The sequence below is a fragment of the Cibotium barometz genome, chromosome 23, assembly GCF_041138505.1.
Source record: "Cibotium barometz isolate CiBa-2024 chromosome 23, ASM4113850v1, whole genome shotgun sequence".
NCBI lineage: Eukaryota > Viridiplantae > Streptophyta > Polypodiopsida > Cyatheales > Cibotiaceae > Cibotium > Cibotium barometz.
This window is the reverse complement of record NC_141068.1, coordinates 46,318,608-46,462,786: the sequence shown is the minus strand read 5'-3', so window position 1 is coordinate 46,462,786 and position 144,179 is coordinate 46,318,608. Positions and strand designations below refer to the sequence as shown.

General features: G+C 43.3%; 1 protein-coding gene across 4 annotated transcripts; it reads right to left on the bottom strand.

Moving 5' to 3' along the window:
- Positions 1 to 44,760: 44,760 nt before the first annotated feature.
- On the bottom strand, positions 44,761 to 131,779 carry LOC147626001 (uncharacterized). Of its 4 annotated transcripts, XM_086817565.1 has the most exons (3): positions 131,581 to 131,779; positions 83,754 to 84,299; positions 44,761 to 46,853 (listed from the first exon to the last, which is right to left on the bottom strand). In XM_086817565.1, exon 3 carries the CDS (start codon positions 46,833 to 46,835, stop codon positions 45,258 to 45,260), a length of 1,578 nt encoding a protein of 525 aa, XP_086673691.1. In that variant the 5' UTR covers positions 46,836 to 46,853; positions 83,754 to 84,299; positions 131,581 to 131,779; the 3' UTR covers positions 44,761 to 45,257. The 4 variants fall into 4 exon arrangements, with proteins under 4 accessions (XP_086673691.1, XP_086673690.1, XP_086673693.1 ...); XM_086817564.1 differs by lacking the exon at positions 83,754 to 84,299; XM_086817567.1 differs by lacking the exons at positions 83,754 to 84,299; positions 131,581 to 131,779 and adding an exon at positions 129,223 to 129,325.
- Between the last annotated feature and the right edge of the window lie 12,400 nt (positions 131,780 to 144,179).

Sequence of the window (144,179 nt, the reverse complement as noted above, 5' to 3'; positions counted from 1 at the left end):
CCAATTTATCCAGTTGATTCGTAATTTCCCATCATTCCTTCATCAGAGTATCTATGGCATCATTGGCAACTAGAACGCTCACCACCTGTCCACACAGGGGCCTTTTCAATAGTTCCTAGCCCATAATACTCGGCAATATAATCACTTATAAAAATCAAGATGGACTCTCGTTGAAGATCAGCAAGATCAACCAACAGATCCATATAAAGAGCCATGGACTCGTCCATTGAAGACCAGCAAGGTCAATCAACCAGATCCATGCCCGTTTTCACAAAACAACTCTTACTCCTTGTTCCAATATCTTCCTCGACGCACGCGTGGGTATCCTAGGCGACCCAGAGCCCGAGCACCGTATGGTCAGCACCCTCTAGGATCCTTCGCAGGTGACCTAGCGCTTCACTCATAGGCCGCTTCCTTGGTCCCTCATCCACCGTACCGGAAGCTCACCATTTTAATCGAACCGAGGCTGGTCAAGACCTCGGCCGACCTTGCTACGCGAGACGTCCTCCATTGACTCTCCGTCAGCAGTTGCAACTTTAACCACGACCTTAATCACAAGACGGTCAAAATGCTTCCCCAGCATTCTTGACATAAAACAGCCATTTACAAACAGCATTTACAATAGTTTACAAATACAGTTTCTATATTAACTCTCATTTTTCCACATTATCCCTCATTAATCCACATTACTTATTCCACATTCCATTTATATATATACTCATCCAATCACATCATTTTCCATCTCTTCACTTCAGATTCCTTCACATCACATATCATATATTCACATCCATATCCACATCCATACATCCACATCCACATCCACATTCACATCCATACATCCACATCTACATGCTTACCTCCATTTTCACATCCTCATTTATACATCCACATCCCGTATCCACATTCATACATACACATCCATATCCACATCCATACATCCACACCCACATGCATACATCCACTATCACGTCCTCATTCATACATCCACATCCACATACATACATACATCCACATCCACATTCCCATTCACATCTATACATCCACATCTACATCCACATACATACATCCATCCACATCCACATTCCACATTCACATCTATACATTCACATCTACATCCACATTCACATACATCCACATCCACATTCCCATTCACATCTATACATCCACATCTACATCCACATACATACATACGTCCACATCCACATTCCACATTCACATCTATACATCCACATCTACATCCACATTCACATACATCCACATCCACATCCACATTCCCATTCACATCTATACATCCACATCTACATCCACATACATACATACATCCACATCCACATTTCACATTCACATCTATACATCCACACCCACATGCATACATCCACTATCACGTCCTCATTCATACATCCACATCCACATACATACATACATCCACATCCACATTCCCATTCACATCTATACATCCACATCTACATCCACATACATACATCCATCCACATCCACATTCCACATTCACATCTATACATTCACATCTACATCCACATTCACATACATCCACATCCACATTCCCATTCACATCTATACATCCACATCTACATCCACATACATACATACGTCCACATCCACATTCCACATTCACATCTATACATCCACATCTACATCCACATTCACATACATCCACATCCACATCCACATTCCCATTCACATCCACATTCTCATTCACATCTATACATCCACATCTACATCCACATACATACATACATCCACATCCACATTCCACATTCACATCTATACATCCACATCTACATCCACATTCACATACATCCACATCCACATCCACATCCACATCCACATTCCCATTCACATCCACATTCCCATTCCCATTCACATTCCCATTCACATCTATACATCCACATCTACATCCACATACATACATACATCCACATCCACATTCATCTATTTCTACATTTCCATTCATATGGCCTCATACGCCTTCACATCTATTCTTTTACATCACATCCATTCTCGCCCTATCATAACCCATATACATCTTATCTCATCTCATACACTTCTTATCTCATCCCATACACATCTTAACTCATCTTTTCACCTCTTATCACCTCTTATACACCTCTTATCACATCCTATCACATCTCATATCTATTTATAGAATACAAGAGAATTCTTATATTTGATATAAGATTTCTTTACACATTTACTTATCCATAAATTCCATTTAAGGAGATTAATACTTCCGAAGTAAAATCAATCTTTTATGCATCTTCCTATGCATAAATTCATTTTAAATGAAAATGACACTTTTGAATTAAAATTCAATCTTTTATGCATCTTCCTATGCATAAATTCAATTTAGATGAGAATGACACTTTTGAATTAAAAATCAATTTTTTTATGCATCTTCTTATGCATAAATTCAATTTAGTAGGAATTACACTTTTAGAATAAAAGAATTTCTCTTATGCATCTAAGTTATGCATAAAATCCATTTATGAGGAAAATCACACTTTTAGTATAAAAAGAATATCTTTTATGCATACCTATATGCATGAAATCCAATATGATAAAAGTAACACTTTTGATATAAAAAAATTTTCCTTTATGCATACTTCTATGCATGAAAATTAAAAATGATAAAAGTAACACTTTTGATATAAAAAATTTTTCCTTTATGCATACTTCTATGCATGAAAATTAAAAATGATAAAAGTAACACTTTTAATATAAAAATTTATCCTTTATGCATACTTCTATGCATGAAAATAAAAATGATAAAAATAACACTTTTGATATAAAAATTTATCCATTATGCATACTTCTATGCATGAAAATAAAAATGATAAAAATAACACTTTTGATATAAAAATTTATCCATTATGCATGATATTAAAATTCAATTTCTCCATGATTATAATGACATTCTTTCAATTAATCTAGGATGATAATTCCTAGAATATGGTAGGAAATCCTCTTTTTATGCTTTGAATGAGATTATTTTATGCATAATTTTTATAAAAATTTTGCCATAGCTCCGCTGCTATGACTGATAAATCTCAATATTTCTAAGGGATAATGCTTATCATTAAGGAAATAATTAAAATAATCTCTAATTGGATTATTAATCCATAATGGATTGAATCATTAATATACATAAACTAAAAGCATAGAAAAAAGCCATTAATTTGGTCTCAAGCATAGCTTAATCTTGGGTTAAGGAAAAGCTTTATGAAAAGCTTGATTTGGATTGAGAATGGGTCATGAGTATGACCATTTCTTGAGTGAGAGAGAGAATTTACATAAAAATCATTAGAATTTAAACATAAATGAAAATTAACTTCAATAGCATTATGTAACTCTTCACTACTATTCAAACTTCAATAGCATTTAAAAAAAACCATACCAATTAAACTTCTCAAGCTTGAGAGGGGTTGAGAAGAGAGAAACATTGAGAAATTATAGAAAGATCAATATTCACTAATTACCTTACAACTTGCTTGATTCTTTGTTCACGGTAGAGGCCCCCAACCAATCAATTGGTTAAGTATGTTGATGGAGCCACTAATGGGGATTGAAGAAAGAGGGAAGCTCCAAAAACTAGTGAATTATTAAATGAATTCACAGTTCTTGGCTTAGGTGGAGTAGAGTAACGATGCATAAACACTATATCTTTTTCAACAAGGGGGAGGCTTCTATTTATAGGAAAAATTGAGCTCCTAACCAAACAAACTGATTCTAGAATTTTCTAAATCAGTTTGGTCAATATTTGACCATTTTTAGGTCAGTTAAGCTAACTTTTTGGAACTAGACTTGAATGAGGAGAGAGGAGAGATGAAATATCTCAATTTTTATGAGTTTAAAACTCATTCAAGCATGTGAAATATGCACCTCCTTTAAAGAACTCCTCTTCCTTACATATGTGTCATAATGGAATCATTTTAATATTGCTCATAGTTTTTTTACTAATAATCCTTGTACATTTTCAACTCTTCATCTTATGTGAAATATGCACCTCCTTTAAAGAATTCCCCTTCCTTACATATGTCATATTTTTAATATTGCTCATAGTTTTTTACTAATAATCCTTGTACATTTTCAACTCTTCATCTTATGTGAAATATGCACCTCCTTTAAAGAATTCTCCTTCCTTACATATGTCATATTTTTAATATTGCTCATAGTTTTTTACTAATAATCCTTGTACATTTTCAACTCTTCACCTCATGTGAGCATTTACTCATTTTTGGGTATTTTCTTTTTACAAGTTGGATTTATCTCCTCCCTACACATGGATTGATGCTATTGGTCCATAGGAACCTTAATTGGACCATAGTCTAAAGATTTCTGAAAATCTAGACCCTTAGACTAAGGTTCTTTATACCTATTTCCAATCAATTCCAATTGCACATTGGAAAATTCTTTTTGAATTTCTGTTTCAGGGGAACTCATCTGAATTATAAGAGATATTTTTCTATCCAAAAATATTCAAAATCTGAATATTCTCTCTCTAGAATAATTTTTCTCTCTCTAGGCTAAAATAGTTAGTAACAGGGTCTTTATATTTCTGAAGAGGGTTGATTATAGGGGAAGATACTAGACATCAAAAAGGGGTTGGAGGAGGAATCTTACATTCTACCCCACTTAAAAAATGCGAGATGTCCTCATCTCGCAACTTGTGATAATTTCGCAAGATTCACGAATATGAGACTTAGAAAAAAAATTTAATCAAGATTAACCACCAAGATAAGTCTTAAAGAGAGCAAGATTCAAAATACGAACAAGATTTAAACTTTATTCATTCTCGGAACTTATACAGTAAGATAGAGGAACTCTTTACACTTCCATAAGCCCGTCCATCATATGGTCACAAAAGCAGTTCTCACAAGCTGCACAAGTATAAGGTAACTCATCTATGGGAATGATTCTGTGGGTTATTGCTGCGCCTATCTCAGTGGTATGAGGTGTTCTAACAAAAGGACCTCTGAGAGGCAAGCCAAAAACGGGGTAAAGGCATATCTTCTCATGAGGAAGAAAACACGCCAGTAAGAAGACCCGCTCAGAAAACCCAGGATGCCTTGATCTCATGACGCAGTAGTATCGGGGACCCAAACCCAAAGCTTCAATAACCATGGCCAAGCAGACATTGTTACGAAAGTGCTGCTGACCCCAGGGTGTTACCCTAGTTATGTTTTGATAGGTCCGCCATTTGGTTTGCGCTACAGAAGTTCCCAAGTGAGGGAAAAGTGAGCGCTCATACTGCTCTATAAAATCCTTCTTCACAGATTCACTTGCGTCTTGAAGGTGAGGAATCATTATGGATAAAACTAGTTCTTGTTGCCAAGCCATGAAGGAGATTAAGAAAGAAAGGAGATCGATGGAAGTAAGATTACTGTGAGCGACAAGTAAAAGTTACGACTTATATAAAGGAAGGAGCTAGCGTAACTTAGAAGCCAAACGGTAACTTGCCACTGAAGTTTTACCGTCTTCCCATGATTTGGGTTTGACACATTTTTCTATAGAAGGCATTAAGAATTTTGAGATGAAGAGATAAAAGAAGCTTGTAGGCTAAGTCACCTACTTTCATTGAATTCAGATATAAGGCTCACAATATCTGGGGGATAACTTCTTAAACTCCCCAATAGATAAAGAACTTCTTTTGGGCCGTACTCGAATGAAAACCAAAACCTTGGTATCCAAAACACCGATTTTCACTTCTGAACTCATTGTTCTGAATCCTTAAAATAGGCGTGACTCCTGAGAAGTATTCTAGGAAAAGGGTCTTCCTTTTTTAAACAGAAACTTTCTTTTATTTTAGAGAGGGAATAATTATAAGATCAGAAAGGGAGATTCTTACTCCTGTATACCTCGAAGGTTGGGGAGGAATCTTACATTCTACCCCACTTAAAAAGTGCGAGATGTCCTCATCTTGCAAGGTAGAGGACAGCTCTTTTTCTTAAGATCCAATTTTATTCTGGTGTTCCTTATATTCTGGTCAACCCAACAGAACACTAGGATAAATATCCCTTATATAGAACTCATCATTAAATAACAATTCATTCAGATTATATCATTCATATCTTTAACATGATAATGGTCCATTAGACCGAAAAGTTTCCTTCGGAACATTCCTCCACGGAAATTCAGTCAAGCAAGTCCTCAATTTGACATCCCTTAACTTGATCTACCGATCAAGTATTAACAACAGCAATCTGACAGCACAACCCACTAATCTCATAGTGATTTGCTGAATTCATTATCATCATTCTAGTTATGAATATCATCACAGGGACTCGTCTCATTCATCCTCATTGAGGTTTTGCTCAGCTTATTACATTTCAACTAAATTTTAGAATTCATCATTTTCCAATCAGAATCCAAATCAATTTCATCAGTTCTCAAACAGAATTAAAAATCATATCAACCACATTCGAATTCATCATCTGGATAGCATTAATGCTTATAATTTCAAGTCTTAGATTTACTCGTATATACTGTCAGTAAAGAGCTGCAGTATACTCTCGGTATATACGGGTAGTCACGGCCCTTGGAATTATAAGGTAAATACCATCATGTCTAGGCCTCAAGCAAGTCAGGGATTCTATATAATTGCGGTACTTCCATCTTAAGACCCAATTACCAAATTACGAATTTTAGTTTGAATATCAAATTGTATGACTTATATCACACAATTACAACCTTTTTGTGTTTCTTGATAAATTTTTGATATATTTGTCTTCTCAGTTGATCTTTATTAACCAAATGCTCTGATACCAACTGTGAGATCCCAGTTCCCACCGAGCAACGGATTCAGGATACTGGCAGCGGAAGTAACACATCATGTGCGGGTAGGGGTCTCACAGTCGGGGCCTCGCCCACGGATATCCGGACAAGAGACTAATCCGTCGGTTTGTCCAAAACCGAAACCGAAAAAACTTCCTTTACCCGGAAAGCATGGGCAATTCCACCAGGATAACTCTTTACTCTAACGTAGTCAAGATCATTACAGATCAACTGATCTGACTGCACCTTTAACGGTACTTGGTCAAATCAAGGAAGAAACTTGCACTTGGATCATTAGGATCAACGCTTTTTTCCCCATCAAGAGGCACAGCCGTTGATTCCTATCCATAGAACAATTTCTATCCGGGATTTACTTCATCTATCGTAATAATAGAAATTAAATCTCGATTTACGGATCCATCAGTCCAGCCTAACCCCATCCGATCCCATGGGTTAGCCAACCGCCCAACCACTGTAGTGATGGGATCCAATTTGGAATTTGGTTAGGTTTTGTTCCCGGGTACCAAGGAAAAGAGTTCCAAGGCCCCCTAGCCGAAAATTCATGCAAACATAAAACTAGCCACACCACTTACACACCCAATATGAAAATTACCTTTTTCTTAGCATCAGCTAACTTTAAAACAATCCTTTAATGAAACCATAGTACCACTGATCACAATCTTCCAATTTATCCAGTTGATTCGTAATTTCCCATCATTCCTTCATCAGAGTATCTATGGCATCATTGGCAACTAGAACGCTCACCACCTGTCCACACAGGGGCCTTTTCAATAGTTCCTAGCCCATAATACTCGGCAATATAATCACTTATAAAAATCAAGATGGACTCTCGTTGAAGATCAGCAAGATCAACCAACAGATCCATATAAAGAGCCATGGACTCGTCCATTGAAGACCAGCAAGGTCAATCAACCAGATCCATGCCCGTTTTCACAAAACAACTCTTACTCCTTGTTCCAATATCTTCCTCGACGCACGCGTGGGTATCCTAGGCGACCCAGAGCCCGAGCACCGTATGGTCAGCACCCTCTAGGATCCTTCGCAGGTGACCTAGCGCTTCACTCATAGGCCGCTTCCTTGGTCCCTCATCCACCGTACCGGAAGCTCACCATTTTAATCGAACCGAGGCTGGTCAAGACCTCGGCCGACCTTGCTACGCGAGACGTCCTCCATTGACTCTCCGTCAGCAGTTGCAACTTTAACCACGACCTTAATCACAAGACGGTCAAAATGCTTCCCCAGCATTCTTGACATAAAACAGCCATTTACAAACAGCATTTACAATAGTTTACAAATACAGTTTCTATATTAACTCTCATTTTTCCACATTATCCCTCATTAATCCACATTACTTATTCCACATTCCATTTATATATATACTCATCCAATCACATCATTTTCCATCTCTTCACTTCAGATTCCTTCACATCACATATCATATATTCACATCCATATCCACATCCATACATCCACATCCACATCCACATTCACATCCATACATCCACATCTACATGCTTACCTCCATTTTCACATCCTCATTTATACATCCACATCCCGTATCCACATTCATACATACACATCCATATCCACATCCATACATCCACACCCACATGCATACATCCACTATCACGTCCTCATTCATACATCCACATCCACATACATACATACATCCACATCCACATTCCCATTCACATCTATACATCCACATCTACATCCACATACATACATCCATCCACATCCACATTCCACATTCACATCTATACATTCACATCTACATCCACATTCACATACATCCACATCCACATTCCCATTCACATCTATACATCCACATCTACATCCACATACATACATACGTCCACATCCACATTCCACATTCACATCTATACATCCACATCTACATCCACATTCACATACATCCACATCCACATCCACATTCCCATTCACATCTATACATCCACATCTACATCCACATACATACATACATCCACATCCACATTTCACATTCACATCTATACATCCACACCCACATGCATACATCCACTATCACGTCCTCATTCATACATCCACATCCACATACATACATACATCCACATCCACATTCCCATTCACATCTATACATCCACATCTACATCCACATACATACATCCATCCACATCCACATTCCACATTCACATCTATACATTCACATCTACATCCACATTCACATACATCCACATCCACATTCCCATTCACATCTATACATCCACATCTACATCCACATACATACATACGTCCACATCCACATTCCACATTCACATCTATACATCCACATCTACATCCACATTCACATACATCCACATCCACATCCACATTCCCATTCACATCCACATTCTCATTCACATCTATACATCCACATCTACATCCACATACATACATACATCCACATCCACATTCCACATTCACATCTATACATCCACATCTACATCCACATTCACATACATCCACATCCACATCCACATCCACATCCACATTCCCATTCACATCCACATTCCCATTCCCATTCACATTCCCATTCACATCTATACATCCACATCTACATCCACATACATACATACATCCACATCCACATTCATCTATTTCTACATTTCCATTCATATGGCCTCATACGCCTTCACATCTATTCTTTTACATCACATCCATTCTCGCCCTATCATAACCCATATACATCTTATCTCATCTCATACACTTCTTATCTCATCCCATACACATCTTAACTCATCTTTTCACCTCTTATCACCTCTTATACACCTCTTATCACATCCTATCACATCTCATATCTATTTATAGAATACAAGAGAATTCTTATATTTGATATAAGATTTCTTTACACATTTACTTATCCATAAATTCCATTTAAGGAGATTAATACTTCCGAAGTAAAATCAATCTTTTATGCATCTTCCTATGCATAAATTCATTTTAAATGAAAATGACACTTTTGAATTAAAATTCAATCTTTTATGCATCTTCCTATGCATAAATTCAATTTAGATGAGAATGACACTTTTGAATTAAAAATCAATTTTTTTATGCATCTTCTTATGCATAAATTCAATTTAGTAGGAATTACACTTTTAGAATAAAAGAATTTCTCTTATGCATCTAAGTTATGCATAAAATCCATTTATGAGGAAAATCACACTTTTAGTATAAAAAGAATATCTTTTATGCATACCTATATGCATGAAATCCAATATGATAAAAGTAACACTTTTGATATAAAAAAATTTTCCTTTATGCATACTTCTATGCATGAAAATTAAAAATGATAAAAGTAACACTTTTGATATAAAAAAATTTTCCTTTATGCATACTTCTATGCATGAAAATTAAAAATGATAAAAGTAACACTTTTAATATAAAAATTTATCCTTTATGCATACTTCTATGCATGAAAATAAAAATGATAAAAATAACACTTTTGATATAAAAATTTATCCATTATGCATACTTCTATGCATGAAAATAAAAATGATAAAAATAACACTTTTGATATAAAAATTTATCCATTATGCATGATATTAAAATTCAATTTCTCCATGATTATAATGACATTCTTTCAATTAATCTAGGATGATAATTCCTAGAATATGGTAGGAAATCCTCTTTTTATGCTTTGAATGAGATTATTTTATGCATAATTTTTATAAAAATTTTGCCATAGCTCCGCTGCTATGACTGATAAATCTCAATATTTCTAAGGGATAATGCTTATCATTAAGGAAATAATTAAAATAATCTCTAATTGGATTATTAATCCATAATGGATTGAATCATTAATATACATAAACTAAAAGCATAGAAAAACGCCATTAATTTGGTCTCAAGCATAGCTTAATCTTGGGTTAAGGAAAAGCTTTATGAAAAGCTTGATTTGGATTGAGAACGGGTCATGAGTATGACCATTTCTTGAGTGAGAGAGAGAATTTACATAAAAATCATTAGAATTTAAACATAAATGAAAATTAACTTCAATAGCATTATGTAACTCTTCACTACTATTCAAACTTCAATAGCATTTAAAAAAAACCATACCAATTAAACTTCTCAAGCTTGAGAGGGGTTGAGAAGAGAGAAACATTGAGAAATTATAGAAAGATCAATATTCACTAATTACCTTACAACTTGCTTGATTCTTTGTTCACGGTAGAGGCCCCCAACCAATCAATTGGTTAAGTATGTTGATGGAGCCACTAATGGGGATTGAAGAAAGAGGGAAGCTCCAAAAACTAGTGAATTATTAAATGAATTCACAGTTCTTGGCTTAGGTGGAGTAGAGTAACGATGCATAAACACTATATCTTTTTCAACAAGGGGGAGGCTTCTATTTATAGGAAAAATTGAGCTCCTAACCAAACAAACTGATTCTAGAATTTTCTAAATCAGTTTGGTCAATATTTGACCATTTTTAGGTCAGTTAAGCTAACTTTTTGGAACTAGACTTGAATGAGGAGAGAGGAGAGATGAAATATCTCAATTTTTATGAGTTTAAAACTCATTCAAGCATGTGAAATATGCACCTCCTTTAAAGAACTCCTCTTCCTTACATATGTGTCATAATGGAATCATTTTAATATTGCTCATAGTTTTTTTACTAATAATCCTTGTACATTTTCAACTCTTCATCTTATGTGAAATATGCACCTCCTTTAAAGAATTCCCCTTCCTTACATATGTCATATTTTTAATATTGCTCATAGTTTTTTACTAATAATCCTTGTACATTTTCAACTCTTCATCTTATGTGAAATATGCACCTCCTTTAAAGAATTCTCCTTCCTTACATATGTCATATTTTTAATATTGCTCATAGTTTTTTACTAATAATCCTTGTACATTTTCAACTCTTCACCTCATGTGAGCATTTACTCATTTTTGGGTATTTTCTTTTTACAAGTTGGATTTATCTCCTCCCTACACATGGATTGATGCTATTGGTCCATAGGAACCTTAATTGGACCATAGTCTAAAGATTTCTGAAAATCTAGACCCTTAGACTAAGGTTCTTTATACCTATTTCCAATCAATTCCAATTGCACATTGGAAAATTCTTTTTGAATTTCTGTTTCAGGGGAACTCATCTGAATTATAAGAGATATTTTTCTATCCAAAAATATTCAAAATCTGAATATTCTCTCTCTAGAATAATTTTTCTCTCTCTAGGCTAAAATAGTTAGTAACAGGGTCTTTATATTTCTGAAGAGGGTTGATTACAGGGGAAGATACTAGACATCAAAAAGGGGTTGGGGGAGGAATCTTACAGCTTTCCCCTCAGAGAGGGAGGAGTCTATCTATTAGACAAAGTAAAGTCTAATAGACATACATCATGTTTAGTCTAGCTTTCCTCCTCAGAGAGGTAGGAGTCTACCTATTAGACGAAGTAAAGTCTCTTGAAAAGGAGGAATCCTCAAGGTTGATATTGTTGCTTTTAAGAACTCTTTTCTCAACTCCTCTCACCAATTGACCTTCTTGATGAAGTGCATGGCAAGCCCAAAAGCATGTTACAAAGTGTCTTCTCAAAGGAAAATTTTCAAAAGTTTGCACTACATCTCCCCCCAAGTTCCAAAGTTAGAGACAAAGCTCCTCCTTCTCAAACGTTATGATTACTTATAGTACTCAATGTCTTACCCAACCCTCAAGAGTTGGGATCATCTCCTCCTAGATGAAACAGACCAACTTGATGCTTAATTTCATTTCTCTGTAGGAATTAAAAATTGCTAGTTCTGATCTTCTCTACAAAACCTATTATCAAGAACTACCTTTGGTTTCACACTTATCACTTAGCTTCTTCTTTTTTTGTGTGAGCCAAAGCCTTGTTCTAGCATATTTTCTTTGCCTTAAACACTCATTTGTGGTTGTTCTAATTGCATAATCAGGTTCCCAACAATTGTGAGTGGTCTCTTTGCGTGCATGAAGCTTTGGAGTGATTTCCCCCAATTCTTTGGTGAAATCATTGGTGGACCTCGGCTGCTTCAATAATTATTTGACATTGAGTCAGAAGATTAACTATTAAAAGGAATAGTAGCAGTGGTGGTTATTATTGGTTTAATGAAGCTAAGAAGGCCTCTAGCGAGGAGGCAAACCTTGATCTTGATGACTAGGCATTCTTGAAGCCTTACGGCTACCTCTATTTTACTACCTTGTGTAAAACATCACCCAAAGAAAAATGGTGAAAATCTATGTAAAACAAAATAGGTTAAATTCATGCTATAATACGAGAAGGCTTAAGGTGGGTAGAAATGTGAGTTAAGCATGATGGTTTAGAATAATAACAAGGCTAATTAGTTAACTGTTAAAACTAATCAAGTAGGTAACATAATAACAACATAATAATGGGGCTTGAACTTGTGTATTTTTCATTAGATTGTGCCTCTTTAAATAGGCTCATGTACAAGTCATTTTATCACCTTGATTAATGCCTAATGAAGCACCTAATCCACTTTCTACATTTGCTCCACCTTTCCATGATTCATGGTGGGCTGATGAATGTTTTCTCTCCTTGATTGTCTCTTGAGAGCTAGGTGTGGATCCCTTCTTGGGTAAATGTACCTACAAGATGCCTTGCTTACCATTTATGTAAGGGGGGGCTACAACATTTGAATGATTCTCTTAAGGTTTGGACTATTACATCTTTGGCATTTGGCTCCTCCTAGTGATGGCTATTACTTGCATCTCCCAACAATTTTTGTATCTTCATATGACCACTTTGGACAAGGACTTGATCCTCACCTTTACCCACTTTCTTTACTCTTCTTCTTCTCTCAAGGTCTTATGATCACTCTGGACAAGGACTTGGTCTTCACCTTTACACACTTGTTGTATATTCATATGACCACTTTGGACAAGGACTTGGTCCTCACCTTTACCCACTTTCTTTACTCTTCTTCTCTCAAGGTCTTAATTTGCTCCCAGTTTTGTCTTGCTAACAACCTTGTGAGGGAAAGAAAAGGTATCAAAGTCACCTTTCCTTTTTGTACACTAAGAATATTGATACTTATAGCTAGATATATGGAGCTCACTATGGGCACTTACATTGGAAAATACTTATACAAATGTTACATTAGAAAATCCAACCTACATTTGTTACAAGTCACGGCCATAAGGATGTTGCTTATGCATTCTTGGCATTTTGCCACTTTGTACCATTCTTGAGTACAATCCATGGTTTAACTGCATGGTTATACTCCATGTTTCCACACTCCAACCAAATACCATGAATGCATCTTTCAAGATTTCAAAATTGTCTCTTTCCTTAGGGCTCAGTAACCTAAACCACTATTGATTTGCCACTGTTGATTGCTATCTCATCTAGTGTGAGACTAAATTCTTTAATATTAATCAAGTCATCCAACTCACTAATATGCAAGGATCTTCTGTCTGGGATCAATATCACCTTGAAATTTGTGCTTAGACCTTAACCACTTCATGTGGATTGATGGGTGGTTGCAAGATGAGGTTATCTAGTTTTGCTTAGTGAGTACCCTTGGGTTTAGCTTGAAAACAAGCAATTTTTCAAGAAGAATAGCCAATCTCTCCTAGTTAGCCACCAAGGAGTTTCACTTCAAGGTCTTTTAATGAAACATCACATGCAAAGTTGGGCAACTAAAACTATAATCGGATCGAATATCCAATAATTGCAAAGCCCCTTTGCTTTGGGAACCAAAATTGTATGCATGCTCTATCAGAAGTTTGGACATGTACACTAAATGTGAGTAACTTGCCTATAACTTTTACATTATTACTCATATGATGTTCCCACTTTGCATATCACAAATTCACATAGCATAGAGCTTTAAGTTTTCTACTATTTTTTATATTATTTAAAAGACATTAGAATTGTTTAAAAACATACTACTTTGTCCTCCCACCATATCTACAATTTAAAATGCTCAATTTGTATGAATTTGGTGATGATTAGATTGGGTAAGATTAGTAGAATGTGGATCTAAGGTAAAATTATAAATCTAATGGTTGGATTTTTGCAGATTTACTTTGGAAAAATTGTTATGACTGTTAGAGGTCCATTAAATCAATTGTAATTTAACTCTAGAAAATCAAATATTGAATCTTTCAATATAAAAACTCTAGGGTGTTGTTGACTAGATCTCTATCTTGATAGTGACTAAACTTAGACTAGCTGGGTTAGCTTACATTGTACTCAGATTTATTGGCAGTGACTAACCTCAGACTAGATGGGGTAGATCATTTACATTATGCATTGATCTATTGAGTTAGTGGCTAAACCCAGAGTAGCTGGGTTAGCTCACATTCTGATGTACTTAGTTGATGTTTATATCTTATGAGTTATGTCTTTATTGAGGATCATTGCATTTTGGTTTATGTTCATGGTTTATGTATTTTTTTAACACTTTGGCTACATTATTCTTTTTTTAATACTTAGTGCTTGAGAGGCCATGGAAAATCCCTCCACATTCTCGCAAAGTTTGGTCAGCATTCGGAGCATGTTTGGGTACGATCGCATGGGGAAGAGCAAGATTTTCCCTGGCCTCACGAGTGTTAAGAGACTTGAAAAATCCACACTGGGCGCTAATTGCTAGCCCAAACATGCTTTGATGGTGACCGAACTTTGTGAGCATGTGGGGGTGGGTCCCCCCTACGTGCTCACAAAGTTTGGTCAGCATCATCGGAGCATGTTTGGGTACGATGTCATGGGGAAGAGCGGGATTTTCCATGGCCTCTCGAGCACTAAGAGACTTGAAAACTTCGCACTAGGCACTAATTTCTAAACCAAACATGTTCCGCATGCTAACCAAACTTTGTGAGCCCTACATGCTCGCAAAGTTTGGTCACCATTGGAGCATGTTTGGGTACGATGGCATGGGGAAGAGCTGGATTTTCCATGGCCTCTCAAGCACTAAGAGACTTGAAAAATTGGCATTGCTAACCCAAACATGCTCTGATGCTGACCAAACTTTGCGAGCATGTGGGGTGGGTCCCCCCCACATGCTCACAAAGTTTGGTCACTATCAGAGCATGTGGGTCCCCCCCACATGCTCACAAAGTTTGGTCACTATCAGAGCATGTTTGGGTATGATGGGATGGGGAAGAGCGGGATTTTCCATTGCCTAAGAGACTTGAAAAATCCGCACTAGGTGCTAATTTCTAACCCAAACAAGCTCCGATGTAGACCAAACTTTGCGAGCATGTGGGGGTGTGTCTGCCCTACATGCTCACAAAGTTTGGTGACAATCGAAGAATGTTTAGGTACAATAGCATTGGGAAGAGCTAGATTTTCCATGGGCCTGCTGGCATGGCGGTTGTTGATATCTCGATCAACATATGGGACTTTTGGCTCAAGAGGGACGTTTCATGTTTTTATTGATGGCAATATATCGATCGAGATACTCCACCGAGAGTTTTGCTCGTTGCGTCGACGTCCCAAATTTAGAGAGAGTGAACAAAAGTGAGTACCCTCATCTTGCAACCATCATGATTCAGTTTCCTCTAGGATCTCTTGTATCTCTTCCAGCTTCCCTTACTATCCCCTTGCTATTTATGCTAATATTATGCTAATCTTAGCATATCTACAACAACAGGGGGTGTTAGTAAAGCTGGTGTTTTATATCCACCCTCGTGCATTCCATAGTGTGGAGCCACTGGTGGTTGTTACAATGTCAGTTTTCATAGCCTTAGGGTTAAAGGTCATTGTTCTCCTTAAAGTTGGTGCTATTGGTACTCTAAGTCCTCCCACCATCCTTCTTGGATAGGGTCTCCTCTGATAGTGATCAATCCAAGTAAATTTAGTGTTGTCCCTACAAGTTAATGTAGGTAATTGTTAGTGAAGGTGGTATGGTTGGATTTGTAGTTTCCTCTCTGACTATATCTCCTTGCTGCAAGTCAACACTTTCATCTCTCTGATCCATGGATTCCTCACTACAGGTTCTGTTTAAGGACTCATGACATCTTAGGCCCTAAACTTATAGTTGATAGGAGGATCTTGGATTGTTTACTGCACTATATCCTCTCGATGGACACTACGGATGTCATTTCCAAGACTATGTCTTGATCTCATGTTTGGTTTAAGTTCTAAGAAGGATTGGTTCAAGGTTGAGCTAATCCTTCTCAGAACTTTCACTTAATTTAGGTTACTGGTTATGTTTAAGGATTCATGACATCTTAGGCCCTAAACTTAGTTGATAGGAGGATCTTGGATTGTTTACTGCACTATATCCTCTTGATGGACACTACAGATGGATGCCACTATGTCTTGATCTCATGTTTGGTTTTATTTCTAAGAAGGATTGGTTCAAGGTTGAACTAATCCTTATCAAAACTTTCACTTAATTTAGGCTACTGGGATATTCCTAAATCTTAATGATTTCATGAAAGCTATATTAAGTTTCTATTTTATTTTTTCCTATAATTACACACCTACAATTTGTAATTGGAATTATATAATGTGCCATTAACGATTTTATCCAACACACACATCTTATAGATCATACAATGTACAATGTAGCAAATGATATAATGCATGTACGACATATCAAAATATGAAGGAAATTTATTTGAATTGCATGGAAGATGACTCATACAAAACCAAGTGTATGGATAATTTGCCATGTGCCTCTATCAAATACTTACCACAAGTCACAATTTGATTTGTCTATATTAGTAGATGATATTATCCACAATATAATTGCAATGCACCATTGGTATAGTATGCCTACGATTGTACGTTTTTAATGTACAATTGTAAGTTTTTTATTTTTGTGAATTTTGAAGGAATGCGAGGTTTTGAGCTAGCTTTTTGGATTTCAATTACTATTTCAAGGCGTAGATCAAGCATGTATGCACTCAATTTTGCAATCAATTGAAAAAATTAAGCTCAATTTCTATGGATTTTTAAATTTTTTGACAAGGAAAAAGCATTTAAAAAAAGTAGAAAAGGAGCAAAATTAAAAGCTAACTATGCAAATGCACCCATTGACAAGGTTTTCAAAATAACTATAACAAAAATAAATATTTTTCTCTTTTTCTACACTTCTCTTTACACATACACATCCATCACCATGCTCACAAGAGCCATGGCCATCCATGGGCAAGTCTTCCACATCGAATGTGCTAATCTAGCAACACAAGAGCCATGGGAAAGTCTACCACATCAAATGTGCTAATCTAGCAACACAAAAAAGAGGCAAGGCAACAAGCCATTCCCGACAATGGTGGTAAAGCTTTTCATTGGTGGGAACTTACTTGCTACCTACACCAAACCATGCTCCGAAATGCAACTTTCATTTGGTCACTCCTCTCCTCTGAGTGCTCCAACAATGTGTCACTCATTGCAGTTCCCCAACACAAGATGGTCCACTTCCTCTCACTCAAGCTCTGTCACACACATAGCAAGAAGATAAGAGGCACAATGCATAACCTAATCTACTCCCTTAAGCTTGCTCTCTCTCACACATGAGTATTTCAAATATACATAAGCGTTGTGTCCATACAAAGTAAAAATTCAATTATATACCTGGCCATTGAGTTCAACTTGGCCAGTCAAGACTTAAAAAAGGCTAATATAACATTATCCATTACATGGAATTCCAAGATATAACTCTTGGCAAAGATTTTTTGGCTTTCAAACAAAACAAATCAATAAGTATGTACAAAATATGCTTAAAAATGTGTTAACCCCGAATGTGTTAATCCCAAAAGAGTGTTCACAACTCCCTCAACTTTATTTCCAATTTGCATTCATTTCCTACAATCAATTCTTTTAGCTGAATTGCATCGTTTTCTCAATCTTATTCTAATTGTCACCCTCTTGTTTTCTTATCATGGACTCTACACCTTACGCTAATTCTTTCACTTTCTTTCAAGCACCAATTACAAGGGTATGGAGGAGCTTTTTCTCATCTTCAATCATAAATTTGCTTTAAGAACCACCATCCTTTTGCACCTTAATATGTTTTTGGAGCAAATGCATTATATGGAGAAGCTCATTTGTCCTTATATCATCATAAAGTTGCCCAATAGACATCAAAAATACTAAGCCTAAGTCAAGAAGAGGCATCAAGAATAGCATCAACAATTCCAAGAAGTGGCGATTGAAATTCATGTCAAGAAGAGTTGTCACAAGGAATCTAACACCTTGGAAAACATAGGTGTCCAAACATAGATGTGTGCACTTCTCCTCATTAGATGCCTCTTAGTCTAGGAAGCATGGGAGCCTCTACCAATCATAGTGCCAAAGCTTATGCTAGAAAAAAGAGATGTAGTTGAGGAGATTCTAATCAAGCACCTTGACCACATAGCATAGCAAGAATCTTCTTTGCACCTTTCTCAGGATCAAGAACTCAATAGCCTAAGCAAAACATCATCATTTCAAATGTTAATTGAAAATCCTAAGGGCGAGGATTTCAACCGCTTAGTAGAGAAAATGGTTGACCTCATAAGAGCATCCCACCAAAATTCCACTGAAGGTAAACATTGCATAGTAGCCCCTGTTTACTTACATACTAAACTACATAAGTATGTAGCAAAGCTTAAGGTCAATGGGGATGTAAATATAAAAAGGAAATTAGGCTTTGTAGTATGACCAATGGAAACGGTCGAAGAAGATAATACTCGTGTCTACAAGTAAATGTATACCATGTTGTTCCGATGTACGAATCAATAGCACATGATGGTTAATCCAATACTTGTCCATCCATAAGTACTCCATCTTCATCATGTCTATCTTCCAGAACTCCATCTACATACATGATGCAGGGTTCTAGCAAGAAGAGTCGTAAAGAGCAGACACCTTTGCCGACAGTATTTGATAAGCAAGGGATGCTTGAATTACATTTGAAATGGACACAAGCATTTGTTGCATGTGGGATTCCATTCAATGGAATACGAAATCCTATTTTTAAAGATGCATTGATGAGTACAACAAAGTATGGGTTTCAATTGCCTGATTAAAATAAAATGCGGATAGAGTATCTTGACAAGATCAAACATACGGCTGAACTTGCATTGAAACGTACAGTGTTTGATTTTGTGTTTGCATTTGGTTGTACAACTACAATTGATGGGTAGACTAGCTGTCAAAAGAAGCCCTTGATTAATGCTGTTTGCATATGTCCAAGACGTGTTTCTAGAGGCTATAGAGACCTTGTTGAAGGAGAAGACCTCTTCGTACTACATACAAAAAGTATATGACTGGGAAATTGCAAGAGTGGGTGGGCCAAAAAATGTGACAGCAATAGTCATAGACAATGCATCAAATTACAGGAGTGCAAGCAAGGTGATATCAATAAAGTATCCTGAGATAACATGGGTGCCATGTGCTTCTCATACTATAAATGTGTTGTTAAAGGATATTGGAAAAATGCCATTTATTCAACCCACTTTATTAGATGCAAACCATGTGGTGAAGTTTATCAGAGAAGAGCACCAATTTTCACATGCTTTGTTTCATTCAAAGTCACCTAATAAGGGGCTGCAAATCTTTTGTGCCACTAGATTTACTACAGCATATTATGTATTGCAAAGGTTGCTAGTAGTTTGTCCAACATTGAATGAGACAATGGTAGATAGGAGGTGGGATCTTTGGATAGCCAAGAATTCAAAACACACTGATGCTACAACTAGGTGCCAAATTTTAATACACTCTCTAAAATTTTGGCAAAATGTTGATAAATTTGTCAGCATTACTAATCCTTTTGTAGAACTTCTCACGATTATGGACACTGAGAAGTTTGTCATTGGTAAAGTGTACTAGTTAAACCTATACGGCATATAAAAGAATTTAACCAATTCACTATTAGGGAGAAGGCACAAATGGTAGCCTAGGCTAATGAAAGATGGCTTCAATTGCATACACCTTTGCATGGGGATGATTTTTCCTTGGAGCCTTGCATTCAAACTCATTCTCAGTGTAAGATTCCTCCCTCCAGCTTTTGAGGTGTATAAGAACCTCCCCTTTTGTTCTTGTAATTATTCCCCTAATTAAATGGAAAAAGAGAGAAATTTTGGTATATTAAAATAATAAATATTTAATTTAAAGAGAAATTTTACATATATCTATTTTATGCATGAGAAAAATTAAATGATAAAAGGGGAATTCCCATGACATTTGGAATTCAATCATTTAAATGGTAAAAGTGGAATTCTTGACATATTTAAAATAATGATTTTTTTTAAAGAAAAGAGGAATTTTAGATAAATTTATTTTATGATAAAAGAGGAATTCCCATGACATTTGGAATTCAATCAATTAAATGAAAAAAGAGGAATTCCCATGATATTTGAGATTCAAGAAATTAAATGGAAAAAGAGGAATTTTTGGCATAATTCAAATTATGAGCATTTATTAAAAGTGAAATTTTGAGCATTATTAATTTTATTGGAAAATATAGGTGGAATTGATTTTTGTAAATCCCATGAATCTTTTACTCAAAAGAAGATTATTGAATATATTTCACTTGAGAAATTTGAGAAAGCATATGAAAATATCCGTTGAGAAAAAGTACCTTTAACTAGGCCAAGCAATTGGCAGAAATTTAGAAAAGTCCCATCGGTATCAAAAATAGAAAATGTTACTAAATGTGAATAGATGTGAATGCGATGTGAATAAGATGTGAATGCAATAATATGTGAGTGGATGTGATAGGATGTGAGGTGATGTAAATGGATGTGGATGTGGATGTGAATGAAGAGATGAGAATGAGATGTGAGGATATGTGAAAGGATGTGATGTGATGTAAATGGATGTGGATGTGGATGTGAATGAAGAGATGAGAATGATATGTGAGGATATGTGAAAGGATGTGATGTGATGTGATGTAAATGGATGTGGATGTGATAGGATGTAATGTGATGTAAATGGATGTGGATGTGATAGGGTGTAATGTGATGTAAATGGATGTGGATATGGATGTGATAAGATGTGGTGTGATGCAAATGAATGTGGATGTGATAAGATGTGATGTGATGTAAATGGATGTGGATGTGATGTGATGATGTAAAGGGATGTGGATGTGGATGTGAATGTGATGAGATGTAGATGAAATGTGATGTGATGTGAATACATGTGGACGTGAATGTGAATGAATGGATGGATATGGATAGACATGCATGTGAATGACTAGATGGATGTGGATGAATGAGATGGAATGTGTATGGATGTGATGAGATATAGATGGATGTGGATGTGATGTAATGTGGATGGAATGAATGAGATATGATGTGGATAGATGTGGATGTGATGTAATGTGGATAAAATGTATGTGATGGGATGGGGATACAATGAATGTGATGGATGTGAATGGATGAGATGTGATGTGAATGGATGTGCTCTGAATCAGGATAGATGTGAATGGATGAGATGTGATGTGAATGGATGTGATGTGATGTGAAACGGGATAGATATGAATGGATGAGATGTGATGTGATGTGAATCGGGATAGATGTGAATGGATGAGATGTGATGTGATGAGAATCGGGATAGATGTGAATGGATGAGATGTGATGTGAATCGGGATAGATGTGAATGGATGAGCTGTGATGTGAATGGATGAGATGTGATGTGAATGGATGTGATGTGATGTGATGTGGATCAGGGTAGATGTGAATGGATGAGATGAGATGTGAGTGGATGTGATGTGATGTGATGTGGATATAGGTAGATGAGAATGGATGAAATGTGATGAGGATAGATGTGATGAGATGTAATATGATGTGATTGGATGAGAATGGATGAAGGACGATGGGAATACATATGAATGGATGTGGATTAAGCAAAGTGAATTGATTTAGAAGAATGTGGAATAACGGGAAATGATGTGGAACGATGTGAAAAGATGAGAGTTCGTTTTAGAAACTGTATTTATGACCTATTTTTAAATGATTGTTTTATGTCAAGAATGCTGGGAAATCATTTTGACCATCTTGTGAATGAGGTCGTTGAAGACCAAATTGATAAAGTTGCAACAATTGATGGAGAGCAACAGAGAACGTCTTGCGTAGCAAGGTCGTCAACTGAGGTCTTGACCAACCCCGGTTCGATTTAAATGGTGAGCTTCCGGTACGGTGGATGAGGGACCAAGGAAGCGGCCTATGAGTGAAGCGCTAGGTGACCTGCGAGCCAAGGATCCGAGGGTGCTGACCATGTGGTGCTCGGGCTCTGGGTCGCCAAAGATACCCACACATGCGTCGAGGAAGAAAATGGAACAAGGTGTTAGAGTTGTTTTCTGAACTCGGGCATGGATCTGGTTGATTGACCTTGCTGGTCCATAACGGATGAGTCCATGGCCCTTTTATATGGATCTATTGGTTGATCTTGCTGATCTCAGAGAGTCCATCTGGATTTTTATAAGTGAATATATTTTTTGGGTACTATGAGCCACAAACTATTAAAAAGGCCTCTGAGTGAACAGGTGGTGAGCGTTCTGGTTGCCAATGATGCCATAGGTACACCGATGAAGGAATGATTGGAAATTAGAATTCCAGCTAGATATTTTGGAGGATTATGATCAGTGATACTATGGTTTCATTAAAAGATTGTTTTAAAGATAGGTGAATCTGTGAAAAAGGCAATTTCATATTGGGTGTGTAAGTGGTGTGACTATCTTGAAGTTTGCTTGAAGCGTCGGCTAGGGGGCCTGGGAACTCTTTTCCTCGGTACCCGGGCAAAACATAACCAAATTCCTAAATGGATCCTATCACTACAGTGGTTGGGAGCAGTTGGCTAACCCATGAGACTGGATGGGGTTAGGCTGGACTGATGGATATCTAAAAATGAGACTCAATTCTATTATGGTACGATAGATGAAGTAAATCCCAGATAGTCCTTGTTCTATGGAAAAGAATCAACGGTTGTGCCTCTCAATGAGGAAAAAAGCGTTGGCCTCTATGATCCAAGTGCAAGTCTTTTCCTTGATCTGATCATGTGACTTATGGGTTCGATCGGATCAGTTTGGTTAGTTAAAGCTCTTGACTACGTTAGAATAAAAATATCCTGGAGGAATCACCCATGCTTTTTGGGCGAGGGAAGTTTTTCCGGGTTCGGTTTTGGAAGAACCAAGGCATTAGTCTCTTGTCCGCATATCCGTCGTGGGTGAGGCCCCGAGTGAGAGGCTCTGCCCTGCACAAGAAGTGCTACTTCGGCTACTAGCACCCCCGATTTCGTTGCGCGGAGGGGGAAGGGATCTTTCACTCAGTCAGCGAGAACAATGAAGTGAGTGAAAGTTTTAAAACAGTAAGCGGTCAACTATTGTTGGGTGATGATGGGAAAGAAGCATTCCACCAACGTGTGAAGTTTGCTAATAGAATTGGTAGCTTTGGGGATCCATGGAACTTGGATGCAATTAAGAAATTGAGTGCTCCAATGTGGTGGAAAGATTATGGCAGTGAAGCATTCGAGCTGTAGCCACACGTGTTTTCAGTTGTAGCCTCGTCAAGAAGTTGTGAAAGAAATGATCAGCATTTGATTTCATTCACACCAAACAACGAAATCGATTAAAGGCATCATGTGCAGCCGACTTGTATATATATTTTGCAATATAAGAATGTTACATATGCCTCAGTATATAGCTATTCGTGCTGCACAATCTTGTATGCCTTTTCCTTTTACTACTGACACATTTAAAGAAGAGAGATGTAGTGAAGATGAGGATGAATGGGAAGTACGATCTAATGCCTCAGATATGGATGAAGTTGATGATATAATGCAGTGCTAGTAGAAGAGAAATGTACTTGTACTCATCAACTTGAAATAATAAATCACTAACATGCAATACAACTTGAAATAAAACATCAAATTTTTGTGAGTATATATTTTCAAAAACAAAGGTTGCCATTATAGCTTTAACTCATCTTTTACAACCAAATGTTTTCTTATCTTCAAAAAATATCTATAAAAGAGTTTATGTCACTAAGATAAGTCTTCTGCATCCTCTTGGGTGATGCCTCCATCTAAATCACCACCATGATGCCCTTGTAAGTGGCCACCACTAGCGCCAGCACTAGCAGCAGCACCAACACTTATTGAGCTTCCAAGTAGATCATCAATGTTGAATAGCTTAGCTGACACATTGCTCAGACTTTGATAGTGTGCAATCACTACATGGAGCTTTTTGTTCTCTGCATGCAGTGATGCAACCTCTGCTTCAAGTTGATGCAATCACTACATGGAGCTTTTTGTTCTCTGCATGCAGTGATGCAACCTCTGCTTCAAGTTGAGCAATCCTCTCAGTCTCACAGATGTGTTTCGTGTGTCTGTTGCCCAAACCCAGTCTAACAATCCCACCGTAAACATTATCTGTGCTCTCATCAAAATGAAAAAGAATATTCCTGCTATGTAGATCATTGTGCAAGATATCCTTATCATGCATGTACTCAAGGGTTTCTAAGAGGCCATTAATGATTTGTAGGATGTGACTCCTAAATGTCCCTGTTGTGCCTACATTCTCTGGCACATCCTAGAAATCCCTTATCATAGGTCTTGATCCATCAGTTTGAAGCTGGCTCATCCATCTTTCTAGATGTCCACCATTCCAAATCGGATAGATGATTTTTGGTGTGTCCTCTAAGCACACTAATCCCTTTGCCCGAAATGATACCACGATGAGTGATATGTACTCGAGTGGCCTCATGCATTGCCATCATATCTAGTGACAAATGATTCCCCACCACGAGTGATGCACTTCGCAGCATATCAATTGTTTAGGAAGGCCAAGTCATGCACTTTGACCTTGCACACAAAGCTGAATGCACCTTCACCCAATCTAGCAGGTGGTAAGAACTCTAGTCACCGAACTATCCAGCAATCGTAGAGCTGGTGCATTGGCTATGGCAATGACCTCTGTTTTGGCAATTTTTGTAGGACGACCAACCTCTTGCTCTTCTCCAACTATGGCTTTAGCTGTGCCTTTGCATTTGTAGCTATTGTATAAATTTGTGATTAATGCTAATTGGGTAGCAAAACCCTCAGCATTTGTCTTCTCTGCGAGCATATTCTTTGCATGTTGGCCCAAAGCACGCATACACTCTATGCGAGTCTAGTCGCTCTCTAAAGACTAGAGTGGCTTCCTACAAATTGAACTTAAAGTGGACACAATTGGTCTCGATAAAGAACAGAGTGGACACAATACTCTTAAACAACTATTAGTGTTTAATTAGAGTGGTCACAACTACCCCATACGGGTGCTAGAGTGAACACAACTAGCTTTTTTCAAAAAAAAAACATAAAAAGAAAAACAAAAAGCAAAAAAAAACATAAAAAATATTACCTGCTTAAACACCCAAAAATTGCACTCTAATCACTCTCTCTCTCACACACAAAGCTTTCTAAAAAATAATCGATTGAATAAGCTTTCGGTTGGCTTATAAAGCCAGTTTTTCGATCGATAATAAACGTATCGATCCATATATTATCGATTGATAACTTTATCGATCTATAATATATCAATCGATAATTTTATCGTTCAAAAAATAATAATAAACATTATTCATCTATTTAAACGAGAAAACGATGAATAACATGTGTTATTCATACTAAATCCATCATACGACCCATATAATGTTGCTACATAGGGCCCAATTGGTGAAATGAGGACCAAGACTCATAATACGTTGAGACTAGAGGACACAGTGCTATTGAAGCTTATAAATAGGCTTTTTCAAAATTAATTTTGATAAAAAATAAAGACCTTCCTATTGGATTTGGCATATTTCATGCCTTCCCACCATAGCAACAATAGCATTCTGAATATACCTACCCTTGATAAATCCCTTCTCAATTGGTGTGATCCAATGCTGCTACATAATATTAAAGAGTCTTTTGGCCAAGGTGACTTTGGATATAATTTTTTAAATTATATCCAAAGAGTCTTTTGGCCAAGGTGGCTTTGGATATAATTTTTTAACTTACATTAACATGGTCAAAGGTCTCCAATTAGACTTCTAATGCGACATAATACATCCTTAAATCCCCCTTTTTGTGGACTAGTTTAATAACTCCATATTTAAATCACAGGACAAAGGTATACTAGAAATTTATCATAGCATCATAATTGCTTCAAATTTCTTTAGAGACTCATTTCTAGAAGGCCTTAAATTATGGTGGGAGCCAATCTAAGCCCACTAGCCCAAGCTTTTGCTATCTTCCTCATGGCTTTGACTATAGTTTCAAACTCCTTTATAGTAAAGGGAAGATCCAACAAGGAGCACTAGGAATGGCAGCCTCTCTTTTACTAGAGATGGCTTGTCTGCATACTCATTTGCATAATCTCAAAGACGTTTGAGAGGGGTTGATAAAAGATATAAGCAAATTATTAACAAAGGAGTGATTCTCTTCTTCAGAGGAGTGTGGGAGTTGTCCTTAACAGAGGAATCAAGCCTTTGATTGGCCTTAAGGGAGAATATTTTTTGCGAGCGTCTATGTGCAAGCTTTTTTAAAAATTTATGAGCTTTTTTGAACTCTAGATCATTAGCATAATTTATAAAAGAAATAAGAAGCACACTTTTAAAAAGGAGAAGTCAAGGAGTCCCAAAATTCTATCATTAGATTTAAAACTTTTTTGAGTGTAGAGTTTGCACTTTTGACATTAAAAATTAGCTCAGAAGGCCCAAAAATGGTAGAATCTACTATAAACACGCTTATGTTCCGACCATCTTTCTCCAGCCAATGTTCAAGAAAGAGAGGTGTTGCCAGCCCCTGGACCATTAGTGCTTGGTCGGAACATATGTGTGTTTACATCCGGTTCTACCTTTGAGCTCATTTGAGATGTCATAAGTGCCAAATTCTACAGTTAGAATTTTTTTAAAAATCTAATTTAGGTATCTAAGCCCCTCAGAATCCCCTTTTTCTCTTAAATAGTGTATCCCCTCAAATAATGTAGGTTATGTGTAAACAACTTGAGTGATAGGTAAATATATTGTTGCTATGGTGTTGAGCTTGATGCTATAAACTTGGTGTGATAGTCTTCAGAGTTGGAAAAAAGCTCGTAAAATTTGGAAAAAAGCTCGCATTTGGAAGCTCACCAAAAAATCGCACTCGTCCTTAAGCACAAAGAATGTCTCCTTGTTAGCCCTATCATTCCTTCCATATCACCATTCTCTTGTATATAATTTGAGGTTCTCATACTGAATATGTTCTTCTCTCTTGAGATCCTTCCTTAAAATAGATATTCTACTTAGAACTTCTACTTAGTACACAGAGGAGAATGTTTTGCACCCTTTCCAAAGAGGAGAGTTCCTTATACTTTTGAGTCCTTCACTAGCTTCTAATGTCCCATACTTGTTAGTGCCAAGAAAGAATTTTTGGGTCTCTTTAACAATAATAGCCCAATTTTATAAAGTAGGATAAATGCTAGTGGCAAAACTCCTAGACTAGATTTCATGAATCTTTTGCATTGAACACTACGGAGTTTGAAGAAGGTAGGATTAGTATGAAACCAAGAGGGTTGAACCTCAGAGCACTGAGAGGTTGGGTAATAAATTGAAGAACCTTACTTTTTAAGACTAGGGAAGAAGATGGCCAAGTCATTAGAGACATTCATCCTGTTTAGTTTAGCTTTCCCCTCAGAGAGGGAGGAGTCTATCTATTAGACAAAGTAAAGTCTAATAGACATACATCATGTTTAGTCTAGCTTTCCTCCTCAGAGAGGTAGGAGTCTACCTATTAGACGAAGTAAAGTCTCTTGAAAAGGAGGAATCCTCAAGGTTGATATTGTTGCTTTTAAGAACTCTTTTCTCAACTCCTCTCACCAATTGACCTTCTTGATGAAGTGCATGGCAAGCCCAAAAGCATGTTACAAAGTGTCTTCTCAAAGGAAAATTTTCAAAAGTTTGCACTACATCTCCCCCCAAGTTCCAAAGTTAGAGACAAAGCTCCTCCTTCTCAAACATTATGATTACTTATAGTACTCAATGTCTTACCCAACCCTAAGAGTTGGGATCATCTCCTCCTAGATGAAACAGACCAACTTGATGCCTAATTTCATTTCTCTGTAGGAATTAAAAATTGCTAGTTCTGATCTTCTCTACAAAACCTATTATCAAGAACTACCTTTGGTTTCACACTTATCACTTAGCTTCTTCTTTTTTTGTGTGAGCCAAAGCCTTGTTCTAGCATATTTTCTTTGCCTTAAACACACATTTGTGGTTGTTCTAATTGCATAATCAGGTTCCCAACAATTGTGAGTGGTCTCTTTGCGTGCATGAAGCTTTGGAGTGATTTCCCCCAATTCTTTGGTGAAATCATTGGTGGACCTCGGCTGCTTCAATAATTATTTGACATTGAGTCAGAAGATTAACTATTAAAAGGAATAGTAGCAGTGGTGGTTATTATTGGTTTAATGAAGCTAAGAAGGCCTCTAGCGAGGAGGCAAACCTTGATCTTGATGACTAGGCATTCTTGAAGCCTTACGGCTACCTCTATTTTACTACCTTGTGTAAAACATCACCCAAAGAAAAATGGTGAAAATCTATGTAAAACAAAATAGGTTAAATTCATGCTATAATACGAGAAGGCTTAAGGTGGGTAGAAATGTGAGTTAAGCATGATGGTTTAGAATAATAACAAGGCTAATTAGTTAACTGTTAAAACTAATCAAGTAGGTAACATAATAACAACATAATAATGGGGCTTGAACTTGTGTATTTTTCATTAGATTGTGCCTCTTTAAATAGGCTCATGTACAAGTCATTTTATCACCTTGATTAATGCCTAATGAAGCACCTAATCCACTTTCTACATTTGCTCCACCTTTCCATGATTCATGGTGGGCTGATGAATGTTTTCTCTCCTTGATTGTCTCTTGAGAGCTAGGTGTGGATCCCTTCTTGGGTAAATGTACCTACAAGATGCCTTGCTTACCATTTATGTAAGGGGGGGCTACAACATTTGAATGATTCTCTTAAGGTTTGGACTATTACATCTTTGGCATTTGGCTCCTCCTAGTGATGGCTATTACTTGCATCTCCCAACAATTTTTGTATCTTCATATGACCACTTTGGACAAGGACTTGATCCTCACCTTTACCCACTTTCTTTACTCTTCTTCTTCTCTCAAGGTCTTATGATCACTCTGGACAAGGACTTGGTCTTCACCTTTACCCACTTGTTGTATATTCATATGACCACTTTGGACAAGGACTTGGTCCTCACCTTTACCCACTTTCTTTACTCTTCTTCTCTCAAGGTCTTAATTTGCTCCCAGTTTTGTCTTGCTAACAACCTTGTGAGGGAAAGAAAAGGTATCAAAGTCACCTTTCCTTTTTGTACACTAAGAATATTGATACTTATAGCTAGATATATGGAGCTCACTATGGGCACTTACATTGGAAAATACTTATACAAATGTTACATTAGAAAATCCAACCTACATTTGTTACAAGTCACGGCCATAAGGATGTTGCTTATGCATTCTTGGCATTTTGCCACTTTGTACCATTCTTGAGTACAATCCATGGTTTAATTGCATGGTTATACTCCATGTTTCCACACTCCAACCAAATACCATGAATGCATCTTTCAAGATTTCAAAATTGTCTCTTTCCTTAGGGCTCAGTAACCTAAACCACTATTGATTTGCCACTGTTGATTGCTATCTCATCTAGTGTGAGACTAAATTCTTTAATATTAATCAAGTCATCCAACTCACTAATATGCAAGGATCTTCTGTCTGGGATCAATATCACCTTGAAATTTGTGCTTAGACCTTAACCACTTCATATGGATTGATGGGTGGTTGCAACATGAGGTTATCTAGTTTCGCTTAGTGAGTACCCTTGGGTTTAGCTTGAAAACAAGCAATTTTTCAAGAAGAATAGCCAATCTCTCCTAGTTAGCCACCAAGGAGTTTCACTTCAAGGTCTTTTAATGAAACATCACATGCAAAGTTGGGCAACTAAAACTATAATCGAATCGAATATCCAATAATTGCAAAGCCCCTTTGCTTTGGGAACCAAAATTGTATGCATGCTCTATCAGAAGTTTGGACATGTACACTAAATGTGAGTAACTTGCCTATAACTTTTACATTATTACTCATATGATGTTCCCACTTTGCATATCACAAATTCACATAGCATAGAGCTTTAAGTTTTCTACTATTTTTTATATTATTTAAAAGACATTAGAATTGTTTAAAAACATACTACTTTGTCCTCCCACCATATCTACAATTTAAAATGCTCAATTTGTATGAATTTGGTGATGATTAGATTGGGTAAGATTAGTAGAATGTGGATCTAAGGTAAAATTATAAATCTAATGGTTGGATTTTTGCAGATTTACTTTGGAAAATTTGTTATGACTGTCAGAGGTCCATTAAATCAATTGTAATTTAACTCTAGAAAATCAAATATTGAATCTTTCAATATAAAAACTCTAGGGTGTTGTTGACTAGATCTCTATCTTGATAGTGACTAAACTTAGACTAGCTGGGTTAGCTTACATTGTACTCAGATTTATTGGCAGTGACTAACCTCAGACTAGATGGGGTAGATCATTTACATTATGCATTGATCTATTGAGTTAGTGGCTAAACCCAGAGTAGCTGGGTTAGCTCACATTCTGATGTACTTAGTTGATGTTTATATCTTATGAGTTATGTCTTTATTGAGGATCATTGCATTTTGGTTTATGTATTTTTTTAACACTTTGGCTACATTATTCTTTGTTTAATACTTAGTGCTTGAGAGGCCATGGAAAATCCCTCCACATTCTCGCAAAGTTTGGTCAGCATATCGGAGCATGTTTAGGTACGATCGCATGGGGAAGAGAAAGATTTTCCATGGCCTCACGAGTGTTAAGAGACTTGAAAAATCCACACTGGGCGCTAATTGCTAGCCCAAACATGCTTTGATGGTGACCGAACTTTGTGAGCATGTGGGGGTGGGTCCCCCCTACGTGCTCACAAAGTTTGGTCAGCATCGGAGCATGTTTGGGTACGATGTCATGGGGAAGAGCGGGATTTTCCATGGCCTCTCGAGCACTAAGAGACTTGAAAACTTCGCACTAGGCACTAATTTCTAAACCAAACATGTTCCGCATGCTAACCAAACTTTGTGAGCCCTACATGCTCGCAAAGTTTGGTCACCATTGGAGCATGTTTGGGTACGATGGCATGGGGAAGAGCTGGATTTTCCATGGCCTCTCAAGCACTAAGAGACTTGAAAAATTGGCATTGCTAACCCAAACATGCTCTGATGCTGACCAAACTTTGCGAGCATGTGGGGTGGGTCCCCCCCACATGCTCACAAAGTTTGGTCACTATCAGAGCATGTCTGGGTATGATGGGATGGGGAAGAGCGGGATTTTCCATTGCCTAAGAGACTTGAAAAATCCGCACTAGGTGCTAATTTCTAACCCAAACAAGCTCCGATGTAGACCAAACTTTGCGAGCATGTGGGGGTGTGTCTGCCCTACATGCTCACAAAGTTTGGTGACAATCGAAGAATGTTTAGGTACGATAGCATTGGGAAGAGCTAGATTTTCCATGGGCCTGCTGGCATGGCGGTTGTTGATATCTCGATCAACATATGGGACTTTTGGCTCAAGAGGGACGTTTCATGTTTTTATTGATGGCAATATATCGATCGAGATACTCCACCGAGAGTTTTGCTCGTTGCGTCGACGTCCCAAATTTAGAGAGAGTGAACAAAAGTGAGTACCCTCATCTTGCAATCATCATGATTCAGTTTCCTCTAGGATCTCTTGTATCTCTTCCAGCTTCCCTTACTATCCCCTTGCTATTTATGCTAATATTATGCTAATCTTAGCATATCTACAACAACAGGGGGTGTTAGTAAAGCTGGTGTTTTATATCCACCCTCGTGCATTCCATAGTGTGGAGCCACTGGTGGTTGTTACAATGTCAGTTTTCATAGCCTTAGGGTTAAAGGTCATTGTTCTCCTTAAAGTTGGTGCTATTGGTACTCTAAGTCCTCCCACCATCCTTCTTGGATAGGGTCTCATCTGATAGTGATCAATCCAAGTAAATTTAGTGTTGTCCCTACAAGTTAATGTAGGTAATTGTTAGTGAAGGTGGTATGGTTGGATTTGTAGTTTCCTCTCTGACTATATCTCCTTGCTGCAAGTCAACACTTTCATCTCTCTGATCCATGGATTCCTCACTACAGGTTCTGTTTAAGGACTCATGACATCTTAGGCCCTAAACTTATAGTTGATAGGAGGATCTTGGATTGTTTACTGCACTATATCCTCTCGATGGACACTACGGATGTCATTTCCAAGACTATGTCTTGATCTCATGTTTGGTTTAAGTTCTAAGAAGGATTGGTTCAAGATTGAGCTAATCCTTCTCAGAACTTTCACTTAATTTAGGTTACTGGTTATGTTTAAGGATTCATGACATCTTAGGCCCTAAACTTAGTTGATAGGAGGATCTTGGATTGTTTACCGCACTATATCCTCTTGATGGACACTACGGATGGATGCCACTATGTCTTGATCTCATGTTTGGTTTTATTTCTAAGAAGGATTGGTTCAAGGTTGAACTAATCCTTATCAAAACTTTCACTTAATTTAGGCTACTGGGATATTCCTAAATCTTAATGATTTCATGAAAGCTATATTAAGTTTCTATTTTATTTTTTCCTATAATTACACACCTACAATTTGTAATTGGAATTATATAATGTGCCATTAACGATTTTATCCAACACACACATCTTATAGATCATACAATGTACAATGTAGCAAATGATATAATGCATGTACGACATATCAAAATATGAAGGAAATTTATTTGAATTGCATGGAAGATGACTCATACAAAACCAAGTGTATGGATAATTTGCCATGTGTCTCTATCAAATACTTACCACAAGTCACAATTTGATTTGTCTATATTAGTAGATGATATTATCCACAATATAATTGCAATGCACCATTGGTATAGTATGCCTACGATTGTACGTTTTTAATGTACAATTGTAAGTTTTTTATTTTTGTGAATTTTGAAGGAATGCGAGGTTTTGAGCTAGCTTTTTGGATTTCAATTACTATTTCAATGCGTAGATCAAGCATGTATGCACTCAATTTTGCAATCAATTGAAAAAATTAAGCTCAATTTCTATGGATTTTTAAATTTTTTGACAAGGAAAAAGCATTTAAAAAAAGTAGAAAAGGAGCAAAATTAAAAGCTAACTATGCAAATGCACCCATTGACAAGGTTTTCAAAATAACTATAATAAAAATAAATATTTTTCTCTTTTTCTACACTTCTCTTTACACATACACATCCATCACCATGCTCACAAGAGCCACGGCCATCCATGGGCAAGTCTTCCACATCGAATGTGCTAATCTAGCAACACAAGAGCCATGGGAAAGTCTACCACATCAAATGTGCTAATCTAGCAACACAAAAAAGAGGCAAGGCAACAAGCCATTCCCGACAATGGTGGTAAAGCTTTTCATTGGTGGGAACTTACTTGCTACCTACACCAAACCATGCTCCGAAATGCAACTTTCATTTGGTCACTCCTCTCCTCTGAGTGCTCCAACAATGTGTCACTCATTGCAGTTCCCCAACACAAGATGGTCCACTTCCTCTCACTCTAGCTCTGTCACACACATAGCAAGAAGATAAGAGGCACAATGCATAACCTAATATACTCCCTTAAGCTTGCTCTCTCTCACACATGAGTATTTCAAATATACATAAGAGTTGTGTCCATACAAAGTAAAAATTCAATTATATACCTGGCCATTGAGTTCAACTTTTTTTTTTTTTCCGGGAGAGAGATCCTACTAATAGTTAACATTACAACTCGCTCAACGTCCCAGCCACGCTGGTGTCGTGAGCTACAAGACCATCTACGCGGCCCTCTGAAGAGGGCGACGAGCACACTCGACCACAGAGAGCGGAGGGGCTACACTGGAGTCCTCCTGGGAAAGGCGGCCAGAACACGATCGACGCTGAAAGGGAAGCTTATGGAGAGCACGGATGAGAGGTGCCGCCGAGGGGTCCAAGCAGGGTTTGAACCCACGACCTTTCGGTCCTAGGCAAACACTTTACCACTTGGACTATCACCTCTTTGGCCATTGAGTTCAACTTGGCCAGTCAAGACTTAAAAAAGGCTAATATAACATTATCCATTACATGGAATTCCAAGATATAACTCTTGGCAAAGATTTTTTGGCTTTCAAACAAAACAAATCAATAAGTATGTACAAAATATGCTTAAAAATGTGTTAACCCCGAATGTGTTAATCCCAAAAGAGTGTTCACAACTCCCTCAACTTTATTTCCAATTTGCATTCATTTCCTACAATCAATTCTTTTAGCTATATTGCATCGTTTTCTCAATCTTATTCTAATTGTCACCCTCTTGTTTTCTTATCATGGACTCTACACCTTACGCTAATTCTTTCACTTTCTTTCAAGCACCAATTACAAGGGTATGGAGGAGCTTTTTCTCATCTTCAATCATAAATTTGCTTTAAGAACCACCATCCTTCTGCACCTTAATATGTTTTTGGAGCAAATGCATTATATGGAGAAGCTCATTTGTCCTTATATCATCATAAAGTTGCCCAATAGACATCAAAAATACTAAGCCTAAGTCAAGAAGAGGCATCAAGAATAGCATCAACAATTCCAAGAAGTGGCGATTGAAATTCATGTCAAGAAGAGTTGTCACAAGGAATCTAACACCTTGGAAAACATAGGTGTCCAAACATAGATGTGTGCACTTCTCCTCATTAGATGCCTCTTAGTCTAGGAAGCATGGGAGCCTCTACCAATCATAGTGCCAAAGCTTATGCTAGAAAAAAGAGATGTAGTTGAGGAGCTTCTAATCAAGCACCTTGACCACATAGCATAGCAAGAATCTTCTTTGCACCTTTCTCAGGATCAAGAACTCAATAGCCTAAGCAAAACATCATCATTTCAAATGTTAATTGAAAATCCTAAGGGCGAGGATTTCAACCGCTTAGCAGAGAAAATGGTTGACCTCATAAGAGCATCCCACCAAAATTCCACTGAAGGTATGAGAGCATGAAGGAGACACTCCCATAACTAATCTAGAGAGGGTATGAATTTTGCAAAAGCAAGGAGATCCTTTTCCCAACCACGAGCATCTTGTCAGCTCTACACTACTTATTTGTCTTAATGTTGTGTATATCCTCTCTCTCTATATATATACTTCATTCCACCACATTTGCATGTTGAAATTTCTCTTAAATGTATGAATTTGCATGTCACAATATTTTTGAAGACAGAGTTTTCCATTGTAGGTTTTGTAACTTGCAATTACGAGGAAAGAAGTTTGATTTTTTGTTTGATTTTTTGTTTTAAATTTATGTCAAAAACTTGAAATCTTATGTGGAAGGTTCTGTAATTGTTGTAAAAGAATGTTCATAGTGAGAACTAATTATAAATTCTAGTAAAAATGGGATAGAGGAAACCATTTGATCCGGGTCCCCTGCTTTCAGCTGTTTTTGATTATCTTCTAACCTTAATTAAGCCTTTGGTGTTGATCAGTTTAACCCCCAGGAGCTAACACGATGCATAGCCATGCCTTGATGCTAATGGTACAATCAAGTTAAAGGGCTTAGAGAGGGACATCTCATGGAAAAACAACTATTGATTGCGAACAATCAACGCAGCAATGGAATGTCTACTTCTTAAGCTTGCATGGACGCAACACTTCCCTTCACCTTGGACAACTGTATACATTCTTCTCTCACCCAGTATAACATAACCGTATTTGCAATACAAGGATTAAAATCATGCAAGGTAATAGGGTGCACCTTGCAGCTCTCCAAGTTACATTCTTTTATTCTTCTCACAACTAATATTAAAAGAATTAGCCTAAACACATTTGCAGGGTAAGTCTCATCGCCATGTCGCAATATAAGCAGTGGAATGATGCACAACAAGAGAACATTGCAGCTCTTTAAGTTACATTCGTTGATTCTTAACTCATATTAAAGAGTAAGCCAACCACCACCATGTCCAACGATACAGCTCTGTCAAATGGCCCATCTGGTAGCAAATACAACTGTGCAATGTTGCCACACGTTGCCAAAGAAAAATCGTACAATCGAGTTCAAGAGAGGGGTGTCTCATAGAGAAGCCACTCAATAGTGAAATGCCTATTAAGGCCTATCTTTTGGGTAGCTTCACCACATGTCAAGATATGGCCCAATCATAAGAAAGAGGTCTTTGTACTCTTTTGGAAAACTGGGGTAGTCTAAGAAACTCCAGCAAGCTAAGTTATATTCTCTTGTTCTCCTCTCCATGTAACCGGCCTTCAATATTTTGTGTGCAAATGTTTGGTGAAATGTAACCGGCCTTCAGAAATTTGACGGGCGGTGGAGATGTGGAACATACACCTCAAAAGATTGAAAATACTTCAACACCTTTGAGAACCTGGAAAGGAAAACAAACAGGGGGAGCTAAAGTGCTCCTGCAAACAATACACGGACACCAATTGGCCCAAAACGCAGTGGCGCCCGTTGCACTATTTCTTTAATTCATTCAAATTTGAGTACAAAGTACAACTTGTAGAATCCTCCACCAACAGGATCCCTTATAGTTTCACCCAGGTCTTCCACATGAGTGCTTAGCAAGCCTTACCCCATGTCTTCTTGAAAAAAAGAGCCATTCGCAAAGCCGTAACCCTTGATCTTTGTCTTCAAAAAGCCTTCAAGCTAAGTGTTCGAGGACCTTGTACACACTCAAGGCTCAAGACTCGCTAGCCGGCACCTCATGGCGCCCTTGCTCTCTTGTAAGTCTACCTTAGATGCGTCCCATGATCCAAGTCCTTCCACTTGCTAGCCAAGGCACTTTTCATAACACCCTTGCTCACTTCATTAGGAGAGCCTCACAGCTTTCACTTCACATAAGCCATACTCAATAGAGACCTTGACTTTGGAGGGATTGATAGTGATCTCACGGCTGGTGCGGGTGCCTTCAGTCGAGGCACAGAAAGCAGTAGTGTCCTCAGAGGCGGTCTGCACACATCCGAGGAAAAACGAGCAGACGACACATATGTTCCAGCCCTTCCACCTCAGCCTCTCCCCGACGTCGCACACCCTCCACTTGCCCAGCTCCGTGAGCGGGGGATTCCACGGGCGTGGTGAGGTGAGCACCCAGATACAATCCGCGATGTCCATGCAGTCTGATGTCCCTTAACAAAAAGGTGCTGCATGCGAGGGGGTGAAGGGTACCCGCCGGTGAGCTTGTCCATAGGCCCGCTCCCATCTTGCTGGTCCAAGGGCCCAAGCCTGTCCGATCTGGCCTGGGAGATGCCCTAGTGATGCAGCCTGCTCCATGCTGCAAAAAGCCACCTGCCTGGCTGCTTCCACACACGCAGCCGCCACCAGCATGTTGGTTGGCTCGATGCCGTGTGCCAAGGACCAGTGTTCCAAGGAGATGCGCCACACCCACGTCGACTCTACCACCTTCTTTAATAAAGAGGCGCTTCAGCTCGCTTTTCTCCAAAAAGCCAAAAACTAAAAGCAATAGCCCAAAAACGCAGCCTCCCAAAAATATTATTTTTAAATCATCTAAGGTTATAAAACCTTATAAACTTAAAATCCTTTTGTCCCCTTCACACTTGGTCTGGCCACACATGGGTTTCCAAAATGATGCCAGAGAAAAACACAGGGTCGTAACATACCCCCCTCTTGAAAAATAGCAAGAGTCCTCGATTGCACTCAATGGCACATTAAGGCATCTTATGAGCAAAGATTCCCCATATGACAAAAGCAATGGCCCTCAAGTGCATCTGGGTGATGAAACAATCATCCTGCACAATAAGGCCACACCATCATGTGAAAGTGACAAACAACTCTTGCTTGTTCCTTCAGAACTTGCAGCAAAAGTCTAAAACCAAGTGGAAACACAAAACTTGTGTTAGCCAATAACACAACCATGCATCATTCTATATATGACACACATGCATTCGTAAGCAATATGCTCCTCAAGATGCTCTACCTACTCTAAAGAAACAGTCTCACAGCTGCTCGCAAGTCTTACGCCCATGGGCATTCCGCAAGACCCATGACTGAAGGTACAACATGAGCATATGAAGCCACTCAATGCATCCAAAAAATACATCCACTAAGTACTTCTCACATATGTCTCATGGCTATCCCGCAGGAGTCACACCCCAGTGGTGCATCCATGAACATAATAAAGTACTTGATGTATCATACCAACATACATGCATCACACGACACAATCCAGAGTATTACCCAATGTATTCTCAAGGGTACCAGGATACAATGGCTCCAGAATACATTAATACCTCAAAAAGTGTATGCATACATGCACAAATAGAGTTCGATCCATATATCTATGAACCAAACCAACTCTAGGACTGCTCGCAAGACTTATTCCCTCCATAGAGTTATCCATAGTTGCAGATATAGTTCAAGGTGCGGCCGATTGGGAACCATACCCAACTTTACCATCTCATGTGACTAGTACACAATATCATAGAAGTCCCATAAGCAGATGTACTGTCAGCCTCAGTACCTTCGGGTGAATACAAAGATGTCACCAAGCGACTCCTCGATGAAAACTGAGCCTGTCTGTAACAAGGGAGTGGAGGTGCTACCCATCTCTTGAGCATCAGGCAATGCTCCAGACCCCAGTTCTACTGAACCTAAATGAGCCGTAGCAAGAGTCAGCTCCAACTCAAAAGCATCAAGATAAAGCTGCAATACCTCAGGTGAATCTGCTAAGTCACCCTCCTCCATCCACTTCGCATCCATCGGTGAACAATTCTTGAAATTCACAAGATAGCGACGGGAAACTTTACCTTATACCTTTCTTTCCTTATGTGCTAGTGTTTGCTCGGGAATAAGAACCTCATCAAGTTCCTCCACTTCCGAACCCATGAAGCCTCCGTGAAGATACCACCGGTGACAAAGTGTCGAAAGCCATAGCCTTCAACCCATTTCTTGCACCATAACACTTCAACTGCCTCTTGTTCCTGGCCAACTACTTCTTGTCCTTGGTGTCTTTTCTCTTGAGCTTCATCCTCAGCTTTTGCTCTTCACCTCATATAGGCAAAGACACACAATCCTGCACTGCCTCCTCTACTTCCTTTTCACTTTCCACATGTTGAAGCTTTTGATGTGACAACCACGGGCTCACCTCCTTGAGAAAGTCGACGATATCCCGGCGATGGAACCATGTAACCGGCCTTCGGAAATTTGACGGGCGGTGAAATAAACATTCGCACACAAAATACTTAAAACCCTGCTAGGCCTGCAAATTGTCTAGTTTCCTTGTCTTTTCCCTTCCCTTTGGTGGTGTGCTTCTTTACAGTACAAGGGCAGGTTCAGGTGGAGGGCAGCAGGTGGAGGGCAGGCTCACATAGAGGAGATGAAGAGAAGGGCCAGGACAGCTACAGGTGCATGATAAGGGGGGAAAGGGTGGTAAAAGCAAGAGTGAAGATGCACACAGCTCACATGGGGGCTGCAGGCCCAAAAATTGGTGGAGAGCCAGCATGGAAGGTTGAAATAAAGGGGTCACTTCAGCCCTTACTTCCATGATGCTGTAACTACATACTCCTATTAACTTTCTGTCTCAACCTGCTCCATCTTAAACAATGTGCATAAAACGACACACGTGTACTGTCTGGACCTGCACTGAACCAACTGGTGGTAATTTACATTGTTAACAAGCGATTTCCAGCTAGCTTCAATACCAAGGATAAAAGACATTAATGCAAGGTAAAACAAATTAAATACTTTATTTGCTGAAGTGGACACCGTATATCTTCCAATTTCAGAAGCAGATTTTTCCAGTAATTATCTACTGTTGCGGTAAGGCCTATGATGTAAGAACTTACCAGGCTACAGAAAGTGTCTAGAGAACCCTCGTAGGAAGTGTAAGAACATTCCCAGTAAAAGCAGAGATACAGTAAGAAAGCACCTATCTGCCTCACATACAAGAGGTTTCTCCTTGACACAAGGCCTTTTCACTACATAAGGCTTCTTTGAGATCGACGGACTTTTAGTAACTTGAGCATTTGAGCTTGCATGTAGCATCATTGTACCACCATCCTTAGCCTTCACATCCACCTCATTTACAAGAGGGGGTACAGCCAATTCTTTTGCAATAGGCAAAACATCCGGGCGCACAGGCACGCTGCACAAACCGTTAGCCCTGTCCCCCATATAAAAATCTACCAAATCATAAAACCTGCATTTCTGAGCTTTCTCATTGTTAGAGAGGTGCAAGTCATCTTTATACTCTTTGAAAACTCGTATCCACTTCTTCCTGCAAGCTTCAGAGTCCTTGTCAAAACCAAAGCAGCTATTCGTCATCTCATGTTTGACAATCTGCCACAAATCTACCCTCTGCCTCTGAGGGCTGGTAAAAGTTGGGTGCATCCTGCCTCTTATGTGAATGAGTTGAGCCACCCAAACATCCTTCCACCTGATTACAGGTTGCTTTTCCCTAGACTTACGAACGTCGTGTACTTGTGCATCCCGTAATAATCGCCTTGATCGTTTTCTTACTTTGCATTTGTCCACCGACTTTTCTTCCAGTATCGACTTTTCTCCTTGTTCAGGTACTAAGTGACTGCCCTCCAACTCCATAGTGGTATTAGGCAACACACACGTGGAAACCACGACTGCCACAGGTGCAGGTTGTTCGGCACCACTGCCTTCTAATGCTGAGGTGGTATTAGGCATCACACCACTGGAAACAGTAACTGCCAAAGGGGTAGGTTGTACAGCACTACTTCCTTCTAACACCAAGGTGTTAACAGGCAGCAACACACTGCTGGAAACAGCAACTGCCGAAGGGGCAGGTTGTACAGCACAACTGCTCTCTAACCCCGAGTTGTTATTAGGCGGTAACGTACCACTGGAAACAGCATTTGCTGAAAGGGCAGGTAAAGCACAACTTCCCTCTAACCCTGAAGTGGTATTAGGAGCCAAAACACCAGTGGAAACAGAAACTGCGAAAGGGGCAGGTTGTGCAGCACAACTTCCCTTTAACCCCAAGGTGGTATTAGCAGGCAATACACCTCTGGAAACAGCAACTGCCAAAGGATCAGATTGTTGGGCATCATTACAGCTTTGAAGTGTGGGAGAAACATCCATGGATGCAAGCTCAACACCTTGCCCATGAAAAATTTGTGATGCTATACAAGGGTAACCCGGAGCCTAATACCTCTCCTCTGAGTGCTCCAACAATGTGTCACTCATTGCAGTTCCCCAACACAAGATGGTCCACTTCCTCTCACTCAAGCTCTGTCACACACATAGCAAGAAGATAAGAGGCACAATGCATAACCTAATCTACTCCCTTAAGCTTGCTCTCTCTCACACATGAGTATTTCAAATATACATAAGAGTTGTGTCCATACAAAGTAAAAATTCAATTATATACCTGGCCATTGAGTTCAACTTGGCCAGTCAAGACTTAAAAAAGGCTAATATAACATTATCCATTACATGGAATTCCAAGATATAACTCTTGGCAAAGATTTTTTGGCTTTCAAACAAAACAAATCAATAAGTATGTATGTACAAAATATGCTTAAAAATGTGTTAACCCCGAATGTGTTAATCCCAAAAGAGTGTTCACAACTCCCTCAACTTTATTTCCGATTTGCATTCATTTCCTACAATCAATTCTTTTAGCTATATTGCATCGTTTTCTCAATCTTATACCAGCATGTTGGTTGGCTCGATGCCGTGTGCCAAGGACCAGTGTTCCAAGGAGATGCGCCACACCCACGTCGACTCTACCACCTTCTTTAATAAAGAGGCGCTTCAGCTCGCTTTTCTCCAAAAAGCCAAAAACTAAAAGCAATAGCCCAAAAACGCAGCCTCCCAAAAATATTATTTTTAAATCATCTAAGGTTATAAAACCTTATAAACTTAAAATCCTTTTGTCCCCTTCACACTTGGGCTGGCCACACATGGGTTTCCAAACTGATGCCATTCACACTGTCCACCATGTCCCCGTGCCCACTTGCATACTGTCCAGAGAAAAACACAGGGTCGTAACATACCCCCCTCTTGAAAAATAGCAAGAGTCCTCGATTGCACTCAATGGCACATTAAGGCATCTTATGAGCAAAGATTCCCCATATGACAAAAGCAATGGCCCTCAAGTGCATCTGGGTGATGAAACAATCATCCTGCACAATAAGGCCACACCATCACGTGAAAGTGACAAACAACTCTTGCTTGTTCCTTCAGAACTTGCAGCAAAAGTCTAAAACCAAGTGGAAACACAAAACTTGTGTTAGCCAATAACACAACCATGCATCATTCTATATATGACACACATGCATTCGTAAGCAATATGCTCCTCAAGATGCTCTACCTACTCTAAAGAAACAGTCTCACGGCTGCTCGCAAGTCTTACGCCCATGGGCATCCCGCAAGACCCATGACTGAAGGTACAACATGAGCATATGAAGCCACTCAATGCATCCAAAAAATACATCCACTAAGTACTTCTCACATATGTCTCATGGCTATCCCGCAGGAGTCACACCCAGTGGTGCATCCATGAACATAATAAAGTCCTTGATGTATCATACCAACATACATGCATCACACGACACAATCGAGAGTATTACCCAATGTATTCTCAAGGGTACCAGGATCCAATGGCTCCAGAATACATTAATACCTCAAAAAGTGTATGCATACATGCACAAATAGAGTTCGATCCATATATCTATGAACCAAACCAACTCTAGGACTGCTCGCAAGACTTATTCCCTCCATAGAGTTATCCATAGTTGCAGATATAGTTCAAGGTGCGGCCGATTGTGAACCATACCCAACTTTACCATCTCATGTGACTAGTACACAATATCATAGAAGTCCCATAAGCAGATGTACTGTCAGCCTCAGTACCTTCGGGTGAATACAAAGATGTCACCAAGCGACTCCTGGATGAAAACTGAGCCTGTCTGTAACAAGGGAGTGGAGGTGCTGCCCCCCTCTTGAGCATCAGGCAATGCTCTAGACCCCAGTTCTACTGAACCTAAATGAGCCGTAGCAAGAGTCGGCTCCAACTCAAAAGCATCAAGATAAAGCTGCAATACCTCAGGTGAATCTGCTAAGTCACCCTCCTCCATCCACTTCGCATCCATCGGTGAACAATTCTTGAAATTCACAAGATAGCGACGGGAAACTTTACCTCATACCTTTCTTTCCTTATGTGCTAGTGTTTGCTCGGGAATAAGAACCTCATCAAGTTCCTCCACTTCCGAATCCATGAAGCCTCCGTGAAGATACCACCGGTGACAAAGTGTCGAAAGCCATAGCCTTCAACCCATTTCTTGCACCATCACAGTTCAACTACCTCTTGTTCCTGGCCACATGTTGAAGCTTTTGATGTGACAACCACGGACTCACCTCCTTGAGAAAGTCGACGATATTCCGGCGATGGAACCATGTAACCGGCCTTCGGAAATTTGACGGGCGGTGAAATAAACATTCGCACACAAAATACTTAAAACCCTGCTAGGCCTGCAAATTGTCTAGTTTCCTTGTCTTTTTCCTTCCCTTTGGTGGTGTGCTTCTTTACAGTACAAGGGCAGGTTCAGGTGGAGGGCAGCAGGTGGAGGGCAGGCTCACATAGAGGAGATGAAGAGAAGGGCCAGGACAGCTACAGGTGCATGATAAGGGGGGAAAGGGTGGTAAAAGCAAGAGTGAAGATGCACACAGCTCACATGGGGGCCGCAGGCCCAAAAATTGGTGGAGAGCCAGCATGGAAGGTTGAAATAAAGGGGTCACTTCAGCCCTTACTTCCATGATGCTGTAACTACATACTCCCATTAACTTTCTGTCTCAACCTGCTCCATCTTAAACAATGTGCATAAAACGACACACGTGTACTGTCTGGACCTGCACTGAACCAACTGGTGGTAATTTACATTGTTAACAAGCGATTTCCAGCTAGCTTCAATACCAAAGATAAAAGACATTAATGCAAGGTAAAACAAATTAAATACTTTATTTGCTGAAGTGGACACCGTATATCTTCCAATTTCAGAAGCAGATTTTTCCAGTAATTATCTACTGTTGCGGTAAGGCCTATGATGTAAGAACTTACCAGGCTGCAGAAAGTGTCTAGAGAACCCTCGTAGGAAGTGTAAGAACATTCCCAGTAAAAGCAGAGATACAGTAAGAAAGCACCTATCTGCCTCACATACACTAAGTCCTTTTTTATAAATCGAGACATATCACAGTCAAGCCAACCTGTTACCATGCCCATCTCCAGATGATCATGCCAAGGGCAGCCCACATGCACTTGCAATGATGCCATAGGTTGTATCACTTACTACACAAAAGCATTAGACTGTACTGACTCTAAGAGAGATGGTTAAGTATGAGGGCCCCACTCTGAAGCCGTGTTAGACCCCAGCTCGAAAAACAAAAATCATCTAAGATGAGCATTCAATTTTTTTTGCCCTCAAATATGCATTCAAATCTTCTTGGCAATCTTACCAAGTGTATCGTTTATCGAATGCAGAACTGCAAGCTTTTCTTTCTCAAACTCTCTTGTAGTCTGCAGCATTTCTTTCCCTATGATTACCAATTCAGAAAGCATTGTATGCACTGAATTTGAGGCTGTCTTCATATGAGGCTTTCTTGTGGTTGCACCAGCAGGAGGCTCCTTTGCTGGTTGAGGCACCTCAATTACAAGAGGTTTCTCCTTGACACAAGGCCTTTTCACTACATAAGGCTTCTTTGAGATCGACGGACTTTTAGTAACTTGAGCATTTGAGCTTGCATGTAGCATCATTGTACCACCATCCTTAGCCTTCACATCCACCTCATTTACAAGAGGGGGTACAGCCAATTCTTTTGCAATAGGCAAAACATCCGGGCGCACAGGCACACTGCACAAACCGTTAGCCCTGTCCCCCATATAAAAATCTACCAAATCATAAAACCTGCATTTCTGAGCTTTCTCATTGTTAGAGAGGTGCAAGTCATCTTTATACTCTTTGAAAACTCGTATCCACTTCTTCCTGCAAGCTTCAGAGTCCTTGTCAAAACCAAAGCAGCTATTCGTCATCTCATGTTTGACAATCTGCCACAAATCTACCCTCTGCCTCTGAGGGCTGGTAAAAGTTGGGTGCATCCTGCCTCTTATGTGAATGAGTTGAGCCACCCAAACATCCTTCCACCTGATTACAGGTTGCTTTTCCCTAGACTTACGAACGTCGTGTACTTGTGCATCCCGTAATAATCGCCTTGATCGTTTTCTTACTTTGCATTTGTCCACCGACTTTTCTTCCAGTATCGACTTTTCTCCTTGTTCAGGTACTAAGTGACTGCCCTCCAACTCCATAGTGGTATTAGGCAACACACACGTGGAAACCACGACTGCCACAGGTGCAGGTTGTTCGGCACCACTGCCTTCTAATGCTGAGGTGGTATTAGGCATCACACCACTGGAAACAGTAACTGCCAAAGGGGTAGGTTGTACAGCACTACTTCCTTCTAACACCAAGGTGTTAACAGGCAGCAACACACTGCTGGAAACAGCAACTGCCGAAGGGGCAGGTTGTACAGCACAACTGCCCTCTAACCCCGAGTTGTTATTAGGCGGCAACGTACCACTGGAAACAGCATTTGCCGAAAGGGCAGGTAAAGCACAACTTCCCTCTAACCCTGAAGTGGTATTAGGCGCCAAAACACCAGTGGAAACAGAAACTGCCAAAGGGGCAGGTTGTGCAGCACAACTTCCCTTTAACCCCAAGGTATTAGCAGGCACAACACCTCTGGAAACAGCAACTGCCAAAGGATCAGATTGTTGGGCATCATTACAGCTTTGAAGTGTGGGAGAAACATCCATGGATGCAAGCTCAACACCTTGCCCATGAAAAATTTGTGATGCTATACAAGGGGAACCCGGAGCCATAATCTCGTCGGACTTTTTGGTAGCTAGAGAAGAAACAGCAATTTGTGAAGCAGTCTGCAAAGACTTAGACCCCAACTGAGAAGCTACTGAGCTAGAATCTTGCCCTAGTTTGGGGTTCTCACAACCTTCCATACTTCCTGAGAAAATGATCTGCAAGCACAACAAAAACCTTGACTGAGAATGAATCTCTCTCTCTCTCTCTCTCTCTCTCTCTCTCTCTCTCTCTCTACGGTGAGGGAGCTGGACATTGTTTCTGTATCCCATTGCAGGAGAGGATGCCACACTTGTTTCATTGTACAAGCACGTTGCACATAATATAGGGCCCTATTTTAAACACGCAAGATTTTTTTCCTTTCCATGTTTCTCAGACCTCCATTACTGGCTTTTTCAGGCCCCACCAGGTGGAATCAGCAGCACTGAGGAAGGGAAACACCTCTCAGACCTCCATTAGACTTTTTCAGGCCCCATCAGATGACCATAGCAACCACCACACGCACGAACTCAGACCAGAGAGAGACAGCTGAACCCACGACAGTCTCTCCAGAGAAGCAGACATACCCGTCCCCCAAAGATCTAGACCCTCCACCCGCCAACAGCAGATCTAGGACATCTTCAAACGCCATAAAGCTGTACCACCACAGGAGGCGGACATTGCTGCGTTCTACACCATTCATGAGGAGGATGACATCTGATGGGTTTTGACCCTCTTTCTTTGGTAAATGTTTCCTTTTTCATGTCTTTGACATCCTGTTATTCATGGATCACGTGTACTCATTGTTGGCTATCCAAGATCGAACACAGGATTGAAGGCCATGATGAAAAAGATTTAAAAACATGATTGAGACTTAACAAAGTCACGAATTCCAAGATGACGTATATTATTACTATGGGAGGTGATTATTTACAAAGATCAAGCCAAAATTGACTAGGGCGTGCAAGACTCCGTAACTCTAATTTTGCCTTGGCTTGTGTACCAAACCACACTAACTGGATCAACTATTTCTAGTAGTGCCTATCCACACACCTTAAGCTTTGCACCTAACCGTAATAATATCCAAGATAACAAACGATCATCTTGCACACATTCCTTACACATGGTCCATTTCAATTGTTAGCATTCATGGTGCCAAGATGAAGCATGCGCAAAGAGCGGGATGAAGGATCAAGCCATGAATATGGTGGATGGAGGATAGCCATGGTGAGTGTGTGTGTGTTGGGGGGGGGGAGAAGAGAGAGAGAGAGAGAGGATAAATAAGTTGCACAACTCAAATGATACTCTTGTAATTAGAGAACCTCCCAAGTACATGCTTTTATAGACACCAAGCCTTATCTTATGACCTAGACTTTAATAAGGGCAGCTCACACCAATAGAAGGTGTTCACACCAACTAATTCCAAAATACACAATACCCCCCTTCGGAGTGATGGAGGCGGTACCTGACAAACCTTAAATTAGCCTCTATACTCCAACACTAGTAACGAAACAACACATGGTCTGCGCTAGTGACTCAGAGGCTCATGAGCATGGCCCAGAGGCATAAAAGCATGGCTCACAAGCTCATGTAACATGGATCAGTGTGAAGGATTCAGAGGTCAAGCCTCGCCTCAGGAGACAAAGACAGCCTACATCAACATACCAAAACAACCCCCCTTGCTCTAAACAGGGTAAAGAGGGAATGTTGGAACATTACAAAAAGAAACACAAAATCCTCAGATTTTTGGAGGATTTCTCGGGCAAAGAACCCATGACTACAAAATATTCAGATTTTGGGGGACTTCCCGGGCACAGAACCCATGACTCAAACAAAATATTTCAAAGCTTAAAAACTTCCCCTCAAACACATGTTGGTAAAGAGTAGTCTCTTTCGGAGATGTTTCCATGCCACTGCCGATGCAGATTTTGTTGTGGAAGGCAATGATGCCCTAATGCAGATGTGGCTGGATCTTCCATGGCCCTGCAGAAGATCCAACTTTGAATGTTAGAGCTCCAATTTGATGATTTACTCCATATTTCAGAAAAGCCCCAAATTTCTACAAAAGCCATAAATTAGTAGCTTCAATTTGATGGGCTGGTGCTCTTGGGCAACTTTATGATGTGCGTTTATGCTTCTTCCGGCTGGTTAGACCTGCATTTTGCTTCATGGCCGCTGTTGGAGTTGTGTTTTCCACCAAGTGAGCATCAAATGCTTGCATTTTTCTGTAGGGCATATAGGTGGAATAGCAATTGGCCTTCTCTCCATTGCTGTAGGTTTCAGCAATGTACCTGCACTTGGCTGCCCCAGAGGGCTTCCTTGATGATGCGTTATCTTCTGCTGCAGGATAGTTGCCAAGAGAACCCCCCTTTAGCCGTGAAGCTCGTTTTGTTGGACTTAGGATGGGCTGCCTTTTTGCTCTATTGGCTGCTGTGATGATGCGTTATCTCTGCTTCAGATAGTTGCCAGAAGAACCCCCCTTCAGCCTGTTGGAAATAAGTGCACACTAGGTGTACTCTTTTCCTAGTCTAGTATAAACTTTTGTCTTGAGTCTTGTGTGTCTGCCATGTGGCATCTTATTTGTCCCACATATCAGCGTGGCTACCATAGTGACATGGGACGGGGGGAACGGACCCTAGGGACGGGGAACGCCTGGGACGGGGGCGGGACGTCCGCGGGACGGAGGGACGGGGACGGCAGCCAGACAGCGGAACGGGGACGCCGGGAACGCGTTCCGGGAACGTTCCGGGAACGGCGTTCCCTGTCCGTACGGGGACGGTCAAACTGACCGTTGGCGCATTTTTTGACCGTTGGCGGGGCTTCAACGGCTGTCTCTCCTAGCCGTTTGGTGATGCGCAACTCCTCCTCAAGGCTCAAGCTCCCCCACATGGCTCCCCATCTTCTATTTAAGAGACCTCCATGCTCTCCTCAAGCCATCTCCTCTCCAAGCTCTCCCTCTCCAAGACCCAAGGCTCAAGGCTCAAGCTCTCCCTCTCCAAGCTCTCCTTCTCCAACATCCAAGCTCTCCCTCTCCAAGCTCACCCTCTTCAAGCTCTCCTTCTCCAACATCCAAGCTCTCCCTCTCCAAGCTCACCCTCTCCATTGTCCAAGCTCTCCTTCTCCAACATCTCCATCCCAATTCTCCATCTTGACTCTTTCTCAAGCTCTACCATCCATCTCAAGCTCTACTCTAGTCTCTATCACTATGGCATCCTCTTCTCAAACCCCTTCCTCTCCTCAACCCGGGTCCGCCGCCGCCTCCACCACTTCAACACCCGCTCCATCACGAAGAAGGAGGCCCGCCGTACATCGATGGAGTTGGTGGGATGAGGTAGAGTGCTCGCAATACGGTCAAGGGGGTGGTTCAAGACCATGGGTATGTAAGCTTTGCGGCTACAAGCGAACCGGCGGTGCCCACAAAGTGCGTGCTCACTTCTTGCATGAGCCCGGCAACGAAGTGCAATTTTGCAAGGAGGTTTCGGCCGAGAAGAAGAAGGAGCTCCTTGAAAAGCTTGTGGTTTATGAGGCGGCCGAGTTGGCAAAACGCAATCCTCAAGTGGCCGTCGACCCCACGTCCTTTGTGAGGACATCAACGCCGCATGTACCTCGTTCATCAAGAGAGGCATCCGCTTCCCGGGGACGCCAAAGTACTCTTGATGAGAATTGGAACCCTCAATTGAAAGAGGAGGTGGACATGGCGGTGGCACGATTCTTCTTTCATGACCACATAGCATTTCGGGCGGCACGGTAAGTCCTTGGCACTATGCTCATGTACTATTCAAAATTCAAATATCATGCTCTAAACTTTAAAGTTTAAAGACTAAAACTTAAAAGACTAAATGATGGTAAAAATCTGAATTTTGTTTGTGTTTTGCATATGGTGTTTTGGATAGATCTCCATACTTTCGGGCCATGTGCAAATTGATAGCGGAGTATGGACCCTCTTATGTTCCCCCCTCTTCGGAGACCATCCGCACCTCTCCTTGACAAGGAGAAGGCAAGCGTGGAGGTGGCGGCCAACCACATGAAAGAGCAATGGGCTGAAAATGGTGTTACCCTCGTCGTTGATGGGTGGAGTGACACTAGAAAGCGCTCCATCCATGGAGTTGTTGCCTACTCACGAGGGGAGACATACTTTGTCGACTCCCATGATGCTTCCGGGACGGGGAAGAGTGCCGAGATACTTGCTGCGGAGTGGGCGACAACACTAGAGACGGTGGGGGCGGAGAATGTCATTGCCATATGTGCGGATGGAGAACCGGCAAATAGGGCGGCGGGGACAATTCTCCAAGCAACTTATCCTCGCATCACCGTGTGCTTTTGCATGGCCCATTGCCTCAACAACCTTATCAAAGACATAGGGGCCTTGGATTGGGTTGCACCTGTCATTGAGGGTGCCAACAAAATAGTGACCTTTGTCCTCAACCATCACAGGGTGCAGCACGAGTTTTCCAAGAAGTCAAGCCTCTCTCTTCTTAAGTATTCCGAGACGAGGTTTGCATTCAACTTTCTCATGCTAGGCCGCTTGTGTACATGTAGCGGGGCATTGAGGGGACTCTTCCTCAGTGATGAGTTTGCACGCACTTCAGAGGCTTCCACGACGGTCGGCAAATTTTGCAGGGAAAGGGCGGATGATGCGGCATGGTGGGAGGAGGCCAAGGCGCTTGTGGAGATGGTGCAACCGATTATTGATCTCCTTAGGGTGGTGGATTCCACTCAACCATGCATTGGCAAAGTGTACGAGGCAATGGATCGCATGACAGAGAAGCTAAAAGCAATGTTCAAAGTCAAGCCTCACTATAAACAGGTCAAATCTCTATGTTTGAAAAGGTGGCAAGCCTACCACTCTCCCCTCCATGCTGCTGCCTACATTGTTGATCCTGAGTTTCAAGGCAAAGGGCAACACAAGGATAAAGAGGTGAGCAAAGGCCTTCGACAAACCTTGGATCGCCTTTACACTAGTGAGGAGGATCGCCGCACAATCAAGGACCAATTGCAGATTTATAGAGAGAAGCGGGGGGGCTTTTGGTTTGGCAGATGCACAGGCGGACCGCTTCAAGGTAGGGTCTGCACTTTGGTGGGAGGATTATGGTGCGGAAACTCCAAAGTTGCAGGAATTTGCTGTGCGTGTACTCTCACAGGCTTGCAGTAGCAGTTGCCTAGAGCAACTCTGGTCAGTTTATAGCCACATTGCCTCTAAGAAGAGGAACCGCCTTGGTGTACAGCGTGCAAATAATTTGGTGTTTGTCAGTGCCAACTTGCGAATGCTTTGCAAGGGCTTGACAAAGAAGGCAGATCCTTTCACCGAATGGGAGCAGGCACAACAGGACCCACATCTCTCTGATCAGCAGAGGGCCGAGATTTTAGAGGAGCTTGAGGTTGTGCCCGAGGCATTGTCCCCCCCACCTCCCCCTCCCCTCCCACTTGAGGACCAGCCTATGGAGGACTTCACCGAGGAGGTCACGATTGATCTTCACCCTTTTCAGCCTCTTGCCTAGTCTCTTGAGTCTTGTATCTTGGCACTTAGTCATTTTGCCTTGAGTGTACACCCTCCTTGGGCCTTTCATTATGCCATTTGGCATTTTTGTTTAGATTGATCATTGTACACTCACTTTTGTTTATCACGCCATCGGCGCCCCATTATAGTTTTTTGCTAATACGACTATGCATTTCTCCTCTTTTTGGTGCAATTTTGTGCTTAATGTCTTGGTTTCTAATTGTAAATCAAGTGTGTTAAAAAAATTTGCAAAAAAACAATCGTTTTCATATTGCCGTTTTTTCCACCGTCCCCAGGACGGCCTTTTGCCCCGTTCCCGTCCCGTTCCCCGTCCCCGTCCCCGTTCCCGTTCCCCGTCCCATGTTTCTATGGTGGCTACTATCTCTTGTACTACACACCTATATATTGTGGGTGTCACATCATAAGAAGAATCAATCTTGTGTCTTGTCTACACTCATCTCAAGGTATCTCTATGGTTTGTGTCTCCTTCTAGTCTTGCTCTCATTTCAGTTTCAGTTTCAGCTTTGTCTCTCCCCCCATTTCTCCTACATGGTATCAGAGCAGGTTTATCCTGGCTCCCCTCATCCTTGCCTCAAGCTTCAGTTCACTTCAGCCCGCTTCAACTCGCCTCAGCTCTCTGCTTCTACTTCAGCTCTCTTCACCTCATCCTCAACGTTTCTTAGCTCGTGGTTACTCTACTTCACCCCGACAACTATCTTCAGTTCATGGCAGCTCATATTCAGCTTCAAAGTGTGGTGCAATTCCTCATGACAGCTCATCTTTAGCTCGTGGCTTTCAAGCTTCAGCTCCGCGTCATTCTACATCAGCTTGCCGTCAGTTTTGGGCCTCATCTCATGGCATCCTCAGGGCGATTTCAGTCAGCCTGTCATCGCCTTCATTTGCTGCTCCTTTTCTTCATGAAGCAGCCCGCATACATTCAGATTTTTGTTACCTCAATTCCAGCAACTTGTCCACTCACTTCATGGCTGCACAACTCCATGGATATACCTCACCTATGGTCAGAATCAGCTCGACACTTTGCTACGGTTCTGAGTCCTCATTGGATCATGTTATGCTGTTGTTTTCTCACATGGGACAGCCCCTTCATCTTTAGTTTATCAGGCTGCTCCTGGTTCTGCAAATTTCGAGGTATGGATGCTCTTCGTTTAACAATCCTCAGCCTGGCCCTAATGCCCACTTCACGACTAGCAAGTTCTTCATGCTTCATGATTACTTTCAGCATTCATGGTTTACCCCTCTGGATAGACTGTCAAAGATATGGTTTTGAAAGAGGGAAGACCTGGTCAAGCTGGAGTAATCAAATCAGGATATCTAGATGTAATTTTCAGTCTTCTACTTTCGAAAAAACTCGAAATATAAAAATTTCATTTTTAGTTTTCATGGGATTAGACACTGCCCTTGCATTTCAGCCAGCGGTAAGACCTTCCCTTCATCTATCTGTCTCTCATGTACGGGATTAGACACTGCCAAATATGGTAAGACCTTCCCATCTCTCTCATATTTGTCTATGCTTTCATGCTATCTACCACCATTGATCACCAATGATGTAGATCATGGGGTAATGTCATGTCTATTTGTCTACATGGACTTATCTTTGTCCCTATCCAAGAGGCACCCCTGCATTACCCACTCTAGCAGGAGGATTGCCCTTGAGGAGGGATTATCTATCAAGGTCCATCTCTCTGTCTATCTACAATCGGTCAGTCTCTCAAGAAGAATCAATCTTGTGTCTTGTCTACACTCATCTCAAGGTATCTCTATGCTTTGTGTCTCCTTCTAGTCTTGCTCTCATTTCAGTTTCAGTTTCAGCTTTGTCTCTCCCCCATTTCTCCTACACAGCCTTGTATTTGGGACTGGATGCTACAGCTATGATCTGGCTGGTGAGTTTTCTGCTCTATAGGCTGCCCTATGGTGTGCAGAAATGATGAGAGATGGTTGCCGGCTGTCTCATGGAGAGGTACACGGGGCAGGGCATAGCTTCAGAAAACAAAACACAGCACACGCTAACAAAAACACAGAGCTTCATACGGACTAAAAAAACACAGGATAGCATTAAAAAATGCACAGCTTTATATGGGAAAAAATCACAGCATTGCATGGTGAAGGCGGAATCTCTGATGAAAAACACAGAGGAGATGTGGCTACCATGTTAGCATTCATGGTTTCAAGATAGAGCATGTGCAAAGAGAGGGATGAGGATCTAGCCATGACTGGTGGATGAAGGATAGTCATGGTTAGTGTGTGTGTGTGTGTGTGTGTGTGTGTGTGTGTGAGGAGAGAGAGAGGAAGAAAGAAAGAAAGAAAGATATATTAACATCTGCAAAAGGCCAAAGTGGCCTATGAGACCAAAACATAGTACATAGCTGATGGTGTCTCATCAAAAGTAAGACAAAAAGGACTAAAAAAGGTCCTAAAACAGTCCTAAACAGCTATGAAAGGAAAATACTCCTACTGAGGTACAACAAAAGTGTATAATATCTACAACTAGCATAAGACTGGTGTAATCTGCTCATCTCAGGATCTCTCTCATGGGGTGCTGTAAGATAAGAGAAACTAAAGTGGCGGGGCAGTCGTCTCCTGTGGCGGGTGATGATGGCTCTAATCCACCGGTGATGAAGCGGCCGTGGACGATGTCCTGGTAAGCATGGGCGTCTCGCTCGACAAAGTGCTATGGCTCTGTCAAGGGTGACTCCTCCTGAAGGACGTCTGGCTCGTCGAGGGTGTAGTGGAAGTCCTGGTCGTATCTGCCGGGGTGGTCCTGGCCCTAAAAAAATCTGTCATGGCTCGCTGGCGGGGTGGATCCTGGTGTGCTGTCCTGGCTAGTAGGAGAGCCTCTCGATGGCATCTGAGCTCCAATAAGAAAATCCCCAAACACCTCTGATCCTCAAACTCCATCACATGTCGTAATGGTCCAAAACCCTCTCGGAAGAGACACCAGTATCTCCCTCGTATCTCATAGTAAATAGTACATCGGCGTATGTAGTGCTCCTCTGACTCCACTTCTTGGTGACATAGCTGACAAATGCGGTCTTCTAGCTTCATCCCCTCATATCTACGAGTCTCTACCCTCAGCTGATGTGATGAAGTGCGGATTTGTCCAATGGCACTAAGAATGCCATGTGAGAGATGGGTGTCAATGTATGTAGACCGTGTCACAAAGCCATCTGGGGAGAGATGTAGAAAATGGTCCCGATAGTGGGCCATCTTCGTGCCTAGTGGTAGGGGGGGGCTGGACCATGCCCTTTCTGCATCTAGCCTCACGATGTCCATCCTGATCACCCTATTTTGCTCAAAGCGACTAAGGTCCAAGAAGGGGCAGTCCAGGCTGTAATCAAGTGGAGGGAGTGCATCAATCGTCATGCCATGTAATCTCAGCCAAGTACACATCTGGGTGTACCAACATCGTGTATCGCCATCTGCTGCCGACTGCCTGGAAGAGATAAGTGCTAGGTGTGGGTATCTCTGTCGAGGGAGCTCCCATATCCTCTGCAAAAATGTCACTGACTGGAACAGGGCTTCGGTAACCACTGGTGCGGCTCCCATCTCTGCTCTGACAATCTCATGAGGTACCGATGGTTTGCTCCGAATCATGCGTGCGATCATAGTCACCAGTGGTTTCTCTAGTACCTGCCATCCATCTCATGAGGTACCGATGGTTTGCTCCGAATCATGCGTGCGATCATAGTCACCAGTGGTTTCTCTAGTACCTACCATCCATCATAGAAATCTCTCTCTAGTCCGACCTAGTCAACAAGCGGCTCCCTCCTCGTGTGGTAGAGGTTGGGTCCCCATATGGGTGAGCCATATAAGAGTGTAGGTGTGACCAATGTGTCAAACAACTAGAGTTTGGTACGCGGCTCCTGAAACTGAATATAGGCACATTGTCTCTCTAGTGCCCCTAGGGCTACATATCCACGTGCCAATCTAGCCTCTACTGCCTGCCTCATAGAGAACTGTGGTCCGCTGAAAGTGCCTCCTAGATACACATACGGTCTGGTATACTCCACTAATTCACCTCTAAAAGTGAACTGATGATCGGATCTAGTCACCCAGGCCTGTGCGATATTGAAGACCATAATCTTAGTCTTCGCAAGGTTCACTGTGAGGCCCCTATCTACACAAAATGACTGCAAAGCATCCAAATGTTGTTGCAAATCCTCAGGGGAGTCTGCAATAAGTACAATGTCAATCGGCATATAGCAGTATGGGTTTCCAAACCCCTGCTAGACTGGCCCCCTGCCCCCCCTATTCTGTCAATGTAGTCGGATATCTCATCAATGTAAAGTCCAAAAAGGGTGGGTGACAGTGGGCATCCCTGCTTCACCCCAATGGTGCTAGTCACTATATCCGACATGCCTCCAAGAGACTGTACTTTGCCTATCACCGCCTCATATAATGCATAAATGCCCCACTGCATCTCCTCGGGAACACCAATGTCATGCAATCTCCTCATGAGTCCGGCACGTGGCACCATCTCAAAGGCTTTGAGAGAGAGAGAGAGGTTCGAAGAGAGAGAGAGGAGGCGACACAGGTTTGAAGAGAGAGGCGACACGGGTTCGAAGACAGGCTCGTAGAGAGAGCGAGAGAGAGGTTCGAAGAGAGAGAGAGGAGGCGACACAGGTTTGAAGAGAGGCCACACAAGTTCGAAGACACAGGCGACAGAGGTTCAAAGAGAGAGAAAGTAAGAAAGAAAGAAAAATATATTAACGTCTCCGAAAGGCCAAAGTGGCCTATGACACCAAAACATAGTTCACAGTTGATGGTGTCTCATCAAAAGTAAGACAAAAAGGACTAAAAAAGTCCTAAAACAGTCCTAAACAGCTATGAAAGGAAAATACTCCTACTGAGGTACAACAAAAGTATATAATATCTACAACTAGCATAAGACTGGCGTAATCTGCTCATCTCGGTATCTTTCTCATGGGGTGCTGTAAGATAGAGAAACTAAAGTGGCAAGGCACTCGTCTCCTGTGGTGGGTGATGATGGCTCTAATCCACCGGTGATGAAGCGGCCGTGGACGAGGTCCTGGTAAACGTGGGCGTCTCGCTCGACAAAGTGCTATGGCTCTATCAAGGGTGACTCCTCCTGAAGGACGTCTATGGGACGTCTGGCTCGCAGAGGGGGTAGTGGAGGTCCTAGTCATATCTGTCGGGGTGGTCCTGGTCCTGAAAAAATCTGTCATGGCTCGTTGGTGGGGTGGATCCTAGTGCGCTCTCTTGGCTCGTAGGAGAGCCTCTCAATGGCGTTTGAGCTCCACTAAGAAAAGCCCCAAACACCTCTGATCCTCAAACTCCATCACATGTCGTAATGGTCCAAAACCCTCTCGGAAGAGACACTAGTATCTCCCTCGTATCTCATAGTAAACAGTACATAGGCATATGTAGTGCTCCTCTGACTCCACTTCCTGGTGACATAGCTGACAAATGCGGTCTTCTGGCTTCATCCCCTCGTATCTGCCAGTCTCTACCTTCAACTGGTGTGATGAAGTGTGGATCTGTCCAATGATGGGTGTCAATGTATGTAGACCGTGTCACAAAGCCATCTGGAGAGAGATGTAGAAACTGGTCCCGATAGTGGGCCATCTTCGTGCCTAGTGGTAGGGGGGAGGCTGGACCATGTCCTTTCTGCATCTAGCCTCACGATGTCCATCCTGATCACCCTATTCTGCTTAGAGCGACTAAGGTCCAAGAAGGGGCAATCCAGGCTGTAATCAAATGGAGGGAGTGCATCAATCGTCATGCCATGTAATCTCAGCCAGGTACACATCTGGGTGTACCAACACCGTGTATCGCCGTCTACTGCTAACTGCCTGGAAGAGAAGTGCTAGGTGTGGGTATCTCTGTCTGGGGAGCTCCCATATCCTCTCCAAAAATGTCACTGACTGGAACAGGGCTTCGGTAACCACTGGTGTGGCTCCTATCTTTGCTCTGACAATATCATGAGGTACCGATGGTTTGCTCCGAATCATGCGTGCGATCATAGTCACCAGTGGTTTCTCTAGTACCTACCATCCATCATAGAAATCTCTCTCTAGTCCGACCTGGTCGACAAGTAGCTCCCTCCTCGTGTGGTAGAGGCTAGGTCCCCATATGGGTAAGCCATATAAGAGTGTAGGTGTGACCAATGTGTCAAACAACCAAAGTTTGATGCGCGGCTCCTAAAACTGAATGTAGGCACATTGTCTCTCTAGTGCCCCTAGGGTTGCATATCCACGTGCCAATCTAGCCTCTACTACCTGCCTCATAGAGAACTGTGATCTGTTGAATGTGACTCCTAGGTACACACATGATCTGGTGTACTCCACTGATTCATCTCTAAAAGTGAACTGATGGTCGGATCTAGTCACCCAGGCCTGTGCGGTATTGAAGACCATAATCTTAGTCTTCCGAAGGTTCACTGTGAGGTCCCTATATGCACAAAACGACTGGAAAGCATCCAATTGCTGTTGCAAACCCTTAGGGGAGTCTGCAATAAGTACAATGTCATCGGCATATAGCAGTATGGGTATCCAAACCCCTGCCAAACTGCCCCTCTGCCCCCCCATCCTGTCAATGTAGTCGGATATCTCATCAATGTAGAGAGAGAGAGAGAGAGAGAGAGAGAGAGAGAGAGAGAGAGAGAGATGTGATAGCAAGCACAAGAGAAATACGTTGCACAACTAAAATGATACTCTTGTAATTAGAGAACCTCCCAAGTACATGCTTTTATAGGCATCAAGCCTGATCTTCTGACCTAGACTTTAATAAGGGCTGTTCACACCCATAGAGGGTGTTCACACCAACTAACTCCAAAATACCCAATAACACCCTCCCTCAATTCAAAGAGGTGCATGAGCCTAAGAATTACAAGTGGTCAATAATGTTGCATTGCCACCTAGTTAGCTAGTATCGTACAAAGTGCATCAGCCTATACCATCCGACACCACCACTTCACTTTGCTTCATAAGAAATATACCAAAAAGAGACTTGGGACAATAATTACAACCCTAAGAAGTGAACATGTGTAGCTTGGTTGAACACAATGCTAATCAATACACTTAAATACACTAAGATTTGATGGACACTTGCTCAAATACAAGAAGTAAATTGCTGAATTGACAAGAGACACACAATGAGCCAGAACGGCCAACCCCTCCCTCAAATAAAGTATATTGATCTTGGGAGAATCAAGTACATAGTGTCATGGGCATTTTTGACCAGATTTTCATACCAATGCATATGAATACAGTATTGCAAACAAGTGGTTGTCGATGTAGAATTGCAACCCACAATACCCTCTCAAGTGTCCATGTTCTGCTCTCTATTGTTCCACCAACACATGGTAGCAACAATCTGCAAGAGAGCACGTAGGACAAGAGAACACTACACAGGGTATTTGATCTTGTAATCCGGTTCCTCGATCCTGCTACTTGCTCCCATATTTAAGCATAAAAGCTTACCAATAGCAAGTAGAGTTGATGATAGCGGAAGTCTTCGCGATGGAAGTCCTTGGAGTGTTGAGATCTTTGATTTGTCGTCTTTCTTCGCGACAAAAGTCTTCAAGAGGATGAAGGGAACCTTGGGAAAGCTTCCCCTATGGTTCAACTTGAGAAAGGAGAGCTGCAATTAGGGTTTTCAGCAAACAGACCAAAAATTACAGCAATAAAGAGAGTAGTTTTGCTGAATTTCAGTCACATTGGGAGTGTGTAGGAGAGTGATTAGTTTCCGGAAACACTCTTGGAAGCTTGGAAAACACCCTAGCAAGTTGGGTATGGCTATGGAGAGCTTGGAAATGGAGAGAAATGGTGGAAAAACAGAGTTTTCAACCTCCAAAAATCTTCATGAAGAGAAAACACGAATTTTCTCTTAATAAGTGAATTGGGGTCCAATCAGGTGAAGGGACATGGGGAGATGCCCATTTATGAGTAAAAGGGGAGGATCAGGTCCTGGACATTGAGAGTCTTGTCCGCCTCAGGACTTCAGTGAGTGTGAACTTGGAAGCGGTCATAATTTATAAGTGACTTTTGGGCGCCCAAACTTTAATGAAGTGGGAACGCACTCACTTATAAATATTGGCCAAGTCCTAAGGGCTATTTGAGCCTAGATTGGGTAATACTTACCAAATGTTCACATGCCACACAATCATGTCAGCAGACAGTTTCACACGCACGGTTCACGGGCGGGCGTCCCCTTACCCGGAACTACCCATTGGTCAAGCAAGCATGAAAACAGCATGCAATTTTTTTTTTCCGAGAAAAGATCCTTTCATTAGTTAAATAAAAACGCCCGTAGGGCTACAAAAGATCTCTCCTGCTCATGAGAGAAACAGAGCAGTGAATACAGCAAGGTAGCCAGGGAGACTCTCCCCAGGTGCTGCAAAATACAAGCATCAGTACAGAGGACTGAAGGCTAAATCATACAATAGGGGGGGGGGAAAGCCAAACAGGTGGCCTGTAATGCCAACGGGGGGATCCCATGTGTAAGGTGTAGAAGGGGCCTCTGCGCGAGGTGGTGTGAAAAGCCTGGCGCCGCAAGATCGCCTCATCCGAGTCGCCCCGGATGCGGTCATACTGTACTCGCAGGGTGTGTATCAACTCCTGCCAAATCCCCCGTACAGTCTCTGCTGGTGGCTCCACTCTCCCCTCAAAGGCCGTGAAACACCGGGCCCTCGAGGTGAACCAGATGGTGAGGCTGCTAAGGAGCTCCCAAATAAATCCCTCTCCTGTGTCCAGCTGGCGGACGAGAAATCCGGTGCCGGAACCAGGCGAGGCTGGCCCCTAATGAATCTGATGGCCTGACTGTCCTGCTCCATCTCATAGCCCATAGCAGGCCCTGACGAAGTCGACCAAGCAGCGGCACCCCACGTAAACATACCCTCTGGAGAGAGGGGGGCCAGAATACGCAGCATCCGCAGCCAAATCTGCTGCGCCTGAGGGCAATCCCAAAGGCAATGTCTCTGTGTCTCCATAGGGTGGCCGCATCGGACGCAGGCCGCCGGAAGACCGCTGTAAACAAGCCAGGTGCCAACTGCTGAGCCCCTCTGTGGACGACCAGCCACTGGAAAGTCGAGATCCTACGGGCCTGTCGACTAGCCCAGAGCCGAGCCCAAAAATCCTCCAGGAACTCCTGTGAGAGTCCCTGTAGCCGCCAATGCCCCGCTGCAGCTGGAGAGACCATCCTCCTCGCCGTCAAAATATGCCGCCCTAGCCGAACAGTATACTGGAAAAAGGTGATCTCTGTGGCCTCAAGGGATGCATAAGGATCATGCCACTCGTACTCCCCAGGGTCCCCCTGTAGCCGGGCCAAGGGGCGCGCTGCATATGCCCATATGCGCCAATCCGGGAGCACATCAGCAGGGTCGGGGTCAATATGCCACTTCCGAGAAGCAGCGGCCACAACCCGTATCCTCTGAAAGGTGCACTCTGCAACCAAAGGTGACTCCATCTCCACTCTCTGAAGTCTGCCCTCATCCTGAATCTCATAGTAGAGGCATCTGCCATCCTCAGTGCAAGCTCTGACAGCAATCAGGATCTCCAACTGTGTAAAGGCTCCCATCCACCGTGGGGTCACTGGCTCGAAAGGCGTGAACCACTCCTCTGTGAGGGCCTCCTGAATATCATCCCTCATAATCAACCCCCCTCTGAGGTGACTCAGCCTCTCCACCTGGATCTCCTCTGGGAGACTGCAGAAGGCCTGCCAGTCTCCAAAACTACGTGCTGGGCCTGCCGCTAACGGTCCCCAGGCTAGACGAGGCCGAGAACCCAGCATATGACCTTGCTCTGTGCGAACCGTTGGGCTCCAGATGAGCGGCTGTCTGGCCCGCTCCTCAACACAAGGAGGAGGTCGCTGAGAGAGCCCCGGTCTCAGCAGCTCCCAAGCTCTCAGGATGCTCAAAGCAAATCTGTCCTCCCATCCTCTACTGAGGCCTGTCCTCCTCATCTCTATGAAGATCCAGCGAATCTCTGGTGCCCAAGTACCCCCTGCTGGGGGAGCCCGAGCCTGCAGCCGCTGCAAGAGAAGCTCTTTCCAAGGCTCAGCGCCTGGAAGCAGCCCCCGAACAATAAGCTTCCCCAATAAGGCTCTACTCTGATCGACTGGATCTATAATGCCCAAGCCTCCCTGAGCCAGCAGAAGTGTTATAACTGCCCATGCAACCTTTGCCCGGGCTGGCTGACCGTCCCGCCCAGACCAAAGAAAGTTCCTGATCAGCCTCTGTACCTAGCTGATGCAAGAGCTCGAGAAGATCCAGCAAGACGTAATGTACCACATGGTCGCTAACAGCACCTGATTTGCCACCACCACCCTCCCAGCCAAGGATAGTCGAGCTGTACTCCAATACAAAAGCCTCTTCCGAATGCTCAGAAGAAGCAGGGCAATCTGCTGCTCAGGTGACAAATCTAGTCCAATCTGGCATCCCAAATACCGCACTGCTATGCCAGGAGGAATCCATCTAAAACCGGGGTCCGGGCTCCATGCCGGAGTGGGAGCACTACTGATCCAAAATGCCACTGTCTTGCGCCAATTGATCAATGCTCCCGAAGCTGCACTAAAAACCTGGAGCGACTGCTCTGCCCGAAGAAGATTGGCCTCTTGGCCATGCAAAAATAAGCCCGTGTCGTCTGCAAACTCAGCATCGAGCAGGTCCTCCCCCCGGACTGGGAGCTGGAGTCCTCTCAAACCAACCTCCTCTGCTGTCAAATACATGCTCATAGCCTCCGCAAAGAAGAGAAAAAGAAAAGGGGCGAGGGGACACCCCTGACGGACTGATCTGGTCAGCTCAAAACTCGGCCCCCGTCCTCCTGCAATCAAAACTTGGCTACGAGCTGTGGAATACAAAGCCGCCACCCCTCTGATCCATCCTGGCTCAAAGCCCAGACAAAGCATAGTGCCCTCTAAGAAACCCCAATCAACTCTATCGTATGCCTTCTCAAAATCGAGAAGCATCACGACCAAGTCCTCGCCAAGAAATCTAGCTCGGGCCGTTGCCTCCAAGAAAGTAAAGATGTTGTCAAGGATACTGCGCTCCTTGACAAATCCTGTCTCGGTAGCATGAATCAACTCCCCCAAGAAGGGCTGGATCCTCAAACTCAAGGCCTTTGCTAAGACCTTGTAGACAGTATTGAGGATCGTAATAGGCCTCCAATGCCGAATATCATCTGATACTCCCTCCCCCTTGGGGATAAGAAAGATCAAGCCCTCTGAAAAGCACTGTGACATCACCCCCGTGTCCAAAACTGTCACGATTGTGACGTGTTTATATATCAGATTCTCTCTTCATTGCTGATTACTGTTGCAGATGCAAAGAGTTACCAGCCAAAGGGAACCCCTACCCTCGTCGACTGGTTGCGACTCTTCGTCAAAGGATGTACCTCTTCATCGAATAGCCACATCTCTTCGACGAATGGTTGTATCCCTTAGTGAATGGTTGTGCCTCTACATCGACTAGACACATCCCTTAGCCTAAAAGTTGTACCCTTTCGTCTAAGGTCATGTCCTTTCATCAAAGGACATGCCTCTTCAAATGTGTCTCTTCATCTCCTATATAAGAGACCTATTGTACTCAGTTTAATAACAACAAGTCAATTCAATCTTGTCTCAAGTGTTCTCCTAAAGGTTCTTGTTCTAAGTTAATTACTTAAGTAGTAATTAGTACACAATATGCAGGATTAATAACATAATCCTCACAGTGGTATCAGAGCAAATTTTTTCCTACCCGTGGGTTGTGAAGCCCTCACCCTCTCCGCGGCACTCCCTCATCCACCTTTCCTCTCGGTGTTGTATGGAAGAAGCAGAGCGATGGTGGACTTGGCGTGAATCCTTGCTTGTAGTAATGTAAACAAGTACACAAGGTCTCACACCCATATACACGTATTGTGTGTATAGCAGAGAGGGACCCCCTGCTGTATTTCCGGAATGCCCTCCCTCCCTGCTGCCGGTGGCGTTCGCAACATGGCAGGAACTGCCCCCTTCGCTGCTGAATATGGAGCCCCCCTCTCTTCGCCTTGGTTGCTGCCAACGGGCGCTCTTGTTTGCTGAGCGTGGCTGCCGGTTGTGAGTCGCCTTACTATATGCAGTGACTGCTGGTTCAACACTGTTCGCAGCGATCCACTCGGCGATTCAGCCTTCGAAGCGTCACCTCCACTCGGCGATTCAGCTTTCGAAGCGTCACCTCCACTCGGCGACGGCCTTCGAAGCGTCAACCTTCAAAAAAAAAAAAAAACCAACAATACACAACATTAATAAGTGTACTGCCACGTGGAATTCACAAAAAAAAAAAACCCAAACAAACCCAACAGGCGTGCGTAACCGGCTGGGCGTGCGCTGGCCGCCCGTTTGGGATTTGCTGGTGTGAACAAGCCACCGTGGGCAACTCGGAAACCACCACCCGGCTGTCAGGATGTCGCCTAGTTCTTACTCGCCTCCTTCTCTCCAGCGAATAGGCGCCCTTCTTCCTGGCTGTTCGTGGGTTTTCCTGGCTTTGCCCACACCACATACCTTGTGTGCTCTCGCCCCCTACGTGCATGCTTCATGGACAACTTCCCGGAGGAGCCCGACATGCACATCTCTTACCTGAGTTACATCGACGAGATCCCCGAGGCTGTTCTTCCCGAACATAGCCCTCCTCGTGCCCTCACTCCGGAATCAGTGCCACTACCCGCCGATGTTGGTGGGTGGATTCCAAGTCTTTCAGCCTCTCCTATCCCAGCATCCCCGGCCTCTCAGGTGTACCGCATTCATGTCAGCAGCCCGCATGTGACCGAACCCGACACTTGGGCGATTTGGACTATTTTCCTCACCTGCGAGCCACTGCATCTTACTCATTTCGAGTATTTTTTATCACGGTACCCGCAGTTGGCACACTTTCTTCCAGAGTGCAGTGTGGATGGCTTACGCAATGTCTCCTCCACGCGCCCTCCTGTGACATTTTACTGCGAGATCTTCGTCCCCGACTATACTCCATTATCTCCAGTGCCCAGTTCTTTGGAGGAAGCCAATGCAGTAACTTCGGAGGACGATCCCGACGAAGTGGAAGACCCCGACTTCGCGTACGAGGATCCTATTACTGCCTCTCCAGCTGCTGTTCCTTCCATTCTACATTTCGGGTGGACCTTTCCTGCTTCACCAGAGTACTCTCTCTGAGTGCTCTAGATGTCGACTTCGCACGACAACGTGCCACCCGCCGATCCTCAGATGGAAGCCTTGCTGATGACTACTCTCCAACAACAGATGGAGGACTTGCAAAAGGCATTTTTCGACGGAATGGCATCAATGAGATCCCAGATGGAAGACATGCAGCAGCGGCACCAACATCAACACGAGGGATCCAGGAAGTCCCAGCGAGCGCATTGTTCACATTCTCCACAGTCCTCATCATCATCCTCGGTGGGCCAGCAGGACGATCCCTTAACTCCTCCCGATCCGACTGCCGAGGTAGACAATGCTGAACTTAAACTTTTATATAAATTAATGACCACAGCACAAACACGAAAGATGGACATCAAGTTACCTGAGCCCTACAATGGCCGCCGTGATAAGCGGTTAATCGATCATTGGCTCTACAAAATGGAGGTTTATTTCTCGAATACTGAATTGCCCGAGAACAAAAAGGTGGCATTGGCCAGTACCCTCTTGAAGGATACCGCCTTCCTCTGGTGGCGACGCAGGATTGCAGATGGCAAGTCTACTCCAACGTGGGATAAATTCCGGCGTGCTCTTCGCAAGGCTTTTGAGCCTGCAAATGCGAATTTTCATGCCAGGTCTTCTCTCCGCCGCCTGAGTCAAACTGGCTCCGTGGCCGCGTACATCTCAGAGTTTCAAAAATTGGCTCTGGAGATAGAGACACTCAGCCCCTCTGACCAGCTTCACAGCTTCATTGACGGGCTTGAACCCACAATCCAAGACGAAGTCCATAAGTATAATCCTGCCACCCTGGATGAAGCAATCTCGTATGTCGAGCGCATCAGTGATTACCGGCGTCCTCCCAGGAACTTTTCCTCCGGCGCCCGTTCCTTCCAGCGGAATCGATCCAATGGGACTAGCCAACCCCAGCATCCTAATTCTGGACAACCCAACTCTCGGCGACCATATTCTGGACAACAGTCCTTCCGGCCGCGATTTTCCGGGCAAACTTCCGCGTCAAATGCAGGATCCTCTCAGACCGAATCCTCTGGCAGCAGCAGAAACCGAGATCGGTCTCGACAGAACCGTCGCAACAATGATCGGCGCAATTTCAAGCGAGAACCCTCTTCAGGACAGCAAACCTCTTCATCAACTGCCCCTTCATCCCAACCTAGTCGCCCAGGCCTCTGCACAATTTGTTCTGGCGATCACCGGTGGTATGAATGCCCTCAGCGTCCTAAACCCTCCAACACTCGGCGCAATTCTCAGGTGGACAGTTGTCACCATGCTGATCATGACCCGCCTCCTGTGAAAGACAAGAACAAACAGATGGCTTGTTCTGTTCGCGTTTCAGAGTTTGTCAGTACCCTGATGCTTAATGGCCAAAGTACCAACCCTGTTCCGGTGAATCTTTCCAAACAGGTCCTTAGTCTTCTTGGCTTCATTGGCGACCATCCCATCAATGTGCTGGTGGACAGTGGCTGTTCCACTAATTTTGTGGGCACTTCTTTGGTTCATAAGCTTCGCCTACAGACCCGACATTTTGTGGATGCTTTTCAAGTGGAGCTCGCTGATGGTTCCTTCCTTAATTGTAACCAAAAGGTGCAACACCTCCAGTTCCAGATTCAAGATTACCAGGATCACCTTAATTTTTCAGTGATGCCGTTGTCACATTATGACATGATATTGGGACAATCTTGGCTGTATCGATATGATCCGGTGATCAGCTTTCGTTCCCATTCAATCCAATTATATCATAATGGTCGAGAGCTGGAACTTCATGGCCTTTTCAGTGCCAAACCCATCACCATTGTTTCTGCCCTGCAAGTCAAACGTCTCGTTCGCAAACGTGACAGTGCAACATCCTCGGTCATGTTACGGGAGATTGAAGCAGAAACCAGTGAGCAATCTCAAGCCTCGTCATCAACTACTGCTTACTTGGAGCAACTCTTCTTCAGGCCTTTTCAGGATTTGTTTCCGAATGATCTTCCGACGACATTGCCTCCTTGTCGTCCTGTGGATCACCCGATTGATCTTATCCCAGGTCAACCTCCTCCAACCCGAGCTCCTTACCGTGTTTCTTACTCTGAATCTTAGGAGATACAAAAGCAATTACAGGAGTTGCTGGACAAAGGTCACATCCGTCCCAGCAAAAGTCCCTTCGGAGCCCCGGTTTTACTTGTCAAGAAGAAGGATGGATCAATGCGGCTTTGCATTGATTACCAAGCTCTCAACAAACTGACAATCAAGAACAAATTTCCTTTACCTCGCATCAATGAATTGTTCGACCAACTGCTTGGTGCTAAGGTGTTTTCCAAGATTGATTTAAAGTCCGGCTATTATCAAATTCGTATCCGTAATGGTGATGAATACAAGACAGCCTTTCGGACAAAATATGGCCATTATGAATTCTTGGTCATACCTTTTGGGTTAACCAATGCCCCGGCCACTTTCATGACTCTGATGAATGAAATTTTTGGGCCATACTTGGATAAGTTCGTGATCGTTTATCTTGATGATATTCTGGTTTTTAGCCGATCTATGGTCGATCACAAAGAACATTTACAGATAGTCTTTGAAGTACTACGCAACAATGTGCTGTACATCAACAAAAAGAAGAGCGAATTTTTCAAAAACCATGTGGAATATCTTGGTCACATCATTTCTGCTAATGGGATTGCAGTAGATCCTAAGAAGATTCAGGCGATTGTGGATTGGCCTTTGCCTCTCACCATTTCAGATGTTCGATCTTTCTTGGGACTTGCTAATTTCTATCACAACAAGGTGCATAGATTTTCGGAGATTGCTGCCCCTTTGACAGAACTGACAAAGCTGGACAAACTTCAGTGGTCTTCAGAAGCTGAGCAATCCTTCAATGATCTCAAGCATGCCTTGACGACAACCCCGGTCTTGGCCATTGCAGATCCCACTCAGCCCTTTGATGTAATGACAGATGCCTCAAATCGTGCTTCTGGTGGAGTTTTGATGTAGAATGATCGTGTCATTGCTTTTGACAGCAGAAAGTTTTTAGCCATTCAAAGCAGGTATCCTGTGTATGATAAGGAGTTTTTGGCAATCGTACATGCTTATCGAACATGGAGACATTATCTTCTTGGAGCAGATTCAGTTGTACGTACAGATCATCAATCTCTGACGTATATTTTCACTCAGCCTGTTATGAACTCTCGGCAAGGCAGATGGGTTGAATTCTTGGCTAATTTCCACATGATTATTCAGTATGTTCCTGGTCTTCAGAATGTGGTTGCAGATGCCTTAAGTCGCATGCCTCGAGCCATTAATTTTGCCATCACAGATGTGCAAATGGAAATCCCTGCTTGTTTCAAAAATGAATATTTGACGGATAGAGATTTTGGAGATGCGTTCCGTGCTCTCAAATCTTCTAATCCCAGTCCTACAGAAATGAACATGTTTGCAGCCTATATTATCATGGATGAGTTGCTGTTCTTCTCTGACTGCATTTGTGTGCCTCACAATACTTCATTGCGGAAGATTCTTATTCAAGAACATCATGAAGTCCCTTATGCTGCTCACCCTGGTATCAACAAGACATATCGACTTTTGTCTGCTACATACTTCTGGCCTCAGATGCAGCAAGATGTTATCAAATTTGTCAAAGCTTGTCATTCATGTCAAACAATGAAAGCCTCTCGACAACTTCCTCAAGGGTTACTTCAACCATTGCCAGTTCCCAATGAGAGGTGGGAAAGTATCAGTATGGATTTTATCACCACCTTGCCTCGTTCATCCAAAGGCAATGCTCAGATTCTTGTGGTGGTTGATCGATTTTCCAAAATGGCACATTTCATTCCTTGCAAGAAAGCTGCTTCAGCCCCAGACGTGGCGTCATTATTCGTGCAACATGTCTTCAAATTGCATGGTTTGCCAAAGACCATCATCTCTGACAGAGATCCAAAGTTCATTGGACATTTTTGGACGTCTTTGTTCAAATCTCTTGGCACGAATTTGTTATTCAGTTCAGCCTATCATCCTCAAACAAATGGACAGACTGAAAGAGTCAATCAGATTTTGGAAGAAATGATTCGACATTACATTCAATTCCGTCTGGCATCATGGGAAGATTATTTACCACTCGTGGAATTTGCTTATAATAATTCCCATCATTCAGCAATTGGATTAACTCCATTTCAATCAGCATATGGACATACTCCTCTTGTGCCTACAAACTTTGTTTTACAACACAAAGTGGCGTTGGCAGATCAGTTGGTTCAGGAGATGCAAGATGTGCTTGTACAAGTTCGAGATAAATTGGTCCATGTTCAACAAAAATATCAAAAACAGGCCAACAAGCATCGTCGACATGCAGAATTTCAAGAAGGAGACTTGGTCTTATTATATGTGGCACCTCACCGCTACAAAACAGTGAAGTCAGCTTTTCCAAAGTTACGACCTCGCTTCTATGGGCCTTTCAAGATTCTTAAGAAAAATTCAACTGTCAGTTATAAGTTGGAACTTCCACCGTCATGGGGAAAGATTCATCCGACTTTTCACATCTCTTGGCTCAAACAGTATATTCAAGGAGATTCGCCTGTTCCAGACTTATCTTCTTATGTACCAGAAATTGAAGATGACCATATTATCCTTGTTCCAGAAGTAATACTTGACGTAAGACAGAAGGAAACAAGAAGAAAGTTGACTACAGAATTTCTTGTAAAGTGGATGGACTTGGATGAGTCTGATTCCACTTGGCAAACAGATGAAGAAATGCAGCAGTACCCTAACCTTCTTCAGGAGTTCTTCGACAAACGGATGTCTATCATTTAACACATAGGTTTTATTTTAAATGGGAGGGAATGTCACGATTGTGACGTGTTTATATATCAGATTCTCTCTTCATTGCTGATTACTGTTGCAGATGCAAAGAGTTACCAGCCAAAGGGAACCCCTACCCTCGACTGGTTGCGACTCTTCGTCAAAGGATGTACCTCTTCATCGAATAGCCACATCTCTTCGACGAATGGTTGTATCCCTTAGTGAATGGTTGTGCCTCTACATCGACTAGACACATCCCTTAGCCTAAAAGTTGTACCCTTTCGTCTAAGGTCATGTCCTTTCATCAAAGGACATGCCTCTTCAAATGTGTCTCTTGATCTCCTATATAAGAGACCTATTGTACTCAGTTTAATAACAAGTCAATTCAATCTTGTCTCAAGTGTTCTCCTGAAGGTTCTTGTTCTAAGTTAATTACTTAAGTAGTAATTAGTACACAATATGCAGGATTAATAACATAATCCTCACAAAAACATACTGAAAGCCCTTGCGGAGGCCTGGCCCCAAAAGGTCCCAATAGCGCATAGAAAAGGCCGGCGACAGTCCGTCCTCCCCTGGGCAACTATGTCCCGGCAGGACCCTCAAGGCCTCGGCAAGCTCAATCTCTGAAAGAGGCGCACCAAGAATTGTACGCATACGATCTGTGACCCTCCTCTGCACATGGGCCCACACAGTCTGTCTGCAAGCATCTCGATCCTCAGTGGCTGGCTCCGCTAAAAGCAGGTCTCTATAGAATGCAGTGGCAATGGCTCTGATCTCCTCGGGCTCAGTAGCTACCGATCCATCCGGTCTACCAAGCTGACGGACTCCTGCTCGAGCATGGCGGGGTCCAGTGATCTCAAAAAACTCCCCAGTCACTCTATCACCAAGCTGCGTCCACTGAGAGGCCTGACGGACTCTTGCTCGAGCATGGCGGGGTCCAGTGATCTCAAAAAACTCCCCAGTCACTCTATCACCAAGCTGCGTCCACTGAGAGGCCTGGCGACGATAGTAAAACTCATGTCTCTGCTCCTCTATGTCTCTGCTCCTCTGCCTCTCTAACCTCCTGGCGTGCCTGGCTCAGCTGTGACGCCACCCACTCACATGCAGGCTGCTGCTCCTGAAGGCACTGTAGCGAAGCAAGGCTGCGTCTCAGCCGATGCTCCCGCTCGCGAATCTCTCCTAGCCGTGTCAAAGCTGCTGCGTGCAGAAAAGAGCTAAGCTCGATGAGTCCCTGGGCACACTGGCCTGCTGCATCCTGGTCAAAGCACTGACTATCATGCCAGATCCTCTCAATGTCCTCAGCGAGACTGGGATCTGCAAGTACCCTCTCTGGGATCCTCAACTGCAAGCTGGGCTCCCGTGTCCTCTCCTCCAATGTCAAAATAACTGGCACATGATCTGAAAATGAGGTGCCAGCGAGAATGCCGACGGAGCCCCCTCGCTCCCCTAACCAGTCGCCCACATAAAAGCGATCATTCCGTGATAGATTAGTCCCTCCCAGCCAGCGATCCGACCGAGAGAAACTAAGACTGTCCTGAGAGCGGGAGAACGCCCCATGCTGCCATGCATCAGTGATCCTCAGTGACATGCAAAACCGGTCCCAAGCTGCAAGCTCCGTGTCGTGCACTGTAACATGACTGCCTCCCACCCTATCGGCCGGGTCCTCAAGCATGTTGAAGTCTCCCCTGACACACCAATGTGCGGCCTCTGGCAATGCATCCGTAACCTGGGTCCAGAACTCTGCTCTGGCACTAGCATGATTGGGCGCATAGACATTGAGCACGCCCAATAGCTCATCATGCATCCTCAGAATGACATACTATGCTCTACCAGGCACAATGATCCCTCGATCCACAATGGCCTGCCGCCATACATCTGCTATGACCATGCATACTCCTCCCTGTCCACCCAAAGGACCAAACCCTGCAGACCAAAAGGTGTCCCATCTACCAGGCATCACCGAACCATATCTCCGGATCCTGCTCTCACCCAAGTGATCCTGCATCATCAAAATATCAATGCTGCCACCAACCAGGCATCTCTGAAGCTCCTGCCTCAAGCAACCACGATAGCGTATAAAATGTGCTCCGCCAAGGCCCTGTACATTCCATGAGATGATCCTCATGGATGACCTGCTGAGGTGGAGGCTGTCTCAGCCGTACGGCGGGCCTTCGCAAGCGGCTTGGATGGAGAGTAGTCCCCATCCGAGCGGCCGCGAATCTGCCCACCCGGTGTACTGCAAGAATCACGGATCAGGCGCCAGTGGTGGCTGTGGCCCATGGCGACTGCCTCCCGCTCTGACAGAGCAACCTCGTGTATACATACATATCCAGGGTCGCGTGCAATCTATTGGTTGAAGAAACTCATAGGTCTTCAGATGAAGGAAGGGGCGTCTATGGCAGCCCATCTAAATGAGTTTAATGGTATTGTCAGCCAAGTTATAAATCAAAAGTTGGCAATGGACAATGAGTTCAAAGCCACTTTTCTCTTATGCACTTTGCCAGAGAGTTGGGACACATTCAGGACAGCCACTAGCATAGCAATTCGAATGCTATGCTGTCATATGCAGATGTTGAGGGTGCTCTTCTTCAAGAGGAGATGAACAGGAAGAACAACTCTGTTGGAAAGTCCAATGCAATGAATGCACGTGGGAGATCCCAACAAAGGGATAAAAGCCAAGAACGGGGAAGGAGCAAGTCTCGCTCCAAAAAGGACTTGGAATGCCATTATTGTGGCAAGAAGAGACACATCAAAAAGCAATGCTACAAATGGAAAAATGATCAAAAGGAAAAGGGAAAAGGAAAAAGGCAAAGACAAAGACAAAGATGAAGCCAAAGATGTAAAGCCAAAGGGCAAAAGTGGAGTCAAGATTGAAGAAATCAATGTGTCACATGCAGGTGACAGTGAGGATGAGGTCCTATTCACGTCTTCACTTGATGCCCGTTCACTTCTTATAGGAGATGGTCATGGTATGCACTCATGGATCATTGATTCAGGTGCCTCCTTTCATGTCACAGGTTGCAGAGACTTGTTTGTCAGGTATACTGCTAGCAATGAAGGAGTAATTTATTTGGGTGATAACCATGCATGCAAGATTCTTGGCAAAGGTGATGTGAGGCTTGTGTTTTCAAATGGCTCACAGCTTATGCTCCATGATGTCAGGCATGTGCCTGAGATCTTGGCAGAGGTGATGTGAGGCTTGTGTTTTCAGATGGCTCACAGCTTATGCTCCATGATGTCAGGCATGTGCTTTCTACTGGACAGCTTGATGATGCTGATTATGTTATGTTGGGGTAAAGGCATAATGCCCACCCTTATAGTGTGTACAAGCCCATATAGTGTGTACAAGCCCATAAGTTATAGTACATAGTACACTTAGTGCACTTAGTACATGTGTACTAGTGCAATATACATGTGTGATAGGGGAGTCACACACTCATTCCGGTGAGTTGACTTATCCCCACAACTCTCTCTCTCCCTTGTTCTCTCTGTGTATGTCTCCCACATGAATTACTCTAACCCTAATTCTCCCATTCAACTGGTATCAGAGCACAGGCAAAGGCAAGAGCAATTGCGGACTGAATTTCAGTCGCATCTGTTGGGTAGAGTCGCTGCAAAACCATACAGGCGCTGATTTCTCTCCTGGCTGCTGAACTATGCAACAAGTGTGGCAGGCAGTGCAAGAGTAGCAGCGCACAGTGTGTAGACAGCCACACAGCCAGTCGTAGGCTTGCAGCAAGGCACCTGGCCACCTATGCGAGTGGCGCTCAGCAGCAAGGCGTGTGACCACAAGGTGTGTGAAGCGAAGACTAAGCAGGCGTGAGCGAAGAAAAAGCCAGCGCATTCAACCTTGTAGGCGTGAGCGAAGAAAAAGCCAGCGCACCAACAATAGGCGCATATCTGGTGCGTAAACGTGGACACGTAACTGGCTGCGAACCAGAACCAGGCGTAACTGGCTGCGAACCAGAACCAGGCGCATACCTGGTGGTAGCCTATGCAGGTTCGTTGGCTTCATCGACTAGCCCCACTCACTCCTCGCGCATCTCTACCTTGTCATGGTGCGTTGCTGCGCCCAAGTGGTAACGGGCTGTGCAGAGACTTTTCCGAGATTTTTTTGGTTCGTGCGAAGACTTCCGGGTTCAGCCTTATTACCTGGCTGTTCCTTGATTGCTGAGGAAAGTGTTGGAACTTTGGAGAATTAGAAGTCCTGGAAGCCGACCTGGGTCGTTGGTTTCAGAGCTCCTCAGCTATTGCCCACCTGCACAGCAGCAAATACGAAGCCCTCCCCCCTTTTCCTGCATTAGAAATCAGAAATTTACAAGGTACATGCTTCAATTTTTTTTTGGGATTTGCAATTGAGCAGGTACAATTATCAATTGAACAGGTACAGGTGCCGAATTGCTCAATTTTGAGCAAAATTGGCAAAATTGGGTGACATTGGTCACAATCAGGATCAATTTGCAGGAAATTGGATGTCAAAATTTGGGGCTTTTGATGTATTTGTGCAATTAAGCACTCATACATGCTGTATGATGTGAGAAATCGCACATTTGGGCAAAATTGCAGCAAATTGCAGTGCAAATCAAGGGGCTTTTGTGCCGATTGGATTGATTTGCATGCAGGCACTCGTATTTGATGCTTTGGGCAATGTGTTGATGCCTGTCAAGCACTCAATCTGCCTGTAAATCAAGGGGCTTTCATGTATTGGATGTATATGTGGCCAAGGGGAAGCATCGTGAACACTCTGGATGCCTTCATGTGCGTCAATGTACCATGTATGATCAGAAATTGATCTTAAATCAAGGGGCTTTTCAAGATTTTATGCTTGTTGAGCTTGGCAAAGCAGCAGGCAAGACATTTATGCCTTGAATCCTCAGAAATCAGCTTGCAGTCAAGGGGCTTTTGCCCAATTTCTGTTCGGAACTGTTGTATGCAGTGTTCGGGACTGTAAAAGTCTGATTTTCACTCATTTGGACAACCAAGATAGCATTTATTGCTACTGTACTTGCTGGTACAGATTTGGCACAGCTTTGTGCAAGTTTTGGCATGGCTGTACACTGATTTGAGTGAGGAAAAGGTTCAATTTCAGCTGCTGTACTTGCTGGTACAGGTTTGGTACATCATTGGTGAGCACTTGGTACTGCTGTACAGTACTTTGGAAGGGCAACAGAGCACATTTAAGGTGCTGTCCAAAATCTGCAGCAACCAGATTTTGGTGTTTTCATCACATACAGTGGGAGAAAAGTTGCATTCTTGCTTCCGTAGTGGGAGATAAAGCTTGGGAGAACAACTGTGAGCACTTTGTGTGCTTTTGGTGCAGTGTTTGCACATTTTGCAGGGAGTCAGGCATTGACAGGTTGCATATTGCTATGGCAACCACAGGTGAGAGCTCTTCATTGCTTCACATCAAGAAGCTAGAAGGCTCGCATAATTATGATATTTGGCAAACCCAGTGCTACAATGTGTTGCTCCAGAAAAAGCAACACAAGCCTATCAAAGAAAGGGGTGTAATGCCCGCTTCTCTTACTGCTGAAGAGTGGGAAGATATGGATGAGCTGGCAAGATCTACTATCATGTTGTCTGTGTCAGACTCATTACTTTTCAGCACTCGTGAAGAGAAGACAGCTTGGGGAATGTGGCAGAGATTGCAGGACTTGTATGCCCAACAAAGTCCCTCAAGCAATGTGTATTGGTTGAAGAAACTCATAGGTCTTCAGATGAAGGAAGGGGCATCTATGACAGCCCATTTAAATGAGTTTAATGGTATTGTCAGCCAAGTTATAAATCAAAAGTTGGCAATGGACGATGAGTTCAAAGCCACTTTTCTCTTATGCACTTTGCCAGAGAGTTGGGACACATTCAGGACAGCCACTAGCAATTCGCATGCTATGGTGTCATATGTAGATGTTGAGGGTGCTCTTCTTCAAGAAGAGATGAACAGGAAAAACAACTCTGTTGGAAAGTCCAATGCAATGAATGCACGTGGGAGATCCCAGCAAAGGGGAAAAAGCCAAGAACGGGGAAGGAGCAAGTCTCGCTCCAAAAAGGATTTGGAATGCCATTATTGTGGCAAGAAGGGACACATTAAAAAGCAATGCTACAAATGGAAAAATGATCAAAAGGAAAAGGGAAAAGGCAAAGACAAAGAGAAAGATGAAGCCAAAGATGTAAAGCCAAAGGGCAAAAGTGGAGTCAAGATTGAAGAAATCAATGTGTCACATGCAGGTGGCAGTGAGGATGAGGTCCTATTTACGTCTTCACTTGATGCCCATTCACTTCTTACAAGTGGTCATGGTATGCACTCATGGATCATTGATTCAGGTGCCTCCTTTCATGTCACAGGTTGCAGAGACTTGTTTGTCAGGTATACTGCTGGCAATGAAGGAGTGGTTTATTTGGGTGATAACCATGCATGCAAGATTCTTGGCAGAGGTGATGTGAGGCTTGTGTTTTCAGATGGCTCACAGCTTATGCTCCATGATGTCAGGCATGTGCCTGAGATCAAGAAGAATCTGCTTTCTACTCGACAGCTTGATGATGCTGATTATGTTACCACATTTGGTCGTGGAAAGTGGAAAATTTGTAAGGGCTCACTGGTTGTTGCCAGAGGCTCTAAGGTGGACACTCTTTACTTTATGCATGTAGGTGTTTGTCACCATGCTAATGTAAATGCAACCGAGCTGCCGGAAATTTCTATGTGGCATAGCCGGTTGGGACACATGAGTGTCAAGGGAATGGAGCAATTGTCTCGTTTGGGTTACTTGCCTTCTCTAAAGTTTTCAAGTTTTCAGTTTTGTGAGCATTGTATATATGGCAGACAACTACAGTGCCCCACAAGAAAGCTCTTGGACAGAAAGATGCTCAGTTAGAGCTTGTGCATACAGATGTATGTGAGATGCCTCAGCTTTCTTTGGGAGGGGCAAAATATTTTGTCTTTTATTGATGATGCCACACGCAAGGTGTGGGTTTATCCTCTTCGTTTGAAGAGTGATACATTCTCAGTGTTTCAGAAGTTTGTTGCTCTTGTTGAGAATCAAACTGGCAAAACACTGAAGGCTTTGCGTTCCGACAATGGTGGAGAGTATATGTCCAAACAGTTTCAGGACTTTTGTGATGCTAAAGGCATCAAGAGGGAGCTCTCTACTCCTTATGATCCTCCACAAAACGGGACAGCAGAGAGGATGAACAGGACCATTCAGGAGAAGGTCCGTTCTATGTTGTCACATGCTGCGTTACCTCATGGTTTTTGGGCTGAAGCTGTTATGACAGCCGTTCACCTTATAAACAGGTCACCTAACACGAGGCTTGGTGGGAAAGTGCCAGAGGAAGTATGGACAGGGAAGCCTCCGTCATACAAGCACTTGAGAGTGTTTGGTTGCGTTGCGTACGTGCACATACGCAGGGAAATGCGCACCAAACTTGATCCTAAGTCTCACAAATGCATATTCCTAGGATATGGTGACAGAGGTGAAATGGGGTATAGACTTTGGGATCCCGTGAATAGAAAGATTATACGCAGCAATGATGTCATTTTTTATGAAACATGCATGTATAAGGAGCCTGCAAGGCAACAGGAGCCTGGCAGAGTCATCTTTGATGATGATGGACATCATGGACAACAACCAAGGGCTGTAAATCAACCATTACAGCAAGAAAACCAGCCCTTAAATGGTGCTGAAAATGGTCCAAATGGACAGCCAGAGATGGCAGAAAATATCCCTATGGATATACCACAGTTAGAGGAGATACCGGGCATGATTTTTCAGCCTTATGGCATGGAACAGGAGCCACCAATAGGTGATATGCAGGCTGGACAGCAACCTGCAAATGATGGTCATTGGGTACCGAGGTCCACTAGACCCTCCAGAGCCCCTGACAGGTTTGTTCCAGGGGTTGACTACTTGATGCTCACTGACTGTGGGGAGCCCTCATGTTATAAGGAGGCTTTATAGAGGGCAGACAAGGCTCTTTGGGAGCGTGCCATGAAGTCAGAGATGGATTCTCTGCACAAAAATGGAACATGGAAGTTGGTGCATTTGCCTGCAGGCAAGAAGGTTTTGCCATGCAAATGGGTTTACATGCTCAAAGTTGCACCAAATGCAAAGCCAAGATACAAAGCCAGGTTAGTGGCTAAGGGCTTCAAGCAGGAATATGGTGTGGACTTTGATGAGATCTTCTCTCCAGTGGTCAAAATGACCACACTTAGAGCTGTGTTAGCTTTGGTTGCACATGATGATCTGGACTTGATTCAGATGGATGTGAAGACTGCTTTTCTTCACGGTGATCTCCATGAGGAGATATATATGCAACAGCCAGAGGGTTATGCAGTAAGTGGAAAGGAGAAGCTTGTATGCAAGCTGAAAAAGAGTCTTTATGGGCTCAAACAGGCACCAAGGGAATGGTATCACCAATTTGATACATTCATGAAATCCCAAAAATTCAGGAGAAGTGACATAGATCACTGCTTGTACACCAAGAAAGCTTTGGATGGCAGTCTATTGATCCTCATCTTGTATGTTGATGATATGTTGATTGCCGGGAAATCTCGTAAGGAGATGGATACTTTGAAGCAGAGGCTGCATGAAACCTTTGATATGAAGGATTTGGGTGATGCAAATCACATTTTGGGTATGCGGATACTTCGGGACAGAAATCAACATGTGTTGTATTTGTCTCAGAAGGAATACATTGGCAAAGTTTTGCAGAGGTTCAATATGGACGGGGGGAAGAAGACTAGTACTCCTTTGCCTCCATATGTGAAACTCAGTGCTATGGACAGCCCACAGTCAGATAGTGGCAGGGCTGATATGGCCACGATTCCGTATGCTTCAGCTTGTGGCAGTGTCATGTATGCCATGGTTGCTACTAGGCCGGACATTGCATTTGCAGTGGGAGTGGTTTCTAGATACATGGCCAACCCTGGCAAGAAGCATTGGGAAGCAGTGAAAGGTGTCATGAGATACCTGAAGGGCACACAGGATTTGTGCATTTGTTTTGGCAAACAGGATGCATTAGTGCATGGTTACACGGATTCGGATTATGCCGGTCATCCAGATAACCGGAAGTCTACTACCGGTTATGTGTTTACATTCACAGGAGGTGCTGTGTCATGGATATCCAGGATGCAGAAGTGCACAGCCTTATCTACTACAGAGGCCGAGTATATTGCAGCCACAAAGGCTTGCAAGGAGGCATTATGGCTATCTCGGTTAGTGGTTGATTTGGGCTATACAAGGAATATTCCATTGTTGCATTGTGACAGTCAGAGTGCCATCCAGTTGGCAAAGAATCCTGTCTTTCATGCAAAGACGAAGCATGTGGATGTGAAGTATCACTTCATTAGAGAGGTGATAGAGAACAAGCAAATTCAGCTTGTTAAGATTCATACGGATGACAACCCGGCTGATCTGTTGACAAAGAGTTTGTCTCCGGAGCGGTTTGCTCATTGCAGACACTTGATGGGCATTGGATGAGGCCAGTTTCAGCCTTGATATGGCCTTGTATATTATCATGTACATGCTGATTTTTCTTTTCCTTTACTTAAGTGCACTTTGCCTTTAAGTGGGAGGTTGTTGGGGTAAAGGCATAATGCCCACCCTTATAGTGTGTACAAGCCCATAAGTTATAGTACATAGTACACTTAGTACTTTTAATGTACTAAGTGCACTATGTGTACTAGTGCAATATACATGTGTGATAGGGGAGTCACACACTCATTCCGGTGAGTTGACTTATCCCCACAACTCTCTCTCTCCCTTGTTCTCTCTGTGTATGTCTCCCACATAAATTACTCTAACCCTAATTCTCCCATTCATGTTACCACATTTGGTCGTGGAAAGTGGAAAATTAGTAAGAGCTCACTGGTTGTTGCCAGAGGCTCTAAGGTGGACACTCTTTACTTCATGCATGCAGGTGTTTGTCACCATGCTAATGTAAATGCAACCGAGCTGCCGGAAATCTCTGTGGCATAGCCGGTTGGGACACATGAGTGTCAAAGGAATGGAGCAATTGTCTCGTTTGGGTTACTTGCCTTCTCTAAAGTTTTCAAGTTTTCAGTTTTGTGAGCATTGTATATATGGCAGGCAACTGCAGTGCCCCCACAAGAAAGCTCTTGGACAGAAAGATGCTCAGTTAGAGCTTGTGCATACAGATGTATGTGAGATGCCTCAGCTTTCTTTGGGAGGGGCAAAATATTTTGTGTCTTTCATAGATGATGCCACACGCAAGGTGTGGGTTTATCCTCTTCGTTTGAAGAGTGATACATTCTCAGTGTTTCAGAAGTTTGTTGCTCTTGTTGAGAATCAAACTGGCAAAACACTGAAGGCTTTGCGTTCCGACAATGGTGGAGAGTATATGTCCAAACAGTTTCAGGATTTTTGTGATGCTAAAGGCATCAAGAGGGAGCTCTCTACTCCTTATGACCCTCCACAAAACGGGACAGCAGAGAGAATGAACAGGACCATTCAGGAGAAGGTCCGTTCTATGTTGTCACATGCTGCATTACCTCATGGTTTTTGGGCTGAAGCTGTTATGACAGCTGTTCATCTTATAAACAGGTCACCTAACACGAGGCTTGGTGGGAAAGTGCCAGAAGAAGTATGGACAGGGAAGCCTCCGTCATACAAGCACTTGAGAGTGTTTGGTTGCGTTGCAAACGTGCACATACGCAGGGAAATGCGCACCAAACTTGATCCTAAGTCTCACAAATGCATATTCCTAGGATATGGTGACAGAGGTGAAATGGGGTATAGACTTTGGGATCCCGTGAATAGAAAGATTATACGCAGCAATGTCGTCATTTTTGATGAAACATGCATGTATAAGGAGCCTGCAAGGCAACAGGAGCCTAGCAGAGTCATCTTTGATGATGATGGACATCATGGACAACCACCAAGGGCTGTAAATCAGCCATTACAGCAGCAAAACCAGCCCTTAAATGGTGCTGAAAATGGTCCAAATGGACAGCCAGAGATGGCAGAAGATATCCCTATGGATATACCACAGTTAGAGGAGATACCGGGCATGATTTTTCAGCCTTATGGCATGGAACAGGAGCCACCAATAGGTGATATGCAGGCTGGACAGCAACCTGCAAATGATGGTCATTGGGTACGGAGGTCCACAAGACCCTCCAGACCCCCTGACAGGTTTGTTCCAGGGGTTGACTACTTGATGCTTACTGACTGTGGGGAGCCCTCATGTTATAAAGAGGCTTTACAGAGGGTAGACAAAGCTCTATGGGAGCGTGCCATGAAGTCAGAGATGGATTCTCTGCACAAAAATGGAACATGGAAGTTGGTGCATTTGCCTGCAGGCAAGAAGGTTTCACCATGCAAATGGGTTTACAGGCTCAAAGTTGCACCAAATGCAAAGCCAAGATACAAAGCCAGGTTAGTGGCTAAGGGCTTCAAGCAGGAATATGGTGTGGACTTTGATGAGATCTTCTCTCCAGTGGTCAAAATGACCACACTTAGAGCTGTGTTAGCTTTGGTTGCACATGATGATCTGGACTTGATTCAGATGGATGTGAAGATTGCTTTTCTTCACGGTGATCTCCATGAGGAGATATATATGCAACAGCCAGAGGGTTATGCAGTAAGTGGAAAGGAGAAGCTTGTATGCAAGCTGAAAAAGAGTCTTTATGGGCTCAAACAGGCACCAAGGGAATGGTATCATAAATTTGATACATTCATGAAATCCCAGAATTTCAGGAGAAGTGACATAGATCACTGCTTATACACCAAGAAAGCTTTGGATGGCAGTCTATTGATCCTCATCTTGTATGTTGATGATATGTTGATTGCCGGGAAATCTCGTAAAGAGATGGATGCCTTGAAAAAGAGGCTGCATCAAACCTTTGATATGAAGGATTTGGGTGATGCAAATCACATTTTGGGTATGCGGATACTTCGGGACAGAAATCAGCATGTGTTGTATTTGTCTCAGAAGGAATACATTGGCAAAGTTTTGCAGAGGTTCAATATGGACGGGGGGAAGAAGACTAGTACTCCTTTGCCTCCATATGTGAAACTCAGTGCTATGGACAGCCCACAGTCAGATAGGGGCAGGGCTGATATGGCCACGATTCCGTATGCTTCAGCTTGTGGCAGTCTCATGTATGCCATGGTTGCTACTAGGCCGGACATTGCATTTGCAGTGGGAGTGGTTTCTAGATACATAGCCAACCCTGGCAAGAAGCATTGGGCAGCAGTGAAAGGTGTCATGAGATACCTGAAGGGCACACAGGATATGTGCATTTGTTTTGGCAAACAGGATGCATTAGTGCATGGTTACATGGATTCGGATTATGCCGGTCATCCAGATAACCGGAAGTCTACTACCGGTTATGTGTTTACATTCACAAGAGGTGCTGTGTCATGGATATCCAGGATGCAGAAGTGCACAGCCTTATCTACTACAGAGGCCGAGTATATTGCAACCACAGAGGCTTGCAAGGAGGCATTATGGCTATCTCGGTTAGTGGTTGATTTGGGTTATACAGGGGATATTCCATTGTTGCATTGTGACAGTCAGAGTGCCATCCAGTTGGCAAAGAACCCTGTCTTTCATGCAAAGACGAAGCATGTGGATGTGAAGTATCACTTCATCAGAGAGGTGATAGAGAACAAGCAAATTCAGCTTGTTAAGATTCATACAGATGACAACTCGGCTCATCTGTTGACAAAGAGTTTGCCTCCGGAGCGGTTTGCTCATTGCAGACACTTGATGGGCATTGGATGAGGCCAGTTTCAGCCTTGATATGGCCTTGTATATTATCATGTACATGCTGATTTTTTCTTTTCCTTTACTTAAGGGCACTCTGCCTTTAAGTGGGAGGTTGTTGGGGTAAAGGCATTATGCCCACCCTTATAGTGTGTACAAGCCCATAAGTTATAGTACATAGTACACTTAGTACTTTTAATGTACTAAGTGCACTATGTGTACTAGTGCAATATACATGCGTGATAGGGGAGTCACACACTCATCTTGATGAGTTGACTTATCCCCACAACTCTCTCTCTCTCTCTCTCTCCCTGCTTCTCTCTGTGTATGTCTCCCACATGAACTCTAACCCTAATTAACTCTCCCCCATTCACTCCATTGGGCCATCAGGGCACCGATCATGCTCCCACGGAGTCACCCACTGATAGAGCAGTTATCTTATGTTGTGCTAGTCGGCCACGCCCACCAAGATCCCGACCACGGCATCCTCACCATCGCCAGATCAGAGCCATTATTGCTCGGCATCGGAGGCGCCTACCTCGCTTCTACAACCTCTCCATTCTAGACAGCCCCATGGCAGAGATACTTGATCTAAGGAGAGGGCAACACTTCAACTGATCAACATACATGGATCTACCTGATATACATTTTTCAGTATTTTCCAGTATTTTCCACTCAGTATCACCTCGGAGTCTTACAATTCTGTTCTTATAACTGTACGACAATCAGTTTATTGTACTTTTTAGTCTCGTTTAGTTGTTCTCTTTGATGAGACACCAACTTCAGATGTACTCTCAGTTTTGGTCTCATAGGCCATTATGGCCTCTTAGAGACGTTAATATATCATTTCATTTCATTTCTCTCTCTCTCTCTCCACGTGCGCACGCCCACACACACACACACACAACTCTGAAAAACACAAAGTTATGGATAGTGGAAGAGCTCATACCAGTACAGCTCAAGCAGAAAGGCCGAAAAACTGCAGTTCCATGAAAGAAGAGCTCTCATCCAAGAGTTCCTCACCCCAAAACCAACAAACTTTGAGTCTCTAACTATTGCACATGTGGCTGAACATGAGGCAACCAAAACTGAATCTTAGAACTTTTTCCACTCAGTTTTTCTTTCAACTTCTCGTAGGAATATCTCTCATCCTAATGCCTTGTATGGGTCCCACAAGTAATTACTCGGCCTCAGTGAACACCAATCAAATCTATCTATCTATCTATCTCATACTGATTTCAGCTCACATTTTTCCTTAATTTTGCTGATTTCTAGCCCATCTCTACTCCTCTGGGCATCAAATGCTTGTGTAAAACATCAGAATTTTGGAAAAAATTTGTATGGAACTACAAGGAAAGAATGTTGTCGTGGGTGTCAAAACTAATGCATTAGTGCAAAACTCTTGTTTGGTTTGGAGCACCTTGACCGGAGGTGCTATGTCATCAACTGCCACATCAGCACTGCAGCCCAGCATTGATCAGTGTGGGGTCAAAACCTGTAAATGAAATGACTTATCAATACCATACATGTGGGAAGTACATTACTTTTTCAATACTTACTAAACCTGTAAATGAAAAGGTATTTCAATACCATACACGTGGATAGTAAAATATGTTTTCAATTCTTGGTATGTATTACTTGGCCAAATTGTTTTTAAAAATTTATCACTTGTACAACAGCATGGAGCTTGTTTATTTCTTATGTCTTGCCAAAGCAATACATTAGTCACGTGTACGTGTATTTAGGAGTAACTGTCAGAGGGGAAGTATGTTATGTACCGAATACTAATCCTCAAGATTAGGACCTAATCTAGCACAATTAGGGGAGCCCTGAAATTAGGGGAAGCGGACTGATGCAGGTGGCTAGGGTTCATTATTAATAAATTCATGGATATTGGCTATTTATGATTGGATGGTTATTTATAGCACTACTCACGAGTCACTATATAATTGACTTAAGGGTTATTATCATTATGGCTTGACGGTTCGTCTGTGCCTGGACCAAGAGTTGTCATAATCCTGCCGTGAACATGGCGAATCACAGATAGTCTTACCGAGGGCCTGTACAAGCATGCACTGGTGGTATGGGATGTCTGTCACGTGGACATGGCTAATCTCATAGCTAATCCAGGCTCAGGCAGGGAAGAAGAAGCAAATCCACAAGCATCACCATGTCTCAGCCTATAACTAGGCCACACATAGGAGTGTTTTGGCCATCGCTTTGCCCTTCTAAGCATCAGGAAGCTGGTATCATCAGGCTGGCCAACCAGAATATTCAGAATTTAATAGCATTTTGTGGGTCATGGACAAGAAGAACTGGCCGACAGCAATATACTGGCCAACTTGTGAATATAGAGCCCTATAAAAGGCTAGGCCCAAATATGGTCATAGGCATCTGATCCCCATCCTTGGGGTAGGTCGTAGTCAGTCCATAGAGGTGTTAGGTGTCCCTCTTGGAAGCCAAAGGCCATGGAAATCGTAGAGTCAAAGACATCTTTTTGTATCATATCCAAATACTAAAAAACATAGTTCATCTCTCTCTTCTCTCTCCTGTCTAATCATTGCGTTAAGCATCATCAATGTTCCTAATCAGTAGGCTTAGGGCTGGATCAACTTAGACGAGGCAACATTGATACTAGAGCATTCAGGCTCAACCATCTAAGCACTAAGCTATCCGAAGAAAGGTGCATAGATCCATAGAAGAATGCAGCCAGGGTAGCATTTTTGAGGTGGTTTGCAGCAGGCAAAGCCAGAGGAAAGAGGTGTGTGCTCAGAGGAGCATACCATTGTCTCTCACAACAGTTCCAAAGGTGGAGCATTAGGCACCATTATTCTCAGCAGGAGACCATAGCTGTGTTAAGAGAAAGGGATTGCATGCATGGAGACACAATGGGACATATGCATAGTTCTCAAACCAGACTTGGAGTGGAATCAAAGGAGTCAATCAAAGTATTAGAAGTCAAGCAGTCAAAGTACAGAGTCAGTAGTCCAGGGAGGAGGGATGATAGGTTTCCAACCGATCATCAAGTTTAGCAAGAGGGAATGTCACGTACACACACGTGGACATGGCTAATCTCATAGCTAATCTTGATTAGGCAACAGTCTTAGGGTAGATTTAGGGCACTAATAGGCTCAGGCAAGGAGGAAGAAGCAGGTCCACAAGCATCATTGTGGCTCTGCCTATAACCAATCTTGATTGGGCAACAATATTAGAGTAGATTTAGGGCACTAGTAGGCTTAGGCAAAGTAGGTTCACAAGCCTCACCGTGGCTCTCCCTCTAACCAACCCGCACATAGGAGTGTTTTGGTCATCACTTTGCTCTTCTAAGTATCAAGAAGTTGGCCGATACCATATACTCAGGCATGGGCATCATCAGGATTCAAGGCTAGCCAACCAAAATATATAGGATTTGTTAGCATTTTATGTGGGTCATGTATGTAACGTACGGACACGTGAAAGTGAAAAAATTGATGTACTTGTAACAAACCCACTTAATCAACGATCACAAATAATGAAAGAAAGTAGGATTCATAGAAAAGAGAAATGAGACCTCACTGAGAGGGGAACAAGTCCCTCCCCCTTTGCATTAATTTATGGGCACAAAGTGCCTGAATCTTTACAATAGATGAGAAGTGTGTTGTCCAAATGAAGAGGGAGTTCCCCTATTTTTAGATTTTTTTTATTTTATTTTTTTCAGAAAGAGACTTCTATTAAGTATGAGAAAACATACAACAATCACAGCTATAAGCCGGAAGAGAATAGAATCACCCCAATATGTAAGGTGATTTCAACCACTGAGGAGCATCATGATGCCATGTAAGACCTGTGGTACTAGAGGAAAAGAGGATGCCATGGTCCCGTTCCCGCATAAATATCACACGCTTCGCCTGCGCAGAACGAGAGGGCCCCTGAACGCGAGCAAAAGAAGCCATAAGAGTGTGGATGATATCACCCCATATAGTACTAATGCACTGAGACCCAAAAATCTGGACACCCTCAATAGCCTCCGTGCATCTAGCTCTCCAGATCTGCCATGCTGTAATACTGGCAATAATCTCCCAACTGGTGTCAATCCTCTGTCTAGGTGGTGTATAATCAGAGTGAGGAACACTCCAATGCTCTAGAATGGAAAGAATAAGCTCCAAATGACAAGTGGCTACTTTAATTGACAAGTGTTAAGCTAAATTGACAAGTGTAAGGACACTTGTCTCATTCTAAATCCCACATGTCCCATTGTAGATACCACATGTCTTAATTTAAGAGGTGATTCTTCCATAACCTTCTATGCTAAAAATATCTCAACTCGTAAAGAATTTGACAAATGTGCTTTAGTAACTCTTGATCCTTGCGAAAATCCAAAGGTTTTGACGCGAACGAAATTTCCATCAAGCTCTGCCAAAAATAGCAACTCTCCTAGATTCTAGGAATTGCATGCTTTACGTCCAAGAGGGCTTCGTTATAAAGATTCACCTGTTCATAGTTTGTTCAAATGATTTGAGCATCTAGTTTCGCCTTCGAAACCACTCATCACTCATCTGGTCGTTGTGGTCAACATGGTTGTCACGGTACGAAAATACGATACCGTACGGGAATTTTGGTACGATATGAAATTTTCGGATACCGTACGATAAAATACGGTTTTTATTTTTTACACTTACAAGCTATGGAGCTTCAAGCTTGAATGTGAGGAAAGGTTGGGAGGGGAGGAGTCTACAGTGCTTGAGAAACCAGTACATGGATATGTGTCTCTCCCAGTTGGATCTCCCGATTGTCTCCAAAAAAGAACCTGGATGGGTAATGCAATACCAAAGGTCTCCCAGTGTAGCGTTTATGACTAAGGGACCGTCCTTGCACAAATACGAGGAGTGCATCTAGGGTGATAAGTTTAGGGACTCCTCTCTAGATCAAAATGGCCATGTCCAAATGTTCTCCCTCGTGCATAACTTGAGAATCTAATTGTCTAGCCTACCTATACCAGGGATCCCCAAGTGATGTAGCAAGATTCTCTCATCCTACCAATCAAGTGTACACTACCAGTCTACCTCGCCAGATTTTTTAGGTCTCTCCACAACCCCATATGGAATACTGAGTGGACACAAAAGTTGCGAAGTATTGCGAGCATTTGGGATCTTCGTAAAGCAGGGTTTCTATTTTTTTTAAGCATTTGGAAATTTTTTTTTCAAGGGAAAAAATTTTTGGGGAAAAAAAAACACCCAACTCGTACCGTACGATATCGTACAAATTCGTACGATATCGTACCGTACGAACCTGTTCGTACGCGTACGAGAAACAACTATGGTGGTCAATTTGACCACCCAAGTGCTAAACCAGTCATTTGGGCATCTAGTCTATGACCACCCAACTGAAAACTTTGGGCGTTCTGCTAATGACCACCCATAAATAGAAATGAGCATTCTAGCTTAATTAGCTACTCAAAAGATATACAAATCACAATTCATGCTACATGAGTTGTCTAATTACCAACTCACATATGGAATAGTTTTGAGCAAGACAATGATCAATTCGAAGAACAAAGTAGGTGGCTAGTTACATTCCTCCCTCTTAGAATCTGTCTTGGCCTCAAGACAATGAATGAAGTGCTTTTGGCCCGACATCTTCTTTATACGATGTGAGTATTTCATGATAATCCTTGAAATACTCCTCTGGCATCCATTTAGCGTCCATGTGAGAAAGTTTTAGAGCTTCAAGAGGAATTTTCTGGTGATGTTCCTTCCTTTCTTCCTAGCCATGTGGAAGATAATCTGTTTTGGTTGCAATATCTCTTCCTATTCATCCACTTCCGGTGGATCCTCCATAACAGGCTCCTTTGGAGGTGGTCCTGCATAGGGTTTTAAAAGGTTAACATGGAAGGCATTATGAATCCTCCAATGATCCGGAAGTTGCAACCTGTAACAAGCATCACTGATCTTTTGTTGACTTGAAAAGGTCCATAGTTTCTAGCATCTAATTTAGAAATTTGGTGCTCTTTTTCTTTGGATTTCCTAAGTCTCGTTTTTCCAAACTTTTTTTTTCCCCCCAGAAAGAAGACTTCTATTAAGTATGAAAAAATTTTACAAAATGGAGATTTCACACCAAGAAAGGTGGAGATCTCAACCAATCAGGAGCCCTGTTCTGCTAATAGGGTCCCGAATGAGAGGACGTGAAAAAGATACCAATGTCCCACCAACTCTGGCTATTCCATAATAGCCGTGACCTTGTCTGGATCCATCCAAATCCCATCTTTGAACACTATATGGCCCAAATACTGAATTTCTGAAGGGAAGAACTCACTCTTCTTGCCATTTGCATAAAGCTTGTGCTTTCTCAATTCTTGAAAACAATATCCAAATGCTTTTTATGCTCTTCCTTATCATTAGAATGTACTAAGATATCATCAAAGAAAGTACCTATGAATTTTCGATGGGCTTTGAAGATTCTATCCATCATCCAGTTAAATGTGGTAGGGGCTTGTTGGGAATCAAGGTCTTACCTGTGCATGTAACCCAGCTCTTAAGAGGGGTCACTTATGTGTTTGTGTGTGTGTGTGTGAGAGAGAGAGAGAACCACCTTTTTGAGGGGTCACAATATTTGTGTGTGAGTGACATAAGTAGTGATGTCAGGAGGCAACCTTTGTAACCTATAAAGGTACTTGTACTTTCATTGAAATAATCAAGCAAGAGTCACATCATTAAGTCGTGTTAATCACTCTCTCTTTAGCACTGTTTTCTCTCTCTATCTCTCTCTCTCTATATATCTTTGTCTACTGTTCACTAGCCATGCCCTTGCTCACCTTTAAGCCTCCATAGCTGTGTATTGTGAACAACAGAATTGAGCATAAAACCGCTGTTTAAACCATCCCAAGCAACGATGAAAGCTTTCGGAGATCCACCAATGAGCAGTTGTGCCCTTCAAGAACATGTCCACATGTCTTATCTTGGACTTTTCCGTGAAGTCTTCATCACTTAAAGCAATATCAAATTGTGCAATAAAAGCCATTACCTTGCTAGCATCATACTCACCTTGCTAGCATCATACTCACCATGATAGTTTTTAAATTTGACCGACTTGCCGTTGGCCTTGAATTCCTTGAGCTTCTTAGCATGGTGAAACATCTATCCTTGTATCAACATACTCATGAGAGTACTCTTTGGAATGAGCACTATGAGCTGAATTGTCATCATGTGCATCACCTGTATAGTGGGAAAATCTCAGCCCAGGGCCATTTTATATGGCCCCTGGCTGCTGGTCGGCCAGCCCAGAGTCGGCTGATAGCTGCCCTGGTAGCCCACGAACTGTAAAATACCCAATCAGCCAGCACTGCAGTAAAGTCGGGCAGCACAAACACAATCGGCCAGGCATCTGGGGGCAGCCGACAGCCCACACACAGCTCTAGAGAAAATACGAAAAAATACGGAGAGTGAGGAAAAATGGGAACACACCAAATACGGGCAGGCACACCACACCCACAACAGAGGCCTTGACATAGTGTACAGATAGGAGATGACTGCTAACAGTTTCCCCACAAGAAAATTCTATAGGCAAATGTACCATGCTTTGCATGAGATGCATGCCCTGCATATGCATGGTCACTTGGCTGTCCACTATCTTTGTCATAGGCATGCCTCTCATCCCTCGTGTCATGTGGTGAAGAGGCATGTCGGGAAGTCATCGAAGGCTCCTCTCTTTGAAGAAAGGACTTGATCCTGTGAGAGAGAGCACCACCACACTCTATGCGAGGAGGCTTCTTGAATTGTAAGACACCAGAGTCACCTTCCAATACATCCCCATGTCGGGAAGTCATCGAAGACTCCTCTCTTTGAAGAAAGGGCTTGATCCTGCGAGAGAGAGCACCACCACACTCTATGCGAGGAAGCTTCTTGAATTGTAAGACACCGGAGTCACCTTCCAATACATCTCCATTCCGTATAAGATAGGTGAGAACCGACTCTCTTGGCTTTACACCCAACTCCCTCACCATGGAGTCAAACGTATGGTCCACCATGGATTCAACTATAGTGGCCTCAATCAGTGGCCTCAATCAGCTTGTGAACCTGCCGGTTCTCATGCAAAAGCTTTAGCTCCTTTTCCTTTGCTTGCAATTGCCTATTCACATGATCGAGTTCAGCCCTCAATGCATTGGGCTCCTCACCTTGTACCTTCTCTTTGCCACGGGACGGCTGTCCCACAAAAACCATATGAGGTTCATGAGTGCCTGCAACATACCTGCCATGAGTTGCATCCGAAGCATGAGTAGCACTAGAGTACCCTCTAGAGTTGGGCACTTTTTCACACCTTGTTTGGTTGTCCATAATGTTAAGTATGCTATTTATGCAGTGTCCAAGCCCACAAGATTGTTCTCACTGAGGAGAGGGAAACAACCATGCTCTCATACCAATGTAATTCATCCCATTGGGTGTGAGCACACATTGGGCACCGTCTCGTAAATAACAATCACTTAAACACTTAAATAAATGGAAATAGTACAAAACATAGCTGAAAACTGAAAATTTTCACAAGTACACCACATTGGGGCCGGAACCCGAGCCGGCCCCCCCTCAATACCGAGTATATTATTGGAGTATTTTACTTGTACAATGTTCCATGATCTGTGTAAGCTCAAAAGAGCGTGCAGTGACAGATTCAACAATGTATCCAAGAGATATAGATAGAGAAAGAGAGAAGGGTATAGGGGTTTCACAGAGTACACAACACTCAGCAGGGAACAGGCCCCATCCCCTTTTCAGGAATTTATTTTATGAGCAATCAATGGGCTTTTCCAAGCCATGACCAATACAACAAATAAATACAATATCAAACAAATATGTTGATGACGAGGTCGGCCAGTAGTTGATGTCGGGACACGAGTTCTCTGTTGCCGAGATCACCACGAGGATGACCCCCAAGTGTTTCACACTGGGCTAGTACTAAATCCAATATCCCAAACTCCGAGTTCCAAATCTAGTTCCAACTCAAGTCCAGGTACCAAGTGGCTCTTTTGAGGCAGTTTTGTCCAAAAACAGCCAAGGTGGTTGCTAACAGTGAGGCTCAGATGTTGCTGGCTGTGTTGGAGTTGATGGCGCTGGAGACGTAGATGCTAGAGGCCTTGGTGTGACTGGCTGGAAGAGACAACGCAGGCACAAACAGGCGATGGCAGAGCCGGCTCTAGGGTGGCAACGGCGCCAGCGGAAATGGGCTCTAGGGCGGCTGAGGCACCGGCGGAGATGGCTCTCGGCAGCGGAGGCACCAGCAGAAGGGGCGTCTCAATCGACGGAAGGGGCGGCGACGCTTCCAGCAGTGGTGACTCTGCAACGGTGGCAATGGCGGCGCTATAGGCAGGGCAGAGGCTAAGGGTGGAGAAGGAGATAACGATGATGATGATGATCTAGCTCTTCAAGGATAAATCTCTCAAGGTGGCTCTCCCCAAAAATTGATGAATCTCCAAGAGGCTACAAGCTTCTTATATACTTGAAAAGGGGTCCCTGCTTTTTGCCATGCCTTGTTTTTGCCTTTTTGCTTTGCTTTTACTTTTTCTATTTTAAATATTAATAATAGCCAAAGTTCTTGATTTGTGCTTTTATAGCTTCAGGGCCTTGCTTTTTGGCCCTGAAGCTGCTTTTTGGAAAAGCAGTTTTTAACTTTTTGATTCAGTTTGATGTCCTCTTTCCAATGGTGCCCTCAGCTCTCAGTCAACACAATTTGACTTTTTTGCTTTTTGACCAAGACTGGTGCTTTTTTCCGAGCATGAGTTCCATCATGTGAAAAGAGCTCACAGGGCCAAATAGTTAAATTCCCTCCCTCTTATATCACAGTTGTCCTCATCTGTGGGATACAAATATTCCATATGTTTGAGGTACTAGCCCCATCTGGTGCTCTTGTGCATCTTGTCTTTCCTCATAAATGTGGTGCCTTCTGCTCATCTGGCAACATCTGTATGACTTTGACCGATGTCCTTGTTCTTGATGGTACATCTTCATAGCCTGTCACATGTGTTAGATATAATAAATGCATACTTACCTTCTGCAAAAACTGGACACAAGCTAGTCAACAAACAAGTATGCATCATTCGCATCTACTACTGGGTACTCCAGGTAGTCTGGAGCCCACTGGACTATCATATGCCATAAATCCAAGCATTGTCCACACATCAAAAACAACACACAAAGTCAAAGAATTCAAACATACATCAGTATGCAATGCACAAGTAATGATCCTCCTGTTCATGGATTGTCCTGTCTGGTTTCATCGAAACTGTGTTGTGCCATCTGGTTGCCGAGTGAAACCGCTCAGACTATCCCTCAAGGCCATCTGGTCACTAGCACCGGACGAGAATTCTTCCATAGTCATCTGGGCCATCTGGTCGCATTGACCGCCTGACTATGTAATCCAATACAATCATATGGGCCATCTAGTCGCAATGACCACCCAACTGTGAAATCCAATACAGTCATCTGGGCCATCTAGTCGCAATGACAGCACGAATGTGAAGTCCAATACAGTTATGTGGGCCATCTGGTCGCAACGACCGCTCGACTACGAAATCCAATACAGTCATCTGGGCCATTTGGTCACAATGATCGCCCGACTACAAAGTCCAATACAGTCATCTGGGCCATCTGGTCACAATGACCACCCGACTACGAAGTCCAATATATTTGGCATCGTTGCCGTCCAATGGGTCATCTGGCATCGTTGCCTCCCATATACAAATCTTGCTCCTTGGGCTATCGAGCATCGTTGCCACCCAACTAGAGCATGTCGAAGTAACCATTATAAGCAGAATAATGATCAATTCTAGTCCAATATAGAGATACAATCCCTCCCTATTGAATCTGTCTTGATCGCAAGACGTTGATATACAGGTATTTCAAATAAATCTGAACCAACTGCTTCCTCATGAGCTTGAAGTATATCTGAAGAGTCCTAGAAGAGGAACTTTCTGACCTCTGTCTTTCCTCTTTTTTCTCACAAAATAAAACTCAATCTGTTCTCGTTCTTCCACCCTTGGTGGATTCTTCCATACAGGCTCTTCTAGGAGGTAACCCTGTACATGGTTTCCATAAACTGTCATGGAAGAACGGTCCAAAGATAAAATCCATAACAATACTCTCCCATAGAGCATTGAATGGGTGCAATATTCCTGCTGGCTTTTGTCAGTCAAACTTGACCTCCAAACATTCCTGAACATAAAACTTAATGTTCTTTCTGCTAGGCCAATAGTAGTAGCTTCTCCCAAGCTTGAGTTGTAGACACTTTTGGTCTTTCAGTCCTTTGTTACACATAAACGGGTTTACTTCATAAAAGAATCTTTCTTGATTTAAAAAAAGTCACAAAATTTCCATTCTAAAATCTGTTCCAATACATCCTAGAAATCCTCATCTAAGACTTTCGTAGGCCACAACATGGCCCTCATGGTACAAGACTACTCCAATGCAATCTCCTATTGACAAACTTCCTGGCAGGATGTCAATCCGATGATCTTCTGGTCCCTTTAGCTTCTTGCTCTGGCACGTTCGGACAATTTGCAGCCAAGTGTCCCTTCTTTCCACATTGGAAACACTTCCCTTCTTTGGCATATTCCTCAAGTTGCTTGAGGGACAATCTTCTTCGAAAGAGTGGGGGTTTGTCCCCACTCCCATCCTTCTTCTCTTGAGACTCGGCTCTTGATGGGGATCGGTCTTTAAACTTCTTCCTTTGAGATGGATCCCGATTGTCGTTCTTTGTCTTGCCGTCCATCCAAGGCATGTACAAGGCCTCGGCTTGTAAAGCCTTGTCTTGGGCTTCTTCCAACGTTTTCCAACCATATAAACTGCTTGCATAAGCTTAGGTTGCAATCCATTCACAAACTTATGCATCTCCATTAATGGTGGAATGGGTAAACTTCAAAGAAACTACTGAAAAATTGTTTAAGGTAAGATGCCACATTCTCATCAACTTTCTGCTTTACCTCATCCCATTCCTTCTGCACATCTGCTTCAAAGTTTGTCGGTTAAAACTTCTTATTGAACAAAGTTTTGAAGTTGGTCCATGTCGGTCCCTTCTTGTACTACTTTTAGCCACCAATTCAAGGCGGAATCCTTCAAATGCATTCGTACCATGCGAAGTTTTGACTTTTCGGAGTAGTCATCACCTCCAAAAGTAGCATCAAATTGCTTGGCAAAGGATAAAGCTTTCTGGGTATCCTGCTTTCCATGAAATGCATCAAACTTCACGCTCTTCTCCCCTGTTTTGAAGTCCATCTTGCCGGTTGATGAAGGGCTCCTTTGCTTTTCTTTTCTTTACCTGTTCTGAAGAAGCTGCATCTGAGAGAGCAGGCCTAGGGATAACTCCTCTGTCTCCTCCACGAGAAATAGACCGAGTAGCTCTGGATCCCTCTCCAATGGTAAACCCCTTTGGCTCGTAGGTAAGCTTTGGCAGCTTCCACTCCGTCAGCTTCAGTAGCTTGGTCTTTGATAAAGTCTTCGAACATTTGAGCTCTTCTGTAATCTTGTTCCTTCTTGGCTCTCCAAGCTCTTCATCTTAAAGATATTATCTGAACTTTTGAAAATCTCGATATCTGCTGATGTCATGGCCGCGGTCTCATGAGAGAGAGGGATTGGTGACTTTGGTTCCCTCCTAAAAGTTCGGTGTTGGCTTCGAAGTTGTTCCCTTCTTGAGGCCCTTGATCTCTCTCTGCTCTTGACATGGCTCTGTCACCCCAAGAAAGATTTCTTCAAGAGAAATCCTTGCTCAGATACCACTGTAAACTCAACGAATCGTGTAGTGACAGATTCAACGACGTATCCAAGAGATATATATATAGAGAGAGAGAGAGAAAGAAAGAAAGAAAGAAAGAAAGATTGTATTAACGTCTCTCTCAGGCCAAAGAGAACTGGCCTATTAGACAAAACCATGTACAATGTATGTGGTATCTCTAAGTATCAGATGGTGCTCAGTGCACAATACAACAACTGGAAGAAAACTGAAAGAAAACTGCTACTATGAGGTCGGGATGTATGTACATATATAAGGATGGAGCACTACTAGGGTAAATGCACAACTATATGCCAGGGTGATACGACGATGCTCAATGCACGCATGCTCCTAGTCAGCTACATCATGTGGTGAGGGTGGGGTGTAATGTCATACATGTCAGCGCCAGTTGTAATGATATGCAAGATGGCCGCCAGATCAATGGGTCCCGGCTGTCCTCTCTCCTATAGTCGCCTCTGGTGTCGTGCCTGAATGTCCCTGATCACACACCACACCACATTGAGCGGGAAATAGGCCCCGCCCCCTTTTTAGGAATTTATTTCAGGACCAATCCACAGGCTTTTCCAAGCCAGGACCAATACAACAAATGAATGCAATATCAAACAAATATGTTGATGATGAGGTCGGCCAGTAGTCGATGTCAGGGCACAAGTTCTTTGTTGCCGAGCTCACCACGAGGATGACCCACAAGTGTTTCACATTGGGCTAGTACCAAATCCAGTATCCCAAACTCCAAGTTCCAAATCTAGTTCCAGTACCAAGTGGCCTTTTGAGGCAGCTTTGTCCAAAAACAACCAAGGTGGCTGCTGTGGCAGTGAGGCACAGATGCTGCTGGCTGCGTTGAAGTTGATTGGCACTCGAGGCGTAGATGCTGGAGGCGCTAGTGATTGGTTGGAAGAGGCACCACAGGTGCACACAGGACGGTGCAAACAGGCAAATTGGCGGCGATGGATCCGGCTCTGGGGCGGCAACGGAAATGGGCTCTGGGGTAGCTGAGGCACCGCCGGTGATGGCTCTGGGTAGTAGAGACGCCGGCGGAGATGGCTCTGGGTGGCGGAGGCGCCGCCGGAGATGGCTCTAGGCGGCGGAGATGGCTCTGGGAGGCAGAGGAAGGGGCGGTGACACCGACGGCGGCGGAGATGGCTCTGGGAGGCGGAGGCGCCGGCGAAAGGGGCGGTGACACCGGCAGCAGAGATTCTGCAACAGCATCGCTTCCAGCGGTGGTGGCTCTGCAGCGGGGCGGCGATGCAGGCAAGCTAGAGGCTGATGGTGGAGAAGGAAATAATGATGATGTTGATGATCTAGCTCTTCAAGGATAAATCTCCCAAGGTGGCTCTCCCCCAAAAATTGATAAAACTCCAAGAGGGTAAAAGCTTCTTATATACTTGAAAAGGGCTCCTTGCTTTTGCCTTTTTGCTTTGCTTTTACTTTTTCTCTTTTAAATATTAATAATAGCCAAAGTTCTTGATTTGTGCTTTTATAGCTTCAAGGTCTTGCTTTTTGGCCTTGGAGCTGCTTTTTGGAAAAGCGGCTTTTAGCTTTTTGATCCAGTTTGATGTCCTCTTTCCAATGGTGCCCTCAGCTCTTAGTCAACATAGTTTGACTTTTTTGCTTTTTCTTGCTTTTTGACCAAGACTGGTGCTTTTTCCTATGCCAGCTTTAGGAACCCTATCCCCATGTGTCCATCAACCTGTCCATGTGTTCGGGCATGAGTTCCATCATGTGAAAAGAGCTCGGAGGGCCAGATAGTTACACTATGATAGCCAGATTTACCATGGACAAAAAAATGAGTACAAATACCAAGCAGTGTTTGTCAGAGAAGAGTTCATTGATGTAGACTTTCAATAATTCCATGTCATTTATTGGAGAGGTGCAAACGCGTCCTTGGTGTTTTGGTTCCACACTCGACACTAGTGTGCCCGTATTAGCGCCTGGATTGCTCTCTCACAACGCAGGAATGCTGAAAATGGAGAACTAGCACCGGTTGTAAGCCCAGCGGGACGTGCCGTGACAAATCCAACCATGTATGTAAGAGATAGAAATATTCACAGAAAAGAGAGAGAGAGAGAGAGAGAGAGAGAGAGAGAGAGAGAGAGAGAAATGAAATGAAATGAAATGTTATATTAACGTCTTCAAAAGGCCATAATGACCTATGAGACCAAAAGTTACATCATGGTGGATCTGATACAATGTCTGGATAAAAAAACCCAGAAAATGAAAAATAAAGATGATACTACTGGCACCTAGAAAATGAAACTGGAACTGGAATATAGTGAGGGGAGGGTACGCTATGGAGGTGAGTGGAATATAGTGAGGGGATACAATATCATGTGGGACGGAGGGGTACACTATGGAGGTGCCTCCATCTCATAATATGTGCCGCATCGGACACTGGCGGATCTCCTCAATATCCTCTGTGGTCAACACCCTGACTGGGTGTCCGGCATGCCTCGCAAGAATAATCCGAATCTGCCGCTGCAACCTCCGTCTATGCTGGGATGCCCTCCTCCGTAGTCGTGGGCGTCTGAACCACCCAAGCTCAGTCGCACGATCAATCAGTGTACCCCTGGTGTGGGCGGTATCCATGTCCTGCTGCTGCTGTGGTCCATCTGGCGCAGTGATGGCTGGACTAAAGAAATCTGTAATGTGCCTCTGAGTCTGGCTCTCTGTGCGCCTAAGCAGGCTATCTCTATGTCTCCGCAGCTCCAGCAAGAACAATCCCAAACACCTCTGGTCCTGGTACCCCATGACTCTGGAAAGTGGTCCAAAACCCTCTCTGAATAAACAGTGGAAACGACCACGTATCTCATAGTATGCAGTACAATGGCATATATAATGCAGCTCTGTCTCTGGCTCCCCATGGCATACTCGGCATATCCTGGCCTCAGCTGGTATACCTCTATATCGGCCAATCTCAATCTCAAGCTGGTGTGAGGATGTGCGAATCTGACCAATAGCGCATCGTACTGCATGAGACAAGTGTACATCCATGTAACTGGGTCTGATCACAAAACCATCTGCTGTGAGGTGAAGAAAATGCTCTCTGTAGAAAGCCATCTTCGTGCCCAGCTCCTCAGTCGGCTGTATCCATGTCCTCCTAATGTACAGCTGAACTAAATCCTGACGGATAAGTCTGGTAATCTCTATCCGTGTGAGAGTGAGAGAGGGTGCCTCCAGAGAATACTGGAAGGGAGGCAATCTGTCCATGCTAAAACCATGTGCCTGGAACCAAGATGTCATCTGTCCATACCAACAAGCCGTGTCTCCCTGTAAAGCTAACTGTCGGGAGGACTCCAGGGCGAGGCGTGCATATCTGTCTCGGGGGAGATCCCACAAGCCATGTATGTAGGAGACTGATCTCGTAAGAGCCTCAATCACCAGAGGGGCAGCCGCCAGCTCTGCTCGAATAATCTCATGAGGTACCACGGCCTTGGCTCTAATAATCCTAGCAATCATAGATACCAAAGGCCTCTCCATACCTCTCCACCCGCCTGCGCTGTGATGGCCCACTGAAGGTCCCCATATCTGCACTCCATAAAGCATAGCTGATGTCACTAGAGTGTCAAAAAGCCAAAGTTTCGTTCGAGGTTCCTGAAACTGAACCTGCGAACACATCCTCTCCAAACCACCCAGGGCTGCATGTGCTCTAGTCAATCTAGTCTCTGCTGCTCTCCTCATCGAAAACACTGGCCCACTGAATACTACCCCAAGATATGTATATGCATCTGTATACTCCACAATCTCTTGCCCATATGTAAATGTGGAAGCTGATCGCCTAACCCACTGTGGCGTGGTGTTAAACACCATAACCTTGGTTTTGCCAAGGTTGACAGACAATCCACTATCATGTGCAAACTCATGTAAAGCATCCAGATGACGCTGCATACCCTCAGGGGAGTCAGAGATCAACACAATATCATCAGCATATAACAATAGTGGGATCCATGTACCTGCTAGCTGGGCTCCTCTGTCCCCCAATCTCTCAATGTAGTCAGAAGCCTCATCCACATACATACCAAACAGTGAAGGAGATAACGGGCAACCTTGCTTCACTCCTATAGTGGAGTGAACCAAAGTTGAGACCCCCTCTGGGGTGCGTACCTGTCCTGCAACAACTGATCTATATAAAGCCATAATCCCCCATATGAGCTCTGTGGGTACCCCCATCTCCTGTAATCGCGTCATCAATCTGGCTCTGGGCACTGTATCAAATGCTTTGCGGAAGTCCACAAAGCTACAATAAATCCGTCGCCCATGCGACCTGCCCTCCTCAATAATGGCCCGTAGAGTCAAGATGTGGTCAAGAGTAGAGAAACCTCTCCTGAACCCTGCCTGTCCCTCTGCTCGAATGCCAACTCTCTCTGCCCATCTACTCAACTGCTGCTCAAGAATGGATGCATACAATCGTGCTAGTGTGTGACCAGAGAAGGGTTTAGGGAACTTTGCACAGTTGTCAAACCTCCAGATCACCCCGGAAGGCAAACCTTCAAAACAAAGCATAAACCATGAAGGGGGTGCAGGCATACTCACCACCCAACCATGACAATCGTGAGCGAGGCTCACAATCTTGGCCATCCCCACCGAGCCACGAGCTAGAGCGGCATGCTCTCGTGAGTGCCTTACCATCGTCCTCATCCGGTGTCCTCTACCGCCCGGGGTTGTCCCTCAAGGACGACGGTCTCCTGCGCGATGGTGCTCTTGCTCCACGCACTCGGCAGTCATGTGCTCCATCCGTCAGTGTGTGTCCAACTCGTACCCCTCCCCCCAATAAATAGGGAAGGCATGCCCAAAGAGCACATGCTATCAATAGCGAACCAAAAAGCACATGTCCGCCCACAACATATCACACTCTAGCTCGCCAATCTGCCTGCCCCTAGTGTGCACATGACATACTCCTTCCTCAATAGAACTCACTCGAGCGAGAAAAAGAACTCAAGGAGAAGTTGTTACACTCGCAACACTAGAGAAACACCCTCTATTGGTCGAAACCAAAAGTCTCGAGGATGAAGGTCCGGGAAAGGATTAGGGTTAGCACACAGTAGAGCAAACACACACACACAGTGAGAGAGAGAGTGAGTCGTGCAGCTCCTATGATTCTATATTAAAAATGAGGTACAATCCCACCACATAAAGGTGACCCTAAAAGATAAGGGTTCACATGGGCCGGCCATAAGTGTGCCGGGTGGACCAAATAACTAATAAACTGAACTAGAGTGAACTGGGGGAAAAAAACCTCCACTAACTGAAGTAAAAAATGCCCCAGTGGTCCTAGACTGATCACTAGCACTCCCGTGGGTGCATACAGACGTGTAAAACCCAACAAACCCCCCTGGAGTGATATGTGATCACTGTAAATATCAAGCACCAAGAGGCTGTAAGTGCAAGGCAGTGCGAAAAGCCTCGAACTTTTCTCTGGAAAGTGCCTTGGTGAAGATATCTGCCACATTCTGATCTGTAGGACAGAAGATCAGACTGATATCACCTGCATGGAGTCTCTCCCGAACAAAGTGATAGTGGATCTCGATGTGTTTCGTGCGAGCATGAAACACAGGATTCCTGGCCACTGCAATGGCACTCTGACTGTCACTGTAAATGGTAGTAGACTCCTCTACTAATACATCCATATCAGCCAATAACCTGCGTAGCCAAATGCACTCCACTGTAGTAGTGTATGCGGCTCTGTATTCTGCCTCACAAGATGAACTGGCAACTGTGGTTTGTTTCTTGCTTAATCATGAAATGCATGAAGAGCCAAGAAAGAAACAAAACCCACTCGTGGAACGGCGAGAGTCAAAATCACCTGCCCAATCTGAATCACTGTAAGCATGTAGAGGCATAGACCCCCCTGTGGCATACCATAGGCCAAAGGTCTTGGTGCCCTGCAAGTAACGGAATACACGCTTGACAGCCTGCCAATGTGACATATGTGGGCTGTGCATGAATCTGCTGAGCTGAGAGACTGCAAACTGAATATCTGGCCTCGTATTACACAAGTATATGAGGCAGCCCACAGCCTGTGCATAGGTGGTAACATCAAAAGAATCACTGTCATCATGGATGGACAGTTTCAGCCCCGTTTCCATAGGAGTGCTCATGGGCTTGCAATCCTGAAATTTAAACTTTCTCAGAAGTGTATCCACATACTGAGATTGCATCATACCAATACCCCTATCATTCTGCACAAACTGGATGCCCAAATAGTAATGTAAAGGCCCCAAATCAGACATGTCAAATGTCTGTTGCAATACCCTCTTGAAAGCTGCAATTTCATCGTCATGTGATCCCATAAGCAAGAGATCATCCACATATAGACTGATGATCAGCAGATATGTCAATGTTTTTTTAACATACAAAGTGGCTTCGGATGGACTATTCACAAAGCCCTGGTCAAGTAGGAAGGCATCTATCTTTGCATACCAAGCTCGAGGAGCTTGTTTCAAACCATACAAGGCCTTTTTCAACCTGCATACTTTGCCTTCATGACCATGTGCTGCAAAACCATGGGGTTGCTGTACATAAACTTCCTCCTCGAGGTCCCCATGCAAGAATGCAGTCTTGATGTCGAGTTGGTGAACAACCCAACCATGATGTGCACCCAATGCGGTTACACAACGAAGTGTTGTCATACGGGATGTAGGAGCAAAAGTCTCCTCATAATCAATGCCCTTTTTCTGAGCATAGCCCTTAGCTACGAGACGGGCTTTGTACCTGTCAATAGAGCCATCTGCGTGTCTCTTGATCTTGAAGACCCATTTGGTACCAATTGCTCTTTTGCCTTTGGGCAAATCAACTAAATCCCATGTGTGATTCTTTTCAATAGAATCAAACTCAGCCTGCATGGCTGTTTTCCAATGCACATTTTCACATGCATCCTCATAACTATCAGGCTCATCATCATCCTGTAAACTGGCTGCCATAACCATGTCAATGTCAATAACATCTGCATGCTCAAATGACCTTGTCTCTCTACGAGTGCGGCCAACAAGAGGTGCCTCAAGATGGCTGTCCTGCAAGGTACGAAGATACCATCTCGGTATCGGCCTTGCCCCCTGTGTTGCAACGGGTTCTTGAGGTACCATGTGCTGAATATTCGGTTCAGCTCTTGGCTGATTTTCAGCATGCATAGGTGGACCAACCGGCTGAATTTCAGCATCATGTACTTGTTGCCCATCTGTGGAATAGAAATCCATAGGCAGTAGGTTTTCAAAGACATCATTTGTAGCCTGAAAAGCATCAAAATCAGCAATGGATAATTCTGATTTTTCATCAAAAAACACATCCCTGCTGACAAACAACTTCTTGGAGGAGGGGTCGTACAACCGGTAACCTTTGCTTTCACGGCTGTACCCCACAAACAAGCATTTAGTGGCCTTGTCATCTAGTTTCCTTCGCAACTCTTGCGGTACGTGGGCATATGCAACACACCCAAAAGTACGGAAATGTGACACTGTAGGCTTGCGATCATACCAAGCCTCAAAAGGTGTCAATGTCTTCAGTGCCTTGGTAGGGCATCTGTTCAATACATGACAAGCACACATGATGGCCTCCATCCAAAACACATGTGGTAGCTTCTTGCCCTTAAGCATGCAACGGGCCATCTCCATAAGTGACCTGTTCTTTCTTTCCGCTACCCCATTCTGCTGAGGGGTGTACCTTGTAGTGTACTGATGCTGAATACCTTTTCCAACGAGGTAAGAATTCAGCCGGGAAGACATGTACTCCCCCCCTCTGTCTGACCGTAGGGTCTTGACTCTACAACTAGAGTCAGTCTCTGTAAGTGCAACAAAAGCCAGAAATGCATCATAGACCTCTGACTTTCTAGTCAAAGGGTACACCCAACACATCCGAGTGAAATCATCAATGAATGTGGCAAAGTAGAAGTAGCCACCCAATGATTTGGTCTGCATCGGACCACACAAGTCACTGTGTATGAGCTGCAATTTCTGTGTTGCCCTCAAAGCTTGATCACGGGGAAAAGAGAAGCGATGCATTTTGCCCAAAATACATCCCTCGCATATGTGATCCAATGGTTTCTCCAATAGAGGTAAATCTCTGACCATAGAATGTCTCTGAAGCAACAATAAGCTGCCATAATTGACATGCCCCATGCGTGCATGCCACAACTCCGCATCTACCATAGATGGAGTACGATCAGTGAGTACATAAGCGGACTGATCTATAGGCTGAAATGTATCAAGCTGATACAACCCATGGCTCAATGTGCCAGTAAGCAGTAGACCTTCCGTCCCCTTGCTTCTGACAATACATCTATCGTCATCAAAACTGACATGCAAGCCACACTGTGCCATAGAAGAAATGGAGAGCAAGTTCTTCTTGATGCCTGGCACAAATAAGGCATCCTGTAGGCGAAGAATGGAGCCATCAATGGCTGTCAACTGGATCTCTCCTATGCCACGAACTGGGTAGGATGCATTGTTGGCACACTGAACTGACTTGCCAACAGGGGCAGGGCTTACATTACAAAACAACTCTCTGCGAGATGTGATATGCTTTGAAGCACCACTGTCAAAGTACCATGTACGAGCATGATCTGTCATACTGAGAGCATGTAAAGAGGGTGCATAACTGCAAGTATAGAAGCAATAATCCCTGTCTACTGCATAGGAAGCAGTCTCAGTGGATGCTACGGAATGAGAGGCATCTGTGGCAGACATCCCTGACTCCTTGTCCTTCTTCTCCTTCTCTTTGGCAATCCTCTTCCTGCAATCTATGATATAATGGCCTGGCTTCTTGCAATAGTGACACTTGCCCTTCTTCTTGGGCTGTCCATCAGACCCTTTAGTGTCCTGTGAGGAGCCACCACCACCTGTACTTTTTGACTTGGGCTGAAACTTGCCCTTGCCTTTATGATCAGCAGCATAAGCTTTATCGGCAGCTGCCTGATCCACCCCCAAGTTCTTCCTCGTTTGCTCTTCCTGCAACAACAACCCAACCAAGTCTTGGAACGTCAACGGTTCCCGGGCATGTCGCATGGAAAGAGAAAGAGAAGTATGAAAAGAGAGGTAGGATGGTGGCAAAGAATCCATAGTCCTTGAGACTATCTGTGCATCTGACATAATCTCATCTACATTGATGAGTTGCTCACGCAAATCCTGTATTTTGTTCACATGTGAACTCATTTCCTCTCCTTCATGCATCTTGACATTCTCCAATTCCTTCTTTAAGAAGGATATACGAGCCTCATTCCTGGCTGCATACATATGTTCCAATGTCGTCCACGCTATCCTCGATGTACCCGCAGACCGGATATGAGGAATAATGGAACGTTGGACCGACAAAGCAATCAATGAGAGTGCCTGTGCATCCCTCGAATCCCAAGCCTTTTGGGCGTTTGTCCTTTGAACTGGGGCTACCTGCACCTGTACTCCTCTCCCACGAGCACCCCCCTGCGGAGGAGTCTCTGGGGCAATAGGAACTGGACGTGCCTCGTCCCCACTGACATAATCCCAAAGATTCTTGGCGACCAACACATTCTTCAGCATGAAACTCCACAAGGAATAGTTTGTCCCATCTAGCTTGTCCTCTTTGGACACAAAAGTGAACACATCATTCCCTGGAGCAGCCATTGTATGCAGAACAAATGCCTGCAAATGCCCAAATGTGTACAAACTCTGCTGGCAGACTTCCAAGCAGAAAAAAATACTCTACAAGAGTATCAACCTGTGTGCAAAGAACAAAAACCCCAAAAATTGCCTGCAAGCTGTGTCCTTTGAATGTGCTTTCAATGCACCAACTGACCAACCTTGCAGCAAGTAAACCCTGGAAATGCCCAAAAAAATGCTGCACCCAACTGCTTTGCAAATACCTGCACCCAAATGTTCTGCCAATGCCTGCAGAGACAATCTACAGAAGGAAAACCCAAACTGAAGATTCACTTACAGGTACATATGCAGGTGCTGATGACAGACAGCTGGCTTGGCTGAACGTCGAGCTGAGCTGTAGCAGCTGGAGCTGGAGCAGTTGTACGGCGCAAAGCTGCAGGAGGGCAGCGTAGAGTATGCAGGAGGGCGGCGACTGTACGGCGCCTGGAGACAGCAACAGGCGGTGGCCTGGTCTGCTGAGTTGCTGGCGGCGGCGACTTCTGGTCAAGGGCAGAGCTGTAGCAACAGTACGGGCTGCTGTCAGGCAGTACGGGCAGACACAGCAGCAGTACGGGCAGCTCTCTCTGATGGCGGGCTGCAGCAGCAACTGACGACGGGTACTCTCCAGGCTCTGATACCAAATGAAGGTCCGGGAAAGGATTAGGGTTAGCACACAGTAGAGCAAACACACACACACAGTGAGAGAGAGAGTGAGTCGTGCAGCTCCTATGATTCTATATTAAAAATGAGGTACAATCCCACCACATAAAGGTGACCCTAAAAGATAAGGGTTCACATGGGCCGGCCATAAGTGTGCCGGGTGGACCAAATAACTAATAAACTGAACTAGAGTGAACTGGGGAAAAAAACCTCCACTAACTGAAGTAAAAAATGCCCCAGTGGTCCTAGACTGATCACTAGCACTCCCGTGGGTGCATACAGACGTGTAAAACCCAACAGAGGACAATCTGACTAAGAGGTCGACCTGCTCAAGTAACATGACATAAGCGTCAATTCCTAGTCACAAAAGCCAAATCTGGAGCAAATGGATCATCTGGGTAACTTGAAGCTAACAATGCTACCAGTACCAGAGGTAAGCAACCACTGTCCTAAAGAGTTATCCCGAAACCAGATGTATCTTCCATTTGACTACCATGCTTTCATTTTGATGTCCTCTATAAATCTGGTCTAGAAAAAACCAAAAAACGAGGAAAACCCAAAACCTACTACTGAAGCCTGAACCAAGTGGAACACAACAATAGTCTCTTCCCAAACAAGAGAAGAACCAATCTTCTAGAAAAGATCATCAATCTGTACTTCGTCATCTCAGAAGTCTAACTTCCCAAACAAACCTCGGAAAGTCTTGGACATGAAAGGAGCAACTGTTCGAACAGACCTGGTTATGACACAAGCTAGCATCTATCATAACTGTCTGCATCAAAAGTAAAGTATCTATCCCTCAAAAATGTTGAGATAGCCTTGTGTTTGTAGGCGCAGAGTCTGAATGAAGTCTTGCCAATCTGGCGTAGCCCCTTAACATGTGATGGATCATGGCGTCCCATACCACCATGATACACCCCATACACGTGCTACAATTACTACAAAACACCAATGTGTGGATCCGTCGCGATCTATCAGAAACAATAAATGCCAATGGCTAACCATGTGCCACAAACTGAAACAAGTTCTTGAAAGGAAGAACTGCAAACGAGACTAGTGATCATAACTCGGTCCAGGGATTAGACAACATCTGCGTACACAAAGAAGAACAACCTTGACCAGCGTCCCAGTCAAAGCATCTATCTAAACCCAGAAAATCTTGGAAACCAAAACTTGCTTCAAAAAAATTATGCGTATAGCGCAAGGTCTTGAATAACCTTGATTCAATAGTCTTGGTATAACAATAGGCGGGTACACTTGGAATAGCTTGAATATCTGTACACACTCTTGCTATGGACATATAACTAGAGGACCATCAAAACCTTAAGGACTGTAAGGCTGAAAACGTACATATTGAGTATTGTCGCATAACCGTCTTGTCATGCAATCTGACAATAAATCTCAACATGTAAACTTAATCTAGATGCCCTCTATCAAATATCCGTGTAGCCACAGTGTCAATGTGTGGTCAACCATTCCTCAATCCTACATATATAGATAAGTCTTGCCTATCAAAGCCCAACAATGAAAACAATTGTCAACAGCCTGGACATTTCCAGGTGTGAAAGGGGTCTAGTGGACTCAAGCATCTCCTGTGGGGAGAGTAAGGCCCTCAAAGCTTGTACATGATATTATTCTCCTTGGGTAATAAAATACTCCAAGGGAGGGGTCGGCCCATTCTGACCTCTATGCGGTGTCACATGTGCAAGCTCCATTTTCAGCATTTGTGGATATTTTGTGCAAAGTGATGATGGATATGTGTTAAGGTTGTCGCCATGTTTAAATGTTTTAATATGCATTGATGGTATCGACAAGTGTGTCAAAGGCCCTACTCCCCCGGGCACCGTGAGTTACATTGGTATTAGAGCATAGGCTTCCTTGGAAGCATAGGCTTCCTTCTATCAATGAGGAAGAGAAAGATCTCAAGTGGGGACCACACTTACCATCATTGCTACTAAGCATGGCTAGCCGCTTCATAGCCTATGAAGCAAGAGCATGAGAAATGGACTGCTTGGTCTAAGGATTTATGAATTCACAAAATTTATCTTGGAAGTATGGAGTTGGCTTTATGTGCACACGTTTAGCACTCTTTCCATATGGATATTGTGGATTATATTATCAAGTTTACACGCAAGCTATATGGAGATATATCTCGGGATATCTTAAGGATATGGTGAGGAGATATTTCTTTTGGCTTCATGACCAACCTGGAAAAGAAAAGCTAAGTATACTTTGAGTTTGCAAAGTTGGTGCTTTTGCTATTTACTATGAAGTGTTTTTGATGTTCACTAACCCTCGTATAGCCATGCAAGGAGAAAGGTTTTGTTGTTTGCCTTGAGATGGTTTTAGGGAAACATTGTTTATGACTCCCTTTATTTGGGATGCACTCGACTTATGAAACTCATAGTTCACATACCCTGTGTAGTGTTCTCTTGTCCTGCGTGCTCTCTTGAAGATTGTTTCTACTATGTGTGGGTGGAACAATAGAGAGCAGATGGAAGGGAACATGGACATTTCAGAGGGTAGTGTCGAGCACAACATACCGTGTGTAGTGTTCTCTTGTCCTACGTGCTCTCTTGAAGATTGTTTCTACCATGTATGGGGGGTGGAACAATAGAGACCAGATGGAAGAGAACATGGGCACTTGAGAGGTAGTGTGAGTTGGTGGCCGAAATGCCTATAAACTACGTGTAGCAGAAATGCTTATGGAGCACTAGGCTATCTATGCCTGCGAGTGATTGTTTTATCTTGTTACTTAAGCCCACCTCTCATCCAAGGTGTGTGGTCAGAGTACCATCACGGAGTGCAAGTGGTAAAGTGGACATGATACCTAGTTGGCAGGGGACTTATGTGTACATGTGGATTGGCACATGTTTGTGTGCCTTGAGCTTGTTTATTACTGGATTATATAGTGACATGGATCTTATGGATTATATCTATGGTTTCTCATTTAGTCAAAATGCCTGTAAACTAGGAGAACCAGGATATACCTATGATATTAACTACGGAGAACCAGCTTTTCTATCACCATGGTTTGTGATCTAGAATGGCACCAGTTTGTGTGCATAGCACATGTTTCTGTGTGAGGCACTAGTTTCTTGTGCATGGCACTTATTTAAGTGTCTTAGCACCTGGTTGGTGATTTTCATTGACATATGATTATCTCATTGATATTGGTGATTACAAAACAATTGACTCTTGTGCCTGTATGTAGCATATCTTCCATGGAGTTCTTGCCCATTTATTTTGGAACATGATCATGATATTTGTACTAGGACTGTTTTGTCTCGTCCATTTATTTTGGGATATGATTTTGATATTGGTATTATGGAGACTTATTTAGTCTTGCCCATTTATTTGAGACATGGATTCTTCAGTTATATTGGATTTTTGAGACTGTCTCGCCTCGCCCACTTGATGGAACATGATTATATCTTGGATATATGGCTTGAAGCTTAAAGTTGCGAACAACTTTTAAGAAGCTAGGGAGGATGTCACCAGCTTGGACATTTCCAGGTATGAAAGGGGTCTGGTGGACTCAAAGATGTCTAAATATTTGAAAAGTACAAGCTTTGGGAATGGGGAGTTATCCTGGAATACAAAGGACCACACTCCTAAAATTTAGGAGAGTTGCTATTTTTGGCTCGACTCTGATGGAAATTCTGTTCATGTCATTGCATCTGGAATTGAGCAAATACCAAGAGTTGCCAAAGTACCTATGACAAATGGGCTACGAGTTGGGATATTTTTAGAGATAAAGATTATGGGAGAACCTATCTCTTAGATTGGGACATGTGGCAAGAAAGTGAATCAAAGTGAGACAAGTGGCCTCACACTTGTCACTTCAGCTATTGTGTGGCTCTCCACTTGTCATCATAGCCTTCTCTTTCCATTTTCACTCATGGGAGCCCCAAATCTATAAATTGGAGCCCTCTCTCTTCATTAAAGGAGGCTCACTTGCTGCACACTAGCCTCTACCACCGTTACAGGCTTCCCTAATGATGGCTACTCTCTTTCTCTCTCTTGAAGGCTGCCCATGAAGTATATCGGCTGTTGGGGACTATTTTGGAGGCTTCCATCATGAAGAAATACTGAAGGCAAGGTATTTAATCACTTTATTATGATTTCCAACCACTGTACTTGCTGTACCAACCACTGTACCGGCTGTACCAGCCACTGTACTGGCTGTACCAGCCATTGTACCTACTATACCAACATTTGTACTTGTTGTACCTGCCACTGTACTTGTTGTATCAACCACTATACCTACTGTACCAGCCATTGTACTTGTTGTACCGGCTAAATGGAGAGTCGTACTTGTTGTACCAACTCTATTGCATGAAGACCTGTGGTTTTTGGGGAAGAATCAGTACCCACACAGGGTATATGGATTATATTGTTGGCTCGGCATTTCTACCTGTGTTCCGGCTTGGTTGCCTCGTGTTGGGTTGCGTTATGGCATTTGTATATGGATAATCCGGTAGCTCCCGTGGGGAGAGTAAGGCCCTCAAAGCTTGCACATGATATTATTCTCCTTGGGTAGTAAAATACTCCAAGGTGGGGATCAGCCCATTCTGGCCTCTATGCGGTGTCACATGTGCAAGCTCCATTTTCAGCATTTGTGGATGTTTTGTCCAACTTTTATGTTTTATGCAAAGTGATGATGGATATGTGTTAAGGTTGTGGCCATGTTTTAATGTTTTAATATGCATTGATGGTATCGTCAAGTGTGTCAAAGGCCCTACTCCCCCGGGCACCGCGAGTTACAACAATGGTCATTCCAATATCTGTAGGGTATTAGGTTTATGTCTTGCATGGTACAAGGCCATGACTAACTCTATGTCTGTGAAGTTCTTGGAGTAAAAACTCCCATGTGTACCCTAGAACAAACATGTGTACTTGCATAACACGGTATAACACTGTGCTTTTATTGTTAAACTCTATCTTGCATGTTCCTTGCATGTGAAAAAACAAACACACACCTCATAACACGATGGTCCAAAACTGAGATAGAACGAAGCACATGCATCCGAACCTCGCAAGTACACCATAAAGTCCCATACACAAGCTAGACATCTTGGAAAGAAAAGAATATGAAGAAAGATCATAGAAAAACATGTTGCCATCACTTGTTGCTGTAGGGCAGCCCACTGACGATCGTACGCCTCTGTCCGGACAACCTACATGTGGCTGTCCACAACCTTTGGCTGCGTGTGGTAGACCTCGGGTAACATGGATGGCTGAGGCATGTGCAGCTCTGCTAGACTGCCCTGCATCTGCATGAATGCGTGCACACATCATGCGTGGCTGCATGAGAAATAGCCCCAAAAACTTGGGCTTCCTCTGTGAAGAAACAGCACTTTTTTCCTACCCTAAAAAGGGACTTTCTAGATATTTTATATTTTATATTTTTGGGGTTTTTTGTCTTGGCTGCTGGCCTACACCTTTATGGTGACCAACCAGCACCCGCCCTTCACTATGTATAGCATTGCCTATACCTCATGATTGATGTACCACTTCATCGCCATATCAGGTACCATCTGGCTGCCTAGAGCAGGGGCTCATATCTGCGTTTTCCTCTGCTGGTCCAGGCTGCCTTCTGCAAGGCTCACATCAGCCTTACATCAAGCTGTTTATTGGCGCTTACATCAGGCCTTCTTCTGCTCCACATGTGCATTTTACTTCAGCATATGTCAGCGCCTACATCAGAGCATACATCAGCATTTATACATCAGCTTACATCAGCGCTTTGCTTCAGCAATCATCTGCGTTTCGCTGCAGCATACATCAACGCTATACATCAGCCCACATCTGCGCTTACGTCAGGTTTTATATCAACGTTTATCTCAGCCTTCTTCAGCTATACATCAGCGCTTTGCTTCAGCAATCATCTGCGTTTTTCTGCAGCATACATCAACGGTATACATCAGCCCACATCTGCGCTTACGTCAGGTTTTATATCAACGTTTATCTCAGCCTTCTTCAGCGCATACATCAGGGCTCACATCCGTGCTACCTTCAGCATATCTTGTGCGTTTTGGCACAGCCCTTGGGACAGCAGCCCTCTCTGCTCCATCAGGACAGCAGCCCTCTTTGCTACACATCGGGGCAGCAGCCCTCTCTGCTACACATCGGGACAGCAGCCCTCTCTGTTTCAGGTACACAGCACCCGTGTCACCAGAGCTTGCACCACTCGGTCTCTGCTTCAGGTACGCAGCACCCGTCATCAGAGACTGCACCACCATCATCGTCATCGACATTACCTTTTTCCGCTGCCACTATCACCTCGGAGTGCTTGGCCTCACATCGACGCAAGCCTTCGTCATTGACCGTGCTTCAGCTCCAACGTCTTCTGTGCTACCACCTTTGCCATCACGATCGCCTTCTCCGACTTTATCAGATTTTGATTCCAAAGGGGGATACATTCCTTCTGCCATTGTGTTTGTGTGGGACCCTGGCATACTTCATCTTCTTTCATCTTCTCTCATGGTACCCTTTTTGGCCTGAGAGGGGGTGTGAAGAAACAGCACTTTTTCCAGCCCTAAAAAGGGACTTTCTGGATATTTTATATTTTTGGGGTTTTTTGTCTTGGCTGCTAGCCTACACCTTTATGGTGACCGACCAGCACCCCCCCTTCACTATATATAGCATTGCCTATACCTCATCATTGATGTACCACTTCATTGCCATATCAGGGACCATCTGGCCGCCTACAGCAGGGGCTCATATCTACGTTTGCCTCTGCTGGTCCAGGCTGCCTTTTGCAGGGCTCACATCAGCCTTACATCAGGCTGTTTATTGGCGCTTACATCAGGCCTTCTTCTGCTCCACATCTGCGTTTTACTTCAGCATATGTCAGCGCCTACATCAGAGCATACATCAGCTTACATCAACGCTTTGCTTCAGCAATCATCTGCGTTTTGCTACGCTATACATCTGCACTTACAACAGGCTTACGTCAGGGTTTATATCAACGTTTATCTCAGCCTTCTTCAGCACATACATCAGGGCTCACATCCTGTTCTACCTTCAGCATATCTTGTGCGTTTTGGCACAGCCCTTGGGACACCATCCCTTTTTGCTACATCGGGACAGCAGCCCTCTCTGCTACACATCGGGACAGCAGCCCTCTCTGCTACATCCGGACGGCAGCGCTCTCTGCTTCAGGTACGCAGCACCCGTGTCACCAGAGCTTGCACCACTCGGGACGGCAGCCCTCTTTGCTTCAGGTACACAGCACCCGTGTCATTAGAGACTGCACCACCATCATCGTCATCGACGTTACCTTTTTCTCCTTCCACTATCACCTCGGAGTGCTTGGCCTCACATTGACGCGAGCCTTCGTCATCGACCGTGCTTCACGACCGTGCTTCAACTCCGATGTAACACACAGAAGCTTCGAGGGAGATCAGTAACTTCAATGCTCAAAAAATTAGCACACTTGTCACAACGAAATTAACGCACAAAACTGAATGTGGATGTGCAGAAAAATAGAGAGAGAGAGAGAGAAATGAAATGAAATGAAATGATATATTAACGTCTTCAGAAGGCCAAAATGACCTATGAGACCAAAAAGGTTACAACAATTGGTGGATCTGATACAATGTCTGTGTAAGAAAAGCTAAAAACAACTAAACAACTAACTGAAACTGAAACAACTATGAGGAAAAGTACGGTACTAGGAGCTCCTAATGGATAACATCTGGGAGGAAAACTCCAGCAACAAAGGTAAGCATCATACACATCACTATCCAAAGATGTCTCTCATCGGTCGATGGCGGATATCCTCAATGTCCTCCATGGTGAGTACTCTGACTGGACGTCTCCCATGCCGTGCTAGTATGGTCCTGATCCTCTGTTGTAGTCTCCGCCGATGTCGAGATTGGCCTCTCATCTTGGGGCGCCTGGACCGCCCCAGCTCTATAGCCCGATCAATCAGTGTACCTCTAGTGCGGCTATACTCTGAAGCTAGCTGCAATGCCTGCTAGCCTGACTACCTTTGAAGGTGTCTCTCCCTCTCTGATCCCCTCCCTCTCAAGAGACCCTCTCTATGTCTACGAAGCTCCAGCAAGTATAATCCGAGGCATCTCTGATCCTGGTATCTCATGACTCTAGAAAGTGGTCCGAAACCCTCTCTAAACAGGCAGTGAAAACGGCCTCGTATCTCATAATATACTGGTCAGTGACAAATGTAATGTAACTCTGTCTCTAGCTCCATCTGGCACAACTGACAAATCCTGGCCTCAGCTGGTACTCCTCTGAATCTGCCAGTCTCAATCTCTAGCTGGTGTGAGGATGTGCGCATCTGACCAATAGTATCCATGTAGCTGGGTCTAATCACAAACCCATCCTGCATGAGCTGGAGAAGATGATCTCTATAGAAAGCCATCTTCGTACCAAGCTCCTGTGTCGGCTGTATCCATGTCCTCCTAGTGTCCAGCTGAATCAAGTCCTGCCTAATAAGTCTCGTAATCTCTGCCCGTGTGAGAGAGAGGGAGGGTGCATCCAGGGAGTACTGAAATGGAGGTAGCCTGTCCATACTAAAGCCATGCAACTGGAACCAAACTGTCATCTGTGCATACCAACATGATCCGTCTCCCTGTGATGCCAACTGTCATGAAGACTCCAGGGCTAAGCGAGCATATCTGTCTCTAGGGAGAGCCCAAGTGCTATGTATAAAGGAGACTGATCGAGTGAGTGCCTCTACTACCAATGGGGGGGTAGCCATCTCTGCACGGATAATATCATGTGGTACGGAGGCCTTGGCCCTAATCATCCAGGAAATCATAGAAACCAAGGGCCTCTCCATATGTCTCCATCCATCAGTGCTACTAGCTCGGCTATGGTGATCCACTGAGGGTCCCCATATCTCCACTCCATACAGCATGGCTGAAGTGACCAAAGTGTCAAAGAGCCAAAGCTTTGTTCGAGGTTCCTGAAACTGAACCTGCGAACACATCCTCTCTAGTCTCCCCAATGCTGCATAAGCTCTGGTCAATCTGGTCTCCGCTGCTCTCCTCAAGGAAAATAGTGGGCCACTGAAAACCACACCAAGGTAAGTATATGCATCTGTATACTCCACTGTCTCCTGACCATATGTAAAGGTGGGTACTGACCTCCTAACCCACTGTGCTGTGGTGTTAAACACCATCACCGTGGTTTTATCAAGGTTAACAGACAATCCACTGTCCTATGCAAACGTGTGCAATGCATCCAAATGACGCTGCATCCCCTCTGGAGAATCTGAGATCAGCACAATATCATCAGCATACAATAACAGCGGAACCCATGTCCCTGCTAGCTGTGCTCCTCTGTCACCCTCCCGCTCTACATAGTCTGAAACCTCATCCACGTACATCCCAAATAAGGTGGGAGAAAGGGGGCAGCCCTGTTTCACCCCAATAGTGGAGTGAACCATCTCAGATATACCCTGAGTAGTACGTACCTGCCCCACAACTATCCTGTATAAAGCCATGATTCCCCAAATCAGCTCTGCGGGCACTCCCATCTCCTATAGTCTGCGCATCAGTCTGGCTCTCGGTACTGTGTCAAAAGCTTTGCGGAAATCCACAAAGCAACAATAAATCCTCCTACCATATAATCTGCCCTCCTCAATAATAGCTCTGAGTGTCAAGATATGGTCAAGAGTGGAGAAACCTCTCCTGAACCCTGCCTACCCTGATGCACGTATGCCCTCTCTCTCTGCCCATCTACTCAACTCCTGCTCAAGAATAGATGCATATAATCTAGCCAATGTGTGACCAATCATGATGGTACGATAATTCCTAGGAAGCATGGGATCCCCTGACTTGAAGATAGGCACAATCGTGGACATATTCCAAGTCTCAGGAAAACCCTCACACATGGCTCGGTTAAACATCATAGCAATAAGCTCTGCAAGCATATCTCTGGCATGAATAAAGTGCTCTGCTACCAAACCATCATGATTGGGACACAGGATTGGGTCCCGAATACTCTTTGTAGGGCCCCCATCATGAATGGTGTATTTGCTTTTATTAGAATGATGCAAAACTGAAAATAAAAGACTGACTGAACCTGTTTTGGCTGAGATAGATCTCTGCCCTTGACCTTCAAACCTTCACCCTTGCGTTAGCTTCTCCCTTGGCTATCCTGGCCCTTGAGTAGCTACAGCTCCTTGTGAATTAAGAGATGAATGGAATGATTTGGGTCTTGGGTATTTATACCCTCTATTGTATGCAGTCGGCTGGTATAAATCCAGGCGGCTGGTTGAAAAAGCCTCACGACTGCATCTATTAGCATTAAATGCTAGAAAAATCATGCGTGTTCATACTGGGCTACCTCGCCACTTGCGCAGGCTGTTGGACAGCCTACTGGGCTCTGGCCACCTGCATTCCAGGCTGCCCAATGGGCTAGCCAACACTTTGGGCTGGCCCAAGGCAAGCTGGCTGCCTGGCCAAGCCCTCTTGGCTGGCCGACAGCCTGCCCAGCCCCTCCTGGGCTGGTGGGCAAGGGCCATGGGCCCCTTGAGGTGGCCTAAGGCCTACCCCCTGCCCAACCATGGGGTATAATCCCCTTTCTGGGGTAGCACTAATGGCCCCCTTCTACGTGCAAATCCTACCTGTCTAAACAGCAGTTTGGCATCCAGTGTCATACCAAATACACAGAACCACTGACATCATTCTAGAGGGAGACTCACAGCGCAGACTGGCACTGTTTCATGTATAAGACAATACACACCTGACCTCGGACGACTGGAGTGGAACCCTGGCTGACTCGTCCCGGACTGGGCTCACATGGGACCAGTTCTCCACCCCAGGTCCGGCACCTTCTGTACAGATATGTCTACGTGGCATCCAAGTGCGGGATGCACGTGACATCCCCTTCTGCTTAACTTGACGGAAGCTGCATTGCCTCCAAATAATCCGTCAATAACATCGAATAGTCGTCGAAAAACTCTTTGTCAAGCCATACCGCTTCGTGGGTCCGTCGGTCCTGAGACTTTGTGAGGAACTGTCTTTGCCTTCAGCCTGAGCCATGCTTGAAGCGGTGCAAAAGGATCTGTTCGGGAACCATAACTTCAACTTCATCAATGATATTTGGTTCCGCCTCGTCTTTATCTGCTGAAGGGATCGGACCTGCATATGGTTTTAACCAGCTGACGTGGAACACATCGTACATAGTTCAACTCGGAGGTAGCTTCAACTTCATTGAAACCTGGTTAATCTTTCTCTGGATGGGAAAGGTCCAAAGCTCCTGAATGACAACTTTGGGCATCCCTTGCCCACCTGTTTCAACCTTTGCTTCATAATCCGAAGATACACCCAATCAACTTCCGAAAACTTCATACACATAAGCCTAATTGCAAACATAAGTTTGAAATTCTATTGGCAAACTGAAGGACTGGTTAAGCATTCTAACACGCTCCCCTAAACTCGTCTTCGAGTTGCTCAAGATAATGGGGCTGTAGAAACCGTTGCTTAAGGTCGCGGACAACATAAGCTACCATCCTTTGAGGGACAAGAGTCACTCCGAAAGGGGTAGTCCACCGGAGTCTGAAAACCAACCACACGAGCGAGAAAAAATTTCTGGTTTCTTGCTGAATCTTTACACTTGAAGTAGGCTCTGCTACCACTGTAACACACGGAAGCTTCGGGGGAGATCCGTAACTTCAATGCTCAGAAATTCAGCACACTTGTCACGACGAAATTAACCCACAAAACTGAATGTAGATGTGCAGAAAAATAGAGAGAGAGAGAGAGAGAGAGAGAGAGAGAGAGAGAGAGAGAGAAGGACACAAGATTGGGTCCCGAAATACCCTCTGTAGGGCCCCCACCACGAATGGTGTATTTGCTTTTATTAGAATGATGCAAAACTGAAAATAAAAGACTGACTGAACCTGTTTTGGCTGAGATAGATCTCTGCCCTTGACCTTCAAACCTTGACCCTTGTGTTAGCTTCTCCCTTGGCTATCCTGGCCCTTGCATTACCTTCTCCCTTGGCTGTCCTAGCCCTTGCATAGCTACAGCTCCTTGTGAATTATGAGATGAATGGAATGATTTATGTCTTGGGTATTTATACCCTCTACTGTATGCAGTCGGCCAGGGGGCTGGTTGAAAAAGCCTCACGACTGCATCTGTTAGCATTAAATGCTAGAAAAATCATGCGTGTTCATACTGGGCTGCCTGGCCACTTGCGCAGGCTGCTGAACAGCCTGCTGGGCTCTGGCCGCTTGCATTCCAGGCTGCCCAATGGGCTAGCCAATACTTTGGCCTGGCCCAAGTCAAGCTGGCTGCCTGGCCAAGCCCTCTTGGGCTGGCCGACAGCCTGGCCAGCCCCTCCTGGGCCGGTGGGCAAGGGCCATGGACCCCTTGGGGTGGCCTAAGGCCTACCCCCTGCCCAACCATGGGGTATAATCCCCTTTCAGGGGTAGCACTAATGGATGCCCCCTTCTACCTGCAAATCCTGTGTTGGGGTAAAGGCACTATGCCCACCCTTATAGTGTGTACAAGCCCATAAGTTATAGTACATAGTACACTTAGTACTTTTAATGTACTAAGTGCACTATGTGTACTAGTGCAATATACATGTGTGATAGGGGAGTCACACACTCATGCCTCATGAGTTGACTTATCCCCACAACTCTCTCTCTCTCTCCCTTGTTCTCTCTGTGTATGTCTCCCACATGAATCTCTAAACCCTAATTCTTCTCTCTCCCACACAACTGGTATCAGAGCCCTGGTTTAGGGTTTGTTCTCGAGTGCTGAATCACTGGCTCGTAGAGGATTCTTCCTTCTCCTACACAACTGCTCTGTGTGCAAGGCAGCCAGCAGCTCGACTCTCCAGCAGCTGCTTTGCTGCGTGTGTTTTGAACTAGACGCAGACAGTACTGCACAGAGACAGGGCGCCAGTCAAGAAGGCGTGGGCTGCTCAGCTGCTGCCCAGGCACAGCCACGCTGCCCAGCAAGTGCAGCCACGCTGCGAACCAGAACCAGGCGAACCAGAACCCCGGTGCGTGTAATCGTGGAGTTCTAGCGCTGCTGGCGGAGACGGCGAAGGCAGCCAGGCGGACACGTAGGCAGTCGGCGTTGAGGCGTTTAATCGCGATTCGGCTGGCTACAAAGTGTATTAGCACTGGGCGTTAGACAAGTAAGCGAAGGCTACTAGGCTACAGGCGAAGACGGCGCTGCTCGTCACCTTCCCCACGGCGATTCAAATCGTCACTGCTCGTCACCTTTCCCCACAGAAGCTAAGCGTAGGCAGCCTGCAGCGTGGGTGTATAGCTAGGTAACAGCTCTGCAATCGATTCAAGAGCACATTCATAAGCCCGTGCATCAGCTACAGCTGCAGAAGCATCAGCATCAGCATCAGCATCAATAGCAGCACCAAATTCTTCAACTTTTTTTTCCTGCAACAACAAAACCCGCCTGCAAATCAGAGAAAAATCAGAAAATTACAAGGTATTCTGCTTCAATTTTTTTTTGGGATTTGCAATTGAGCAAGTACAGTAATCAATTGAGCAGGTACAGGTGCCCAATTGCTCAATTTTTGAGCAAAATTGGCAAAATTGGGTGACATTGGTCACAATCAGGATCAATTTGCAGGAAATTGATTACAATCAGGATCAATTTGCAGGAAATTGGTCACAATCAGGATCAATTTGCCGAAAATTGGATGTCGAAATTTGGGGCTTTTGATGTAATTGTGCAATTAAGCACTCATACATGCTGTATGATGTGAGAAATCGCACATTTGGGCAAAATTACAGCAAATTGCAGTGCAAATCAAGGGGCTTTTGTGCCGATTGGGTTGATTTGCATGCAGGCACTCTCAGTTGATGCTGTGGATAATGTGTTGATGCCTTACAAGCACTCAATGTGCCTGTAAATCAAGGGGCTTTCATGTATTGGATGTATACGTGGCCAGGGGAAAGCATCGTGAACACTCTGGATGCCTTCATGTGCGTCAATGTACCATGTATGATCAGAAATTGATCTTAAATCAAGGGGCTTTTCAAGTTTTTATGCTTGTTAAGCTTGCAAAGCAGCAGGCAAGACATTTATGCCTTGAATCCTCAAAAATCAGCTTGCAGTCAAGTTTTGCCCAATTTCTGTTCGGGACTGTTGTATGCAGTGTACAGGACCGTAAAGGTCTGATTTTCACTCATTTATACAGCCAGGAGAGCATTTATTGCTATTGTACCTACTGGTACAGATTTGGCACAGCTTTGTGCAAGTTTTGGCATGGCTGTACACTGTTTTGAGTGACCAAAAGGTTCAATTTCAGCTGCTGTACTTGCCGGTATAGGTTTGGTACATTATTGGTGAGCACTTAGTACTGCTGTACAGTACTTTGGAAGGGCAACAGAGCACATTTAAGGTGCTGTCCAAAATCTGCAGCAACCAGATTTTGGTGATTTCATCACATACAGTGGGAGAAAAGTTGCATTCTTGCTTCCGCAGTGGGAGATAAAGTTTGAGAGAACAACTATGAGCACTTTGTGTGCTTTTGGTGCAGTGTTTGCACATTTTGCAGGGAGTCAGGCATTGACAGGTTGCATTTTGCTATGGCAACCACAGGTGAGAGCTCTTCATTGCTTCACATCAAGAAGCTTGAAGGTTCACATAATTATGATATTTGGCAAACCCAGTGCTATAATGTGTTGCTCCAGAAAAAGCAGCACAAGCCTATCAAAGAAAGGGGTGTAATGCCCGCTTCTCTTACTGCTGAAGAGTGGGAAGATATGGATGAGCTGGCAAGATCTACTATCATGTTGTCTGTGTCAGACTCATTACTTTTCAGCATTCGTGAAGAGAAGACAGCTTGGGGAATGTGGCAGAGATTGCAGGACTTGTATGCCCAACAAAGTGTCTCAAGCAAAGTGTATTGGTTGAAGAAACTCATAGGTCTTCAGATGAAGGAAGGGGCGTCTATGACAGCCCATCTAAATGAGTTTAATGGTATTGTCAGCCAGGTCATTAATCAAAAATTGGCAATGGACGATGAGTTCAAAGCCACTTTTTTGTTATGCACTTTGCCAGAGAGTTGGGACACATTCAGGACAGCCACTAGCAATTCGCATGCTATGCTGTCATATGCAGATGTTGAGGGTGCTCTTCTTCAAGAAGAGATGAACAGGAAAAACAACTCTGTTGGAAAGTCCAATGCAATGAATGCACGTGGGAGATCCCAGCAAAGGGGAAAAAGCCAAGAAAGGGGAAGGAGCAAGTCTCGCTCCAAAAAGGATTTGGAATGCCATTATTGTGGCAAGAAGGGACACATTAAAAAGCAATGCTACAAATGGAAAAATGATCAAAAAGAAAAGGGAAAAGGCAAAGACAAAGAGAAAGATGAAGCCAAAGATGTAAAGCCAAAGGGCAAAAGTGGAGTCAAGATTGAAGAAATCAATGTGTCACATGCAGGTGGCAGTGAGGATGAGGTCCTATTTACGTCTTCACTTGATGCCCATTCACTTCTTACAAGTGGTCATGGTATGCACTCATGGATCATTGATTCAGGTGCCTCCTTTCATGTCACAGGTTGCAGAGACTTGTTTGTCAGGTATACTGCTGGCAATGAAGGAGTGGTTTATTTGGGTGATAACCATGCATGCAAGATTCTTGGCAGAGGTGATGTGAGGCTTGTGTTTTCAGATGGCTCACAGCTTATGCTCCATGATGTCAGGCATGTGCCTGAGATCAAGAAGAATCTGCTTTCTACTGGACAGCTTGATGATGCTGATTATGTTACCACATTTGGTAGTGGAAAGTGGAAAATTAGTAAGGGCTCACTGGTTGTTGCCAGAGGCTCTAAGGTGGACACTCTTTACTTTATGCATGCAGGTGTTTGTCACCATGCTAATGTAAATGCAACCGAGCTGCCGGAAATCTCTATGTGGCATAGCCGGTTGGGACACATGAGTGTCAAAGGAATGGAGCAATTGTCTCGTTTGGGTTACTTGCCTTCTCTAAAGTTTTCAAGTTTTCAGTTTTGTGAGCATTGTATATATGGTAGGCAACTACAGTGCCCCCACAAGAAAGCTCTTGGATAGAAAGATGCTCAGTTAGAGCTTGTGCATACAGATGTATGTGAAATGCCTCAGCTTTCTTTGGGAGGGGCAAAATATTTTGTCTTTTATTGATGATGCCACACGCAAGGTGTGGCTCTATCCTCTTCGTTTGAAGAGTGATACATTCTCAGTGTTTGAGAAGTTTGTTGCTCTTGTTGAGAATCAAACTGGCAAAACATTGAAAGCTTTGCGTTCCGACAAAGGTGGAGAGTATATGTCCAAACAGTTTCAGGACTTTTGTGATGCTAAAGGAAACAAGAGGGAGCTCTCTACTCCTTATGATCCTCCACAAAACGGGACAGCAGAGAGGATGAACAGGACCATACAGGAGAAGGTCCGTTCTATGTTGTCACATGCTGCATTACCTCATGGTTTTTGGGCTGAAGCTGTTATGACAGCCGTTCACCTTATAAACAGGTCACCTAACACGAGGCTTGGTGGGAAAGTGCCAGAAGAAGTATGGATAGGGAAGCCTCCGTCATACAAGCACTTTAGAGTGTTTGGTTGCGTTGCGTACGTGCACATACGCAGGGAAATGCGCACCAAACTTGATCCTAAGTCTCACAAATGCATATTCCTAGGATATGGTGACAGAGGTGAAATGGGTATAGACTTTGGGATCCCGTAAATAGAAAGATCATACGCAGCAATGATGTCATTTTTGATGAAGCATGCATGTATAAGGAGCCTGCAAGGCAACAGGAGCCTAGCAGAGTCATCTTTGATGATGATGGACATCATGGACAACAACAAAGGGCTGTAAATCAGCCATTACAGCAGCAAAACCAGCCCTTAAATGGTGCTGAAAATGGTCCAAATGGACAGCCAAAGATGGCAGAAGATATCCCTATGGATATACCACAGTTAGAGGAGATACCGGGCATGATTTTTCAGCCTTATGGCATGGAACAGGAGCCACCAATGGGTGATATGCAGGCTGGACAGCAACCTGCAAATGATGGTCATTGGGTACGGAGGTCCACAAGACCCTCCAGACCCCCTGACAGGTTTGTTCCAGGGGTTGACTACTTGATGCTTACCGACTGTGGGGAGCCCTCATGTTATAAAGAGGCTTTACAGAGGGCAGACAAGGCTCTATGGGAGCGTGCCATGAAGTCAGAGATGGATTCTCTGCATAAAAATGGAACATGGAAGTTGGTGCCTTTGCCTGCAAGCAAGAAGGGTTTTGCCATGCAAATGGGTATACAGGCTCAAAGTTGCACCTGATGCAAAGCCAAGATACAAAGCCAGGTTAGTGGCTAAGGGCTTCAAGTAGGAATATGGTGTGGACTTTGATGAGATCTTCTCTCCAGTGGTCAAAATGACCACACTTAGAGCTGTGTTAGCTTTGGTTGCGCATGATGATCTGGACTTGATTCAGATGGATGTGAAGACTGCTTTTCTTCACGGTGATCTCCATGAGGAGATATATATGCAGCAGCCAGAGGGTTATGCAGTGAGTGGAAAGGAGAAGCTTGTATGCAAGCTGAAAAAGAGTCTTTATGGGCTCAAACAGGCACCAAGGGAATGGTATCATAAATTTGATACATTCATGAAATCCCAGAAATTCAGGAGAAGTGACATAGATCACTGCTTATACACCAAGAAAGCTTTGGATGGCAGTCTATTGATCATCATCTTGTATGTTGATGATATGTTGATTGCCGGGAAATCTCGTAAGGAGATGGATACCTTGAAGCAGAGGCTGCATCAAACCTTTGATATGAAGGATTTGGGTGATGCAAATCACATCTTGGGTATGCGGATACTTCGGGACAGAAATCAGCATGTGTTGTATTTGTCTCAGAAGGAATACATTGGCAAAGTCTTGCAGAGGTTCAATATGGACGGGGGGAAGAAGACTAGTACTCCTTTGCCTCCATATGTGAAACTCAGTGCTATGGACAGCCCACAGTCAAATAGAGACAGGGCTGATATGGCCAAGATTCCGTATGCTTCAGCTTGTGGGGCAGTCTCATGTATGCCATGGTTGCTACTAGGCCGGACATTGCATTTGCAGTGGGAGTGGTTTCTAGATACATGGCCAACCCTGGCACGAAGCATTGGGAAGCAGTGAAAGGTGTCATGAGATACCTGAAGGGCACACAGGATATGTGCATTTGTTTTGGCAAACAGGATGCATTAGTGCATGGTTACACGGATTCGGATTATGCCGATCATCCAGATAACCGGAAGTCTACTACCGGTTATGTGTTTACATTCACAGGAGGTGCTGTGTCATGGATATCCAGGATGCAGAAGTGCACAGCCTTATCTACTACAGAGGCCGAGTATATTGCAGCCACAGAGGCTTGCAAGGAGGCATTATGGCTATCTCGGTTAGTGGTTGATTTGGGCTATACAGGGGATATTCCATTGTTGCATTGTGATAGTCAGAGTGCCATCCAGTTGGCAAAGAACCCTGTCTTTCATGCAAAGACGAAGCATGTGGATGTGAAGTATCACTTCATCAGAGAGGTGATAGAGAACAAGCAAATTCAGCTTGTTAAGATTCATACGGATGACAACCCGGCTGATCTGTTGACGAAGAGTTTGCCTCCGGAGCGGTTTGCTCATTGCAGACACTTGATGGGCATTGGATGAGGCCAGTTTCAGCCTTGATATGGCCTTGTATATTATCATGTACATGCTGATTTTTCTTTTCCTTTACTTAAGGGCACTTTGCCTTTAAGTGGGAGGTTGTTGGGATAAAGGCACTATGCCCACCCTTATAGTGTGTACAAGCCCATAAGTTATAGTACATAGTACACTTAGTACTTTTAATGTACTAAGTGCACTATGTGTACTAGTGCAATATACATGTGTGATAGGGGAGTCACACACTCATGCCTCATGAGTTGACTTATCCCCACAACTCTCTCTCTCTCTCCCTTGTTCTCTCTGTGTATGTCTCCCACATGAATCTCTAAACCCTAATTCTTCTCTCTCCCACACATCCTGCCTTTCTAAACAGTAGTTTGGCATCCAGTGTCGTACCAGATGCACAGAACCACTGACTTCATTCTAGAGGGAGACTCACAGCACGGACTGGCACTGTTTCATGTGCAGGACGATGCACACCTGACCTCGGAGCACTAGAGTGGAACCCTAGCTCACTTGTCTCAGACTGGGCTCACATGGGACCAGTTTTCCACCCCAAGTCGTCCTGCACCTTCTGTACAAATATGTCTACATGGCATCCAAGTGCAGGATGCACGTGACATCCGATGTCTTCTCTGCTTCTACACTGGTCTTCTTTCTGCTCATAGTCACCTCTCATATGAGGGCTCTTGTACATATCTGCACTCACCCTTTTATATATATTCACTCACATATTTCATGCTGTGTGGTTTTACTCTAATCTCTCGTATATCTAGTCCTTCCGTCCTTTTGCCCTCACATCCTCACCCCAAAGGGGTGCCCATCAGCAAGGTACAGTCCCCATGTGGGCTGCCACAAGCCCCATCAAGCCCCGACAATCCCTGCAACCGCCGATAGCCCTGGTCGACTCCAACAGCCCTTCCCAAGGGTCATCAACAGTCCTTCCCACGTCCGTAGCACAGACGACCAGGTAAGAGACCCCCACGCACGCCATCGGCTTCGAGGAGGTAGGTGTTTTTTTTGCATTTAAAAAAACATACCTATTTCTTTTAAAAAAAATAGTGTGCTAATCTCGGCTCGTTTTTTTTTAATCGCAAACATGGATTAAGTATCAACATTTATCTTGTATGTTTCATTTGATGTTATGTCTACTTTGTAAGTATCAACACTTATCTTGTTGTTTTGGTACTTTTAGAATCAAGTGGTTGGTCGGCCGGCAAACGGGAGAAGAGGACATTGCTCGCCGCCATAACACATACTTTCTTTTGGAGAAGCTTGAGCGAGAAGGCGCCAACCTCAATTGGGGGCGCATTGTAGATATGGTAAGTGCGGCAAGCCTTAACCTTATGATTTGTATACTTGCTTTGCCTTGTCATGTTAGATCGTTGTTTTGGTATACCAAAAAAAGCATCTTGTATGGTTTTTACAAGGACCAATGCCTAATCCTAAGTGAGGGCTCCGCATAGAGTTTTAACATGACAACAGTACACACAATGAGCGGGAAACAAGCCCCGCCTCCTTTCAGGAATTTATTCATGAACAATTCAAGGGCTCGCAAGCCAGAATCAATATAACCAATAAATACAAAAGCAAACAAATATGCCAATGTAGAAACCCAAGTTGGAGTCGATGTCAAGGCACGAGATCTCTGATTCCAAGCACACCACGGGGATGACCCACAAGAATCTCTCACCGGGCTAGTATCAGATCCAATATCCAATATCCAAATCCAGTTCCAAGTTCAAGTCTAGATCCAATATCCAAATCCAGTTCCAAGTTCAAGTCTAGATCCAAGTCCAAATCCAGATCCAAGATATCCCCAGGCTTGTACAAGAGGTGCACAGAGACAAGTGTTGACAATGAAGCTTATGATGTTTCGCTAGCAAGTTTGTTGCCCAATCTAGAGTAGTAAACTTATGATGTTTAGCTAGCAAGTTTGTTGCCCAATCTAGTAAACAATCCACAAGTAGCGTCCGTACAATTGAATATGAACCGGAGCTAGTCCATGTGATGACGCAGTAGGGTCTTGTCAGCAGCAAGAAGATACGGCATAGAACAGTTTGTACAACTGAATTCAATCGGTTCAGGTCAGGTGGGGTGTTAAACAGGTACACAACTACTGACGACCGGGTGGTGGTACATTAGCGGTTCAGACAGCAAGCGGCGTTGGCTGGTGACGGCGCTAGCTAGCACTAGCTATGGTGCAGTCAGGCTGGCGGCAACACACAGCACCAAGGTGCAGGCAATGGCAAAGATGGTGCACAGGTGGCGCAGCCAAGTTGCAGCAGCAGATCAGGCGCAGTTGGTGATTGGTGGCAGTGGACAAACACCACCACCAAGTAACTTGAGGTGTAAGGTGGCTGGTGCCATTGGCTGTGCTGGGAGGCGTAGGTAACCAGCAGCAGATCAGGTTGTAGGCGGCGCACAACAAATCAGGCACACAAAGGAGCAGGGTGGCGATGGAGTTTCAGGCCTCAACGATGATGAAGATGATGACGACCACCGCACTTTTGAAGATGATGGTGATGATGAACTCCAATCTCCAATAATCTTGTTGATGAGAAGAAAAGGACTCATGCTTCTTTTATACCAGAGGAGAGCCCTACTTTTTGCCAAAAGCTAGTCAAGCTTTTGCTTTTCTCTTTTTCCCTTTGCTTTTCCTCTTTTATCTTTTAATAATGAAGTATTTTTACTCATCTTTTGTCAAAGTTCTTTTGATTTGCTTTTCTGACTTTAGGGCCTTGCTTTTCGGCCCTAGAGCTACTTTTTGAAAAAGCGGCTTTTAGCTTTTTGGTCCGGCTCAATCTCCTCTTGCTAGTGGTACTCTTGGCTCGCGGTCAACCCTTGGAGGATCCACCAGAGGTGGAAGAGCCAGAACAGATTGTATTTCATTCTATGAGAATTATTCGCTATTGGATGCAAAATGGATGCCAGAGGAGTACTTCAAGGACTATCCAGATATACTTCAAGCTTATGAGGAACCGGTTGGTCCAGATGTATTTAAAGTACAACCATAGACGTCTTGTGAACAAGTCAGATCAGAGAGGGAGGGATTGTACCTCTAGCCCTCTTCATTGTATATATATTGAAATGGAATTGATCATTATTTTGCTTGCATAATGGTTATTTGGACATGCTCTAGTTTGGGTAGCAACGATGTCAGATAGCCCAAGGAGCAAGATTTGTATTTGGGTGACAACGATGCCAAATAACCCAACGAACGAAAATTTGTATTTGGGTGGCAACGATGCCAGATGATCCATTGGACGGCCTTTGTGCAAGATATCTTGGATTTCATCGTCAGGCAGTCATAGCCCAGAAGGCTATTGATAAACAGTGGAGCAGTCATTGCGGCCAGATAGCCCATATGGCTATATTGGATTTCACAGTCAGGCGGTCACTGCGACCACATAGCCCAGATGACTGTATTGGATTTCATAGTTGGGCGGTCAATGCAACCAGATGGCCCAGATAACTATTGATGAACTCTCAGGCAATCCTAGTGACTAGATGGCCTTGAGGATTGACTAAGCGGTTTCCTTCGGGAGCCAGATAGCTCAGCACCGATTTTCGATGAAACCAGACATAACAATCCATGAACAGGAGGGTCATTACTTGTGCTTTTCATCCTGATGTATGTTTCAATTTCTTTGACTTTGCATGTTGTTTTTATGTGTGGACAATGCTTGGATTTATGGCATGTGATAGTCCACTAGGCTCCAGACTACCTCGCCAGTACCTAGAATACCCAGTAGACGCGAATGATGCATACCTGTTTGTTGACTAGCTTCTATCTAGTTTTTGCAGGAGGTAAGTATGCTTTATTTTAACTAATACATTACAGGCTCCTCTCGGGGGTAATCCTATGTATGGTTTCAATAAACTGACATGGAAAGCATTATGTATTCTCTAATGATCTGGAAAGTCCAACCAATAACATACATGGTTTGTCACGATTGTGACTTAATCTCTCTTAATTATCCATAATTACTCTTAATCATTGAAAGGACACCAGTGAAGGGTCACACCCTATCACATGGATCATCACCAAAGGACACGTCTCTTCAAAGGGACACATCTATTGATTAAAGGACACATCTCTACATCCAAAGGACATAACTATTCATTCAAGAGTCACACCTTTTCATCAGGGATGTGCCTCTTCATTTGTACCTCTTCAAGCCCTATTTAACAAGGCCTTGTGTCTCAATGCAATGGCACACAACCTTCCGCTCTAAGCATCTTACTTTTCAATGTTAAGTATTTTAATCATGTCTTAAATCACTAAGTCCTCATAGCGGTATCAGAGCAAACAAGTTCCAACCTGTAGGATGCCCACATCCAAAAAAACCCTAACCCTAACCCTAAAAATCAAAAACCCTAAATCAGAAAATAAACCCTTAAAAATCAGCCACCATAGTAGGGTTTGTATGGAAAAGAGGGAGAGAATGCCCCATTCAATTTTGCCCAATTTTAGCTTCTTCTTTTTTTTTAGATAGCTAGCTGTGAGCCTCACCGGGTGTTCTTACTCTACCCAACTAGTGCCAAAACCCTTCTATAAGCCTTCCCAACCAACCGACAGCAGCCAGAACCCACCAGCATTTTTTTTTTTAAACAAACGACCAACCGACTACTACGACCAGCGAGCATTTTAAAAAAACGACCTCTTCGCCCAGTCTTCACCTACAGCCTGCGCACACATAACCCAACGAGAGAAAAAAAAAAGAATTAGATGTTGTTGTGTCTTCGACACTGACCAGTCCCAGCGATGATCAAGTGTTTCTCTACAACACCAAATTGAAGAAAAATTATGCTGCCTCCCTTCCTTTGCAACACATTTACCAAGCACATCAACAGTGGTTTTTCTCATTCTACACAATAACAAAAAAGACCATACATCAAATGTGCTCCTTCCAGTTTCTCATTTTGTGCCTGTAAAAATACACAAAAAAAAAGTGGTATTTTCGTGTTCAAGAAACCCAACATTTCATTCTTCTCCGAGCATAGCACTCTTCAGGAGCCAACATTACCTTCTACGAGCTGAAGACACCTACTCACATTTACTGGATGCATCTTACCATTTCTAGTGAATCCCCTTTTTACTACAATAGCTTATGGACGAAGGGAGTAACGAGTTCAGTTACGGGAGAGTGTGTGTGTGTGTGTGTGTGTTGTGCCCAAGAGAAAGTGTCCAAATGAGAGCAACTATTTTCAAAAGATGGAGGAGATGTCACTGAATGTGTATTGAGCTCCATAAAATTTGCATACAAGCTTTGGGAATGGGGGATTATCCAATACAAGTTGTGATGGGCACCGAAGGTGTCTAGACTTGGACTAGCGACTTTGTCCTCATGGAACACCCCGTGTTCCTCTGTGGACATTCGGAGACTTGCACATGTGAACAAAGGCTTATGGACTTGAGTATTTATTCGGCATTCACACTTTCATAATGTGGATGGTCAGTTTAATAAAGAGGCTGGACATTTTAGTAATTAGGGTTTTTTTCTATACACCAAGCTAGAGAGATGCATTGAATGCTTTAGGCACTTGTGTACTTATGGAACTGATGGTCATGGCAACTGATCATCGCGACAACAAGCATATGGCAGCCTTGGGTTGGTTCACACAAGAAAATACATCAAGTCATCCTAGAAAGCAAGGTGGAAATGCGGGCAGTCAAGGGGAACGATAATAAGTAAAAAGGGGTATTATTTTAGCAATGTGGATCCATTTGATGGACTAATAAAGTGGGCACCCTGTGAGTAAAATAGATTTCACATTCGTTTATTGTATATAGTAGACATCATGGATTTTGGGCATGGAGAAAGTCATTGGCTTCTACAACATAGATGTCGACTTGCATTTTAATGTGGAAGTCATGGGAATCAACTCATTTGCCTGTGTAGGAGATCTCGGCAACAAGATTGCACCTTCGATTCCAAAGCTCCTCAAGCCTTGTACCAAAAGATTGTGTGAGATGTAAAAAATGTGTTTACAGATAATCATTAACGAGGACTCATCTCATCATCAAAAATCCTTCATGTTTATATGAAGATACGAGACCCAATTCCTAAAAGTGGTCCCTCATCTATGATCTACCCTCATCATCGAGTGTATGGTTGACTATAGATTAACCTTCTCATTGTTTTGTTAATTGTTCTAGCAATACAATTTGAATCTACCAGATTGAAGAACATCTCATGATACCAGTTTGACCACTACAATGGTCTCGAGAAAATTTACAAGCAAATTTGCATATTGCACATGGTGACTCCTCATGCAAAGGTGGCAACCTAATGCAACGTGCTAAAAAATTTATTTGTTCAACATGCAGCTTGAGTGTGTCCACACATCGAGCTTCTCAAGTTCCATGTTTGTAAGGCGGATCTATAGGAACATCAAATGTGATTGAATGTTGACACGCTAATCCAGCAGTGCTTCTAATATGTTAGGGGCGCAGCCACTGAAGTGATACTCCAACTCATGAAATTGCATTGGTGCTAGCAACAAGGAAGATCGTCCATGGCAATGCTTGGCCCTCCTTGACCTCATCATATGTTGCATGCATGTAAAGCTTTTCATTGCACCCCCAAATGACATTCATGGACCTTCATCTCTACAAGATCATATATAGAGGAAATGCTGGGGGTAATGAGTACAGTTTGCGCAGCGATGAACAGCTTACCTGAACAGCTAACCATGTGCGGTACCATCAGATGCCAGATCAAAAGGGTAGATGATTTTTTATGGGCAGAAGCTGAAGATTCCTCATTAATTAAACTAGAAAACAAACAATCCCAGAGCTACATCATAAAATGTAAGCAGTCAAATGTAATCAGCTGGTAAATGGTCACAAGCAAGCTGACAGTAAATACGGTACGCTCACTAATTATGCACATAAATTTACTTTTAAAAAAACAAAGGCAACAATAAAAAACGAAAAAAGATAAAATCACGGCAGCCCTAAGAAGCTGATTCATAGAAAACCTCATCTTCAATTTGTTCACGAAAATTCAAATTGGCGGATCTGTGTAATTCAAGCAGGGAAAAGGAAAAAGGAGAGGGACATCGTAATATAGAGCAATTACTGATATGTAATTGAGCGAGAGCAGTACCTAATACAGTAAAAGAGCTCTTGGCCATCGCTTCCACAATTCAAAGGCTTGACATGGGGCGCTGGAAGACGATATCGTTCGTGGGCAACGCAGAGTCATAAAGTTTAATAAACGCACATGTAGTTGCTGCATATCTTGCTCCTTGGGTTCAAGTCTGTCCGTCAATTGGTCTCTCTAGATCAATAATGTCGACGTATAGCGACTCCCTCTTCGGTTATATATATATATATATATATATATATATATCTTACTATCTGTATAATAAATGGGTACATAAAAGATGCGTCCTCGACAAAGCGGTTGAACCTGCACAAGTAGTAATCACACCAGCTGAGGAGAGTAACACGGACATCAAACATGCTGGTGGCAAAGATCACATAGCAGAGTTACCACTTGAGCCTCTTGTGATGTGCACTCCCCAAATTTCATTTTATATCAAAATTAGAGTGGTTTAAATCACTCGAACAAGGATTAACTAAAGTATAATCAAGATACTAATCACATGATGATTGCATTAATTAAGCTCCTTAAAAGGAGCCAAGGATTGCATGTCTTATAACTCTCAAAGAGCCTTCAACCCCACAAGCTATGTGCAACCTTGTGCCATCGATGTGTCAATAAATGCTCACACTCCATGCGTCACCTTGTGCTACCTTTTTAACCATTGACTTCACTTTTTATAAGTGACCATACAAATCAATCCATGTTATACCCTCACACATTGCTATTTCAACACTCCCCCTCAATGTTATGAGGATCTATCACCTAACTTGCTACACTAAACCTACAGTACTAGTTATATGCTGGTGGAGTGTTCCGTCTCACAGCTTGCCCTATGGTTATAATGTTGGCTTTGACTCATGTGGTGGAGGACGGGGTTACAACTAGAGTGCGACACCATGCACTTTTTCTCTTGTCTACTTTAAGCATCCTTTCATTGCTAGGTGTATTGGCTTGTTCTTTGCTTCAAACTCAGAGGCTTTGAGCTTGGTTTTCTTGTTTGCAAATGACTCAATGACTAATATACTTACTCTACTCAGCTTCACTCACATCACTCTATGCTCTTAGCATATTTGCTCAATAACAATGATCATGAGACTAATAGACACACATACTATCTCTCTCCTTCAAAGCACACCTACTCTCTCTTCTTTTTGTACATCATCCTAGGTACTACTCAACTTCACTCACATCACTTTATGCTCTTAGCATACTTGCTAAATAATAGTGACCATGACTAATGCCATGCACATGACCACACACACACACACTCCTCTGAAGCAAAGCTACTCTCTCTTTTTTTTTTCTCGAGAAAAGATCCTTTCACTAGTTATAATAAAAAACGCCCACTGGGCTACAAAACCCTCTCCTGCTCATAAGAAGGCAGAGCAGAGAGCCAATCAAGGCAGCTAGGGAGAGTCTCCCTAGGTGCAAAAAAGTACAAATAATAGTACAAATAACTGAGAGGCTATATTATACAATAGGAGGGGGGGGAATCCAAACAAGTGGCCTATAGTGCCAGCGGGGGTACCCGCGTGTAGAGTATAGAAGGGGCCGCTGCGCCAAGTGGTGTGGAAGGCCTGGCGCCGCAAGATCACTCGATCCGAGTCGCCCCGGATGCGGTCATACTGTCCTCGCAGAGTGTGAATCAACTCCTGCCAGATCCCCCAAACAGTCTCTCTGCTAGTGGCTCCAGTCTCCAAAGGCCTTGAAACAATGGGCTCTCCAGGTGAACCATATGGTGAGGCTGCTGAGGAGCTCCCATCGTAGATCCCTCTCCTGTGTCCAGCCGCCGACGGACGAGAAATCCGGTGAAGGAACAAGGCGAGACTGGCCCCTAATGAATCTGATGGCCTAGCTATCTTGCTCCGTCTCGTATCCCAAAGCAGGCCCTGATGAAGTCCACCAAGCAGCGGCTCCCCACGTATACATGCCCTCTAGAGAGAGGGGGGCCAAAATGTGCAGCATCCTCAGCCAAATTTGTTGCGCCTGTGGACAGTCCCATAGGCAATGTCTCTATGTCTCCAATGGGTGCCCGCATCGGACGCACGCCGCGAGACGGAAGGCCACTGTAGACAAGCCAGGTGCCATCTGCAGAGCCCCTGTGGGTAGCAAGTCAAAATCCTGCGTGCCTGTCGGCTAGCCCAGAGCCATCCCAGAGCCTGGTCCAAAAATCCTGTGTGCCTGTCGGCTAGCCCAGAGCCTGCTGGTCCAAAAATCCTCTAGGAACTCCTATGAGAGTCCCTCTAGCCGCCAATGCTCCGATGCAGCTGGAGAGACCATCCTCCTCACAGTCAAAATATGCCTCCCCAACCGAACAGTGTACTGGAAAAAAGTGATCTTTGTGGCCTCGGGGAACCCATAAGGATCATGCCACTCGTACTCGCCAGGGTCCCATAGGGGCGCGCAGCATATGCCCATATGTGCCAATCAGAGTCCACATCTGCAGGGTCTGGATCAATATGCCACTTCTGAGAAGCGGCAGCCACTACTCATATCCTCTAAAAGATGCAATCTGCAACCAAAGGAGACTCCGCCTCCACTCTCTGAAGTCTGCCCTCATCATGTATCTCATAGTAGAGGCATCTACCATCCTCAGTGCAAGCTCTGACAGCAATCAGGATCTCCAACTGTGTAAAGGCTCCCATCCACCGTGGGGCCGCTGGCTCGAAAGGCGTGAACCACTCCTCAGTGAGAGTGCCTCTCCTGAATGTCATCCCTTATAATCAGCCCTCCTCTGAAGTGACTCAGCCTCTCCTCCTAGATCTCCTCCCCAGGAGACTGCAAAAGGCCTGCCAATCTCCAAAACTGCATGCTGGGCTTGCCGCCAATGGTCCCTAGGCTAGACGAGGCCGAGAACCCAGCATATGACCCTGCTCTGTGCATACCGCAAGGCTCCAGATCAGCGACTGTCTGGCTCGCTCCTCATCACAAGTGGGAGGTCTAGGAGAAAGCCCCGGTCTCAGTAGCTCCCAAGCTCGCAGGATGCTCAAGGCAAATCTGTCCTCCCATCCTCTACTAAGGCCTGTCCTCCTCATCTCTATGAAGATCCACCGTATCTCTGGTGCCCAAGTGCCCCCTCCTGGGGGAGCTCTAGCCTGCAGAGCCGCCGCTGAAAAAGAAGCTCCTTTCAAGGCTTAGCACCTGGAAGTAGCCCCCAAACAATAAGCTTCCCCAACAAGGCTCTACTCTGATCAACTGGATCTATAATGCCCAAGCCCCCCTGGGCCAGCGGAAGAGTAATAACTACCCAAGCAACCTTAGCCCAGACCGGCTAACCATCCCGTCCAGACCAAAGAAAGTTCCTGATCAGCATCTGTACCTCGCTGATGCAAGAGCTCGAGAAGTTCCAGCAAGACGTGATGTACCACATAGTCGCTAAAAGCACCTGATTTGTCACCACCGCCCTCCTAGCCAAGGATAGCCGAGCTGTACTCCATTATAAAAGCTTCTTCCGAATGCTCAGAAGAAGCGGGGCGATCTGCTGCTCAGGTGACAAATCAAGTCCAATCTGGCATCCTAGATATCGCATTGCTATGCCAGGAGGAATCCATCTAAAACCCGGGTCTTGGCTCCATGCCGGAGTAGGAGCGCTACTGATCCAAAAATCCACTGTCTTGCGCCAATTGATCAATGCTCCCAAAGCCAGACCAAAAACATGTAGCGACTGCTTTTCCCTCTGTAGATTGGCCTCTTGGCCATGTAGAAACAATCCCGTGTCATCACAGCAAACTCAGAATCGAGCAAGTCCTCACCCTGGACTGGGAGCTGGAGTCCTCTCAAACCAACCTCCTCTGGTGTCAGATACATGCTCATAACCTCTGCAAAGAAGAGAAAGAGGAACGGGGCGAGAGGGCATCCCTGACACGGACTGATCTAGTCAACTCAAAACTTGGCCCCATCCTCCTACCATAAACACCTGGCTACGAGCTGTGGAATATAGAGCCGCCACTCCTCGAATCCAGTCTGGCTCAAAACCTAGGCGAAGCATAGTGCCCTCTAGGAAACCCCAATCGACTCTATCGTATGCCTTCTCAAAATCGAGAAGCATCACAACCAAGTCCTCACCGAGAAATCTAGCTCGGCCTCCTCAAGGAAAAGCCACTCTCTCTTATTAACATAGTAACTAGAAATTGAGGCATATGAAAGAGTCCAAAGCCTTGGTGAATCCCTACCACACAGAAGTCGTACTGTGCTTAAGTTAATATGTTTTCTTCTCCAGATGATTGGATAATTTACTTGGCTTTTGGAATTAGTATACACTTATTCTTGATGAAAAATCATATTTAAATATATATTTTCTTTTTTGGAACTATTATGCACTTATTCTTTGTTGAAAATTTTATATTTAAATATTAACTTTCTTTTCATAACTGTTATGCACTTATTCTTGTTGGAACTAGTATGCACTTATTCTTACTAAAAAAAATCATATTTAAATATACACTTTCTTATTATCGATTATGTGTTAGTTCTTTTACACACACACACACACATACTGCAAGTATAACAGTGACATTTGCGCGGTTAAGAGAAAGAGAAATTGCATTACAACTGAAGAGGATGAGATCCAAGTAGCCTTTATTCCTAAGGTGCTATGAAACTGCCAATATGAAGATCAATATGTGGGAGTGTCCATTGATGCTGATAAGAAGTTCTAGTCAGTGTCAAAAGAACCTATGCTTCCCCTCTCTAATGAGCCTGGGGAATTAACATCACTACTAGAAAATTAGAATCATACTTTGATGCTTCCTAGTCCTTGAGGAAACCAATGTGACTAACCCAACAAAGGAGCAAAGGCTGTGAAAGATCCGGATCAAGTTTTAGATATTTAGATTTTTCCATCTACTACTTTACATAATTTAATTTATTATAAGTCTACTACTTTACATACTTTAGTTTACTGCTTTGGAAACCTACACAAGAAGTTTTATCTCATCATTGTAGGAAGAACTTTCATTTCATATTATTTGTATTAGCTTTGGTATTTGGGTCTCTAGAAATAGACTCAAGAATGTTTGTAGGGTTTTTTCATAAATTATAGAGCTTATAATGATGTTACCTATTTTAATATTTTTTGATCACTTGTCAAATAATGTGCATATTTGTGTATAGTGGTAAAATTTGTTCCAAGGAAGCCATTTAAAAGGTCTCTTTCATTCATGAAATTTATAAAATAAAATTTTATTTAAAAAATATTATATTTCTTTAAGTTATATGGACTCCTTCTATGCCATTTGAAGGTCAAGTTATTTTTATATCAAATAATATGAGTTTATAAATCTATGAAGGTTAATCTTGAAAAACGTGCTAAAATTCATGTAGTTTTTTAAATGTACACATGGAATTCTAGATGTGTTTTCAAAAATGTGTATTTTAAAGCTATTTTTGAGCTTTTAAACATTTTGGGAGGGAATCTTTTTAGGTAACCCTCATCAGTTACCTATTTTACCTACAATAGTTTTTGGTGTTGAGTGATCATTAATACATTTGTAAATATGGTGCAAGGTGTGACTAAATGTTGGCAAAGAAACTTCCTCATCTCAAAGAAAAGTTTCTCTTCTCAAATTGAAGATTCAAGGCTACAAGGAGAAGTTATCTTTCTTGATGATGTCTCCTAATTATGCACTTAGATAGGATATATGTCTTATTGGGCAAAGAATGCTTTTTCCACAAGATGGTGATTGCATATCTACAGTCAGAAACTCTATGTAAAAGTCGAGTTTGGATACACGTAACCAAGGTCAAACATATGTATGCATACACTATAGAAGATGAGCTTTCCTCCCCTTAGACTATGTGCACATGTGATTACAAGCCAAATAGACTATTTATCTAGGTTAACCACCAGATCTAAGGTCCAATGGGGGTGGGAGGATGTTTTTTTTTCCTAATGCCCATCAGGCATGTAGGAGAACTCCCCTTGGTGCTTGAGAGGCCTTGGACCAAACCATGCACAAAAAAAATGGCTAGAGCTCCCTAGACCAATGCAAGGTCAGGGGAATTATGGCAACAAGTTTATGGATATAAGGGTGAAAATTAGAAAATAAAAAATCCCCCCCCATCCCCACTAGAGAGGAAGCACCTTGTTGGGGTTAAGTAGTACTTGTTCTATTTTTTGCATTTAGAGCATACAATTTAGATCCTCATTTGTAAAAAATTAGCTTATTTTACCTTATTGGATGACACTACTTTGTCACACATGTCAACCACCAATTTGGCTAAAATAAAACATGCAAGTTGGTTAGCAGATGAGGGTTCCAAGGGGATCATTATTTTCTATGATGCTATTGTTTTAGATTTCGCTATGCCCTCTTTGTTGCAAAGCACTAAGAAGTATGCATTCATGCAAGGAAAATATCATGGATCAAGGCCTATAATGTCAAAGTTACATTATCTTCAAGTAATTTCCTTGAGTGCTACTATCTTTGAGCATCTAATTATTAAGGTAAGACATATAAAAGTGTTTGTAATTGACATTGAGGAATCCATGTATGTGTATGTGGTAAAGGGTGTGAGATGGCTATGGGAAATAATCTACACGTGCATATTTTCAAATTAGATTTGGTCAGGTAGATCATATTATGCATGTAAGCACCTATAGTATGTATATTAGTCCCATATTAGTGTACTTTTAGGCTATATGCAATAACATGTTTATATATCAACCCACTTTAAAAAGGAAGAATGAAAGGAAGTTGTATTAATTTGGTATCTGAGATGTAATCAAGGATGGTGCATTATTTATTAGAAAACTATTTTTTAGAATTTCATATTGAGATAGAAGGCCCCATCTAATATAGACGAGTTACAAACCTTTTTAGGACTTGTAGGGTTCTATCAAAAGTTTATAGGAGCTAGATAACTGTTCCAATGAATTAGCTTAAAGGAAAAGAGAAAAAAATCCGTTGAACTCATGATCAATAAACTAGTTTTGAAAAATTGAAAGTAGCAATAGCTACTGCTCCTATTTTGCAAATAGTTTATCCAAATGAACCATTTGTATTGAAAATAGATGCTAGTAATTTTGATGTAGGAGCAATATTATTGCAAAAGGGAAGGCTAGCTGCATTTGAAAGTAAAAGTTAGACAAAGCTCAAAGTAACTATTCAACTTATGAAAAAGAACTATTTGCAAGTGTGCATGCTCTTAAAAAGTGGCGTCATTATTTGTATGGTGCTAATTTTGAAGTATTGTCTGACCATGAAAATCTTAAATGGTTAAGTACTCAAAAGGAGTAAAATGGTAGGAAGGCTAGATGGGTTGAAATCCTACAAGAGTTTGATTTTTAACTCATATATAGAAAAGAAAAATTTAATTTCGTGTGGTGCTCTAAGTCGAGCACCCATGATAAATGAGTTGAGTTTTACTCAACTAGAAAGTGAATTGTTGGATCACTTAAAAATGTGCTAATAACCCTAGCTATCAAGTAGTTTAGAATTACTTGATTAAAAAAGATAACTCTCAAATAGAGAGTAACGAAAATGCAGGTACTAGTGATAAAAGGGTATCACTTAAAAAAGATTGTGGTTCAAAGGAATCACTTAAAGAAGGGTCAATAAGTGAAAAAGATCATTGGAAAATTTTTTCCAATGATAATGGGCATTTGTTATATAAAGGTCGCATTTGTGTACCCGAAGAAGAAAATATTCGTGAGAATATTTTACTAGAATGTCATGACAATCCAAGTGCGGGGCACCCGAGAATTTTTAAGACGTATGCACTTGTTAAAAGATAGTTTTATTGGGCAGATTTAAAGAAGGACGTCCAAAATTATGTTATAAAATGCCCTAATTGCCAAGTCAATAAAGCTAAGCGCCTAAAAGTAGGTGGAATATTACAACCACTATGAATACCTGAGGGTAAGTGGGAAAGTATTTTTATGGATTTCATAGTGGGACTACCCCAAACAAGTAGAGGGCATGATTCAGTGTGGGACTACCCTGAACAAGTAGAGGGCATGATTTAGTGTGGGTAGTAGTGGATAGGTTAACCAAGTTGGTACAATTCATACCAACTAAAAAAGAAGTAAAAACACCAAAATTGTTTAGAATGTTTATCTATCTATGCAAATTGTATGGATTGCCAACAGATATAGCAAGCGACCGAGATACAAAGTTTACAAGCCATTTTTGGAAAGAAGTGTTCAAAAAGTTGGACACCAAACTTAGTATGAGTACGTCTGAACATCCATAAAGTGATGGGGACAGACAGAAAGGGTTAATCATGTTGAGATGTCAAGCTCAACATGAGCTGATGCTTGTGATATGCTTGGATGATCGTTTTTGCCACTTAACATCAGTGGCGTGTTTGGTAGGATGCTAACATGATAGAGCTTCGTGAGTGATTCTACAGTTGGACTACACTAGCTCTAGTCCACCACTGAGTCATGGCATACTTATCTTGCCAACTCACTCACTAAGCGTGTTCATGTTATGTACCGTATGCACATAGTACTTTAGTACTATGTTGTATTTCCCTTATCTCTTTTGTAGAACCTTTTTGTTGTGAAGAAGAAGAAGAACAAATTTTTAGCCTCTCATCCGTGTGTTCTCTTTTAGGGTTTGTGTGAGTGTGTGTGCTTGCAAGAGCTCAATCTCTCTTTCTCTCTGCATCTTTTCATGGTATTAGAGCCTGGTTCATGCTAAGAAGCTGAGCAGCAAGCAAGAGAAGCATATGAAGCAGCACGAGGGTAAGAGCTTCACCTACTCTTTTCCCTTTGTGTTGGCTACTACACCCTTGTCGAGAGCTCTTTCCCCTTTGTGTTGGCTACTACACCCTTGTCGAGCAGCAAGCAAGAGACGCACATGAAGCAGTACGAGGGTAAGAGCTTCACCTACTCTTTCCCCTTTGTGTTGGCTACTACACCCTTGTCGAGAGCTCTTCGGGAGGCACCAGTAAACAAACTCCGATTGAGAAATAGTCTTTGCAGGAGTGGAGTTGCAGGGCAACTGTACGGTCCTTTGAAAAACATTTTTATCGCTAAAATTGCATTTTGGGCATGTATTGATCTCTATTTTTTAGTTAGCAAAACAAGCATTCGTGTGCATTGTAAGTAAGTTTTGATTCTCTACAGAATTGTGTTTTTGGAACTGTAAGAAGGGAATTTGGTTGTGCAAACACTGTGTTTACTACAAAGAGGTCTTATAGGTGCTATTTGGTGTATGTATGCAAGTTGAGGTCATAGTATGGGTGCAATATAGTACCGCTACGACAAAGACCAACAATTTGTGCAGGTCAAACAAGAGTGCTATTTTTGGTGAGTTTGTGTTGTGGACAAGATGTCAAATGATGGAATTAACCAGATTGTTGCAGAGAAGCTTGACAAGAATAACTTCCATGCTTGGAAGTTTAGATTAACAAGTGATTGGTGGAGTGCAACAACATAACTCTATTCAATTGAACGTCAACCCAATGAATCCATTAGAGATTTTATCCTTCGTATTAAACTCCTGGACTCACGTTGTGAGTCATGGAAAAAATTAAATGATGTTCAATTGAGGAGATGTTCCATGATGGGCTTAAAGAATAATAGCTTACACAACTTGATCATTGTATACAATCCAGAAACATTCGATCAATGTTGTAAAGAAGCAATATGTTTAGATGACATCATGCTAGAAGATGATCATGCTACGAAGGTGTTTCTCATCTAAACCAAGTGAAGAAATGACAAAATAAAGATTGATCTGGGAATTGACATTCCCAGAATTTTATGTAGCCTTGCTTAAAACATTACAACAGACATCTATAAGACAGGATGAAAACCTTCAAAACCAGACATCCTTAATGCCTCTAATAGTGAGGAGCGGAATGCCTTGTGTTCAAAATTAGACATCCTTAATGCCTCTAATAGTGAGGAGCGAAATGCCTTGCGTTGAATGCAATCAATACGACCATCCCAATCCTCATTGTGCATACAAGACACCTGTTCTTCTATACTGCATATATTGTAAAACCTTTAACCATTTTGATAGTAAAAAGTGTCCCGCTTCATCCACAGTGGACTCAAAACCTCCATCTCCCATGCACCAAACAGAAACAGTCCAAAGGGTAGAAACTGCTCATAAAGCAGTTAATCGAACACTTCAGTGTTTCTATTGTCGTGGACCTCACAAGATGGCACACTGTACAGTTTGGAATACTTCCATGCTCATAGTCATCACACTGACACCTTTACGACCAATGTGTGAACGATGTGGCATTGATCACATGTTCCAAGATTGCCCCAGACGAGTTGCTTCAATGCAGCTTGTCTCACAAAATACAACTCTTAACATCTTAAGTGTACAAAACATGCAATTGTCCATAGTGCCCTTGAATGTGCTTACACGCTTACAAGCCAAGGCACGACAAACAATAAAAAAGAATGTAAACAATAATACCTCAAAATGGGTAGAAGAACATGCTTTAAAACAGAACCCAAAAGAAGGAGCAAAACCTTCTAAAACCAAGAAAAAGAAAGGACAAAAAACTATCGAAACCAAGGTCGAGTTAAAAGATAGGAAAAGGAGCCTGCAGAGAGGACAAAGACCCAAAAGGGGACATAAACATGAAAGAGCCAAAAGCTATACATGATGCAGAAGCATCCACCTTAAAGACCACCACATAAACCACAAACACCCATATGTGCGACACAGGATACAAAAACCCCAAAAAAAATGATCTCGTCGCATGGGTAAACATAATGAAAAACTGACAAACCCAAGAAAGTCATAAAATGAAACAAGTTCTAGTACATCACTAAGTGAGGATGAGACAAGTTCTTACTCTTCGCTCAGTGCACTACATAGACCAATAAAGAAATTAGAACCCACCCAACCATCCCAAATGGATAATGATAATCACATGACATATGCGGAACGTAAAAAGCAAGCTTAGGAGAGCATGCTTAGCTTGGTTGAATGTCTTATAGGGTCACCGGTTGTGATTGAACCTCATTATGCCAAACCTAAAATAGCAACCAAGATATAAAGCCTAGAGGAGTATCGCTTTCCCTTTCAAGAGGAAGACATACTCTCTATAGAAGAGTCATTTGAGATAGATTATACGAACTTTAGGCTTCAAAAAGCACGTGAGGAATTTGATAATTTCCTTACAAGATTAAAACAATCTCTCAAAACCTCATTCGGAGGAATGCTCTTCTCTCATGATAAAGCCAGCATCACATCAACACTTGCACCTTTAATGGCTCAACTTGAGTTATACAAGGACATAACAAACTACATAAAACAAAAATGTCAGGATTCATAAGTTTCCAAATAGCCCTCATTAAGAATTGTCAAAGGGCCAAGTGTGCCATTGTACACATTGGATACTCTTGAAAAAGCTGAGACCCAAACAGAGGATGAAAGTCAATGGGAATATGAAACAAACACAAGATCTGAAGCTGAAACAATAACCGAAACACCCATGGTTCCTTTGGAAGATTCTATCATGGTATGGTTGGATTTCCCTATAGGGCAATGATGTTCAGTGCAAATGCGCATTGATTAGTCCTTAAGCAAGTCATAACATTATGACAATAGACACTTGGGTGTCATTAGGACAACCTAAACTCACCCCGACAAGCAATAGTCTTGCAAAAGGAACCAATGAATAAAACATTGAAGTTCTAGTTTACTTTAGATACACTACTCAAACAATCGATGTGGCGATATGGAATTTACATTTCATGTCACCCTAGATTCCTTTGAGTATGATGCCATCATTGGTGGACCTTGGATAAGTGAATCGTTGTATTCACCAGATGAATCCATGTAAACAGTCACCTTCACACTCTTACATGTAATGCACAATTGTTATTTACAGGAGAAAGAAACCTTACAGGAGTTGGAACTTCCAACATATCTTATTGAAAAGATCCCTAGGATTTTGGTTGGATTGAAAATTGCAAATAAAATCACCATAGCTCAAGCACAGCTTTATCCAACACGAGAACACAATCTCATGACCCTCGAGCTATGGAATTTGTTAGGTCAACCAACACTCACGGCACATCCTGAAAGGATTACCTTTACACAAGACTTGAACATGCCATTTTTGGGGTACTTTGAACATACAATGTATATTGAAACTAACCCCCTCACTTGCAAGCTTTTTGTGGTTGAGTATGTGTTGGAAGCATATTTGATCTTGGGGCATAAATAGACTGTTGTTGCCCAAGCACCACTGTGCTTTGCTTTGGCGATAGAGTCATCATGTCAATCAACAAAAAGTTGACAATACCATAGTGCCAGGAAGAGGATCCAATTTTAATGGAGATCTATGATGCTGAACGCAAAAGGATACAAGCCTCTTCCACAAAAGCCCCTCTACACAATGACCTACCATCTGTAACAACCAACTCCGATAAAGCCTCTACTCCTTTAACCCCATCCTCACCTACGAAGTTCAATGCCAAAACCTCATAAATAGTAATCCCACTATAGTATAGTTGTTCATGGTGTGACGCCGCTTGAAGAGAAGTTTACAGGAAAAACCAAATGTGTCTTACTTAAAAGTGTTTAGATGTATTGTATATATGCATGTTCCTAATGAAGTGAGAACTAAGTTGGATCCAAACATAGAGAAATACATCTTCATTAGTTATCCTTTGG

What these genes read in the sequence shown, in the direction of transcription:
- LOC147626001 (XM_086817565.1), bottom strand. Translation starts at nt 46,835, where the DNA reads ATGGAAGGTTGTGAGAACCCCAAACTAGGGCAAGATTCTAGCTCAGTA.